The sequence below is a fragment of the Quercus robur genome, chromosome 5 (genome assembly GCF_932294415.1).
Source record: "Quercus robur chromosome 5, dhQueRobu3.1, whole genome shotgun sequence".
Taxonomy (NCBI): domain Eukaryota; kingdom Viridiplantae; phylum Streptophyta; class Magnoliopsida; order Fagales; family Fagaceae; genus Quercus; species Quercus robur.
This window is the reverse complement of record NC_065538.1, coordinates 42,733,486-42,875,842: the sequence shown is the minus strand read 5'-3', so window position 1 is coordinate 42,875,842 and position 142,357 is coordinate 42,733,486. Positions and strand designations below refer to the sequence as shown.

Sequence of the window (142,357 nt, the reverse complement as noted above, 5' to 3'; positions counted from 1 at the left end):
AATTTCATTTGATTTTCATACACTTGTCTTGGAGTTAACGGTACAAGAGTAATGGTTTTACTGTCTTTTACAAAAGAATGCCTATTCTTGAACTCGTCATGATTGACCTTTCTGTCAAACTGCCAAGGCCTACCCAATAAAATGTGACCCGTATGCATTGGAACAACATTACAAAGTACTTCATCCTTGTACCTCCCAATTGAAAAAGAAACCAATACTTGCCTATTTACCTTAACCTCTCCACAATCGCTCAACCACTGCAACTTATATGGTCTAGGGTGTTTCAAGGTAGGTAAATTCAATTTTTCCACTAAAGTAGTGCTAGCCACATTAGTACAACTCCCCCCATAAATGATCATACTACATACCTTATTGTTGATGTGGCATCTAATACGAAAAATATTCTCCCTTTGTTGTTCCATATCATCCTCTTTGACTTGGGCACTTAAAGCACGCCTTGCCACAAGTAACTCACCCTCCACTGGATACTCCACATTGTCATCACAAGCATCCTCAAGTGATGGAATTTGGTCATCATCTCCCTCGCTTTCAGTTTCCACCTCTCCATCAATACGTGCAATCATAGTCCTCTTATTTGGGCATTATGAAGCTATATGACCTACTCTCAAACAACGAAAACACTTAATATCACGATTACGAGTTTGGGATTCATTTTTACCTTTGTTGACAATAGGAGCTTCATCTCTCCTTTTTGGTGGTTCGGTTTTGGATTTGAAAACAGCCCTTTCATCTTTCCTCTCATTTGACCTCCATGAAGCAAAGGAGCCCGTATTTTGAAAAAACCGAGTTCCTTTCCTTTTAAGCTGTCGTTCCACCTTTATTGCCATGTGCACCATGTCCTCCAACTCCACATAGTGTTGTAACTCCACCACGTTGGCAATGTCCTGATTCAGCCCATTCAGAAACCTTGCCATAGTAGCTTCTCTATCCTCCTCTACATTAGCCCAAATCATGGCAATCTCCATCTCCTTGTGATAGTCATCCACGCTCCTATAGCCTTGAGTAAGACTCTGTAATTTCTGATACAAGTCCCTATATTAGTGACTAGGGACAAACCGCCTCCTCATGGTGGCCTTCATTTCTGCCCACGTCTCAATAGGCCTCTCATAGTTTCTTCTTCTGTTCATCACAAGTTGATCCCACCATATAATAGCATAGTCAGTAAACTCAATCACAGCTAGTTTTACCTTTTTCTCCTCAGAGTAGTTGTGGCACTCAAAGATGAACTCCACCTTCTTCTCCCACTCCAAGTAAACTTCTGGATCATTTTTCCCTTGGAACGATGGTATCTTCATTTTTATGTTTCCTAGGTTTCTGTCAGTCCCATCTTGCCACCTTGGATCTCTTCGGAAACCTCTGCCACACCTTTCTCCCCTTGGCGCAAACCTGCCCTCATTGTTCAATGAAACTTGATCATCTTCATCTTCAAACTCATCCTCATGGTAGTCATCAGAATCATCAACGCGCGTACGCCTTCCTTGCCTTCTAGCATTAGGGGCTCTTCGGGGATGCTCCTCACGCAAAGAAGCAATAACAGCGTCTTGCCTATCCATCTGATCCCGAATATCATTAAACACCACGTTCATGCGCTCAAACTGTTGTTGCATGGCCTGCAACATGAGGGATGACTCCTCCCCTCCTTCCCTATTTGGTGTTTCGCCCCTGGAAGACATATTTTGAAACTACAAAGAAATGTTAGAAATAATTCCTCACAACACTCCCTCACGTATTTGCACTCAAATTATGTCACTCACACTCATGTTTCACTCTTAAATTGGCTTTTTCCCGATATTAGTCTCACACTTTCTTGCCTTTTTCCACTCGTAGCTTCCTCTTTTCAGTTCTGCTTAAACTAATAAACTTGATCAAGAAATTCAACTTGTAGTATTTAAACTAATACCAATGGCAAGAAAATATGATAGAAATACTAAATCAAAGGAAGAGGACAAAAGAAAATAATATTTTGATTTGAGAGAATTGAAACTACGAACAATATTTTTTTTTTTTTTTTCTGTTTTCTATTTCTTTTTTGAAGTCTTTTTTTTTTTTTTTTTTTTGGAGCTTGACGCACGATTTTGACCTAGTGCACGTCACAAAATAAGAATAAAGAATAAAGAACACAAAAGGAATAAGATAGGATGATAACAGGAAACAAAAGATAAAAGGGATAGAAAACTGATTTTAGAACCTGTGCTCTGATACCAAATGATGCGAACCTCAATAGACACGCTTTGAGATCCAACAAAAATATTGGAATATGTTGCGAACCTCAATCGACACGCTTTGAGACCTAACAAAAATATTGGAATACTTGCCCAAGAAAGCTAAAATTCAGATTTTGATAGAAAACCCTAACCCAACGTTTATAAGTGAAACGCGAACCAAAGGTATAAGTAACACCTTGACCCAATGATTATAATTGAATCACGAACCAAATGTATAAAGTTTGAACGCCACAAGGAAGAATCCTTGATAAGTTCACAGTTCTTGAAGAATCAAAAGAGGAGCAAAGCCTCACCTTTTCTGATTTTTATTCAATAATTTCTCTGAAAAACGTTTACAGACTTAGGGGACTATTTAAGGGCTCCATAAAACTTAACAGACAAGAAAATATATTCTAAAATAACTCATAATTGATACCTAACCATATCAGGAATAAAGTTTGACCTAAAAAGCATTAAATGCACCTAAAAACAAGGAAATAAATCGCCTAAACCTAAAATAACGTTTTTTACATAAAAATACCAAAAATAATAAATTACAATAATTAAATAGTAAATTGTGTCCTACATCATAAATTAGCCCAATCAAAGCAGATCAGCCCTCAATAGCTTGGATTAAATTTATTACACCTTCATCTTCCTTTGGGCCAAGCTTGGAATGTCCTGTGTTAGAATTAGCCCAAATCTCTTGAATCAGCCCATTAAGTGCTTATTTGATCTTCTTGGGTCTTGTTTTAGTAATAGGTCTAACTGGAACATGCAATGTATCCTTGAATGCTTGGTGATTCTCATCAACGATGGTCCCCTCGGATCACTTGCTTTAAATTCAACATTCTTTGATGGTTGCATAGTTCACAGTATAGAGCACATGATTATTTTCCTGATTATTTCTACATAGTTAACTTATTTAAAGTTAGCGGCCAGGCGCTACTGTCGGTTTTGATAAAGTCAGGGCAACAACTTTTCGTTACCGTCAACAGCATCAATTCTAAGCCCCATTGGAGGGAAAAATAACAACACACCCATTCATGAAATAATTATTGCGGAGAAAGGAAAGATTCATAAAGAAAAAAAAGTGCAGCCCTTTTTATTAAATAAAGGAAAGGTACATCATATACAAAGTGGCTTAGGCGAGCTTGTTTTAAAGCTAACTATAAAAAGAGAAAGCTCATAGGAATGGTAGATTCACAATCTTGTTCTAACAGCAATCGAGCCAGTATGGATGGTACCGGCAATAAGAAAGAAGAAGAGGCGAAAATGCTTGATGGACCCCTTTTCTCCTAACTACAAGATGTTCTGTTATCAAGGTTGAGAAACAGGAAACCTGACCATCCTTGTCCTTGTTGATTTGCTTGATCAACCATGGGTCGTTTTCACATTTGTGCACACATGATATATGTCGCCAAGTGAGACCTAAACTTTGTCACACCAAAAATCTCATGTGATCTACACCTGCTTTGGGTCTTGGTTGAAGGAGGAGAGTCTTCTTTCTTGCTCAGTTGAATGGTAGGAACACCTTTGGCCTTTGCTTCCTCTGCCTTAACTACATCATCTTGGATCTTGGCGGCATCCTTGGTTTCTGAGGAAGGCTTGGTTTCCTTGCCCTTGCCTTTATCCTGGGCCACCTCATTCCCTAGGCTTTGATCACCATCTTGGCAGGGTCCCTGGGAATGCCTGAAGGGTTGAGAACTTGAGATTCCTGCAAAACTCAAGGATCTGTAAATGAGGAAGAATGATTCCCCCAGGATGTCTTATATAGAAGGCAAAATCTAGTGGAAATTAATTCGCCCGAAATTCAAAGAAAGAGTTACCAACGACATAAATCCCGCTCAATTTCCAAAGAAATCATCAACCATTGGATCTGCATCACTTCGTAAAGATATTAATGAAGGCGCGCCTTGTGTACCGAAACGTCAGGAATGTGACTTGAATAGTTAATGCCTGAAGGGTTGAGAACTTGAGATTCCTGCAAAACTCAAGGATCTGTAAATGAGGAAGAATGATTCCCCCAGGATGTCTTATATAGAAGGCAAAATCTAGTGGAAATTAATTCGCCCGAAATTCAAAGAAAGAGTTACCAACGACATAAATCCCGCCCAATTTCCAAAGAAATCATCAACCATTGGATCTGCATCACTTCGTAAAGATATTAATGAAGGCGCGCCTCGTGTACCGAAACGTCAGGAATGCGACTTGAATAGTTAAAAGATACCTTGCAATCAAAAGTGGTGTAAAATGGGCACAAAGGGGCTACTATCACATCGAGATCCTTCTTTCCTCCCATGGCATAGGAAAGAAGAATCTCGAGGGGCTATTGTGGGGGTGAAAGGCCAGAGAGCCCCTATCTATGTATATGTTGGGCCAAGGGCCCAATCCGAGGAAGAACCCCTCCTCGGCTAGGCAAGGTCGAGAACAAAGGGAATGGTCTGCCATTAAGAGCGACACTCCGGACCATTCCATGGAAGAGGATAAGTATTAAGAAAGAAAAGGACAAAGGAAGGCATGAAAATATCTAAGAGAAAGCTGCTACTGTCGCATTAAATGCTCTACAACTAACTGAACCGTGTTTTTCAGCTTTTACAACCACTCCCAAAGACTTTAGGGAGGGGCTGATGGGACAAGTATCAGCACCATTAATCTAAATCTACACGTGGACGGTGGAAATGAAGGAAAGATAGTATAAAATAGGGGAGGCCAAACTTGTAACGGGGGCTGAAAAGCAATATTTAAGAATCGACCTCCTCGGATGTTTCGAGGACGTCTTTCCCTAGTAAACTTTTGTTATCTTTCTCTCTTTATCATCAAAACCTATTGGTCGATCATCTAATTCACAAAAGTCTAGGTTCCCAACCCATTCTCTACAAATTTATTGTTTGAAACTTTTTTGGGCTTGAGTCCGTATCTCTGTTATGCTAGAAGCCCAAAATTATGACCTTACAAGTTCACAATAGTGAAAATGTGCATAAAATTTCAAAAACAAGTAGCATTAACCACCTATGTATATAAGATTTTTTTTAACTTTAATAAAGGCCAATATTGTTATGCATAGTCTAGAAAGATCTAATATGTTTTTAGGATAAAAATGTGATCATTGTTTCAATGTGTAGTGATATGCAATGTTCATCGAAGTAGGAATTAAAAATATTCACAAATGTATATAATTACACAGTACTTTGGAAGTATCGTGATGTGGTACTCCCTACTTATACATAATAGTTAATTCTACTAATTAATTCATAGTATGATTAACTATTGATGTAAGAAGAAGGAATACCATGTAAAGACTTCAAAGTACCTAATAATTTGTCCACATACACACAATACAATCATCTTTGCTTACATGTGTTACCTAGTATTGATATTAATTACTTATTATATTTTCAATGTAATTTAATTTTTTTTATGTACAAAGGCAACAATATAATAAAATAATATATAGCCTATTTAGATAAAACAAACATATTTTTGGTAAAGGCACTTTGTACCACAAAGTATTAAGATAAAACTGTTATTCGATGTGGCAAGAATTTGAATCTTGTTTAAGTTGGTTATAGCCTAGACAAGGTTTGAGCTGGAATAGAAATTCAACATAATCAAATTTTGATCTCTTATTAAATTAGTATTTGTTGATGATTATTTTCAGAAGCCCAATAGAAAGAAGAAGTCCAGCAACATGGGCAGAAAAGAGTTGGTAAGTGGATAGAAAAACCATTAAGCCTAAATGGCAAGAATAATGGATTGCAGGCCCATGAAATAAACAAATGGGCCTTGAGGAAGTAGACGGGCCTATAAGGTAATTGGGTTAGGGAAGCCCAAAGGAGTTAGTAAAAGCCCATGGGAATGCAAAGCTAGGAAAAGGGCCAAAAGGGCCCAAGGAAAGTAAATGGGCCAAGGATGCCCAACATAACCAAAAAAGCCCAAATGACTATATTAAGTCATTGAGGGAAGAATAAGTAACAAGCCTAAAGAGGCTCAGCAGGCTTGGGTCAAATAACGCCACAGCAGGAATGGCAGAGCAGTACGGCAAGACACGCAAAGACTGTAGAAAAGAGCAAGAGAGTGGGCTGAAGGAGGAAAAGCCCACAGCCATGCAAAAGCCCAGCTCCGAAAGAAGCAGGCTTTAAAGAATGAGAAGCCAGAAAATGGTTCACGCCATAAGAAGCCGAGGATGGGCAGCAAGATGTGCAGATGAGTCTCCAGACCACGGCGAATGCGTGAGCAGCAGGCAGATTTTGGATATACATAGAAGTGAAGCACACGTAAGGCCCAAACATCACCAGCCTGTACCCAGCCAATACAAGAGGTGGTGAGGTCATGGGTCAGAGGTAAAAGGGCATGGTCTGGCAATAAGGAGAGGGGAAAACCTATTCTGAGGTTTCTGTTCAGACTCTTTTGGGGGAAATGTCCTGCTGGGATGACATACCGCCCAAAAGATATAAGGATGAGTTGGAACCACTAAATGCATGTCATGAGGGATAGAGAGAGAGCACCCACACCGTAGCAGGTAAGGGTGCCACAACAGACAAACAAACAAAATAGTCTTCTTTATCTGGTAATAAGGAGTGGCATAGCCAACACAGACGGACCAGTGGTAATCGGCAAGTACTCCCAGATCAGACAAAGGTGGTTAAAGGCTAAAATAGTAAAATCTGGTCACAATAGACACTATAAAAAGGGGCCCTTGCCGTGCATAGGGGGCATGACAATCACGGTAATAGGAGTAAGTACTAAGAAAAAAAGGAAAACAACAAAGGAAAAAGAGAGAACTTAGAACAGCGGGCATGCACCAATATGTTGATCCCCTCTCTCCCTTTCAAAGTCCTGCTCTCTATCAAAAGCAAAGGGTTCTCTTAGGCACCAACCATTTAGTTCCGGTTCCCTCAAAGTGATTAATTTTCACGGTAGGATTTCCCCGAGATTATTCGCATTGAGGAAAATCGTTCTTCCCTCTTTGGTTTTGGTCCTATAGCACAATTTGGTACATCAGATTGATCCTATTTCTTTCTTTTGTTAACTTGTGTCTTACCCACTTATTTTCACTGTTTTCTTTACAAAACTGCTTGTGATTATCATTTTTATTGGGGATTATTTATTCACTTTGATTAAAAACCAAAGTACTTTCTTTTATTATTATTATATGTCTGCTTGCCACAATTCATCTAAAGTAGCTCTACCTGTCGTAAGCATGCTCTTGGCAAACGAGGTATAGTTTGTACACAAGCCAGACCAAATTGAGTTGCAGTTGGACCGGTCTCAACTTCTTTACTTAGAACACTTAGGCCCAGTACCGCAGGAGGCAACCCATGGATTTAGTTAGAACACTTAGAACACTTAGGCCTAACATTGTAAAAAAGGCCGACCACAGTATTGTAATTCAACATTAAAAAAATAAATATAAATAAAAAATACTTCTAGCTGACCTTAGCCATGCAACTTACTCCTCTCAAAATATTATGGGATTTGGATATATGGCAAAGGGATTTGTAGCCGACTTGACCACTCATATATATGTTGTGGATTGATTAATTGTTTTGTACGCTGAAACTATAGAGATTTATGTGTTACAATAAACTAAAGAGAAAATTGTGTGCCGCAACTTTGGGTTTTGTTTGTGCTCTCTCATGTGTGTGCTGTAAAGTTGTTTGGTAGCTCTCTATTTAGTTGTACTCAACTGCAGTTTGTATTAGCTTGATTTGTTGGTTTGATTTAAAGAGGAATCTCTTTGAGGGTTCAATGCAAAATTTTGAGGTAGAAAAAAATTCTCTTTGTTTTAGTTGCATCCCTTTTTTTTTTTTTTTTGGTACTTTTGAGAGAGAGTTATTTGTATGTATTTGAGGATTGGGTTTTTTGAGAGTGCCTCTGCACCATCTTTATATTCTTCAAATTTGTTAGCATAACTTTCTCTTTGTTGTCACCCATGGATGTAAGCCAAAGGCCATAACACATAAATCCCTGGTGTTCTCTCTGTGTGTTTGTGTCTATGGTTTTTTTTTTTCTTTTGTTTCATTTTTATTTATTATTTTGGACATATTTCTCAAGCTTATAAATAATTTTCACAATCAATCTTGATATTTGAGCTTTCACTTTTTTAACAAACAGGAATCAAAGATAATGTTCACCACCTAGATATATATTTGGATTTGTTCTTTAGAGCCCAAGTTCATTCCCTAAATGTTTGGATCTAGTATAAGATCCAAGTTTCACTAGGCATTTGGATTTATTCTTTAAAGCCAACATTCACCACCTAGGCATTTGGATCTGGTATCACAGTCAAGACTCACTACCTAGGCATTTGAATTTGTTCTTTTGAGCCAGAGTTCATTACATAGGCATTTGTTCTCTTTTGAGATTTTGTTGACTTGTTCTTGGATTTTAGTATTGGGGAGAAAGATTCAGAGAAAAATTAGGAGAAGATCAATATAGACTTGTGGCACCATCTTCTAGTGGATTTGGACGTTGCTTGATATGATATGCACTCTATTCTTTTCGTTGAGCTCTAATTTGGATTTGGCACAATCTTTTGGTGCATTTGGTATCTATTGGCGCATTTAGAAGTAGTTTTAGGTAATTGGCACTTTTTTCTTTGGTTAAGCTCTAATTTGGTTTCGGTACTTAAGGCATTTGTGAATTGATAGAAGTTTTGCCAAGATGGAGAGGAATTTGACTAAATTTGGTGGTCCACAAATTTTGTTAATGATATTTGATCAAATTCAAACCACCACTATACACCCTTGGTGCGGTGGTCACTCCACAAGTATAAATGCTTGTGGGGTGTAGGGACAAGGGCCGGAGATCAAGTTTTCAGGAAGGAGTTTTACACACATATACACTTAGATTATGTTAGAGTAGAAATTCTATTTTGTATAAAAAAAATTCAAACCAAGTGGAGATCTGTTATTTGACGTGGCTATAATTTAAATCTTGTTTAGCTGTGACAAAGTTTGAGTTGAAATAGGAATTCAACATAGTCGACTTTTGCTCTCTTATTTAATTGGCATTGGAATTCAACATTAAAAAAAGAAAAAGAAAAAGGTCTTCTAGCTGACCTTAGCTAACTTGCTTCTCTCCTAATATTATGGGATATGGACTTCTGTGTGGCAAAGTAATTTGTAGCCGACTTGACCGCTTATACATATGTTTTCGCTTGGATAATTGTTTTGTGCGTGTCGAATTTAGAAAGACTTATATGGTGCGATGAATTGAAGAGTAAGTTGTGTGCTGCAACTTTGGGTTTTGTTTGTGCTCTATAGTGTGTGTGCCGTAATTTTGTTTGGTAGCTCTCTAATTGGTTTGTGCTCTATAACAATTTGTATTTGACTTGGTTTGTTGGTTTAAGTTTCAGTTTGTTGTGTAGAAATTTGAGGAAGGGAAAAATTTCTCTTTGTTCTAAGTGTAGTTCCTATGCTTTGTACTTGTGTGAGAGATCTATTTGAATGCATTTAGGATTTGGGCCATGTGAAACTGCCTTTTCACTGCCAAGAGTCTTATAGCTCTACTAATTAACACCTTCTGGTGTTCTCATGACATCCAGGTTTTAAATTCCTCTCCTTTTCCTTTATAACTCTTGAATTATCAAAAAAAAAAAAAAAAAAGTGAAACTTTTTATTTGCCGTCATCCTTGATGTGGATCAATACCAAATTAGTGACATGGATTTGAATGTGCACTTGACATTGAGATTGATTGATTGGGATAAATAAGTACTATCTTTAAAAGGAGCAGAGAAATGGGCAAAATCTATTTTTGAGAATATTAATCTCGAAAATAGGCAAGTTAAGTGGGAAGACATGGATTTGAACGTGCACTTGACATTGAAATTGATTGATCAGGATAAATAAGTACTGTCTTTAAAAAGACTCGTGGAATGGACAAAATCTATTTTTGAGGTAGATACAAAATCTATTTTTGAGAATATTAGAGTCTCATTGGTAGGAGGATTTTTGTTTTTGTTTTCAAAACAATATAAAAATAATTTTCAAAAAATTGAACTTGAAACTAGTTTTCAAATAATAATTTTTATATTTTACGTGTTTGGCTCTCACTTTTAAAAACAATTTTCAAAATACTAAAAACAAAAATAATTGTTTGTGAGACCATTTTTATTTTTGAGATTTAAAAAAAAAATTACAAAAAGTAATCTATAAAATCTATAGATTACCTTCTTTTTTGTGGATAATGATAAGGGAATAAAGCTCATCATTTTATTTTTTTTTAATGATAAGTTTTAAATTTGAAGTATAAGAATTCTTTTTGTGATAAAGATAAACTCCTAAATTTAAGAGATAAAAGAATTTGGACAAATATGTGGGGTCCATTGTTTTCAATTTATTTACAACTATGTCATTAAAAACATTTTCTGTATCCAAAAACACCTCCTACGCCGTTTTCAAAATCTTGTTTTAAATCAGGAAAATAGGATACAGTTTTTTGAAAACTGTATTTAGAAAATATTAGCCAAATAATAAATTCAAGTGTGAGACCCACCATTTTATAGATTGCAAAACAAAAAACTATATTTAATACTCTTACCAAATAGCCCCTTAATCTTGAAAATTGGCAATTTTTTTTTTTTTTTTTTTACTTCGAAGATAGAATTATATTGAATAAAAACTGGGTAAGCCCCACAAAGTACAAGCATTTGATGACTATCATCCCAGCCCACCGGTGAGTACAAAAGAAAATATCAAATTGAGTAAAACAACAAGAAAAACGTATAAGACCTCCACTAGTTATCGAGGACTTGGCAATATGCCCATTTAAACGCTGGTAGTCTTATAGTAAGTTAGTGGCCCCCCTGAGTATATGACTTGGCTGGCTTTGTTTAGATTCAAAGCAAACACGATTCCTGGCGTTCCATATGGACCATGTCACCATTGCCCAAGTTTCCAGCTCCTTGTCCATCAGTTTCTCTACCATCTGTCTAGCTAGGAGGTGGAAGTTCTGTACCTCTGCCCCACACTTCTATAGCTTCCCTTCGACTAGTGCCCATACATTTCTGGCCATGGGGCATTCCTAAAGTGCGTGACTGATCGTCTCCTCTGCCTGGCCACATATTACACACTTCGAATCAATGGGTATTGTCCTGCGGAAAAGGTTAGCACAGTTTAGGAGGATATCCAAGCATGCTCTCCATACAAAGTTACTGACCTTCGGCGGAATATCCAACTTCCATAGCTTATTCCACATCCTCCTATCCACCTGTGCCCATGAGTGTTCAGCCTCATCAACCTTGTTCAATTTCCTAGCAACCTGATACGCTGTTCTTACTGTGAATTGGTGTGCTTTATTTTCCTTCCAGTACAACTGATCTCGTGCCTGGGTGTTGTCGAGCTGGATGCGGAGGATTTCCTCTTGAGTGGACTGCGTGAAGGTGGCGTATATCAAAGGCCTGTTCCATTGCATGGTTTATTGGTCAAATAGGTCTCCCACTTTCATTGTGGTATCCGCACCCAGTTTGAAGAGAGGGGGGTGGGGTAACCACCTATTAGAGCTCACCATAATGCTCTATCCATTTCCAATCTTCCACTTCAACCCTTCAAGGATAAGGTCTCTTGCCGACAGCAAGCTGCACCACACGAAGGAGGGGTTGTGACCAAGCTCAGCTTCTATGAATGAACTCCTTGGGAAGTACCTGACCTTGTATACTCAGTAGAAGAGGGAGTGAGTACCTGTGATGAGCCGTCAAGCTTGCTTGGCTAACATGGCTTGGTTGGAGGCATGGATGTCCCTAAATCCCATTCCTCCTATATTGTTTGGTGTGCATAACCTATTCCAATTTATTCAGTGGATTTTTTTCTCACTCCCGGTTTATCCCCACCAATATTTAGCTACTGCCGAGTTAATGCCTTCACACACCTTCCTCAGAAATGTGAAGATACTCATAGAGTAAGTGGGGATTGCTTGGGCTACCGTCTTGATCAAAACCTCCCTACCTGCCTTTGAAATGATTTTTTCCTTCCACCCTATCACCCTTTTTGCTATACTTTCTTCTAGCTCCTTAAATGTGCTCACCTTCGATTTCCCTCTAACCATGGGTAGACCAAGGTATTTTTTCTTAGTTATTCATGACCTGTGCCCCCAACAAAGTTTGGATATCTTCCTTAAATCTTCGGCCTGTGTTTGGGCTAAAGAATAGTGTAGTTTTTTGCCTGTTGATGGCCTAACTTGAAGCCTCCTTATAATGTGTAAGTATGTCAAGCAGGCGATGGCATTCTCCCTTTTTGGCTTTACAAAACAACAAGCTGTCATCCGCAAAAGAGGAGATGGGAAATATGCACCCCCCCCCCCCCCCTCAGCAAGAGTATATCCCCTTCAATTTATTAGTGTCCGCTGCTTTTTTGATCAAAGAAGACAGCCCTTCAGCGCAAAAAAGGAATAGGTAAGGAGACAAAGGATCACCTTGCTTAATGCCTCGAGTTGGGGTTATGAAACCCTTAGGTTCCCTATTAAATAGCATCAAGTATGAGGTCGTACACACTGTTTCCATAGCCAGATTCACCCATTGTTCCGGTAAACCAATCTTAAGCATAATTCGTCGTAGAAAGGCCCACTCTACTCTATCATATGTCTTGCTTATATCCAGCTTTATTGTCATGTGGCCCGTCTTTCCTTTCCTCCTATTTCTCATACGGTGGAGCATTTCAAAGGCAATTGTAGTGTTATCTGTGATGAGTTTATCAGGAATAAAAGCACTTTAGGCATCAGATATTACATTGGGTAAAATGGATTTTATCCAATTAGCAAGCACTTTAGATAAAATTTGAGATACAACATTACCCAAACTTATGGGACGGAAATTCATAATATATTGTGGGTCATTCTTTTTGGAAATGAGTACAATATGAGTAAAATTCATTTTTTTCAAATATCTACCAGAGTGCAATACTGATAACACTGCTAATGTAACATCTGGTCTTACAATATGCAAAAAATTTTGAAAGAAGAAAGGGGACATACCATCCGGCCCTGGGGATTTAGATGGGTGCATGCTGAAGAGGGCCACCTTAACATCTTCCTCTGTATATGGCTGAGTCAGCATGTGGGCCATTTCGTCGGTGACCAACTTGTCCATATTCCTTGGATTTGAAGTAGTGAATAATTCAGTGTAATACTCCTCGACTATAGCACTGATCCCATCTATATTTGATTGCCACGTCCCATTCCTGTCATGCAGCCCTTCTATGTTGTTCTTCCTCTTTCTCTGACTTGCCCTTTGATGGAAGAACTTGGTGTTTTTATCCCCACCGACAGCCAAATTGACCGAGAGCAATGCCTCTAGAATACTTCCTCATGGTGTATCAATTCATTAATCTCTCTTTTTAAATTGGTTATGGTCTCCAAGTTTTGTTCATACCTATTCTGCACCATTACGTCGAGTTCGTTTTGCTTAGCGTTGAGGCGATCTCAAGTGTTACCAAAAGCTGACTTACTCCACGCAACAAGGTCAGCTCGGCATTTTTTAAACTTCTTAAACAATTTCATAAGGCTACCCGAGGTGCGTGCATGGGTCCATGACTCACGTATTTTAACTTCGCACTCCGGATGAGACACCCACTTCTCTTCAAATCTATGTATCTTATGCCACCGTCGATTGGTGAGAGAGACAGATGGGTTTGTGTTTAATAGGATCGGTTCATGGCCAGAATATAAGGCTATCAAGTGGCTTGCCTTAGCTACCGAGTACAACTCAGACCACTCAAGGGATGCGCAAGCCCTATCCAACCTTTCCTCCACGAAAGTGTCTCCTCTCCGACCATTCCGCCATGTATACCGATATCCACTGTAACCAAGGTCCAACAAGCCACAACTGAGTAGAGCACTGTGAAATTCTAGCATAGGATGTAATGCCTTGGGGATTCCGCCATTCTTTTCGTTGGATCTCAAAATCTCATTATAATTGCCAATACATAGCCATGGAAGTGTAGAGAGGCCATGGAGATGGCGAAGCAACCTCTATGTTTCTGGTTTCAACTGTTCCTCTAGATAGCCATAAATACCCGTCAGTCTCCAAGGTTGCATTGATGGAATGAGTACCTGTACATCAATGTGGTATGGTGAGAAAGTTTGCGTGTCGACAACCACATCGCTCTTCCACAGCAAAGCCAAACCCCCTCTTCTACCCTCACTAGAAACTGCTAACATAAAGGGAAAACCCAGCTCAGTCTTGATCGATTCCATCTCACGAACTGTCATTTTTGTCTCCATAAGAAACAAAATAGTGGGAGTTTTTCTTCTCACCAAGTTGACAAGAAATTCAACTGTTTGAAGGCTTCTAAGCCCCCGACAGTTTCAACTTAATATAATCATTGTGATCGGCGGGGTTGTGACGCAGCCTCCACCGTTTGAGAGATAGGTTGTGTTGGTTTAGCCACCCCTTTAAGCCTCTTCTTGCTTGTTTTGTCCCCTTGGCCATCTTAAGTCTGAACTAGTTGTCTCTTCTTTCCCACTGATATTAGTCCGCCTGTTTTTTTTGTCACTGTTTGTGTTTAGAGTGGGCCTTACAATTTTTTTCCACATGGTTTTGGGTGTAGCATGTAGGTCCGCTCCTTGTGTCCGTTGATCTTAAGGACTAATCATGATTTTTCCTTTATTTGGTCCATAACTAATAGGCATGCAATAAAGCTTGCCTTCTTGGTTATCACTTAACCATATTAGAGGTATTGAATGAGTCATTATTCGGCTTCACTGTGTTGTCTGGGGATTCTTGTAACGAAGCATGAGTGGAAGGTATCAGGGGCGGAGCCACTTGGCATGCCCCCCACCAAAAGTTAAGATCTGCGCCCCCCCCCCCCCCCCCCCCCCCATATTATTCTCAACCATTTTTCTAGAGTTTTAGACTTTTAGTCCAATACAACTTCAAACTAAGCAAAAAACTTGGCCCACATCCAGCCCCACCAGCCAGCCCCAATTCCCTAAGCAAACAAAATTATTCTTTTCTAAACCATAACACTTCCAGCCCAGCCCGAGTCCAAAATCTGAAATACCTAATTAAACACAAACAAAAAGCATTCAATCCTCATCGTCTAAACAATCTAAAAGAGAGAACAAATGAACAATCTTCACGCCTCACACCTCTACCTTAGTTTTTTACCTTCTTAGTTCACACTTCCAACTCCAATAGTGTCACGCTCACTAGCTCACACCTTTGCTTGACTACCTCAGAAACCCCGCCGGCTCACCATGATGGCGCCGCTGCCTCTACCAGCCTGCTAAACTAGCCTTCATTGCCTCAACGACTCAACCTCAACTCAAGCCCTCACCTCAATTCCTCAAGGTATCTCATTCATTCTTTACTTGACTTCTCTCTCTTTTTCTCTATAACTGAAGTACTGAACTAAATACTAATACTTGAATAGAAATATCAAATATGAAATATGTGTATGTGATTTCCCTTTGCCAGCAAAGCAATTTATACTTATTACTTTGTCTTTTGTCTTTTTGTGTTTGTTGTTATTGTATTCTTTATTATTTGATCCATTGACTCTGAGACTCAAACCAGCCTTTTCCCTTTTGGCTTTTGTGTTGTTTGTCTTGTCCCTTGAGTGGGGGTCGGGTGGGGTTTGCATTGTGTAAGTAAATTATATATATAATTAATCTATGGAAGGAAATTGGGGTGAGGGCCGTGAGTCTGTCACAGAGTCTAGGTATTTGGTTTTTAGTCATTACATTATACATGGTAGTAGGGTGTTGTAAATTTATTTGGTATATGTTGTTTGTATATACTTTTTATTGATCTGTTTATTTAGTTTTTTTATCATAAAAGGTCATTACTTAACTACAAGTGTATTTATATTATAATTCATGTAAGAATGAATTTTATATAATAATTTATTATTTCTCTCTCCCAGGTTAGTTTCTCATTTGTTGAATTGATTTTTTTTTTTTTTTTTTGGGATTGAAATTAGGTGCAAATAATGAGCAAACGACAAACAATTGATGCATTCTTTAAGAAAAAAGATATTAGTCATTCAAAACTTAGGACTTCTATAGAAACAAAAGTTGATACTTCAATGCCTAATGAGCATCCCTCCAAATGTTTAAGAATTGAATCTAAAGGGATAAATCGTGATCTAGGATCACGTAAACAAATATATGAATTCCCTGTCAACGAATAAGATAAAATTCAATGTTCTTATCTCATAGCCGGTCCATATCAACCTAGAGATCAAGTATCCATACAAAGGACTGAAAAATGATCGCTGTAGTATATCTCTATTACAACTCACCCCCCCCCCAAAATAATTATTCCTGGCTACGCCCCTGGAAGGTATAGATGGAATTAAAGTTTTTAATGTGCATGTTGGACTTGTCAAAACCATTTCCTGGATTTTCGGAGATTCGATTTCCTGGATTTTTGGACCTTCTGTACGCATATTGATGGTTGGTGTAGGGCTAGCTGTCATTGCTGGCATCTGAGTTGGCTCGGTTTGAGTGTGGGGTCCACTCCGATGTCATTGTGGGCTCGACTATTTATTCTTTGGGTTGTCATGGAATGCTCGCATTCCGGCTTTCAACCACTCACCGTACGGTTTGCTTGTTTTGTCTTCGTCACTCGTAGTCCCGCACTCCTTAACATCATGTCCAATTCTGCCACACGCGAAACACCACCCAACCAAACGCTCATAGCGAAAGGCCACCTTGGCTTCATCTCCCTCCGGGCTCACTACTGGACTGCCCCTCCTTAGTGGCTTGTTTAACGGAACCTAAATGCGGACCTGAAGGAATCTGGCCTGGTCTAACTTAAACGCCTTGCAGTCCATTTCGATGGCTCTTCCTAATCCTCGACCAATAAGTGGGAAATTATGCAACTTTTAGAAAATGTCAAAGCTCTGATAAGCATAAACTAAATGGAAAGTATTTTTTTATGGGTTCGAAAAATAAGAACAATGTTGCTCCCTGTCTTGCAAAATGGGTAGGTGAGAATAGTGTACTTGGCTTTGTGCAGCCTGGCTAACCTCCCTAACAGTGTTAGCCATGACCCATGACCATGAGGAGGAATATGATGTTGTAATTGGGTCTTGTTTAGAAATGCATTTCAATCGAGCCAAAAAAAGATTTGCTAGAATGATTAAAAAAAAAAAAAAAAAAAAGAGGATAAAGGCAATATGGTAAATTAGAATATAAGATGATAATTTTTTTTTAATTTAATTTTTAAAATATCACATTAAAGGTCTGTTTGGATTTGTTTATTTTGTTAAAATTGAAATTTTTTTTATTGAAAGTACTGTAGATAAATGTAAATGTTAGTAAAAATTGTATAGTGAAACTCATGAATAATACCAAAAAGTGCAGTGAGACCTATAAATAGTAGCAAAAAAAGCTAAATAGTAGCAAAAATAAATTAAATAGTAAAATAAGTTGGCAAAAAATAAGCTATTCTACGACTTATTTTACTATTCAGCTTATTTTTCTTACTATTCATAGGACCCACTGCACTTTTTGGCTTCAAATTAAAAAACCAGTTTATTTTACTATTTAGCTTATTTTTCCTACTATTCATAAGCCCTACTGCATTTTTTTGTACTATTTATGAATCACACTATACAATTTCAGCTAATTTTTACCTTTATTTACAGTATTTTTAACAAAAAGTTTTTAGTTTTAGCAAAATAAGTTTTTTTAATATCATGAACTGTGGGTGCAAATTACTAGGTTTGTTACACTTGGAGTGATTAGTACAATTTTTTATAATTTGGAATGCAAAATAAAATACCTTAAGTGGATTTTTACAATTAACACTATAAAACCAGACTCGTTTTGAAAAATTGCTTGGCATTTTATAAGCAATATTTTATAAGCCCAATCTTATGTGAAATTATTTAATCTACTTAGTGTAGCACGCATTACACTCATAAAAATGGATATAACGTGTGGGTCTTGAGCATAAGATCAACATTTTTTAATCGGTGTCGAACTAGTTGGATTTTTTTTTTTTTTTTCTTCCAGAAAGAGGCAAGCTAAATATATCAATAATTTTAAAAATTACAAAATAATACACATACACACATGATTTTCTCCTCATGTATAAGAAATATTATCAATTTAGTTTATATAATTCAAGACACGTATTTTCTTTCAATAAATCATGTGTGGTTATCCTTTAAATTATATTAATCACAATTAATATTATTTAAACATTTTAGAGTAAATCACGTATTTAGTTCCTATTATTTACACCATATTTCAATTTGATTCCTAATTTTTTAATTGTGTCAATTTGGTCCCTAATATTTCAGTCTTTACCATTACCTCTTGGATGAAAATTGCTGACATGGCTAATGGCCAAAATAAAAAATTAGTTTCTGTTGATGTGGTAATAAACTAATTTTTTATTTTGGCCTTTAGCCATATCAACAATTTCCATCCAAGACATAACGACAACAACTAAATTGATATGGCTCTGAAAGATTAGGGACCAAATTGAAATATGGTGTAAAAGATAAAGACCAAATATGTAGTTTACCCAACATTTTAAATCTAGTTTTTTTGTTAAATAAAGTAAAGATTACACATTAAAGTATAATAATAATTTTAGAAAACATAAATGTATACAAATAAATTAATTTTAGAGAAATTAAATAATAAATGCCCTTTTTATATGCCTGGCTTAGCATATACAATATAATGTAACATAAGTGAAATATGATAATAATAATAATAATAATAATTGTAAGGGCATTGAGCCCAGGAGTTCATTATCTATTAGTATATTGGGCCTGTGGCCCAAGCCGAGGACGAGGACTTGTCCAAAGAGGAGGAATCTTTGTCAAAAGAGATTGTGTTGGTGAATAAAGAAGTCAATTTTGGTCATAATGGGTCAACAAGATGGTCCGAGGATAAATGCCTCATCGACTAGCCAAAGCTGAGATCTGAAGAGGTAATCTGTCGACCAGGGTAACATTCCAAGAAGTTCTATTAGTGCGGATAAGCATTGTAGAGGCATTAAACAGGGAGGAGTCCTAAAATATCTAAAGAGAAAGCTGTTGTCTCCGCATTAAATGCACTGCAGCTAACTCTCTGACCGCATTAATATGGAGGTGATACCTGAACAGCAGATTTCAGCCTTACAGCTACTATGTGGAGACTTATGGGAGGTGCTGATGGGACAAGTGTATCAACACCAACTATCTGGCATGCACGTGGAGTAAAAAGATGAAAGGGGAAGAGAGTATAAAAGAAGGGGAGAGCACTAAAAGAAGGGATTGAGAAACAAAGAGAAAATTACTGTAGCATTAAGAACTGACTATGTAATCAAATCTAAAAGAAATATATAAGAACAGATCTACTCGGACTTTGCCGAAGACGATTTTCTTCATTATAAACCTGTCCATTTACATCTTCTTGTCATCTAAATCTACTTCTGAGTTTGTCTGATTCATTAGAACCTAGTTTTCCAATCCATTTTCTACAAATTCATTGTTTTGGACTTTTTGGGCCTCAGTCCATCTATCTGTTGGGCTAGGGATTCAAATCTAGTCCTTACAACAACAACAACAACAATAATAATAATAATAATAATAATATGTTAAAAAAATATTTATTTATGGATGATAAAATAGAATATGCCCCAAACTTTTAACCATCATAGCATCTTTTCTTCCAATAGAGAAAAGAAAATAAAAATGCATTCGTATCCATAACTCTCTAGATCTAATGAAAAAAATGTTTTGGTTTTGAAAAAAAAAAGAAAATATTTTACTAAAGAGATTATATATATATTTTTCCTTTTGAAAATGATGCTTTAAATGTTCATAAATTCCTTGTGTTATTTATGGAAACAATCTAAATTAAAAGAAGTAAAATGAGATATTAATATTTTGAATGAGTGTTTGTACAATTAAAAAAAAAAATGTAGGAATTACAGATTAAATCCATCTTAACCCCAAGTATATTCTTCCTCAACTTAAAAAATAGCAGAAAAAAAACTATAAAACAAAGAATCATTTGTTTTATTTGTTTATTTTTTTGACTAAATTGGAATTTATCTCCCTAAAATTTGGTATAATTTTTATTCTATCCCTTAAAGTTTCAAAATTTGGATTTGTACCCTAGTGTTACATAATGCTTGGATATAAACCCTTTTGTCCATAAAGATGAGATATTGATTAAGAGTCACCCCAACTCAAAATAATGTAGTTTTATGGATCCAAATTTGAAAACTTTAGGTGGGAAAAATTACAATTACTGAATACTTTAAATATATATAAATTGCAAGCTAGTGATTAAAACAACGTAGTTTTGAATTAAAAAAACAATGTCATCTTAAGCTTAAAGTACGACACCACCTTGGGAGCATTGGTAAACAATCCGATGCCAAAATTAGTAACACAAAAGGAGTGAATGTGAGAAGTAAATTTCTTTTGGTTGCATACCTTTGGAGAGAGACGGAGGCGTGGTTAAAGTGAAGGGAGTATTTATATGACTTTCCTCTGCTGCTTTCAAAGGATGTCACATGCCCTTGCGGCCTTGCCTATTTCACCGTTCTGGGCATCATTCCCAAAGGGATTGGGACTCCCTCCCCACTTAGAGGACTCACAGTAAATATTAAGTAAAAGTGTTAGGGTGTTTAGCGTGGGTTTGGATACACATCTAGCGTCTGGCGTTTTGAGTCTTGCGTTATTCTTTTTTTTTTTTTTTTTTTGGCATGCGTTGCAGGATACAAATGGTTACTGTTTATGTACTGTTCAAAAACAGTAGCCGCACTATTTGACTTTTCAACCATTTCTAGCATATTAGTGGGTCCCATGCATTGTTCACGGGACCTACAAATCTCACTTTTCAACAACTTTTTCATTAAAAATGGGTTCCACGGTACTATTCACACATTCAAAAATTATTTTACTACAGCGTTTTCAGTTTTCAGTTTTCAATTGCAGCAAAATGAATTCTATCCAAACAGACCTTTAGTACATGTGTTTAAATAATAGTATTTAGTGTTTAAATACTGAAACACGTATTTTTACAATATATTTTTAACGCATATGTATTTTCACGACACTTAAATAACAATACTAAAAATTTCTAACCAAACGGACCCCAGTTCTTGTAGGTGGGTAATAAAGGACAGAACTTAGATATAATACACCATATACTATTTTTTAAGTTCATTTCTTAAAATTTAGCTAAGTGACTACTTATTTAAAAAATACATTTTCATTTTATAAGGAAAAATTCATTTTCATCCCATGGAAAAATACACTTAGAGCATCCGTAGCAGCTGTTGTAAAAATTATGCCATTTTACCACATCAAAAACCTACTTTATTATTTTACCACATCATTTTACAATATCTCATTTATCAGATATTCTATATTTTTAGCACTTCATTTAAATATTATTTCTTAATTCTTATTTTAAAACCTGGACTGTAGCCACTGATGGGAATTGGGGACTGTAGCCACAAATGTCACAAAATTAAAAGCTTAGAACATGGGGACTGACCGTGACAGAGAAAGAGGAATAAAAAAATAAAAAAATCATATGCCACAGATTTCCTTACCGTGCCAAATATATGATGACATTGTAGCATGTTGTAAAAATTATGAGATTTAGAATATCTGATATTTGGTGTTTTTTGATGTTTGGTGTGTTAAATGTGCCAAATATTTGGCATTTGGCACATTTAGCACATCTAGTATGGGAGCTCTTACCCATAATAATTATGATTGTTTGTGACTAATTCGATCGATTACTAAGGGTCAGTCTAGAGTCTAGACCAATAGTGGTGGGCCACCTTGTGCCGAACTCATGTAATGTAGTAAGGTTATTAATTTGGTACTGTACCTCTAAGTGTTGTCTATAATAAATGTGATTGTTTGTGACTAATTTGATCAATTAGTGAGGGTCACTCCGGTGTCTAGACGACAGCGGTGGGCCACCTTGCGCCGAACTCATGTAATGTAATGTAGTAAGGTTACCAATTTGCCCTTGAGATCCGCCGCCACAATGGGAATGGGGAGCATGACATGACATATATATATATATATATATCACATTATGATAGTGACGAATATAAATTATAAACACGCCACCAATAATTAGCTGCATCCACCCAAAAAACGAAATTAAAAAAAAAGAAAAAAGAAAGTATAATCAATTCAATAACGCTGCCCATTGGCCATTGCCGAGAATGTAATTTGGTCCTACATCGTTACGACGTCGTATCCATCCCATTTGCCTCTCTATCTAAATACCTCGTAAATCTCACTCTGTCTGTCGGCGTCCAGGTTCAACGCAACTAAAAAAGCACATCCTTACGTCACCAAAAACAAAAACAAATTGTTAAAAATCGTTGTACAAATTACACTCCAAAAAGCTCGTAGCATTAGAGCTCAACACAGAAAAGAAAAACCCCCATATTTCACAGAAAAAAAAAGTCCAAATCCAGAGCTCCAAAGAAAGCTAATCCAACCCAACCCATGGCTTTGCCGGACGTCGTTGAATTCGCTCGCAATTTCGCTGTCATGGTCAGAGTCCAAGGCCCTGTAAGTCTCAATATCCCAAAAACATAAAAAAGAATTGCTTTGTTCTTATAGCTGGTAACTGATAATGATTTTTTGTTTTTGTTTTTGTTTTTGTTTTCAAATTTTTTTTTTTAAAAATTAATTTTTAGGACCCAAAGGGCATGAAGATGAGAAAACACGCTTTTCACCAATACCAGTGAGTCAAAAAATTCCCATCACAACCCCACAACTATTTCCCAAGTTTTAGTTTTTAATCATTTATTGAAGTATTTTTTGTGTGTATTTGGGTCTTTGTAGTTCTGGCAAAACGACCCTATCAGCTTCTGGAATGTTACTTCCTGATACCCTTTACGATGGTGAGGTAGCTAAGGGGCTTTATGGCCAAGATAATCAATGCCCGGTATTGGTTGTGACTGTCGCCTCTGTTGTTGAGCCTTTTCTGTCACTGCAACATAGACAGAACATTGCTAAGGTTGGAACATTTGTGATAATTTAATGTAAAAGTAAAATCATTGATTAGTATTTTAAATTTTGGGGGTTGGGTTTTAAGTGTATTTGCTTTGGTTTAATTATGAGCTTTTCAGGGCCCACCCGAGCTGATTTCCGGCGTTGAGATCGATGTTATGGTAGAGGTATAAGAAAATTCATATTGGTTTGATAATTGGGGGTTGGGGTTGATTTGATTTCTGGGGATTTATGTGATATATTAATGTAATTTGATTTTCAGGGTAAAATGGGGTCTGAGGATTTGGATGAAGGTGCTCCTCGTTGGATTGGCGCGAAAATTTTAACATTAGTAAGCTTTTCATTCATTCAATTTGTTTAGTTGGGTCTAAGGAGGCATAAGAAACCATTTAATTATCTAATGGTTGTAAAAGGAGCTTGTAGACTTATGGGATCTTAATTTTCATTTCTTTTTCATATTCCTTGTTGACAATTATTGATGGCAGTTTGGTTGTCCTGTTTTTGTTAAAGATGGTGGTTTTGATTGTATGTGCTGTGGCAATAACTTAATGATATTTCTCAAAATGTGAATGCAATGCTATTGTCGTGGTTGATGCTTAGGTTCAGTAATGCTGAATGTGATAATTAGTACTTTATGATAAGCATCTTTTTTCTTTTTTCTTTTTTCTTTCTTGACATTGCTCGAATTTATAGTACTTTTAAACATTTGATACTCACTTTCAATGCTGGTTAACTGGTTCTATTTGCAGGCTGATATCCCTGCATCTGCCCTTGCTCTCCAATCTATTACTGAAGCTTCTTCGGGATCACCAGAGAATGGATGGGAGGTTGGTTGGTCTTTGGCATCACATGGAAATGGTCCTCAGCCTATTATGGATGCTATTCAGAAAGAGGTTAGTTGGGAAGAAGGTTTTCCATATGTTTTTTTTCCTAAATTTTTATGAGAAATCAATTCATATTATTAACTCAAAATTTATTTGACTTTTTTTATTTTATTTTATATGAATAGACTCCTCTATCATAGAACAAGAATGAGAAAACATCAACTGAACTTCAAATGTAATATTGTTTTGACTATTTATTGGCTTTGCATAGAGACATGTCTCTCTGAAATATAATGTCATGTCTCGTAGAATTTAGAACAATTGAGTGACCCAACCAAATTAAAAAAGTTTATTCTCTCATGTCAAATGTAATTGTTTGCAACTGTATTAAAATTTTCCTTTGCAAGAGAAATGTGGAAATTGTAGTATCATACTGGGAAACTCCTGATCCAATGATCTTTTCGGCTAAAAGAATCGGATAGAAGGTTGGTCATGAGTTCAACACCTATAGGGTGCATCAGTGCATGTATAACTTACCACTAAAACAACTTTTTTTTAATGATCTTTTAGCATGTAATCTGAAAACAAGCCAATAGTAATTATCAGCCAAAAGATATTTATAAACCTTATATGGAATTTGGATACCTGTTAGTTGTAATTCTCTTGAAGATTTTTGTCTTTAGCAGCTGCAGTTAAATGTAAAACAATGACTGTCAATAAATAGTTGGTATTTATTTTTTATTTTTTAAAATATCTTCGTAGTGGAACATGACCAAAGGATGCAAAAAGATTTCAAGTCACATTTGAAATTGTACACCCAAAGAGCAAGTAGAAGAAATCCATAGCAGTGGTCACAAAAGAACCAGGGCACAGTTTCTTGTAAATCTTGTAAAACGTTTCTCAAGCACTATGCAGTTTACAAACATTGTCTAGTCCCGGAGCAAATTTTTATTTTTGGTGCAACGATCAAATTTGGCATGACTTTTAATTTGCCTTTTGAATTTATTACTATTTCTTTTCCTTTTCTATCTTATGTACAAGCTTTTTTTAACTGATTCGGATCAAGCGTGATGCTAAATCTTTCTTGGAGCGTCAGAGCCATTTGACAGTGGGAGAATCAGGCAATTTTAGTCTTTTGGGAAAGTCAACAACTAGAATTGCGATTCTTGGAGTTTCCTTACTGCCTAAGGTAATTTAAGATGTGTTCTTACATCCTTTACTAGTATACCATATGGTAACGAATTCAGAATTATTATTTAGTGAGTATTTTCTGGCATGATTTGTCTGCTGGCGGTGTTTTATCTAGACATTTATGTTCAAAAGAGTGACTGGTGAATTCTTGTTATTTAGGATGTGCCTAACATCGTCATATCACCATTGAATAAGAGGGGGGATTTTCTTCTAGCGTTGGGTTCGCCTTTTGGTGTCTTATCACCTTTGCACTTCTTTAACAGGTAGTTTTCTTTCTTCATAAATTTATATTCTGTTAGAATTTCGTTTTTTGACATGCTTGCATTGTGAAGCACTTTATAATCGTAAACTGGATTGAAAATTGCATGTAAATTTTTGTAAGGTGTGTTCTGTCATTGTTGCTTTCAATTGATAATTTTTAATCTAGCGGAGGCATTTCTTCTCTCGGTCCTGAACTCCTTTAATTTTTGTACGAGGTGCCCTTTGTCTTTGTCAATTGACTATTTCCATTCGTGTGTCTATATATATATATATATATATATATATATATAAGATCTCGAAGTTTTTGACGGTCATTTTTTAAAATTGCATGGGATTAGTAGATTTTGGAACGTGAGATTTTATAGGAATTTCCATGAGAGGGAATTTGAGGCTGCCTTCTCTTTCCTAGAACTCATTCAGTCTCAGATTCCAAGAGGTATTGGGTGTGATAGACCTCTTTGATGTCTTAATGGGAATGGGAAGTTCGATATTCGGTCTTTCTATTACAAGAACAGGGGTACATCCCCTTCTTGCTTCCCATGGAAGGGGATTTGGAAAGTCAAGGTTCCTAAGAGGGTGGCTTTCTTCTTGTGGACTGCTGCCTATGGTTGGATTCTTACCTTGGACAATTTGATGCTTCAGGGCCTTCCTTTGGCAAATAGGTGCTGTATGTGCCACTGTTCTGCGGAATCTGGGGACCATCTTCTCATTCACTGCCCTATCGTTTATTCTTTGTGGGTGCATATGTTACAAACTTTTGGGATCCAATGGGTCATGCCAGGTTCAGTGGAGAGTTTGGTGTCCTGTTGGAGGAATTGGTTGGGGAAATTTTCTTCAGACATATGGAATATGGTTCCTGGCTGTTTGATGTGAGTTGTTTGGTTGGAAAGAAACCGACGCTCTTTTGAGGATCTAGAGAGAACGCTTGATCAATTACAAGCTCTCAACCAAAATACTCTTTTTGATTGGGCTAGGTGCTGTGTTCTTCTAACTGTTCTTCTACTTTGGAAGTTTTTTCTTCCCTTAGAAGTGCCCATTAAGCTGCCTTCCTTTTTCTTTTTTCTGTCATTTTTGTTTGCTGTTTTTTTGTGTTCACCATCATGAACACCTGTATTTGTTGTTTTTGTTTTTTACTGATGAATATAAGTCTTATTACTTATCAAAAAAAAAAAAAAAATTTGCATGGTGTCCAAATTAATTCCATTGGGTTTCCACTTATCTCCATATTCAATTTTGGTTCTTTGATCTCCTCCATTGAATAGAAGGGATAATTTATGTAAAATTAGCATGTTTTCCATGGTCTCTTAACTATTGCACTCTTTTTTATTTCTTGGCAAATTTACCTATCACCTTAGGGGACTTGAACCAAGGTTGTTGATATCTTTTCATATCAGTTGGTATAACTGGTATTTGTCGTACAGGTACACAATCCAGTACTACTATGCCCCCTGTTTTTCCTTGTCTCAAACACTGGACAACTTTAATTGATATTGTCCTTTTTGGCCATTCTGGACTAAAAAATACATTTGGTTTGGAATATTATTATTCTACAATTGAGATAGGAGGTGTGGTGGTGTGAAGAGTGGGCTTGCAGGAGGAGCATGGTGAAGAGTGTTGATTCTGGGATCGGTGGTGTTGATGAGAGAGAGAGAGCTACAGAGTGGTGGTGAGGAGAGATGCGGCTTGCGGGAGCAAAATGGGTAGCACTGATTCTGGGCTGGGTGGTGTTGGAGCGGAAAGTAAACTCTGCGATGGAGTGAGAGGCAGATCTGTAAGAGTGGGGAAGATTGAAGAAAGAAGAAAATGAAATAAGGAAGAAAGCAGAAAAATAAAATAAGGAAGAAAGCAGGGATTGCAGTGGGTGGTGTTGATGAGGAAAGTAAACTGTGAGGGGGAGAGAGAGAGGCAGTTTGTAAGAGTGGGGAAAATTGAAGAAAGAAGAAATGAAGAATTGAGAGACAAAAAACGGAAGAAAAAGATAATGAATAAAGATTGTGGTGGGTGGGAAAAAGGAAAAGGGAAAAAAAGAAGAAGATAAATATGGAGAGAACATGTGGAGAAAAAAATTTTGGACTTGGGTTAGTAGGTTGTGTTATGGTATGGAAAAAAAATCTAATAAAACTATATTGGTTTGGCGGCCCAATAATTATTAAATGAAAATAGTATTATTCTAGTAATAATTTACTTTGTACAGATTTATACTACTAAATTTTTTTTTTTTTATAGGTCAATGACAATAACTATTATTACATTTAATTACATGCAACACACACACACACACAAACTTTGGTAATAATTAGTCCTGAAATATTTTGTTTCCCTTGGTGAACCTAAAAAGGTCTCTGGTATAAGTATTGATAAGTGACTTGAACCCCAACCTTACCCATCAACCCATACAATGCCTTTATGGAGGGGGTGCTGTCATGAATTGAGATGGTAGACTAGAGTCATAGGCAGTTGGTGATTTTGTGATTTAGTGGATTGCAGGATCGGGCTGTGGGATCAGCAGATGGTTTGGGCTGCGGTTGTGATTGTCCCAGCCTTGGGGGGTGGGGGGTTGTTCTTTGGTGTTCTGGGGTTGGGAACTTGAGGTGGTTGTTGTTTTCTGTGTTTTGGGCTGGGAACTTGAGCTGGTGGTAACAGGACTTTGTATGGTGGCTTGGCTTTGCTATCAATGATGTGGTGGTTTGAGACTCCAGAGAGTTTTGCTTTGTGATGGGCTGGACAGCCTGTGGGTTGTTGGTGATTTTTTTTTTTTTTTTTCTCTTGTTTTTGTGGTTTTGGTTGTCATCCATAGGCCACAACAATGCTTGAAAACCACAATCGAATTTGGCTTTGATATCAAAATGACATAACACAGGATAGAATCAAAACTGATGCAATACTGAACTTAAAAAAAAGAAAAGAAAAGAAGGAATCAACACCTAGGATTATTTGGAATCGATATCAAACAAGAAAGCAAAGCCTAGGAATCAAACACTTAGGGTTGACTATAATCAATACTAGACCATTGAGAAAATTTCAACGTAAATTTATTAATCAAGGAAATTGTAAAACTATTCCATTGGAGTATGATAGCGTGTTTGTATAGGTTACTACAACTAAACAGTATAAACCTTGATTGTAATTGATGTAAGAAAGCCCAATTATTAAATCACAAAAATACCTGTAACTCTAGCAAATTACATAAAATCCTAATAATCTAATTAACTAATAAGACATAAAATAAAATCCAATTGACTTCTAAAATTAAGTAAAATGCAAGTCTGCCCTAAACTATGGAGGAGTAGCCGGTAAAACTAATATTACATGCAAGTAACGGGACCCTAAAAAATTTCGTTTTGCCCTTGTGTGTGAAATCACAAAATTATGCTCACTAAAAATCCCTAACAAACCAACCCACCTTTCTAAAAAGCTTCATCAATTCATCAGAAACATCCTTGGGCTTGAAACTTAAAATGTTGTCATGTTCTTCTCATTCATCCTTAGTGCCCTAATCATTTTGGGTCCCATAATTTGCAAATCAGGACCTATGTCCTGTATCTTCCCAGAAACAAGTACTTATGGCCTCAAAAAACCTCTATATTAGAGTACAATTGAAATGTGGGTACTGGGGGACCTTACTAGCAAGAAGCTTCATCTTGCCTAAAATGAAAGTCAAGTTCCTCTGTACCTTATCAACTGATAGTATTGACATAAGGAGAGACACTCCCAAAAGGACTGAAGATTTCAGCATCTAAGAAACCCAACTTTTCAAAATTTGCCACCTTTGTACAGATTGTTTCATGGTGTGAGATGCCAATAAGTGTAACAACATATTTATAAATCTTGGACTCCTTGGAAATTTTGGTTTGCATATATATTTATAAATCTTGGACTCCTTTGCTGTATTTGGGCTGTGCTGTCTTGGCAGTGGCAATGTGGGCTGGGGTTGAAAAAGCAATTATGGGTTATTGAGGTGGGTTGGTTTGTTTCGGATTTTTATAATGGGTAATTTTCTAATTTCAGATCATGTATGGGTAAATGGGGAATTTACCTGTTAGGGCGACGTGACTTGCACATGATCGTTAGTTCTAACCTAGAAAGCACAGACACGGCTGGGAGGGTGCCGCACCTGAGTCCGATGCGGCGCAACACGGGACGCGGCGTCCGACGCGGTTGACAGCGCGTCGGTGCCGCATCTGAGTTTTTTTTTTTTTTTTTTTTTTTTTTTTTTTTTTTTTTTTTTTTTTTTCTTTAGATTCGCGCCGACGTAGCTCGATTCACGCTGAATCGGCTTCAATTCGCGCCGAACCGGGCTGATTCGGCCAGAATCGGGCCTTATTGGCTATATCGGTCCGTATTGGCCGGCGACTGATACGGCTGAAACATGTCGGAAACGGCCGAAACAGGCCAAAATCGGCCATGAAACTCGCCGGAGAAGCTGAAATTCTGACCTCAGATGTGTTTCTTGCCTTCTTCTTTCTTTGTTTTGTGAATCAAGTATATTAATGTGTTTTTTAAGAATATTTTAATAGTAAAAATATATAGAAAATATAAATAAAAATATTTTTAATAATTTTTTAATCGCCGAGTCCCGCCGTACCCGCACCCTACTTTTTCAAAAATTGCCGAGTCCCGCACCCACACCCACACCCGAGTCTCGAAACGCACCCGTGCTTCATAGGTTCTAACAACTAATCTGGCTATGGGTTGCAATGTACCAGCTTTTTAAAAATTGTGGTGGTGATTGCAAGTTCTAATGATTTACGTGCAAGGTGCAAAAACCTTATAGTTTAGGGTAGATTTGTGCAATTACCCTTGAATATAATTGTCTTTGTGCTTCCCGCATCAAAGATAAGTGTGGAGCCCAGAGGATGAAGTAATGCTTGCAAGATTCTTTGGGTGTATTTCTAATTTACCGATAAAAAAGAAGATTACTTATCCCTGTATTTTTCTTTTCATTAATTATATGGTGTTTTTTTTTGGGGGGGGGCGGGGTGGGGTGGGGGGTTGGGGTGTTTTTGGTGTGGGGGGGGGGGGGGGGGGGGGGGGAGTCATGGCTCATTGTGGGCATTCAATCTTTGAGACCAAATTAGTTTTTGTTCTCTGTGTGTGTGCATGTATATAGTGTTCCATTTGATGCATCACGCTTTTCATTTTTCTTCTCTTTTTTAAAATTATTTTGCTGCTTGCATCAGTATATCAGTCGGATCCATTGCCAACTGCTATCCACCTAATTCATTGAATAGATCATTGTTGATGGCTGACATACGGGGTCTTCCTGGTGAGTGCATTTCTTTGTTTGATTTTTTATTATTCATATTCTATTGGCTTCTCATTCCCTTTAATACTGAATCTGTCAGGAATTGAGGGTGGTCCAGTTTTTGGTGAGCATGCACATCTCATCGGTATTTTTATAAAACCGCTAAGGCAAAAAGCCAGTGGTGCTGAAGTTCAGGTAATTTAAGAAGATTTCTCTCTCTTCCACATAGTTTGAACTTTGTTATAATTAACTCATCATGCAAAACTTTAGCGCTGGGTAACAGCTGGTGATTCCATGGGAAGCCATGGCAACTGCTTGTTGTGATTTGCTGCGGAAGGATCCTCAAAATGCAGAAAAAGGACCTGGTTACAAGGAAGGAAATTTTAATGCTGTTGGGAAAGCATTTTTATCTGATGGCAAAGACTTAGATGGAACCTTTCGCTATTTGCACAAGCATCTTGATTCCTATTACCCCTCCCAGCTAGCAGTTGAGCAGGCAATGGGTGCTATTTGTCTTGTTACTTGTGATGATGGAGTTTGGGCATCTGGGGTTCTGCTCAACAACCAAGGCCTGATACTTACAAATGCTCACCTGTTAGAACCGTGGAGATTTGGGAAAACAACTGTCAGGGGTGTAAGATATGGATCCCAGTCAGAGGATCTTTCCTTCTTGACTGAGGAATCTGCATCGCTTGTCCAGAATAGAGTTGAGGGCAACCAGAAGATTCAGAGTTTGCTGCCAAAGTCGCTGAAGACTGTGAATACTTTTCTCTCTAATGAGTTTAGTGGATATAAAATGAATTCATCTTACAGAGGCCATAGAAACATACGTGTTCGCCTGGATCATAGGCAACCCTGGGTTTGGTGTGATGCTAAAGTACTATATGTTTGTAAAGGACCTTTAGATGTTGCCCTGCTGCAGCTTGAGTATGTTCCCGATCAACTTTCGCCTATCATCGTGGATTTTGAATGCCCATCTTTGGGATCAAAGGCATATGTTATTGGACATGGACTCTTTGGCCCAAGATGTGGTATAGCTTTGCTTACCTTATTTCTCTGCTTTTGGTTGGTTGAAACCCCATGGAATATAATATTGCATTTTGGTGATGTGACATCTTAAATATTTATCTTCATTGCATTTTCAGAAATTTGTGTGTGTGTGTGTGTGTGTCTCACAGAACAATTTATCAGTTATTACCCGTAAAATTGTGATAATTAAATTTTCTGAAATAACTTTTAATCCTATGTTTGCTGAACTTTATGAGTTTAGTACCACTGTACCATAAAAAGACTTTAGAAACCTTTTTACATTTTGGGATTCTGATAGTCTGATTTATTCTAATACAACAATCTTAGCTACTGCACATAAGGGAGGGAGGTTTGTTACAAAAATAATGACATTACTAAACCTGGATTTTTTTTTTCCCACAAAAATGTGATTTAATTTTCCAAATTAAAAAAAAAAAAAAAAAAAAAAAAAAAAAAAAAAAAAAAAAAATTGATGCAGGTTAAGATAATTTCCTTTATTCTAAACCCTTTTTCACTTCAATTCACTCTACCGTGTTCATTAGACATATGACTGTCTGTGAATCTGAATCATGAAATTTGATTCTCTTTATATCATGTCTTTAACTCTGGTATTTAATGCAACATTGTTCTATAGATTGGATTTTCACTTCTAAGTGCCATGAAGGAGGACTAGATTCTGTTCTCGTGAGATGTGCATATATTTCCATTCTATGTTCTTATTGTTTGTTCAAATTTAATGTCCCCCCCCCCCCCCACCCTGGAAATATAGTTTCTCAAGTCTTTGTATCCGGTTCTGCTTCCAAATCCCCAACAGGCTTCTTCCCATCTGTCTGCTCTGGTGTGGTAGCAAAAGTGGTCAAAGCAACGATGCCCAACTCGTATTCATTCAGTCAAGAAGGAGATACACAAGGACAATTTCCAGTGATGCTTGAAACAACAGCCGCTGTCCATCCTGGTGGTAGTGGTGGTGCTGTTGTCAATTCAGATGGTCATATGATTGGACTTGTTACAAGGTACAGTGACTGAAATTGTACAAAATGATACAAGTTACTATGAGGTAGAAAAAGAGACTGGGGGGGTGAGGGGAGAGGTAGGGTTTGTTCCCCTTTCTTCAAATCCAACACTTTTCCTGCTATGCCCATGAAGTTGATTCCAATTCCACACTTGTGGGTTGTGATGTGGTGTGACGTCATTGGTGTTGGGCTTCTAGATTTTGATGTCAAGGGGAACTCTTAGGTTGCGTTTGACATTGGCTGAAAAAGACAATTTTTTTTTTTACTATTTAGCTAATTTTGGTATTATTCAACTTATTTTTGCAACTATTTATGGGTCACATTGCACTTTTTGATACTATTTATGGGTCTCACTGTACTATTTCAACTAGTTTTTAACTTTATCTATGGTACTTTCAACAAAAACTTTTCAGTGTCAACTTAATAAGCTGTTCTCAAACGGACTCTTAGTCTCCTATGAGTATAGTTCCTTGGTGGAAGTTGGTGCTGCCTACTTGCATACTTGGTTTGTGTCATGATCTAGGAGGTGTTGAAAATAGAGATACAAGAAAATAAGAGAGAACATGCTAAATCCTAAGGTTCACCCCTAGGATATTAATCATGTTCTTCTTTGCATTTTCATTCATATTTCAATGATCATTCAATTTGTTGATTGAATTTCATATTCTTGATACAGCAATGCAAGGCATGGTGGTGGAACAGTTATACCGCATCTGAACTTTAGTATTCCATGTGCTGCTCTGGCACCAATCTTCAAATTCTCAGAGGGTTAGTGTCTTTAAAACTGCAGAAGATAATATGATTTCACTTTTATTATCATGACCATGTAAAAAAGTTTCCTTTTTTATTATTTATAAGAAATGATGATCCCACTTTTAGCTTCACAAATCTTAATAGCTCAATTTCATCAGAAAATTGGGTAGCTTTTTGGCTAGATATGCAGTGCAAGCAGGACAAATTGACTATGGTGCTTAGCATGAGAAAAATAAACTATTTTCTCTTATTGAAATTCAAACGAATTTCTTGCTTATGCATTGCATTCTTTTTTTTTTTGGGGGAAGAATGAATTTTTTACATAAAAAGTGAGAAAGCGGAAGAAGGAAGTAAGAAAATATTGTATTTATGCCATAGTTTTTATGTTAGATGAATTCTCCATGGTACTTAGTAATTACTGAAGTTAGGAAGTATAGTTGTGGTGGATCTGATGACTTTGCTTTTCTCCGACAGATATGCAGGATCTGTCACTTCTACGAATCCTTGATCAACCGAATGAACACCTTTCTTCTGTATGGGCATTGATGCCACCGCTATCCCCCAAGCCCCCCCCTCTGCCTAATCTGCCGCAATCGCTACTAGAAGATAACAACAAAGAAGGGAAGGGTTCCCGTTTTGCTAAATTTATGGCTGAAAGGCAGGAGTTGCTTAAAAAGTCCATCCAACTTCGCAAGATGGAAAGGCTTTCTAATGAGATCATCCCCAGCAAGTTATGAATATCTGGCAATTTTCCTGCACTGTGTAAGAGCGCGCCTCAAGAGGAGTGATGTCAGGTCTGATAGCCTATCATGTGGTAGATTTCGGTCTGCCTTCTGATTCTCACAGGTTGGACAAAGAATGAATTGGTGGTTGAAAGGTTGTGTTCTTGGAATTATCATGGTAAAGATAAGTGCTATGCACGAGTGAAATAGACTGGTTCTTTGTATAACACAGTTCCACTAATATTTTACAGGTGATATATTTCTAAAAGGATGTCCAATAGAAATTAAAGTTTTATTCTGTACTAATTAAGCTTGAGTCATCCATGAGGATGAAAATGGAGTCATCAGTGCATACCTTTGTCCCAATTATCTAGGATATGTTACAGAAATTCCTTAAACCTACACAACTATACATATAATCTTGTTGGAACTCGATGATTGTCATGTTCTATAGCATTTTCTTTTTAACAATCTTACGGTTTTACAGTGACTTAAGGGGTTTTGATTTTTTTTCCCCCCGCTAAATAAGGGGTTTTGAAATTTAACTCGTACAGTCTATGTTTATTCGTTTTAACCTGCCTTCGCTGTGTGAAGTGGTTGTATTGGGGTGGGGATTTAATTTTTGATGTTTTCTAAAAGGGGAGGGGAAATTATTCGTGGGTTTGACTTGGAAGGGGTTAAAAAGTACTCTTCTTAATTCCTCCAAGAAAAAATTCTAGGACCATGTTCTATTAAGCCACAATTTTGCTACAACTCTAATGCGGCAAACTGTGAGTGGTGGAGAAAAAATGATAGGTTTATGTAAAAGTGATAGGTCACATAAGATAGTTGTGAAAAAGAAAAAGTGTGATTTTAGAATTACACTTCATGGATAATTTGAGTGGGATTGGAATCAAGTTTTGAAATTTATGTATTTTCTATTTTGCCCTTAATATTTGCTTGGGCTTGATTTATTAAACAAGTTTAAGACTAAGGCTCAAGTATGGCTTGTTTATAAACAAATGAGCATAAATGAGTTTTTTATTGAGAAGAGGCTGAGTTGGTGTTATTTTTTTATGGACAAAGTTTAGCTACAAAATTGGTTGTAGCCTTAGGCTATAAACTTACTTAATATCTTTTTATTAGATGTGAATTTTGACAAATCCACTATTGGATTACATCTTCTTCTTATATTCTCCATACTTGCAAAATTTCAAGAAAATTAAAGATTAATAGCTATGTCATCAATACATTTTTTAAATTGCAAGTTTTTGTAATTTAAAATTATGCACAAAATATAAGCTTATAGATCATATAGTAAATGATATCCGATTGACACAATATTTAACATGTGTATTAAGGGCGTAAAGAACATGCAATTCAACGGTTAGATTTTCAAAATATGTTGTATTATTTATTTTATTGAGTGAGTTTGTAGCCTTAAGCTACAACCAATTTTGTAGCTAAACTTTGTCCTTATTTTATTTTATTATAAGATAAAATTTGGTTACAAATTTTTTTTTTTTGGATAGGATTTGGCTACAAACTTGGTTGTAGGCAATAATTATAAATCTTACTAAAAACATTAATATAACTAAATATTTTTAAAATTTAACTATTAGATTTCATGTTCTTTACACGCATGTCAATTATGTGCTAATTAGATATTATTTACTATTCAATCTATAAACTTCTTTTTTATGCATAATTTTAGTCTACAAAAACTTTAAATTTAAACATTTGATTAATGACATAATTATTGATCTTCTAAAAATTTTGCAAGTATGGAGGGTATAAGCAGAAAATGTTATCTAATAGTGGATTTGTTAAAATTCTTATTTAATAAAAAGATATTAAGTGAAATTGTAGTTATTGGCTACAACTAATTTTGTAGCCAAATTTTGTACTTTATTATATAAGCACTTTTTTTTTTTTTTGAGAATCTATATAAGCACTTATAAGCACTTATTTTGTTTAGCAAAGCCAAACAATTAAATTTAATAGAAAATTTAATCATTATTATCTAAGAAGATCTTGGTGGCTTGGGTTCACTTTTTAAAATTTCCTAGAATATTCAATAAATGATTAAAACCCAATATTACATAAGAGTATATTACAAGATTTAAAAATAGTCTTAGCTAAAATTAAATTTGAAGTTGAATTTTGTTAAATTACACGTAAATGGGAGGTAGAGTGAATGAGACAATAATCAAACTTATAACCTCTTATTTTAATACCATGTTAAATTACTAATTCTCCAAAAATATTAAGCTATTGGAATATGGTAAATTTAATCATTTAATACTTCTAACAAATTTAAATTCACTCTTTTAACCAAAGTAGTTAATACCATATCAGTACTGGTTGTATCAATGGTCACTGGTATATATTGCATTGGCCATTAAATTAATATTAATACTTTTTTGAAATGTACCAAATAAAATACTGGATTATTTTGAGTTATACCATACATGGGATTTTTCAATTAGTACAAAAAAATATATTAAACATGTTATTTAAGCATATACATAAGGTTAATATACCTTGGTTAATATTTAGGCTTATAAAATATACAGATTTTAAATTATATGTTTATAAATATGTAAATAAATACATACAAACATATGTATGTAGGTATATAGATTATTGGTTATATAAAAAAAAGTATTTAGATTATAGTAACCTTGAAACGATACACCAGTATTGACAGGTATTAAACATTTCATTTCCTTAGCTAAATTGAAACAACATCTTGCATAAAATTGACTATCTTGCTTTTAATTTTACCTAAGTTTCATCCTTATATCATCCTTAAACTATAACTACTTACAACTATTCAAAAGCGTATTTAAAAAATAAATAAATAAATAAAAAAAGCTATATTATGTGCAAAACATATGTGAGGAGATTAATTTAATTTAATTAATCTCCTGAAGTTTAGGGTTATTGGGATTTTACACCCTAAAGATTCAGACATTTGATTTTACACTGCAAAGTTTCATTCCATTAGCAACCCCCCCTTCCCCCGGGGGTTAATTTTTACTGTTAAGTGACATATCATCTTGTTGATGTGTTTTATTTTTGCCAAATCAGACCCATAAATGACGTCATTTCAGCTTAAATGAAAACACACAAAACTTATCACCCATATATAACCTTTAATTTTTTTGAGAAAAATATATAACCTTTAATTAATACATTACAAAAATATAATACACATATAAATACAACAACATACATGCAAATGGGAGGCACAAAACACAACACATGGACCACTCAGTTGGACCACAACCATTGTACTTAGTCAATTTATCAATTAAAAATGTGCATACTTTACACCATACAATACACAGCTCATCATCACAAACTGACCTGCCAAAATTAAAGATCAAAAAGTATCTAGAACTAAACAAAATACAACCAACTATATTATAAATCATTGACAACAAACTACTATGAAAATCGTGCATTACTTTACTCCATACAATACACAGCTCATCATCACAAACTGACCCACCAAAATTAAAGATCAATAAAGTATCTAGAACTAAACAAAATACAACCAACTATATTACAAATCATTGACAACAAACTACTATGAAAATCCTTAGGGCAAATTGGTACTATTCAATAGTATCAAAGTGCTACAAAAACCCAAAAAAAAAAAAAAAAAATCAAAGAGAAACAAACTTCACCACAAACTCACACAAACAGTTCCAATACGGAAGCAAATGAATTTAAATCACACACAGATAGACAGTTCCAACAACAAATCCATAACCTAAAAAATTTAACAAAAACTCCAGCAAAACCCAATCAACAAAAACCCCAACAGAAAAATTTAATAAAACTCCAATAAACCCAATCAAGAAAAACCCCAAGCAAACCCAATAAAAAAAAAAACACCAAGATCAATGACAAAAGACAAATCCAAAAAGATAGAGAGAGAGAAGAACTCACTGTCGGAGTGGCCATTGCCATTGCCATTGCCATTGCTTGGAGCCTTCAACAATGGAGCTTGGGTTCACTTAAGGCGAGTTGATAGTTTGGGTTTGGGTTCACTTAAGGAGGTAAGGCAGTAAGGGTCATGGGGTTTTGATTTAAGATTTTTGAGTTGGGCTGAAACAATGTTGTATGGGTGATGAGTTTTGTGTTTTCATTTTACAATGCCAGCTCTTTTCTTAGTTTTCATTGAAATGGCATCGTTTTAGAGCTGATTTGGCAAAAATAAAACACATCAGCAAGATGATGTGTCACTTAACAATAGAAATTAACCGGAGCGAAGGGGGGCGAATTGCTAACAGAATGAAACTTTGGGGTGTAAAATTGAATTTTTGAAACTTTGAGATGTAAAATCCAAACAACCCCAAATTACAAGGGTATAATTTGCAATTTACTCTTTTTTATATAGACACAATAGAATTTAAAAACTATCACAAATAGCTTTATAGCTCATATGACATCTCTCAACTCCTGTTGTTTCTAGTGGGAATGTCTAGGGTTCAAATTTCCACCCCCAACTATCAAATTATCAGATTTTTGTTTGGTCTCCTTTCTACTCTGCCTAACCCATACCTCTCTTCTCCATCTATCTATGATAATCAAGCTTACAAATCCTATTATGAATCTATTGGTTTATGATATTAATTAAAGGTAAAAACCCAAGATTTAGTCTATACATTTGTAAGAACCTTCTGAATCAGCAATCTTAAGTAGTAATGTACATGGCATAACAATAATGATATAGGGGATCTCACTATGTTGAATCAAAAACTCCTGCTAGAACTTTCATATATTTAGCATTTGCATTAAAAGGGATAATACACTACACTGATAATGAATTATTGGTCATCTATTCCTTTGGTCTTTCCTTTGAACATAGAAGGAGTCATATCCTCTCAACTTTTAAATCTGTTTAATTGTTACCAAAAAAAAAAAAAAAATACTATCTACAATATAAAATTATAATATTAGATTTGGTAACAATTTGTTCTCAACATATACTTAAATAGAGCACATGAGGTAGAGGAATTCAATTTTGTTTATTTATTTATACTTATTGTAATATTTTTATAAAGATCATAATATTTTATATTTATTACTTATATTTGTTAACACTTTGTTATGAGCTGGCTGCCTAGTATACTTTAGTGGTCAATGTTTTTCTTTTATTCAATGTTAATTGATTGGTTTCTAACCATTCCTTAATTGGTTTGTTAGTGTCAAACTTTTTTTTTTTTTTTTGAAAAGATGTCAAACGTATTTGAAGTTGTACCCTTTTTTTTAGTTACCGTTGATATATTATGATTCAATATACTAATTACCATTTAGTATCCATTTTAAGGATAACCAAAGCAACACTAAAGTAAATGTATTTAAAACCCTAAATAAACAACTAAACTCCCAAAATAGAGGAAAAAACTCTCCTCGTGTAGGAGCTGTCTCTCTCGTCTGTTGACGAGCCTTCCCTCCCTAAGGATCACCCTTAGGGTTTAGCCTATCTTCTAAACTATTACTGTGGTTGTCTTTCCTATCAAACCCTTATGTTATCACAATGGTAGAGGAGGTTATTGATAGCTTGAAGAACATGACGTTAACAGTGGAGGAAGAGGAAACTATTGCGATCTCGGATGAAGGAAGATTAAGGGAGATTGAAAGTTGTAACTTAAGTCTGATCAAAAAGTTTCTCAGTTGTAAACCTTACAACAAAAGAGCAGTGAAAGCCACTCTAAGAAGGGCCTGGGGTTTGAATGAAGGATTATAGATTGTAGAGGTGGGGGAAAATCTTTTCCAATTTAAATTCAACACTGAGTTTGACATGGAGAGAATACTACATGATGGCTCGGGGACGTTTGATAATCAACTTCTCTTGCTACAGAAGTGGCATAGTGATAGAGGCATGAATGCTAGGAATGTTAGTTCGGACTTTGCTTCTCTTTGGATTCAAATTTGGGATGCTCCATTCAATATGGTGTCTCCCACAGTGGCTACGAAGGTTAGAGGCAGACTAGGTAAAGTGGAAGATGTGGAGAGGAGGTGGAATCCTAATGATCAAACTTTTTTATGAAGGTTAAGGTGGACTTGCCTATCTCTAAACCACTTAGGCGGGGGGCTTATCTAGCTAGTGCAGATGGTGAACGAACATAGGGAAAGTTTAAGTATGAGAGGCTGCCACTTTTCTGTCACTACTGTGGTATGCTTGGACACAATCTTCGGCATTGCACTGAACATTTTGCTGCTGCTAAACACAATGGAGATGTGAAGTGCTAGAACGGGGATTGGATGAGAGCATCTGGTGGCTGCTCACGTATGCCACCGAAGCGAACCACCACGAGTCCATCGAGACCAACTAGGGAAGGGGGTGAGGCACAAGGTGGTGGAGGGGGTAATTCACAACAAGCGGAGCCAATTTTGGTGGTGTCCGAGAAGCAAGATGGAAACCCTAGAGAGGAACGTGGATTTGGAAGCAACGAAAAATCCGAGATTCAATTAGAAGGCCATCAATTCTCACCCATGAAACTCGGAGACGTTAAGACTAGTTTGGGAAGGGGTATCCGTAAGAATGCGGGTAACATTATTGAGGTTCCAAATTCAAATGTTAATGCAGATCACGTGCCCCTTTATACTAACCATGTGCAAGATTTTAAAACTATTGGGCCTACGGACTCAAAAACCAAGCCCAAGTGGACTTGTGTTGCCCGTATGGACTGTGGGCTGGTGCAAACAAATAAAGAGTGTCCTATATCAAAGTTGGGTAAAAGAGGGATCAATCATGTTGTAGAACCTAAAGGTGAGCACGAGGTAATGGCGAAAACAGCAAAACAAAGGAGAGTTGCAGACACAGAGGATGTCCACGATAATGAATTGGCAAGGGTGGAGAACCGCCCTTGCCGGATGCAATGAAAGTTTTAAGTTGGAACTACTAAGGGCTTGGGGACCCTTGGACAGTTTAAAGCCTTCACGACATCATGTGGGTTCAAGCACCTACGGTTTGCTTCTTGTGGGAGACTAGACTGGACAAGGAGGGGTTTGACAGACAACTAGGGGACCTACCGTTCCCAAACAAAATAGTGGTTAAGCAACTAAATTCTAGAGGAGGATTAACACTGATTTGGAGGGAAGGAGTGCAGCTGGAACTCATCAATTTCACCATGAACCATATTCTTGTTAAAGTCATGGAAGAAGATGGGTTCAATTGGTTTCTCATCGGATTTTATGGGTGGCCTGAAGCTAGCCAACGTGGTAAGTCATGGGCTCTACTCAATCATCTTAGATCTTTTGTGGATGGACCATAGGTTTGTATGGGAGACTTTAATGCCATCATGAATTCCTCGAAGAAATTAAGCAACACACCACTGCAACAAAAGCTTATGGATGATTTTTGTGAGGCACTGGACTTGGCTAAATTGTTTGACTTAGGCTTCCAAGGTTACCCTTTCACTTGGAACAATAGAAGACTTGGACCTGCAAACACTAAACAGAGGTTGGACAAGGCAGTGGGGAATGAGGCTTGGAGGGCAAAATTTCAACTCTCTAAGATAATACACTTATCCTTTTATGCCTCTGATCATCTTCCAATTGTGCTCCATGTGAAGTGTGACAAAAAATGGCAAGGACGAGAAGTCATGGATTCAAGTTTGAGGAAGCATGGCTTCTTTGGGATGATTGTGAGGCTGTGGTAAAGGAAGCTTGGAGTAGAGGGGGCATTCTGCCAGATGCTCTAGAGATAGCTAAACAAAAAATAAATGCTTGTGGGGTAGATTTGTTGGCTTGGGGATCAACTAAAACCCATCTGGCAAATGAGGAAATCAAACAACTCCAAACATAATTGAAACTTTGAATTGTAGTGACTATACTGAGGAGAGTAAGGCATAGCTCTTGGTTCTGAGTAGGAAGTTGGATGATTTATTATGTAAACAAGAAATTTATTAGGCACGGAGATCTCGGATCCCTTGGCTGAAACATGGCGATAGAAACACAAAGTTTTTCCACTCAAAGGCCTCACAAAGAAGAAGTAGAAATTACATACAAAGAATAAGGGATTCAAACAATAATTGGGTTGAAAAAGTGGAGGATGTTGCAGGAGTAGCATTGGACTACTTTCAAAAAATTTTCACAGCAGGAGAGTGTGACCAGATGGATGACTACCTTAGTGCAGTGCCCCACAAAATTACTGCAGAGATGCATCAAACCTTGACCAGTGAGTTTAGTGCAAACGAAATCAAAGCAACGTTGTTCTAAATGGCACCAACAAAAGGCCCCTGGTCCTAACTATGAATGCTCTCTTTTTCCAAAAGTATTGGCTTATTGTTGGTAATAATGTAATAGATGCTATGTTGGATTTTCTTGAGTCTGGTCACATGGTACCTAGAATAAATTCTACTAATATTGTTCTCATTTCGAAAGTTAAAAGCCCTGAAAAAATGTCTGATTTTCGCCCTATTAGCCTTTGTAATGTGATATATAAAATCATCTCTAAAGTCTTAGCAAATAGACTAATACATATTTTGCCACAAATCATATCATCTACACAAAGTGCTTTCGTACCTGGAAGACTCATCACAGATAATGTTTTATTATCTTATGAGACCTTACATACTATGCATAGTAGAAAGAAAGGAAATACCGGCTCTTTTGCCTTGAAATTAGATGTTAGCAAGGCCTATGATAGGGTAGAATGGGCTTTCCTTTGTGGCATTATGACTAAATTGGGCTTTCCTGGGCATTGGATCAAGCTGGTGATGGCCTATGTTTCTTCACCATCCTTTTCTATACATATTAATGGTAAACCCTTTGGAAATATTACCCCATCTCGAGTGCTCTATCAAGGAGACCCTCTATCACCTTATTTCTATTGTGTGCAGAAGGGTTCACATCCTTATTAGCAAAAGCTGAGTCGGCGGGGAGGATTCATGGTGTTTCTATTTGTAGAAGAGCGCTAACAATATCTCACTTGCTTTTCGTTGATGATTCATTGTTGTTCTACAAAGCCTCTCAAAAGGAAGTCCAGGTGATAAATGGAATTCTACAAACTTATGTAGATGCCTCGGGTCAGTGTAATAATATGGAGAAGTCCTCAGTATTTTTCAGTAACAACACTCCAGAGGGGATGCGAGATTGGATAAAGGTGAAGTTGGCTGTAAAGGAAGTAGCAAAGTTTGAAACTTACCTGGGGCTACCGACATTGGTTGGAAGGGCAAAGTACCAAACTTTTGCCTATCTTAAAGATAGAGTGTGGAAAAAGTTGCTGGGTTGGAAAGGCAAATTGTTGTCCAAGGCCAGGAAAGAGGTGTTGATTAAGGCCGTAGCACAATCTATCCCCACATACATAATGGGTGTCTTCCAATTGCCAACAAAGCTTTGTGATGATCTTAACGCAATGTGTGCGAACTTCTGGTGGGGTTAAGTTGATAGGGAGAGGAAAATCAATTGGCAAAGGTGGAGTATCTTAACTCAAGCTAAGAAAGTTGGAGGAATGGGATTACGAGACTTGAAGGCCTTCAATCTTGCCATGCTAGCTAAACAGGGATGGAGATTATTGCAAAACCAAGGATCTTTAGTGTTCAAGTGCCTTAAAGCTCGATATTTCCCACGATGCAATTTCCTGGAAACAGTTGATTCACTGAATAGCTCATTTATTTGGAAGAGTATTATTGCTGCTCAACCAGTTTTAAAAAATGGATGCTATTGGAGGGTGGGAGATGGGACATCCGTACGGCTCATGTCGGATAGTTGGATCCCTAACCACCCCACAAAGAAAATCCTAGTCCACCCTGTTGAGGAAAAATGGGAATGGAGAGTTTCTGAACTCATGGACCCCGAATTAAGGTGCTAGAATAGAGAGCTTATCATGACAAAGTTTCATAGAGAGGATGTAGAGGCAATATTGCGGATACCACTAAGTAGAAGACAAGTAGTGGATTCGGTAATGTGGCTTCACACAACAAGGGGAATATATTTTGTGAAATTAGGATATTATATGGCAACACAAATGCTTAGGGAGGCGGATTGGGCAGAAAGTTCAAGAGGGCACAGTGGAACTAAAGTTTGGGCAAAGTTATGGAAGCTTAAGGTGCCTAATAAAATCAAAGTCTTTGGCTGGAGGGCGTGCCAAAACATCCTTCCTACGAGGGAAAATTTAGTCCATTGACGAATTATGGTGGATGATACCTGTGAACTTTGCAAGATTGCTTCGGAAATAGGGGTTCATGCTTTATAGGAGTGTGGAGTGGCAAGAGATGTATGGGCAAGCAGCTCAGTGAGGTTACAAAAACATGTTGGGGGTCAACGGGATTCAATGCAATTGTTTGAAAAGTTATAGGACCGTTTGTCAAGGGAAGACTTTGAGCTATTCCTAGTCTAAGCCTAGCTCATATGGACCCAACAGAACAAGATTATCCATGGGGGAAAGCTTCAGGCACCAACCCAACTAAATAAACAAGCATCTGATCTCCTGGCAGAATTTCAGCAAGCTCAAGAGCAGCTAACTATAGTCCATAGAACCAGCACAGAGAGCAGATGGTGCCCACCACCAAATTCAAAGTTCAAACTTAACTTTGATGCAGCCATTTTCTTGGACCTTAAGTGTTCAGGTATAGGAGCTATCATTTGCAATGAAAACGGTGAAGTAATGGGAGCAATTTCTACCAAGGGTCCTCAGGTACAAGATAGCACGGAAGCTAAAGTCCTTGCATGCCGCAGAGCTCTAGAATTTTCCATTGATATTGGATTTTTTGAATTGGTGATTGAAGGAGATAGTGCACAGGTGCTGAATTCATTAATGTCCAGTGATACAAACTTGTCTTGGCTAGGCCATATCATTGTTGATATACAATGTTTGGTTGCTGGTTTACATTGGGCAGAAGTGAAATTGGTGAAAAGGGATGCAAATTGTGTAGCTCATTCTCTAGCGCGTTATGCGAAAATTATAGTTGATGATGTATTCTGGTTGGAGGACTCTCCACCACCAGCCTTGGAGGCATTGTATTTTGACTCTCTTCAGTTTCAATGAATGAAGTATTGCTACGTTTAAAAAAAAAAAGAAAAAAAAAGAAAAAAAAAAAAACATGATCTATATGTTGATGCCCACTTTGGCAGAGAGGCCCAATAGTAGGAAGAAGCCCAACAATATGGGAGAAAAAGAGTTAGTAAATTGGGAAGAAAACCATTAAGCCTGAATGACAGAAATAATGGATCATAGGCTTAGAAAATAATAAATGGGCCTCAAAGAAAACAAGTGGGTCTAAAGGAGCCCAGAGAAAAGAAGTAGTAAACCCATGAGCATTATATGAAATAGAAAGCAAGCGAGAATGGGCCAAAGAGGCCCAAAGTAATGAATTAAGTGAGTAAGGGGTTGATGGAAAGCCCATGAACCCCAAAAGTAAAGGATATGGTAATTTGGATCGGGGAAGCCATAGAGACTTAGCAAAGGCCCATGGGAATAAAATGGGCCAATGATGCCCAAGAAAAGGAAACGAGCCGAGGATGCCCGAGGAAAGGAAATGGGCCGAGGATGCCCAAAAGGATGAGATGGGCCAAGGAAGCCCAGAAGCAACAGAATGGGTCAAGGAAGCCCAAAGTAGTATGAATACTAGCCCAATGGTAATACTGGGCCATGGGAATTAAGTAAAGGGAAAGTATACAGTAGGCCTAAAAGGAGACCAGCAAGCATGAGTCATACAATAGCACAACAAGAATGACAGAATGACACGGCAGAATTGCTAGCAGAGAGGCAAAGAATGGATTGGAAAAGGAATAAGCCACAATTAAGCAAGGCCCAGCCCAGGAAGGAAGTGAGATGTAAAGAACGAAGGCTTAGAGAACCATTCACGCCACAAAAGGTCAAGAATGAGCAGTAGAATGTATAGACAATCCTTCAAGTCATGGCAAATACATGAGTAACAGACAAGCCATGGACACATATGGAAGTAGAGCACGCACAAGGCTCAGGCACCACCAAGCTGTACCCAGCCAATACAGGAAGTGGTGGGCCATGGGTCAGAAGTAAGAAAGGGTATGGTTTGGTGGTGAGGAGAAAGGGAAAGCCTATTCTAGGATTCCCGCTCAAACTTTTTTGGGGGAAATGTCTTACTAGGATGACATACCACCCAAAAGAGGGAAAGATGAGCTGGAATCACTAGGTGCATGCCATGAGAGATAGTGAGAGAGAATGCCGACCCTTATCCAGATGGAAATGCCACAGTGAGCAAGCAAACAAAATAAGACTCTTTGTCTGGTAATGGGATGTGGCACAGCCAGCATAGGTAAGTGGTGGTGGCTGAGTAGCTGAAAAGACTAGTGGGTGGTCTGGAAGGACACCTACACCCAGACAAAAGCAATTAAGGGGTAAAACAGTAAAAACCCCTTCACGGCAAGCAGTATAAAAGAGCCTTCTGCCGTGTATAGGAATAACAAGTTAAACAGAACAAGAGGAGAGGAAAAAGAGTGAACATAACAACCCCCACAAGGGAACAAGAAAAAGAGAGAAAAATAGAGTAGAAAAATTAAAAAGAAAAAGGAGTTAGAAAGAAACAACAAAGAGTAGGCAAGAGTGTGATAGCAGATATGCACCAATAGGCTAATCCCTTCTCTCCTTCTAAAAGCCTACCCTTTATTAAGGAATTTGAGCATAAGTCATTTAGGCCCATTCCCTCAAAGTGGGTAATTTCCACGGTAGGATCTCCCTGTGAGGTTACCCACATTGAAGAAGTGGTTCCCTTCTTGGACTTAACTCCGTAAAACAACCAAGCACAGCAGACTAACCATTTCTTCTTTCGTTTTATTGATTAAGCATTGGTGTTATTTCCCTATTATTATTATTATCTTATTTATATTGCATTTATATTGCTGCATTGCTTTACCTTTTATTTCATTCAATATTTTTTGCTCTCCGGCTGGCAGTAAGCATACTTCCTTTTATTGTTGCTATAATATATCTGCCTGCCATAACCCTTTTCTAATAGTTTCCTCTGCCGTGGGCATGTCACCGAAGTTTTGACAAAGGGGCCTCAATTTGCGCACAAGTTGGTTTAGGGTGTGTTGCAGCCAAGCTGGTCTTGACTCTCTTACCCAGAACCTTTGGGCCTTAGCGTGGTAGGAGACAGCCCAGCCTGCAGTTGCAAAAAGGCCCACCACACTATATTGTAGGATTATATAAGACCAATATGTGCAGACAAAATATGGATATAGTAAGAGGAAATATGGTTTTTATTTTATTTTTTTATCTTCTCACTATTACATACACCATCAAATATTTGCATTATTTACTCAAAAAAATAAATATTTGCATTATATTTTCTCCTTCTTTTCGATGAAAAATACATATCCCCACTCTATTATATTCTAGGTTTGGAAAGTACTATTTTAAGAGCTTCTTATACTACAAATGGTGTAGGCTTGTAAGTATAATCAACAAGGTAGCTGGGCTATTGTATTTGTAGGGGCGGCACACAATGTTGTTAGTCTACCATACCGAAAATCCCATAGACAGCGTGTATCATCTCAATAGAGCGACATGGTCCACGCCTCAACTCTAGCACTTAAATTATACATGAATTGATTGTAATTTTGTTTATCATGTTATGAGATTATTTTAAGGTACCATCAAGGTAATATCTCTCAACTTATTATCTAATTTTATGGTGAAATCTAATTTATGTGAATTTTTATTATTCAAATGATTGTTTGAAGATTATGAAGTTTAATTTATTTATTAATTTATGTTCTTAGGAACAACAATACTTTAGAACTCAATTTTCAAAATCACAGAATACAAAAGAATTTTAAAAATAACAAATTATATTGTTTTTGTCCCTAAATCACCCCATCTAATACAAGAACAAAACTTAATCCAAGAAATAATCATTGACAAACCCAAAATTCACGTGTAATTTTGTTTCTTATTTTGAGTTTGATGTTTTGGGTGCTAAACCCACCAACCAATTTTACGAACAACACTTCAAAGTTAGAAATAAAAGTAATAAGTACAAAAATTAACAGATAAATAAAGACCATACCTTAGGGTTTCAAATTGTAGCTTAGGGTTTTAGACTATAGCTTAAGGTTTGAGAGATCAATTTCAAATTATGAAAAACTGAGAGAGGAGGAGAAAGGGATGAGACCATCAGAGAGAGATCAGATGGAGAGTATGTTAGGGATATTGAGAGAGTATTAGGCAAGAGCGAGAGGGATTTTGTAGTTGTGAAGAGAGTTGGTAGATCACTGGAGAGTAAGGAATTTTGAGAGGGGTGAATGAGAACTGAGAAGAGAGATGGGAATAGTGAAGAGTCTGAGAATAGGGAGGAGAGAGAGTTAGAAACATAAATTGAGAGAAAAGAGGAGAGTTTTCTTTCTTAAACTTTATTTCATGGGAACTCGATTTCCATAAAATCAAGTCCACAAAAAACTTTTTTTTCACAGAACTTGACTTTAAGAAAGTTGAGTTCCACTAGACAATTTTAATTAAAAAATGCCACATTAGCCATTGCCATAGTAGTAAAAGTTGCATCAAACTCGACTTTAGTAAAGTAAACATGCAAGCAGAACTCGATTTTATTTTTTCAAACCTAGGGTTGTTTGGATACACATTTCAAGAAAATGGCTAAATGACCATTTTGCCCCTCTTTAGGTCAAGATACCAAAAATTTTCTTTTCGTATAGGCAAGATTCAAATCAAGCTTAAGATACCAATGGAAGAACCCTAGTTATTACTACTATTTGATTATGGATATAAGGTGTCTAAAAAAAAAAAAAAGCATGAATAGTTCCAATATTTCACAATTTTTGGAGAAAAGGCTGATCTTTGAGGTTTTCAAAATCGGCCTTAAATTTTTTAAATTAGAATACTTTCAACAACCTCACAACAGTTCTCTCTCTCTCTCTCTCTCTCTTTGTTGGTTTGTTTGTGTAGGTGTGTTTGTGTTGGATTGTCTTTGTGAGTGTGTTTGTGTGTAACAAAGGAAAAAGAAGATGAGGGAGAAGAGAAGTCTATGATCGTTTTACAGAGGGGAGGAGAGAGAAAAAAAGGAGCAGAATTGTAAAATTAATAAAACAATAGAATACATAGCTCAAGTAAACATGTAAATACATGGTTACGGTTACAAATGTGTAAATATACACATTTATAAATGAACTAATATGGGTAGTTTTGGGACTTAAATGTGTAAATTTTACACATTTTTCTATTATATATGGTTTGGTGCAGGTGCTCTACAAACTATACTAGAATTTGTCAAATAAATTTTAGGCTAAATTACAAATTAAACCTTATAACTTTGCCCAAAATTTGATTAAGTTTTGTAACTTTTGTTTCAATTATTTTAGTCCTCTAACTTTAACCGTTATTCAATATAATCCTTCTATTAAAAATGCACCGTTAGTTACCTAAAATACAAGAAAATGCATTTTGGCCTTTTTAGGGCTCATTTGATACATGTTTTTAGTTTTTAAACAACATTATATGTATTTTCACAACTTTTTCACCACATGTAATTTTAAAAAATACAAACAACGTTACTAGAATAAAGTTACCAGACGTCTCCTTAATTTTAGAAAATTAAAACTCCAAATAATTAATAAAAAAGTATTTTCTAAAAAAAAAAAAAAAAGACATCTAGCAAACTAACTTCATGCAGCAAACTAATGGCTCGTTTGGTACGTGTGTTTAAATAACAATTTTTAGTTTTTTTGGAATTACGTGTGGGTGAAAAAATATGTAAAAAAATATGTAATATTATTTAAAAATAGAAAACATGTGTTTAAAATAGTGTACCAAATAGGGCCTAAATTTTTTTATCAAAATAATTAGTAAGATTCTTCCAATGTAATAAAAACTCTCCAGTCTAGAGGTAGAGGACCTTATCTATGATCTAAGTCTAACACAGTCCGCATAGTAGAAGAAATACAGAGCTTGTTCTGGCTGATTTAAAGGATTGATCTCCAGTGGACACGTAGACAAGCAAAGAGTGCAGTACATTAGTAGAAGAAATACTGTTGCGTAAACCTATTGATGAAATCATCAGCCTTGACATCAACCTCCTCATCGTACCTTTCGAGATTTGATTGTGCAATTGGTTGAACTTGTAGAGCGAAAAGTTAAAGGACCGAGTGACTTGCGATGGAGGCTGGGGAGAGAGATCAGATTAGAGAAAGGGAGAGTGAGAATTTTTTAAAATATTTTTTATTAGTTTTTTTCGGATTTAAAAAAAAAAAATCAAGAAGCTTAAAAATACCAAAATAGCCTCAGTTGTTTGGTGATTAACAGTGAACTTTCAATGGAAGGTTCAGGTAGCTTAGTTGGTTAGAGCAAAGGACTGAAAATCCTTGTGTCAGTGATTTGAATCCACTTCTAAGTGGGCGAAGGGTCCAAAGGACAGGTAGCTGGGAGTGAGCTTTTAGGATTAGGAAGTGAGAGGAAGACTGAGGGTCACCCCTATCTTGCTGGAGGCAAATTTTCTAAAAAAAGCGGTGGATTACTCGGATTGGTTCTCGCGTCTGTGTGCCTAAAAGGATGGGCAAGTTCGATGAAAGTGTTCATCAATCAGGTGGATCTATATGCTCCGGGGGCTGAGACGAGGTGTAGCGCAGTCTGGTCAGTGCATCTGTTTTGGGTATAGAGGGTCATAGGTTCGAATCCTATCATCTTGATTCTGATCTTTTTTTTTTTTCTTTTTTTTTTTTGTCTCATCATGGGTTTAGATTTTAACCCCCTTTTCATTAAAATAGAATCCCTAATCCTTGCAAAGGGGCTCTCCTTTTTTTACAAAGGGTCGGGTTTACAGGAGGTATCCTTTTGGCGGGCATTGGGGGTTTGTTTGATATTGAGATGACTCCGGCTAACATACTACGTTGAAATAACTAGTAAAGTTAAAGAATTGAAATGATTAAAACTAAAATTATGGGATTGAAATGAATTTTGAGCAAAGTTAAAGTGTATATTTTGTAATTTAGCCTAAATTTTATTTCTTTTGCAAAAAGAGTTTTTGAGTATTATAAAACTCTCTCACGGAACCTAAGCTTAAGAGCACTAGCATCCGGGGATGCATACTAGTATTTATTTTACCATCTAAAAAGTTACTTTATCTATTATACCAACACACTTTACAATACACCTTACATCACAATTTTTATTTTTTACATCTAACCCATTAAAATAATATTAACCACACAATAAAATAATATTAAAAAAAGGGTCTATGTCTCCTCCCTCTAATTTCAGTCTCTTCACTTTTCTTAAAAAAAAAAAAAAAAGTCTTTTCCCATCTATCTCTTAGCCACCCACAGCCATTGCTGAACAACCCAATACACTGACCTACCACCATTGCCAAGCAACCTAATCACACCACCCACCACCAAAGCCACCGATTCAAACCCAAACCCAATACCCAATATACATACATAACCAGTACAAACCCCAAACTCATGGCCAAACCAAAACATACAGACACCACCACAATCATACTCGCTTCTCAAATCTCAAACCAAATACCAAACCCAAGGACAAGAAAAAAAGGAGGGAGCTTTGAGCAGAAAAATAAAGGCCAAACCAAAACATACAGACACCACCACAATCATACCTACTTCTCAAATCTCAAACCAAATACCAAACCCATGGACAAGAAAAAAAGGAGGGAGCTTTGAGCATAAAAATAAAAGAAAATAAGGCACCTTAAGCAGAAAAATAAAAGAAAATAAGGTGGTGGTTATGGTGGTCAAATTGGGTTTACGATTTGGAAAAGAGATGAGATTTTTAGATAGAGGAATCCGAGGGAGGAAGAGGGTGAGCTCAAGGTGAGCCACAGTTGTGGAGGCTTGGCAAGTGGCAAAGCAAGCTCGAGCCAAAAGCAAGCTCGAGCCAGGGGCAGAGGGACATATAGCCTTGGGGGGAGGGGGGGGGGGGGCAATTTTTGAAACCCTTATAGTATTGTATAAAAATAAATTGGGCCCCTACAAAATGTAATGATTGACCCCTCCAAATTTTTTTATAGAGGCAAGATTACTCTTAACTTAGCTTAAATCATATCATACTAAAAGAAAAGACAACCAAGTAGTCCACCTACTTGCATTACATGCCAAAAAAATTGGAGTTTTCTAAACTATTGGATAGAAGAACCCTAGTTTTAGAGTTCCAATTAGTTATAGATGTTCATCATCTTCACAGTTCATGCTCATTTTTTACTATTGTTTTGCTTTGTTTTTGAATAATGAAAACTTATGACTTTCCTTAAAAAATGTCACAAATGTTAGTCCAGTGTTAGTTTTTATGTTTTTCCCCTTTAAAATCTAGCAATGACCGCGTTTAGCTATTTAAAATTCCAATATTTAGTTAGTTTCTCAAGTGTACACCCAAACAAAACACACACTTTTACCAAAACCAAATAAAACCCTAGCCTCCAGGTGCCTTTCTTTTTATTTTTTCTAAGAATACAAATTGTTTACAATTGTGAAATGCAATGTGCATTGCTCGAATTGGTGTGTTTTTCTTTTTCATTCTTGGTCTTCAAATTTAGTATATTTATTTTTCTCATCATTATCACCACAATCATCATTTTTTTCCACAAAATTTGATCTTTTTCTCATATCACCAATTTGTTTTCCTCATAGTTATATACTCCCTCCGTCCCACTTTTTTTGTCCTCTATTCCATTTTGAGATTTTCCAAAATATTGTCATGTTTCTAAAAATAAAAGTCATTAATTTACTAATGTTCCTATTATACCCCTATTAATTTACTAATTCAATTTTTTGATAATTTTTTTTAAGGTTAGTTTTGGAAACTTATACATTTTTAAAAGGTAGACAAGACAATAAATGATGTTCCCTTAAAAAGTTTGACTTTTCAAACTGGACAAAAAAAGTGGAGCAGAGAGAGTATTTTTTTTCTCACATTATCATCATAGTTATAGTTATATTTCAATAATAAAATATGGTTATTGGTTATGAGTTATGACTAACCTATAAATACATGATTTGGCCCCCCCAAGTGAAAAATCCTGGCTACGCCCCTGGCTTGAGCCTTGGTGGTTTGTGAGGTTCGACCCGTAGAGAATAGAGAGTTTGAGAGAGAGAGAGCAATAGATAGTAAGAGATGCATAGATTTTTTATTTAAGGAGAGAGATGAATAAAATAATGAAAAATAAGTTTACATCCTATGTACAGTAGGTTTTATAAGAGTATAAGCATTGGTGGTGCCAAGAATTTAGCAATTTGGTACTACAAAAGTTACTTTATCTATTTTACCACTTCACTTTAGAAAACACCCAACATCATCAGTAGTTTTATTTTAGCATTCAACATAATAAAATAATATATCTACTACAACAAACAACAACCACCACCACCAATACAATAAAATAATATATCTTTTAATAAAATATTGTTTTTTTTTACCATCTTAGCTATAGTGCATAGCCATTTTTGGTTGTGCATTGTAGCTCAACAGCCAAAAAATATGGCTTTTGCTTCATTGATGCAGCACACTTTTGTTAGAGCATTAGCATTTGGGGATACAAAAAAAAAAAAAAAAAAAATTTACATCCTTAAACACTGCTTTATCTATTTTACTAACTCATTTTACAACTCACCATACATCCCAATTTTTATTTTTACATATAACTCAATAAAATAATATAAATTACTTAATAAAATAATAAAAAAATATTATATAATGCAAGAAGAGAGAGAGAGAGAGAGAGCGTGAGTGATTAAAATATTATATTTTTGTTTACAACCCCATGAACAGTAAGAGCACTAGCATCTGAGGATGTATCTCAGTCTTTATTTTACATCCTCAAACACCACTTTATCTATTTTACTAACTCATTTTACAACTTACCCTTCATACCTGTTCTTATTTTTACATGCAACCTAATAAAATAATATAAACTATAAAACAAATACTATATAAAAAAAAAAAACTATTGATTTCTTTGTCATCTCTTCATTTCTCCTCAACAACCAAACTCACACTCAAACACCAACACTACCGAACCAACCACCTAGATACATCAAACCAACAAACAACAACAACACCACCACCACCATCACCTCTGAAACAACATTGAAACACCAAAACAAACCCCAAACCCATCATTGGAACACCAAACTGAAATCCTAAATCCAAACCCAACCAAATCTGAACCCATAGAACAAATCACAGCCAAAATATCCATCACCTGCAATCAATCTCCACATTGATTCAACCCAAGCCAAAATACCCATCGCCTGCAACCAATATCCACACCAATTCAACCGATTCAACCCGAGCCAAAATACCCATTGCCTGCAGCCGATACAACCCAAGCCCTAACCAATTCAACCCAAGCCCTAACCGATTCAAGCCACGGCTCTACCATTCTCCACAACGACCACCATCGGAATTGAAACCCACATGACTGAAGAGGGAGAGACCACTAAAACCCAAACCCGATCTCAAACTCGATCTCCACCATGACCCATGACCAAACTTGATCTCCATTGTGACCCAAACTCGATCTCCACTGTAAAACCTAACCAACACCCAAATGACCACCACTGAAACCCACCATCAATCCGAACTCAACAACCACTGAAACAACCCACCACTTTAAACCCAATTACCACTAATTCAACCCAACCAAAAACAACCGAGAAAGAGACAGAGAAGAGAAGAGAGAAAAAAAAAATCAAATATAGAGAGAAAAGGGAGAGACAGAGAAAGAGAGAGAGATAGACAAAGAAGAATGGAGATAAAAAAAGAGGGAGAATCAAAGAAGAGAGAAAAGAGGGAGAGAGAGAATAAAATATTAGATTTAAAGTTTACAACCTGTGAACAGTGGGTTGTATATGTAGAAACTTATTGTTTAGGGATGGTATAATTTTTTACATATAGCAAACCAGATAGAGCATGTTTTTTTTTTGAGGTTTTGGTTGTAAAATAGCAATTGAGGGGGTGTTTACACCTCCCAATGCTAGTGCTCTAAGAGCTCTAGCATTAGGAGTGTAAGAACCCCTCGGTTGCTATTTTAGCAACCCATAAGGCAGAAAGAAGCTACATCTGGGATGGGTTTTCATTTTTATTTTTTACCATACATGAACATTTGGTTCTTATATATGAGAACCAACTGTAGCTTAGGATGAAAAAAAATATTATTATTTTATTAGCAAATATCTTATGGTGTTTAGAGGGAGGGGAGATTTGTAATATTTTAGGGTGTAGTTATATTATTTTATTGTGTTGGTTTATATTATGTTATTGTGTTGTATGTAAAAATAGAAACTAGGATGTTAGGTGAGTTATAAAATGAGATGGTTAGATAAAATAGGTTTTTACGGTGTAAAATAGAGATTGGTATGCATCCCTGGATGCTAGTGCTCTAAGGTTGCATATATGCAACCTTATTGTAATAATGATGGAAAACGTTTTGGGTTTGCATACCCGAATGGAGCATGGTTTTAAGGTTTTAGGAGGGAAAATAGCAACTGGGGGGTTTTTATACCCCCAATGCTAATGCTCTTATTTTTAGTTGCTAAATTTAGCATTTTATCTATTTGCCTCCACCAATACTAATGCTCTTATAAGAACTGACTATTCATAGTTGGTATATCTTTTAAGAATCCACCTTGGGATGTGTGGTGTATTTGAGGCTGTGAGTTGCTAAAATAGCAATTGGGGAGTTTTTACACCTCCAATGCTAGTGCTCTAATGAAGTTGGTAGACCTACTCAAAATAATCAAATTAGCCAAATAGCCCATAATCCTTCTAGGAATCTCAGATGAACCCCTAAAAACACCAAAAAAGAAACATAGTGTAGCATTACAGGCGGAGAGAAAGAGAGTTGTGTAACTCAACATTGTGATATGGACTTCCATAAAATAGTCCCAAATACCAGAGTAGTAGCGACTAGTAGTAGTAAGAGAGAGAGATGTTATACTCACGATTACTTTTGTTTTATCCGAACCCGACTTGTTTGCCAGGATTAATTCTTTGATAGCCCATAAAAAGTAGGGTTGTAAATGAACCAAGCTGTTCATAAACAATTTGGACTTGACTCGATAAAAAGCTTGTTCATGTTTGTTTGTTTATTAATAAGCCAAGCTTGAGCCTTAGTTTTATACTTGTTTAGTAAATAAGCCGAGCCCAAGCAAAAATATTTGTTCTTAAACAAGCTTGTGAGCTATAAAGCTCGATACAAAACAATTCGAGTATAGACTCATTTATAGGCTTGATATGTGTTTTCTAAATAAACTCATTATACATATCTTAATAATAACATGTCTCATATTGGACCACTACCCTTTACCTTATTTTTTCACTTCTCTCTAAACTGATCAAGCACTTGTTTAGACTTTCATTATAAATATATATGTGTGTATATATATATATATATATATATATATATATATATATATATATATATATTAAATTTATAAGTGGGCCACATATGGTCCTTCCTTATCCACCATCTAATGTAAAATTATGAAACTTGTTAATCCTTTCCTATTCACAGTGATTACAAAAAAAGTCGTTTTCAAGTTCTTTTCCATCTAATGTGGATGTAAAAATTATATTTTAAACAATTGATGAAGCTATAGACAATGAAAGATGAATGGATGGATTTAATTTTGTAAAGTTGTAGTTTGAACAATGGCTAATTATAGGTGGGACTATAAGCATGATAAAATGAGTATGCTATCCTCTTATTTTTGTTTATTTGATTTTGGGAGATTTAAACATTTGATAATGTAATTTTGTTGGATCTCAAGCTCAAAAGCTTGATCTAAGCTCAAGTTTGAGCTTGATATTAAGTTCAAGTTTGGCTTGACTAATGAACCAAGCCAAGCCAAGCCAAGCTCAAACTTTTTGGCTTTCCCACGAGCTCAAACTCAAACAATATTTTAGGCTTGTCTCAAGCTTAAGCCAAACTTGAGTTTTTGTATTTTACTGACGAGCCAAATTTGAACATGTACTACTCGACAAAACTCAACTCGTTTTTAACCCTAAATAAAAAGTAAAAGCTCTGGTGCTAGAATTTTGCAAAAACAGTCTTTATTTAAAGCTTATAAAACTCTTTGAGAGAACCTAAGCTTAATGAAGTTAGTAGAACCACCTGAAATAAATCAAATTAGGCAATAGCCCATAATCCTTCTAAGAATCTCAGACGAACCCCTAAAAACCCACGTAATAAAAAACATAGTAGCATCAGAGGTGGAGAGAGAGATTTGTGTCGAGTGACATTGTGACATGGAATTCCATATAATAGTCCCAGTCAGTCCCATAGTTAGTGACTATTAGTAACTGAAAGTTTAGAGAGAGAGAGAGAGAGAGAGAGAGAGAGAGATGGCGGAGAGTTCCAGTTACAAGGAATATGTGGCAGGCTTAGTCGCCGGTGTGGCCACTGTCATCACGGGTCACCCTTTCGACACAGTTAAGGTAACTCTTATTATACAAATTATAAGCACATGTATGATGTATCTATTCAATCCCATGTTTCACTTTTAAAGATCCCATTGTTTTGTAATTTTAATGCATTTTTCTTTTCTGGGTGTCTAATTTTTCTGTAGAAGAAGTCGAATTGTGAGGAGTTTGAGTGAGTTTTGAGCCCAAGATTTTAATTTGGGAAAATCTTGTTTCTTTGTCTTTGTCTTTTTATTTTTATTTTTACAATTAATCAAACGAAAATTTAGATAGTGGAAGTTAACCTTACCTACAGATTGGATTCAGGATGGTATTAGTTTGTTTTGTGTTGGGTATGCACGTGTGAGTGAAGTTCCATGTTGAATAGTAACGACAAGAGTGAGTGGTTGATATAAACATAGTTGGGCCAAACGCATAGGCGTAAGCTTTTGGGTTAAGTGGTATGTCTATATGTTATATTAACTACTCAATTGGAGTACCCCGAAGTTGTTCTCTCCCCAAAAGTTTGAATTATATATCTTTTTAATTGCACATGTTAAAAAGGATCAGTTTGAAAATCTTGTTTCTTTGACTTTGTTTTATTTTGTTTACGATTAATTAAATGGAATTCAGGTGAACCATACCTATAGAGGTGGGAGTTAGGTTGGTATCAGTTTGATTATTTTTGCTTAATGTATTGTTAAAAATGAGCTGTTTAAAAATTGGAAGAAGCAAAAGTTGACAATGAATCTTCATGAACAAGGAATCCTCTCTAGAATATAGAAATGACATGGATTGCAGTTTTACCAATATATTATATGCTATGACAGTAATTCTGATTATGTTTATTCTACCCATATTAGGCAATTTCATGTATTGCTGTGAATTGCTGGAAACATAAAAGTTGGAAAATTTGAATACTACAGAATTCAAAGTGCTGTCACCCAAGCAAGTCCTAGCTACATTTCCACAATGCCCCAAAAGGGCTAGACAAGTTATGATTAGAGCTCCTTGTGGGGCTCAGCACATGCCTGCACAACACTCTTATATAATTCATCCAATCAAATTCACACAATTTGGGGTATCACATTAAGTTTTGTAATTAATAAGACAAGAGAGAGGAAGTCTATGTATGGATTTTGTATTCTATTAAGTGTCAAGAATTGAGCTTCCTGTAGCTTTATTAAAAGCTTTGGCAGTGCTTTGCTTCCCACTTCAAAGGGAGTTTTCATCCTGCATAGGAACTTGCAAAAACTAGAGTTACTACTTTTTTGTTTTTGGATAAGTGTGATAATAAGGGGTACTATACTACTCAAATGGACCACAAATATAAAGAGTTTGAATGCATGTATAAGGTGCGCAACGTGATTGCGAAGTAGTATAAATACAAAATTTCTTCATTGTCATGCAAACTATTAATTAAGACATCCTTTCTTCACCACAATGCATCAGAATCAGTAAATATTTTCCTGCTCAACAACATAATGGTATCCAGAAATACTTTTCTTCTTATGAAAAATTGGTCAAGTGAATATCATATAGCGGCATTCTTGTGATCTACATTTTGTTTCAGCTGTCTTTTGGACAATTTTACCACAGTCAGGTTTCACTCTTTTGGTAAAGTAAAAGTTTCCCTTTATATGATTATTGATGAAATCAGCACATTATGGGCCTTTCTTGAAAGATGATCATTTGGGACTTGAAAATGATTGAATTTATTTAATCTGTTTGTATAGGTTTTTTTTTGTTCCAATAAAATTGCGTTCTTAAGCTTCACTTGTTTGTGTAATTCACATATTAGGTGAAGCTGCAAAAGCACAATACTGAAGCACATGGGGTTACATACAGGAGTGGTTGGCATTGCACTACAAGAATACTGAAGACTGAAGGAGTATGGTTGTCGAATTTTTTCATTTTTGAGAGACAAGATTATCTCTTTTATTTTCTTTACCAATATTGAAGTATAATTTCATTAAATGGGGGGGGGGGATGAGGCTTCAGTACACAGGGAGTATACTATGGAGCTCTCAAACAAAGACAAAAATAAAGAAAAAAGAGTCAATAGAGAAACATGCTATCTAGAAAAGACAGCAAATCAGAACCACAGTCCAGGGAAGGAGAGAGAGCCTGGTTCCATGCATGTTAGGTGTCCATTAATTGTGATTTAAGCTGGGCTATAGAAGAATCTTTATTTTCAAAAACATGAGAATTCCTTTCTCTCCAAACAGTTCATATCAAATAAGAACCTATCCTTCTTAACTGGAAGCCCAGCCCAACATAGCAGTAAATCTGGGTGGCACCACCCAATTCCCACTCAGAAGACACCACATAAAACTCCATAGCTCTCTAGCCACCCAACAATGTAGAAATAATTGATTGATTGTCTCCCCATCCTACTTACACATGGCACACCAATCAGGAAGAACAATTCCCCATCACATTAAATTATCTGCTGTTATGAGCTTGCCTTTCACTATTACCCACATAAAGAAACCAACCTAGGGCTGAAATTTTGCTCTCCAAATAACTCGCTAGGGGAAGGAGGAATCCCCACTTATTTGCAAAGCACGGTCATAAGTGCCAACTTCAAATTTCCGAGCCTTAAACAAACTCCAAGTCATCCAATCCTCCTGATGTTGGAGTACAAATCATCCAAAAATGAATCCAAAGATTCTAATTCCCAATCATATGTAGCTCAAATAAAAATTGAGTATCAATGAAGGATACTGCCTGACATAGTCAAATAATCAGCCACCATTGCCTTTTTATCTCTAGTAATTTGAAAATTTTTCAGATAGCAATCCCTAAAAAACTCATCAGCCCATCAACAATCATGCCAAAAACTGAATTCTATCCCTGTTCCTACCTCATAGTTTACAAAATTTGTAAACGTGGCCCATCCCTTATATGTTTCCAAAGATTCACATCATAGGTCCCTCCCACAGGAGCTGTGCACCAACCATCCTGTGAAAGCCCATACTTAGTGGGAATTCTCACGCCATAGAAAATCTGTCTCCAATCCAAAACACTAAAGCCATTTCCCTAACAAGGTTTGATTGAAAACCATGAAACGTCTAATCCCTAAACCCCTGTCCTGAATAGATAACGTCATGAGTCCCAATTCACAAGGCGGAATTTAAACTCACCCGCCAAACCACCTCATAAGAAATCCCTCTAAAATTTTCTCCATACAGTAACCATGCTAACTAGGAGAGGGAACAAGGACATACAGTATGTAGTGAGATTTGAAAACGTACTTTTAGTTAGAGTAAGCCTTCCCCCTTTAGAGAGATTAATCTTTTTACATCATGCTAACCGCTTCTCCATTCATTCAAGAATGCCATCTCAAATAGGTATTGCTTTGAATTGAGCTCTTAGGGGCAAACCCAAATATTTCGAAAGTAAGGTCTGCATTTTACACCCAAGGATATCTGCTAGTGCTCCCATATTTGCAACCTCTCCCATCATTTTGGATTTACCCAGATTTATCTTCAACACTGAGTCTGCTTTGAAAAGAAAAAGAGTAAAGCGAAGATACCGCAATTTTTCTGGCCTTGCACAACACATAATGAGGGTATCATCTGTGAAAAGCGAGTGTAAAATCTTCATAACATAGGTGTTTGCCTTTATTGGAAACCTTGACAAGAAACCCCCTTCCTCCGCCCTGAAAAACATTCTACCTAGAGCTTCCATCACAAAAACAAAAAGGAGTGGAGGTAAAGGATCCCCATCATTGTAAACCCCTAGTGCTTGCAAAGAAGACACTTTGAGTCCCATTCACAAGCACCAAAAAATGGATTGTAGAAATACAAGGAAAAAATCTACTTCAACCCTCATTCACCAAAACCACATCTCAGTATATACAGTGGGAAGTCCCAATTCATATGATCATAAGCTTTTTTTAAGTCAAGTTTGTAGACCCCAGAAAGTCTTTCCCATAACCTACTCTTCAAGCAATTCTCTGCAGTCAAGATAAAGTCTAGGATTTATCTCCCATGAATAAAAGCATTTTGTGTACTAGATATCAACTCTCCCATTACATTCATCAAACTGTTTGCAAGGACCTTAGCTAGAATTTTGTACACACTTCCGATGAGACTGATGGGTCTAAAATCCTCGACATTCATGGCCCCTACTTTTTTTTGTAGGAATAAGGGCTATAAATGTAGCATGCCGACTTTTCTTAAAACCACCACTTGCTTGGAAGTATTTGAAAAAAAGTTAAAATTTCATCCTTCACCACACTCCAGCGAGCCTGGAAAAAAGCCATTGTATAGCCGTTCGGACGTAGTGCCTTGTCCCCATTCAGACTTGTAAGGGCCTGGAAAATCTAAACCTCTTTAGAGGTTGCTCTAATTGAGTAGCTGATGCTAGATCTAGAGCACTAAAAGGTGAGCCATCCAATTGCAGCCTCCAAGTAGTCGACTTTGTGTGTAGCCCATTATAGTCCTCTACTATTTTTACCCTAAGCCTCCCCTGATTGTCAGTTATATTCCCCTCCACTTGAAATTGATCAATATGATTGTATCGTCTATGTGAATTGGCAACTGATGAAAAACTTTAGTATTGCGGTCACCTTCCTTTATCCAATTGCTCGTGATTTTTGGTCTCTAACTAATTTCTTCCATCAGAATGACTTTTTCTAGCTCTGCCTTAGAAGAATGAGTAAATACACAACAATTTTTACCATAGTTGAATTGGTAGGTTTTTATGGTTTTTATTGGTTCTCATTTGGGCCTACCACTAACATGACTTTATCATTTACCATAAACAACTTGCCACCTTGGTAAATGTGAAATATTTTTGAAAATCTTTGTGTCTCTAGAGTTATTGTAGCAGAATCTCTAACACTTCTCTCCTTTGTTGATTGCAGTCTGCCCTCCATATGACTGACCTACTAATAACTTCCATAAACACCTCCTTATAACCACTTAAATAGATCTTGCTTTAGCAATTTAAGCTTCTTAACTAAAATAAAACAGGGGCCTCTTCGTTATCTTGCCTGGACAGATTTCTGGTCTCTTTGGATTGGGAGGAGCATTTTAGTAATGTTTATCGTCTATATTATTGTTTGATCATTCCCCTATTATTTTGGATGGAGTTGGTATTAGAAGAGGCAAGAAGGCTTTTAGATTCGAAAATTTGTGGACCTTGTTATCATGACAATAATGGTCCTTGCCTAGACAAAATTAGCCATGGTTATTATCATATGTGTAATTTAGGTTGATGAATGTGAGGTGATTTCTTTGGTGATCCATCAATTAGAGTCCAAAAAGAAGGTTAATTCAATCTTAAGTTTCCATTGCATAAAGGACCTTATTATCTTGAATGCCATTGTGTTTATATAAATATTTAACCTTATATTTGCTTTGTGATATTCAAACTTATATTTAAAACCGAATTATATAAGGATAATTCACAGATTTACTTTTGAGTACTCATTGTCCACCCCCCTCTGCCCTCTTCTCCCCAAAATTTTTTAATTTTTTCTGTCTGCGTAGTTGGTCAGGTTTCACCTATTCTAGCTGTAACCTGCCACCTTCTAAAGTTCAACTAGTAGTTTGGGTCTAACTGGCTGGTTGAACATCATAAGAATTTGCATCAAAGCCTTTGGGCAGCTAGGGGCATTTGTGTAATGTGATCTCTTGCATTATGTCGGGAAATCTGGAAGTTGAGTACTCATCTAGTCTTTAAATTGTCAACTCAATACTAACATTAAGGTAGTTGAGAGTGAAGTCATTTGCATTTAAGCATCTGCAACCTCTCTCTATATTATGAATCAATATCCAAGTCTTTGAACAATTATCTGTAGTTGTTTATGATAGTAACATCAAGAACAAATTAGTGGACTGGTTATGTTTTATGGTCTTAAATGTGATCTATATCACACAAAATTCTCTTTCCTTTCCAAGTTTATATAGCAATATTGCCTATAATAATGCATAAAACCCAACATTTTAGGCATCGTGCCATCGCCAACTTGTAAATTGTTCTGAAATGACAATGTAGGATGTCTTTGCCCCCATCCCCTGCCTTTATTTAGAGAAAGGAGAAAAGTGGGGGTGGGGGTGGTTGTATGATTTGAATTTTCCACATTTTTTTTCCTACTTGAGAAACTAAGTGAAGTTTGTCTCTGACAGTTTAGAGGACTTTATAGAGGGGCAACACCATCTTTTGTTGGGGTGGCTTTTGAGAGTTCTCTTCTTTTTGGTGTTTATTCCCAAACAAAGCAGTCACTGCAGGTTTGTCTTTAATTTAGTCGGCTGAAATTATATTATTTGTGAAACAGTCACTATTAACTGATTTTGTGGATATAGTTCTTCTGAACGGTCTTGCATCTTTTATATAATTACTGAACAATTGTTAAATTTTTCATTTTTTCTCTTATCATGAAGGGAGGTGTACAAAGTAGTTGCCCACAGCCCCAAGTGATTATTCCTTCTGCAGCTTTTGGGGGAGCTCTCATCAGTTTTGTGTTATGTCCATCAGAGCTGGTGAAGGTAAAGTGAATGGGAGGGTTTTTTTGTTGCAAGATTGTTTTCCATATTTGCTCTGTTGCTTCTGATGGTACCTTGTAACAATGAGCTTTTCAGTGTAGGATGCAAGTTCAAGGTGCTGACTCTTTGGTTCCAAAGTCAAGTAGATACAGTGGTCCCCTTGATTGTGCCCTTAAAACTGTAAAAACTGAAGGGGTGAGAAAATCATCTGCATTTAGCATCATTATGAATGTTTTGTTTTTAATCTGACATAACACCTTTCAGGTTACAGGCATTTTTCGTGGAGGTTTTACAACATTGCTAAGAGAATCTAGTGGCAATGCAGTCTTTTTTAGTATTTATGAGTATGTTCGTTATTACATGCATTCACAACTAAAAGCTGCTTCATCTGAAAACAGCCACTTGATTGACGCGGGAATTGGGATTTTGAGTGGTGGCCTTGGTGGTGTAGCTGTAAGCCTCTTGACAACTTCAGCATGTTTCTTATTAAAGTGTTATGTTTCACATATTTCAGTCTCTGATTCCACTAATTACCCATCATATTGTAAAAAACTTTTCCTGCCATTCTTTTAGTTTTGGTCTGCTGTTTTGCCCCTTGATGTGGCAAAAACCATAATACAGACTTCCCCAGATAAAAGCTCTTCAAGAAATCCGTTTCAAATCTTGAGCTCGGTAAGTCATCTCGATTGCCTCCATTTCATGACTGTCATTAATGGCAGCCTTCTTCTATTATATCTGTTTACGAAATGGAAGAAAAGTAGATGGAAAAGCATTTTCTTGTTCCTTTTTTGGGTTCTTAGAAGAGAGGGAAGCTGAATGGGTCTTCTGTTGTAGATTTACAGGAGGGCTGGACTTAAAGGATGCTATACAGGTCTGGGTCCCACCATTGTTCGGGCATTTCCGGCCAATGCAGCAGCAATTGTTACCTGGGAGCTAGCAATGAAACTTTTAGGGATCAAGCATGAGTGAGGATGATGATATGTTCAATACCAAATGCTTTAATTCTCTTCCCATTCCTATAACACATCCACTCATGGCTGCTTGGCAACATTTCAGATCCAAAATTCCTGAGAGGCTTGACCCTGGGACTGATGATATTGGATATAAAAGCTTCACTTGATTTTTTTGAAAGGGAGCTTCAGCATCATTTGATTTTTTAGTTGATTCTTTGTGTGGTTCGACTGACAAATGGGAACTGTTTGGAATTACTGAGATTTTTCTTGTCAGAGCCTCTTTTGCTTGGCCTTTTTTCTTTTAAAGATGTAGGATGGATTGCGAGATACTATTAGACCGGTTGAAGATGTGGCTCAAGCATGTTCAGTTTGAGTTAGGTGAGCTTGGTCATTGAAAAAAACATTCATGAGAGTGATTGTAACTTGTATTCCTGATTGGTGGGTTTTCTCTTTTTTTTTTGGAAGTGCTGGACAATCAGTACTAAGAAAATAAAAGTTTTATTTTATTTACTAGTGTGATGACCTCTCAAATTGAAAATTTCCAAATAATGCAGCAAAATATAGGTTGCAGCTAGCCTGTTTCTTGTGCTCTGGGATGGAGTGGTTTCTGGATTAGACTGATTATCCATTATATTTTGAACAAATAACCTGGTGATTGCAAAAAAGCTAGAAGCATTGAAACTTCATTTATTTTAGGGTGCCGTACCTGTGTTGTAGCCATGTCATAATGATATCGTACTAGTTGTTTCAAGTTATAATTTTTCAGAAATTGTTCGTGTTACCATATTATACCCGTAAGCGTATCCAGGCCCATACTCCCAAGCAAAAAAGTTGCTTGCTCCCTTCTTGTTGAGGGCCCAGTGATTGACAAATATATTTTTGTCCGTTCATATGATAAAATTTCCTTGTGACTATTATTATTTATTTATTTATTATTATTATTTTGAATGGCAAACCTGTAGCTTTTAAGTTATTTGAATACATTCCTATTTTTTATGATAGGAATTAAATTATGAATTGGTTGCCTGTCATTACTATCTAATGTCAGAAGATTATTAGTTGAGTGGCAGATCCATGCATCTTGAAGCATAGAAAAAAACATAAGGCAAAAATCCAAATTATACAATTGAAGTGTGGGTGAACTGTCATTTTTATATTTGAACTTTACCATTTATCATTTTAGTCCTTGAACTTTTGGCGTACTAGTTAAATTGGCATTTTCGTTTATAAAACTGTCATGAAGTCCAATAAAATTTTGGCACATTACATATTGTGATTGCTTTTTTATAGATGGAAAGTCACTTTCTAATTTTCTTTTCACCTCAACATTAAGGACGACACACATGCTGCATGTGTTTCGGTCATATCATTCATGACATTAAGACTAGTTTTCTTTGAATTCCTTCTCCTGCTATTCATTCAACCACTTGAAAAGGATTGGCAACAGAGCACCACATGTATTAGCCAAGGAAGCAAAGCTCTTGGGGCTAACTCAGATTTGGAAGGGTGTCACCCCCCCTCCCATCCAGCAGATTATTAGAGAGGATATGTTGTAGGCTTAAATGACTGTATTTTCTTGTTTCCCTTGCTCTGTTTTACCTCGTTTTCAAGTTGGAATGGTATTCTTCCAAGTTTCTCATCAAAAAAGAAAAGAAAAGAAACAACTATTATGCATGTGTTTTGGGTCACATGATGGACATGCAGTCAATTTCAGTTCAAATATAACCGAAGGAAGTCTAACAAAAGGGTTTAATGCATAATTTTAAATACCACAACTCCACAAGGGTTTTGTATCGTAATGGGTGTGTTTGATAATGATCAATACCACATGGGGGCATATTATCAAAACCCTTATTTGCAAAACACATAAAACAAGCTAAACACAATATTAAACATATAAATAAATAAATAAGAAATCTTAAGAAGAATATTTCAATATTAGCAAGCTTCCTACCTAGAGGAGTTCCCTAAACACTTCCACAAGAAGCTAAAAGATGTTTGGTTTGGGCATCACTCAAAATTTATATCCCATATCTCATAACTTAAACTCAATTTCATATCTCTCACTCTACTTTTTCCTTCACTCGAAAAAATATTTGTTTGATTTCATATCTTGGGTGCATATCTCATGTCTCAAACTCAAATTTGTGCATAAAGTGGTGGAGCCCATGTACTATGGGTGTAGAGTGAATCCGTGGTGTGAAAAAGTAAAGAGTAAAGAGAAGGGAGTAGTGGTCACACACTCCACTGAAGTAACAAGACACTGACGTGGGCCCCACTAAGTTTCATTTATTTGCCAAACTGTCATTCACTTTTAACTCAAAATTTGGAAATATCCAAAATTTGTTTTCAGTTTGAGTAACTCAAACTCAAAATGTTGAGTTTTGAGTTATATATGGAAACTTAACTCAAAAACTCATCCAAACAATCAAGTTTTCAGTGGGGCTCACATTTTTTGAGTTTTGAGGTTATGAAAACAGAGTTACAAAGTTATATAACTCAGTTTTCATCAATCCAAACACCTATCTAAAACTGAATTTTATGCCATCTACAATTTGTTTCTAGGCACACATGATAGAGATGTGCCATCCATGCTAACTTTAGAACAATGTCAGAAAAACTATTCCCTTTAAAACGATTAACAGTTTAATTTAGTTTGGTATTCTAATCAATTGGTTTTCTAGATATACAGAAAAGTCTTCACAACCTTGCTAAAATTCGATTGAAAACAACAACCAAAATACAATTTGTATTACATACGAAAAATTATTTTTTAATTATAAAATAATTAGATCTGCTCTAAATAAACAAGCTTGGGATTTGGGATCCCAAACCAGTTTATGGTCATGGGATCCTTTAATTTCTATCAAACAGATGAGATGATTTCTATATTCATGTATCTCTTTGAAAAAGAGATAAATCAAATCACATTAATTATATCCTTATTACAGCTGTCTGTTCTTTGAAGACAAATAATTGTGAATAGTTCAATGGGTTATAATTATAAAACCATGTTTTGGGATAAATTTAGGGAATCAAATTAGTGTCCAACAATCTACCTTAGGAAGAAGAACACACCTCTATTAGCATATTTTGGATGTGTTTGTAAAAAGGAGAGGTGACAAATATTTAACCTAAAAGGGACTAGAACAGCCATCAGACTTTACTTTTTACTTACGCAATCATTTAAGGCTTCCCATCTCTTGAGGGAAAACTTTCAAATCAAGCAAGTGGATCCCAAGTGGTGAGTGATCATTTTGTGACAAGAAATTCATTTAAAATGGAACAACTTTAGGGGGGAAAAACGTTAAAGGAAAGTCCATATATATGAGCAATGTAGACTTTTATATATATATAACAATGAGTCAAATACCACTTAGCCACAATTGGATGGTACATGCCAAAATGCTTTTAGGCATAATTATTTTAATGTTTTAGATAAATTAAAGAGCAATAGTGCATAATGAAAAGCCAATTAAGGATTGACAGAAGAGAGAGAGCATGCATCCGCGTAGATTTTTTTTTTTTGACCGATAGATCTTAAAATGATCGGAAGGAATTTTAAGGGAGAAATCTAAATTCTCCCACTTTGTAAGTCTTCCTCCAATTACTAATCCTTATCAATGCGAGCCTTCTCTATGAAATTCAGATGAGCTTTTCCGACGCCTCTCATTATGTCCAGCTAGACGTCTACGACAACTCCTTTTAGATTCATCAAACGCTGTTAGCTGATGGAACCTGTAAAGCACCATTTCAAATAAATGCTCGTGAAGAAAGAAATTGAGGAAAACGAACATAGTCCATTTTCTTTTTCTTCCTTATTAGGTATTTTTTTTCTAGATTTTCCTCTGTTTATTTATTATTTTATTGGTTAATTTCTTTTTCTCCCTTTAGTAATGAGTAACAGTTTAACACGAACTTCATGGGAAAAAAACTAAGAAGCAAACCTAGCTAGAGAAAGTAGGATGTCTAGTGGCCTATCTACGCTTTTTGTTTCTTGATAATTCGATAATTACAAATAAAAATATGAGATTTAAGGCCCGTTTGGTAAGAGATTTCTAGTAACATTGTTTGTATTTTTTGGAAATACTTGTAAATGAAAAAGTGTGTGAAAATACGTATATTGTTGTTTAAACACCGAAAACTGTTGTTTAAACAATGGTAACAAACAGACCCTTAAACTCTAGACTTCAATGTTGGAAATACTATGCCAGTTGAATTAACTTACAAGGCTCTTATATGTTCTAGGAAATAAGAAAAAGTACTACTTTCAAGTAATGTACTATAAAGTCTAAAGTCTGAATGCACTTACACAAGCACATCCAAAGACTAAAGACTTTACAAAGGGGACAGGGTTAGAAATTAAGAACTACAAGAGAAAAACCAAAAGAATGGATCCAATTCTACGATAGAAATCACATCAAATAGCATGTGCAAGCGTATCACTCAAGGTACTATAAGAACAATTAATCATGTCCTGATCATCCTAAAATTCACAAGGATTGCATCAACATGGCCTGATGGCCGTCCTATTCTCTTAACATTTGAAAGCACTCTCTTATTGTAGGAGTCATGGACTTCAAATGGGACTCTTGCTTACAAATTACAGAAGTTGAGAAGGCAAGGTAATAAGACTTAGTTCATAAGACAATTATCAACATTGACAGAAGATACGTTTTTAGTACCTGAATAGTGTTATGGGAAGAATTCTTCACTACTATATGAATCGTAGGAAGAAGATTTCTTCATCCCTATTCCAAAGTTCATTGTGCAAAACTATTCTATCATTTAGAAAACGGGAGAAGTAGATTTATTCAATTCTATTTGAAGGGAGTAGACTTATTCAATCCTATCAAAAGCTGAGAATGGAGATTTATTCTATCATTTGGCAATTAAGGAGGGAAGATCTGTCCATATTGATAAGAAAGAGGGTACAAGATTTATTCAGACATCAGGAATAACCAAAACCAAAGATTCATTATATATCGTGCTTCCTTTGTTTCAACCCAAAATATTTTCTTGTAAAAACGTGTTTAATTAGTTATATTTCTAAAATTGGTTTTAAAAAAATGTTTGTTGTTGTTCGGTTCAATGAGATAATTAGATCTACAAGAAATGCACAGTAGATTTTCCCTAGTGATCACACACAGTACTTAGAGTTGGCGCATGAAACTTTGTGTGTGTGTGTGTGTGTTTGTGTTTGACAGATAAAAAGAGAGAGCCTTTTTTTGAGGAAAAAAATTTCTAATTCAATATTTGCATTAAAAGTGAGTTTAAAACTTTCAATCTTACTCATTGATTTACTAGTGTATGGTTCAACAACTCTAACTATTACACTAGATCTGAATCTAGGAGAAGTGAGTTTTGTTTGTCAAAAAGAAAATCGTGTAGTGTAGAAAATATTTTGTTTATTTGTTGTTGACTCTACAAAATAAATTTTTATGACAAAGATTTTCAGCTATTCTAATTAAACACTATGCACAAAACATTTTACACCTTTTTTTGGATAATTCTGTGTTAGATTTTGGAAAGTATTTTCTATTTACAAAGATTAAAAAGTGTACCAAACCCTACAAATGCAAAAGAATAAGTCTAGTAATAAAATTACTTTAAGGAATTGTGAAAATTTTGTGTTCATAATAAAATTGAATGCAAAAATATCTTTTGAAAAATATTTTAGGTTAATAAAAAAGAAGCACATGAAAGTATGAGAGAACACATTTATACACTTCAATTTGGAATAGAGGAAGATTATACAAGATTAATCAATAGAAAGTTATAGCAAAAAAATTATTCATTTTGTTCTTTAATTTATAATTAAATTTTTTTTATAAGTAGTTGCAATAGGGGTGGGGGGGGGGGGGGATTAAATCTCTTTACACTAGAAGACTTATTGAGTTATAAGACTCTTAACATTAAAAAATTGAGAATTAAACAGAGAATATTTAAATTTCATAGCAATGCTACACGAAAAAATAGACTATTTCAAATTTTTATTTTTATTTTTTATTTTATTTATTTTTTATATTTATGGGATGACACTTTACACACCAAATGCATTGGGATGGGACTCAGGTTGTGTGTGACATGTGTTTTGATAAGACAATTCTCACATAAGTGACTATGAAAATTTTGCAAGATGACTTTGTAAGAAAAGTATCTGAAATAACTCGCATAATTCTCTATGAAAATTTTGTAAAATTATTTTGTAAGAAAAGTATATACCAACAATCATTTCAGATAAGAAAAACAAGCTTTTGCACTTGACACATAAGAGTCAGAACAACCTTTCCATTGACATTGGAGAAAATAGACATACTAAAACCGTTTTAAGGCCAAAATACTCCTTGCATAAACATTGATCAATATACTCATATTCACCTTAATTTTTCAACAATGAAATAAAAAATTATAGATGTGAAAATGTAATGTAAGCTATTGATATTATGGATGTGACAAATGCATGGTTTAACCTCTGTTGTTTTCCAAGTTTGATCTCAAATCAAGAATTTCAAGATTCGAGTTCAAAAAGAGCTTTTAGGGACTGCCCTAGCCCGACACCTAGTAAAAACCCTAGAGGCTCCCCTATATAAGAAGGCCTAGGGCTTTTAAGTTGCTTCACTTCTAAGTAGAGAGATAAAGACAATTTTTCAAACTCTCTATTCTGTTTCTCTAAAATGTATTGTCATTTTCTCATGAAAAACTTTCACCTCTACTACATTCTTAAGTCCCTTTTGTGTTTCTAATGCGTCTTTGGGTTCTAGTTAATTGTGGTCTAGGGTTCTTTAGGGAGTTATGCCTAGTTGAATTTGATATTAAGAAATTTGTGAGTCTTATATACTTGCATGGTTGACAAAAGACTTATTTAGATATGTGGATTGTGCGTAACTTACAAAAGGCTCTGTAGGAGTAAATAATTTCTCGAGATTAACAACTTGTTTGATAACAACTACCTTAATCGTGTCATTAAAAGTGATAAAGTTGCTACTAACTGGGATAAGAGAAATAAAACCACGATTCATGAATTTAACATAAGTTGTTTGTTGTTGGTAAAATTTTCTCACTTTCTTTGATATCTTTGAATTGGTTGGTTATATTTTTGTTTAATTTAGATTATATGATGCTAGTCATTAGTCATTACTAACTCGATTAGTTTTAATATTCTAGTTTATTTGCTTTTTTTTTTGGGGGAGTAAAATGTCTCAAAATCCCCTGAATTTTAGAGAATTGCTTTTATATCCCTTAAACTTTTATTTTAGCCAATTTAGTACATAAATTTTAGCATTGTAACAAATAGAGTACATCAACTTTGGTATTGTAACAAATAGATCCTTAAACTTCTATGTTATTGCCATTGACTTCTTCATTTTCAATTTTAAAAGAATTATTTGTGCAAAAAGTGGTTAAATTGGTGGGGGGAAAAAATGTAAAAGGAGTCTTATTGGTACAGTATCAAAGTTTATGTACTTTGCTAAAATAAAATTTTAGAGGTTTTAGTGCAACTACTCCAAAGTTGAGTAGGTATTAGGACATTTTCTCCCTTTTTTGGTCAAGTATAAATTTTTAAAACCTTATTTCTTATTCTAGATGCAACTTAGTCTTATACTTGTACTATTGACAAAAGGTCTATTCAAATATGTGGATTGTGCACCACTTGTGATTTGTGAAAGGCACATATTTGTTGTTGGTAAGGTTTCTCTCTCTTTGTTTGATATATTTGAATTTGATGGTCATATTTTTGTTTAAGTTTATATGATGGTAGTCATTACTAACTTGGTTTATTTTTCTGTTTATTTGCCTTATTTGCTTAGGTACAACTTCTAAAGTTCCATTCTGTTCTAGACATAATTTGTTTTTATACTTCATATGTGGGTTGTGCATAACTTGCGAATCGCACGTATTTCTTGTTAGGTAATTTTTCCATATCTTGATATCTTTGAATGTGTAGGTTTTATAAGTCTGATTATATATAATGATGATATGAAGTATTATATTGGTGAGAAATTTTTTAAAAGTTTATGTTTTTCTTGTAAAAAATTGAGCATTCGATAATTGAAAAGTTGATCTACGGGATCTCAAACGAATTGGCTTATTAAAAAACAATGCTTGTTCTTTGTAAGTTCTATTTTGAAGAAGGTGAAAGTTTTTTATGGAACTTTGCCTTGATCAAAAATGAAACTCCATTAATCAAATAAGGAGGATACAAAGTTATAGATGTCATCAACCCGAGGGGGGTGATGACATCTATAACTTTGTATAGCCTTTTCTTCACCATTGCCCCCCCTCATTTGCTAAAAGCTTTTTACTAGAGAAGAGAACCTCACATGCACAAGGTACGAGCTTGTGTATGCTAACCTAAGAGGCCGTATGTGAGTTTCAAAGCTGGCCAAACTTCTTTTCTGCTAATCTTGAATGATTGAATGATATTCTATTTTGATTATTTAATGTCCTATTTAAATTTCTTGTATAATTTAGAGAAACTCCATCTTTAATCCTTCTCTAAGTATATGAGCTATGAACACTGATGGAGTTGATCTTTGGATTGGGTAACGATGGATAACTAAAAACTTCCCGTTCTCATATCCTATCCTCTAGACCCACCTTAGTGATGATGGGTTAAACCTCTGCTTATGGGGTTAAGACTTAAGAGTAAGTATAGTACTTGGCCTATAAAATTGAGAGATGAGTTCTACTCCACCCTAATTCTTGAAACCAATTGAAATACTCTCAAATCCATTGTTAGGATGATCCTAATTTGTGTGACTTAATTACTATATACTCCAAGGATGAGTCCTCCCAGAACCAAATATTACATTTGGCTTCATCATATAAAATAACATTAGTTTTTAAAGAAAAAAAGGGTGAAATTTATAGCACCGAAAAATAATAATAATATGTTGGTTCAAATAAGTCTAACAATAATATGATGGTTCAAATAAGTCTAATAAAAGGTGAAATTTATAGCACCGAAATTTTGAGAGACATTCATCCAACAGACACAATAATAATATGATGGTTCAAATAAGTCTAATTTGTCGGATTTCAAATAGTACACTGTCAGAAAGCCTAAAGGCTAAAAGTTTTAGACCATGAAATCAATTCTATATATAGAAGGCCCACTAGGCATTATTAGATACGAACATTATTAAGCTGTACGGGTTTCAACAAAATAGTCAAGAACTAGGAGTTGAAATGGGGGTTCTTGGCGTAGTTCATTTTGAAGCTTTTGTCCATACTAATTGCATGGCTTTGAGCTCATCGATCCCTATCTTTTGAGTCCTACAAGTCATGTGTACTGCGTGGATATCTTTGGTTTAGAATAGACCTAGGGTTGGGTAGGAGAAAATGATACTAATTGTGTGTAATTGTTTAGGAAAAACAGTAGTACTTCTTGTTCTCGTGTAATTTGTTAAGGAAAGTTTCATCATGTGGCATTGGTAATTGGTATTAGGCTTACTAAAAATGCTCAAATGCTGTAATTTACTTTGCTTGATATAGACACATGCATCATGCTCATATGCCATGTTGTTTTTGATACACCGGAAGATCCATAATAAATAGTATATCCAGGGCTTAATTAATTAACTTCAATTATATCTTTTTGGTTAGAATACTATATGGCAAAACAAAATATAGAAAAAGAGAGAAATTCAACTTTTATATTGTAAAAAGAAAAAAAGAATAGGAAAACTAGGGTTTCTAACCTGCTACATTGTTGGCAAAACCTTTGCTGGATTCCGGCAACGCTGACTACCGGAGCCTTGGCATGAAAGTCACACACCTTGTGGCGGCGGTGATAGTGCTTGGCATCAGTCAGATCAACATTGCAATCCTCAGCCTGGCAAGTAGGCGGCGTTGACCCTCCTCCGCCACCGGAACCTTTCTTGGTAGAGGGAGAGGGAGTCATCATTCTCTTATTTCTCTCTTCCTCTCCAGATCCTAATTCAGTATTGGTATATTCATCATCATCCTCATCTTCATCCTCATCCTCCATCTTGTACTTGAAGCTCCTCTTCTCCTCAGCTTTGCTTGTTTCCATTTGCAAACACACAACAAGACAACTAAGGAGAAATATATGGGAGCTATAGGAGCTAGCAGATAGTCAAGAGGAAGAAGACTAATAACCTTGATGATAGACAGTTGAAAAAGGAGAAGAATTAACTGTGACTGTGAGGACCACAACCTCTATTTTTCCCCTTGTCGCATAAGAATAATAGTGAAAGATAGAAAGCAAAGATTAAGATTGGCTCTACCTTCCAAGACCACATTATTGATAGGTCTCGATAGTAGCACAAATAGTCTTACTTTATAGGCCTGCACTAGTAAAACTATTCCCTACGATATTTGTTAACCATATTTGTTATGGGTCCGGTTAATGTGTGTTTTAGAGCGTAGTCTTAAGGTACACATTAACCAAACCCATAAGCAAATATAATTGTTAAAAAAATTTACATAAACAAATAAGTTGAAAAAAAAAATATATATAAAACACCTCAAGAAAGAATATATTTTCATTAACTTAAAAGATAAGTTGGACAAGATAAAATTGTATATAAAAATAGAGGTATACAAAAAAGCGCTTTGATCGCATATGAACTGACCGCACGTGAACTGACCAAAACCAACCACTAAATGCAGCCACCTTCGGCTGCAGGTGCAAAATCGCATCATGTACACCTCTATTTGAAAGGAAAGTTAGAGCTTAAAAAATGTTTTTATGGCATCAAACTACTCTCCAGCACTTTCAAGTTTCTAGCAATTAATTGTGGCAGTTAGACCATCTACTTTTAGAGTACCCCAGCTTGTGTCTAATCCAATCATGCAGCAAGTGAACCTGCATCCAATACATGGACATATAGAAACCAAATTGTCATACAAATTGACTTATCTGTCATTTTGCTGAAGTCTACTGTCATCATCATCAATAAAAATGATAATGCAGTAGTACCACATACTTTCACATCTCTTTACTATAATTGTTTTAAGTAATAGATGGTAAGAAATTATTAAAAAAAATAATAAGATAATGGGGTAGTAACAAATAATTAATTATATAGTCTGCCGTACAAGACAATTATAACAAAATGTGGATAAAAATGTGGCAACGACATTATTGCAATGAAAAACAGTATGTGTGGTAATACATAAATATAAATATTTTTTCCTATGGCATGTGAAGCCAATTTTTTTCTCTCACCAGTTGTCGACAGTCCTTTTCCGATAGAGAAATGACGATTCCTGCATCGAATAAGAGTGTATTATTGATGAGTGGTGAAAGGTGAGTGTGGTTCTTATATATATATATATATATATATATATAAATATATGTATGGTCCAGTTGATTTAACAAGAGCTCAACCTATCCCGATTACACGCGTCTCATTACGTACAACTTTGTCTGCTACTATTGCATGTCCTTGGATCTTATTTTTTGTCCCTCACTTCCTTTGTTTTTACATTACATTTTTGGGGTAGCCAACTGGTTTGCAGCTAAGTGGCCTACTACCCCTGCCCATGTTACTACTCCCATCATCTATTTGGACCACACTTCCATTCATTCATTGTTGTCACATTTATTGGTCCCATTTTGTGTACGAGAGAGCATCTCCTTTGTGCTTGAGCGTGAAACAAAGCGGGTTTTGTTTCCAATGTTATCCAGATTCATGTTTGAACATGAATGTATTCATTTTACTCTAGTAGATGCAATTATTAACCCTAAAGCAAGTTGTAAAATAATGTCGACTTTTTACGTTTGAAATTATGTTATGCATTCTTTCGAGGACACTTGAATCGATGATGAAATTCAAAGACTTTCAAGTTTTATCTATCACATTATTCATCTAATTTTTGAAATATCTCATGAATAAAGGGTGAAATGATCTCCTCAAAGACTAATTAGATTTTAATTTCTTATATCAAAAAATAAAAAAATTATTATGCCATGCACTTAGACCTTGTCTTGTTGATGTGACACCCTTGGAGGCAGCAACTAGGTTAAAAAAATTGATTTATTTGTGGAATGCAAAGCCGCCTGATGACATAGAATGAACCTTTAAAATATGATTATCTATACATAAATGAAATATGGAAAGAGTTTTATAATTGAAAAAATAGGGAAATGGAAATAAAATATGAACGATTATTCCCCCTTTCTGGTTACATGTACTACTGTTTCAAAAGCAAATGACAGTGCCTGCTGACCTAACATTCAACTGCTTGAATCATCAACTGATGATGACGTCACATTCTATTGCCTTCCAAGATAAAAGCAAAGGACTTGCTTAATGCACCTCTAGTAAATGAAAAAAAATTTGTAACAATAACTAATTTAATTTACAACATATACACAGTTGCAGTGTTGGAAATTTGTAACTGAGGAGTAGAATTAAAAAAAAAAAAAAAAATTGATAAATGAGTCATTTTTCTTTATAATATGTTCCTACAATGTATAGTAGTGTATATATATTAAGTAAGTTTTGCTCCTTTGCCAATTCATGCATACATGTGTTAAAATTTTGGGGAGCCCCCCCCCCCCCCCCCCCCCCCCAAAAGGTTTGCCAATTCATGCATACATGTGTTAATAGATTCCAAGAGTTCATTTGGATATAGTTGGAAACTAAAAACCAAAAATATTGTAACAAAATAATTTTTAAATGTATAAATAGTACCGTTTGATTTATTTTTAATGAAAAAGTTGTTAAAAAATGATATTTGTGGGTTTCGTAAATAGTACACTGTTCACACAGAAAAGTCAATAATCACATCTTTATAAAAAAAAAAAAAAAACGCAAACGCAAAACACCATTTCATCAGGTTCCAAACGCCACCTAAGTTGAGAGAATATCATTGTGTCTCTATCCATTGTGTTGCTACATCAACTTGTGAAAGGCTGATAGGAAACGAATATGTTCATCATTTTATGAGATTAACGCATAACAGACCAACATTGATTCAGTCTCAATATATGTATTTCTTTCGCAAGAACCATCGAGAAGGCAAAACTGGTGGACCCTCCAGCATCCCCTATTCTATGGGAAGAAAATAAAAAGAAAGAGGAAAAGACATCTCATGCATGCCTTACAATTTGATCGGAGTGACCTTGTTCTGAAGATATGTGATATATGAGACTTTTCTTTTTTTCCCCATAATTTTTTGTCATCAAATGAGAAGGTTTGTCGATGTAGAATGGACCTGCAGTCGAAGCTCTCCTTGAGTAGATGGATAATAGTCATAAATTACAACGCAAGAAAATTTGAGAAGTTAAAAGGTACTGCTAGTAAAAATCTTTGAGTCACTGGCAAAATTTTGGTGACCTAAAGAAGGTCGTGTGGGAAACAAAAATCATGCCTTACCCTATATATATTACTTTTCGATTAAATTTTTTCATCAAGGGGCTATGTTTTACGAATTTACTATTTTTTAGAAATTTCACTTTTGCAACAATTTCGTTTAAAAAGTCAGAATTAAGTCTTGTTGGGTAGGTCTTTCTAGGAATATTCCTAGTATTATTACATATCATCCATTAAAATAAAGGATAAAGTTTCCGATAAAAGATGGAGCCCCTTTAAGGTTTTGAGTATATCATTTAACCTCTTTATGGTATTATATTATATGTAAATCATTAATTAACTCTATAATGCTTAACATCACTAGGGTTTTCGAGTGTAACACAAAACCCACCATATGTTACACAAAAGGAAAAGTACACGTATAAACTACTCAATGTTTATTTTAACGGATGATTAATGGTTTTACAAACAAAACTATATCACACAAGATTTAAGTGTTACATTTAAAATTTCAAGGGTTCTATGTTTTAGAGTAAAACCACAAGAGGGTTTTATGTGTACTTTTCCTTATCTTTAATTTTATTTACTGTACTAATGTGATTCTTAAAATAGACGTCCTATTTTCGTGGTTATCTCACTACATTTATTCATTCCTTCAGAAGACAAAAGTATAAATCTATTATCCTCTAATCACCAAGCAAAAGTATGAATTACATTATTGAGTTAAGTCTCTTCTTGCCCAATGGCATATAGGGTTTTTTTGTTTGCTTTTTTTTTTGTTTTGTTTTTTTTTGTTTTTGTTTTTGTTTTTGTTTTTTTTTTTTTTTGTTTTTTTTGTTTTTTTATTTTTTATTTTTTTTGTTTATCTCACTACATTTATTCATTCCTTCAGAAGACAAAAGTATAAATCTATTATCCTCTAATCACCAAGCAAAAGTATGAATTACATTATTGAGTTAAGTCTCTTCTTGCCCAATGGCATATAGGGTTTTTTTGTTTGCTTTTTTTTTTTGTTTTGTTTTTTTTTTGTTTTTTTTTTTGTTTTTGTTTTTTTTTTTTTTTTTGTTTTTTTTTATAGGTTTGTTTTTTTTTTTAGTTGTTGTTTTCGTCGTCGTCTTTCTTATTTCCTTGTCTTCATAAAGGGAGAGCGAGGGTATTTTGGGCTTATAATTGTAACTTGTTTCAAAATTATTGGCATCGGCGCAAACCTCAATGGAATTTAGATGGCTATGCTTGTCTTGTCTTCTAGCCAAGAAAGAAGAATAGCCTGGTTTTTTATTCGTAAGAGTTAATTTTGTAGTTATGAAATGCATTTAGGAGTACACCAAAAAAACAAAAAAAATGCATTTAGGGGCCCATTTTTTATGACCCCAAAATTATAATAGGAGCACAACCTGGTCCACAATCATTAATTGAAATAGTATCACTCATTTATGGGTTGTCTACCTTTCTTGGCCCAATAATGGTCACCTAACTCATGGAAATTATTGGACTGTAGTCATGGTCATTATACCTTGGAGAGTGGGTTCTAGCCCATTGGCTGAAAGATTATAATGGGCCATCCAACCAAATTTCTTAATATCTTAGGGCTAAATTTTTTGCTAACTGGTGTGCATTTGGGGGCCACATCAAGGACTAATGAGGTAGCATGGTCCCAACGATAGGGTGAGGCAGCTTAATTAATGGCTTTTGCAAGAGAGTTTCGATTTCAATATAATTATTTAGATTTGACCCTAATCAACCACATGTTTATAAATCTTAAGACATCAAATTGAAGTCCTAACCATATGGTAATAGCCACTTAAATTGCAAAAATAGATATGTATGAGGTAGAATATATGTACCAATCAAGGAAGAAAGTGAACATGATATTGTAGAATTGCTTCTTTCTATGATCTATTTGTGGTGGAATGACAACATCACTCTTCATTATCATGATAATGAAATATTTGATTGTTAGGTTTGATGCAAAGGGGCTACTATAAAAGAAAGTCAAGCCCTAGCAAGCACATGTACGTGTTAAGGGTAATATTAAATAGATTAAGGTGACTCAGAAAATATTAATTAGAATATGATACAAAATTGTCAAAATCAGAATCCAAAGATGCATGACATACATGGTTTGTGACTACAATTTAATGATGATGATAAAGTGGTTCTCTATTCTGTTATTCATGACATGAACACACAATTAGTGAGAACACCTTAGGGCCCATTCTTCAAGAATAATTTACCGAACAACTAATAGCGACTTATGAGCATAAAGACTGAGCTGGTTTAGAAAAATTCCAAACTTGAACATGAGGTTCTATATATTTTAGAATGGATTCCAAACTTGAACATGAAGTTGTGTATAATTTAGAATGAATTCATTTTTGAAATTGATTGAAAAACTATGTCGGTAGGAAGAAGATTAAGAAAGAAAAGCCCTCCTCTCTCAAATTCCTTCCCTTTAATGGGGTTGAAGCCAACACTTTTGTTTTATTTTTGATCTAAAGTTGAATTTATTTTTTCCTATAATAAAGTTAGAGGGGGACCAGGTTTATGAATCCGCACTGTAACCATTAAGGAGAGACGGAAGTACTATCCAATACAAATGATTGGACGGTCTAAAGTTAATATATATATACACACACCATCTAATTTTTTGACGTTATTTCTTTATTTCAAGACTCTCAAATCGTATATAAGTTTAACTGTCCCCATGTTTGATAATCTGGACCTTATAGCAAGTTATAGGTGGAGATAAATATCAGAACCTGATTCGAGTTCGTAAAAAACTTAGGAGGTTGCTTAAACTTGTTAATTTAACAGTTGGTTTAGCTAAAGATACATTCACTTAAGCATGATCTATACATTCATGGTTATAATAGATATGTAAGTATATATTGGAGTACTTTATTTTAGCTTTTTATGTAGGGCCTAAGTTGCATCGACTTTCAGCAGAGCTTTGTTCCCCACGAAACAAAGTCTATTGTGCCGGTGCCAAACTCAATCCAACGGATTAACCAGTGTTGTACCTAAACATGTACGGTCATGGTATTATTCTGTCATGTCATCCCTAAAAGTTTCCACAAGTTTAATGATAATTATTAGGTATTTTGAAAGTATATTTTTTCTCACATGAATGATAAATTTAAAAAAAATAAATTAATTAATGATATAATGATATTCCTTATTATATTATAGGAAAAAAAAATCATAAAATACTTCATAATTACAATTCTACCACGTCCTATTCTGCCATGACCAACTATATATGAAAGTATAGGTATAATGTATTTATTATGAGTTACCCTCAAGTTATGCATGGTATTATTCTTTGAGAATATGAACACCACTTAATAATTTTTTTTCTCAAATTAAAAATATTTTGTCTAAGCCATCGTTTTTTTTTTTTTTTTTTTTTGCCAAACAGTCTAAGCCATCGTTGAAGCTTATGGCTTATCATCTCTACGTGCTCATCATGCGTAATTAATATCTTGATGATTAGATATTAAAAACCAAAATAACTTCAAAAGTATAGGTTTTTTTTTTTTTTTTTTAATATTAAAAATCTACTAAAAATATTTTTTTTAAAATAATCTACTAAAATTATGAGTTCCAAATTTGATAGCAAATAACATCTTAATTATCAACATAATTTTTGTTTTTCTATCAAAAAAAAAAAAAAAAAAACTTTTCAACATAAAATTTAGCATTCCTGACAGGTGTGTAGAAAACATCTAAATATGTAATCCAACGTAAACATGACAAAATATTTAAATAAAAGAAAAGTTTATTAAATAGTGTAATATTACCAAAAAAAGAAAAAAGAAATTCTAGTTAAACCTAACTCATTCATCCTCAACCAATCATATTTAAATTAAACATGACGATCGTATGATGAGTTGAGAAAACAAAGTTAATAACCCATCTCTGAAAAGTTGTAAAGGCAACTAAATAATGTGTCCAAGTCCTCCCTGTCTCTCAAATTCTCCTCATCTCTCTATCCATCTCTCCAGTTTATATTCCTAATTTTCTAATGTGCGCTCTATCTCCCAACCTTTACCAATTACATTAGGTGGAGATAGTCAAGGGTTTGCCTAAATTGGGCTTGACCACCGTCTCTATTTTGGGCCAGGCAATTCACAAGTTTTTCAACCCATGTTTATTGACCTAGTTCAAAAATGCATGATTAGTACCACTACTTAATATCTTGATTTCAATGAAAAAAAAAAAAAAAAAAACCTATTATCTTTATTTTTCTTTTTAGATCAACAATAATAGTTAAATCTAATATTAACTTCTTCTTCTTTTTTACATATTAAAAAAATCTAATATTAACTAGGGCATTGTTATTCATCATGCCACCGCCTATACAAGGATTGAATTGATTGAACAGAAAATTATAATGATATTATCAATTTCTAGATTTTTTTGGTTGAATAAGTGGAAGATATTGAAGAAATGAACCAAATTACAACATTTAGGGACCCACCTATCTCCGTGGGTCCCCAACATGAACAAGTTGAGGCCCATGCAGTAGGGATGTAGGCCAATTTTTTTCACTTTTTTTTTTTTTTTTTTTTTGGGGTTAAAAAATATATTGTCCATAAATATATATATATATATATATATATATATATATATATATATATATATATATATATATATATATATATGTATGCCTATCTATTTTTATTCAATAAACTAGAAAATATTTTATTCCCAAAACAGAAGAAATAGAAAGGAATTACAAAGAGGAAATACAGGCCTACGCCTGTATAACAGAAACAAAACAGGGGGCCACATCCTAAATCATAGGAACCCAATACGTTATTCTTTAACGACCATATGTCTAAAACAATCAAAAGATCTAACATATAGGATCAAAACTCAAATGTACGTACTTCACTTTAACTTACTTTACTTTAATTAGTCAAACTAAAAGCAAAGCTAAAATTTCAATTGAGAACTTAAAGAAAAAAGTTAGGCATACAATATATGTTTTTTATAATCTACACTGTACAGAAATTTCATCAAATTGCTTTTACAATGTCAAACAATACATACCACACATAAAAAAATTTCAAGAAAAAGTAGAGAAAACTAAGAAAGAAATGAAAAACAGCAAAGAAACTAAGTAAAAGAACAAAGAACTTAACAAAAAAGAAGAAGTTATTACCATATTTTTTATAATTTTAACCGTACCAAAATTTCTTCACCTTACTTTCACAACAGTAAGAACACATAAAAAAATTCAAGAAGAGTAGAGAAAATTAGAAAGAAAATTAATGCAAAAAGAAGAAGAAGAAGAAGAAGAAGTTTCACAACAGTAAGAACACATAAAAAAGAACAAGAAGAAGAAGAAGAATAACGAAAACATATATACCTCTTGCATCAATTTTTTTGTTAATTTCAAAATCGGCAAGTTGGGGACAGGCTTACAAGTTTACATTGTTTTCGTTGTGTAGTTAGTATCTTCAATTGAGACCGTACATGCTTCCCCCCTATCCCCCTCTTTCTCCCTGACGGATGTGAGTAAACATCGTCTCATGGTGCATGTCTTTTCATTGGGATAAATACTTATGGTCCATTTGGATTGATGAGAAGGGAAAGGAAGTAAAGTAAAGTAAATTTGACCTAAAATTAATATATTTTTTGCCAACTCTACTTTACTTCCCGTTTCAGGCTCTTAATGATATAGAGTTGTTAAAATTAAGAGAAGGTTAGAAGTATGTTAAGTCTTTATCTTGATTTTATTTAGCATTATTTTCATTATTTTTAAAATTTGTTGTAAAAATATATATTTTTTAAAACTATTTCATATCAAAAATAAGAATCCCCAAAAAATAAGAGTTGGAGGGCGTCGACCCTCCAAATTTTTAATAATTTATAAGATATAGGTAATGTAAAAATATATTTTTAATGAAGAGAAGTGTAATGAAAATATATAATTCTTGCTACAATCTTTCTCTTGATTTTATTTAGCATTAATTTCATGAATTTTAAAATATTAGTATTGGAAAATTATATTTTAACCATTTTATCTTAAAAATAAGCAATCAAGCCGAGTTGAAAAACCAAGAGCAATTTCTACTTTCATCGAATGAATAAAATCAGTACATAAATATATCAGCCAACTGTTGTGTAGTTGAAACATGAAGCAATCGAATCAAACCCTCTTGAACTTTGTCCCTGACAATAAGGTGACAATTAACCTCTATATGTTTATTTTATTCAAGGAATATTGATTTTTTTTTTCCTTTTTCTTTTTGGTAAACAAAAGTTTAGGTGAGGGGAGGCTACCCTACACTAGGGCCAGGGCAAGCTGCAGGCCTCAGAGAGGACTAACATTGGACTTATAGATCACGCACCAAGGATGACTGCTGGCAGCGGGACTCGAACTTAAGCATTTTGGACGAACCGTTCGAACCTTACCAACTGAACCAACTCCCATTGACGAATATCATGCCATATGTAACACTGCTTGATTATCACAAAGAGCAACATTGCTTGGGGATGTGATATCTATTAATTTCATATATAGTATGTAAAGTTGTAATTTACAACTATGTGTTTTGTTGGTTTTAATTCCGTGCCAAATTTAATTGTAACTTTATTCAATCTTTTGTACCTTGTATTTATTGTGGGATTTAATTATAAGGGTTGTGTGATATAGAGAGAGTGTGTGAAGACTCAAGCTATTGAAGACTAAAGAGGTTTTCGTTGGTAGCTCGCGACCTAACATCCCGCGAAGTGATGCATGTGCCCTACACATGACTGGAATGGGAAGAGTCAATACAGATGGAGACAGCTGTGTTTCGCGAGTAGCTTGCGGGTAAGGCATTCCCACGAGACACCCGCGAAACATTCTGTTTTGCCAGACTGTACTATCTGATACACACTTTCTGTACTTACACTATATATACCCACATTACCCACAAAAGTTGTGGAGTGCTTCAAAGAGAAAATCTTAGCTACAAACCTTGAGAGTTAGAGATTGTTATATCCACAATCCTCTACACAATTGTTTGTGGATTTTCCTCAACTCCTACATTTCCATTTCCATATCATTAAGAGGTTGATAGCCCAAACACATACCACACTCTTTCAGAGTGTCAAGTGATATTTTGGTGTTGCTGGGAAGCATTGGAAAAAGCCAAGGATGGCAGATGCAACATAAAGCTTGTTGCAGGATTCGGAGAGCTAGACAAGGCACAATTCCGAGAAACCTTGTTGGAGTAGGAGCTTGGTAGGCTTAGGTACATCGGGTAGATTAGGCTTGGAGGGTCTCTTGCTAACCCATGTATCCTAACTGATTGTTTAGTGGATCGATTACCACTTGGAGGGTGAAGGAGAGGTTTTTCGTCGAGTTCTTCAGTTTCCTCTTCGATAACACATTGGCGTGTTATCTTGTATTTGTATCTCTCTTCCCTACTCTTTTACATTCCATTTTACTGCTGTGTTGTCTTGATTATGGATTAGAGTAGCTTGTTTGTTTATCCGCTCGCATTTACACTATTCCGCACTTAGTATTAAGTTAGTGTAAAATCTATCGAGCTGTAACTTTAATTTGGGGGTCTAAACAGCTCTTGTGTTTTTAACACATTTTCAAGCTTTCAATTGGTATCAGAGCAGGTACACTCGCTGTGGTTTAAATATCTGAGTGTGTTCCTTAACCCTTTGTGATGGACCGGTCACAATCTCTTAATGCCCCACAATTCTTTGATGAAGGCAACTATACTTTTTTGAAGGTTTGAATGAGGGCTTTCTTGTGTGCTATAGATGAGTCGGTATAGGATTCTGTTGAGAATGGGTATGTTAAACCCACAACTGCCAAGTCCGAATGGGACAAGGCAGCTCTTGCATTAGCTAATGCGAATAGTAAGGCCATTAATGCTATATTCTGTGGTGTGTCCCCTGATGAGTTTCATAGGATATCGAACGTGGAGACAGCTAAAGAATCTTGGATGATCCTTGAGACTACCTATGAGGGTACCAAGAAAGTCAAGGACACGAAACTTCAAATGCTTACCACCAAATTTGAAGAACTTAAGATGGGAGATGATGAGGCTTTCGACTCTTTCTATGGAAAGCTCAATGAAATTATAATTGCCAACCTCAATCTCGAAGAGAAGATTGAAGATTCTAAGGTGGTGAGAAAGATTTTAAGGTCTTTATCGGAGAGTTTCCGAGCAAAAGTCACAGCTATAAAAGAGAGTAAAGACTTGGATGAAATCAAAATCCAAGAGCTAATTGGATCTCTCTAAACATATGAGCTGGGACTGCCATCTCATAAATCGAGCAAATCTCTTGCTCTTAAAACCATCACCGAGAGAATGGACAATTCCTTCGAAGAGGATGATGTGGAGAAGGAAGTAGCATTCCTTGCAAAGAACTTCCGAAAATACAAAACCCAGTGTTTGACTGTCATGTGTCTAAGCATGTTTCCCCGTTTACATTAGTAAAAGCCTTGAGATGGAGTTTGGATTGTGAGGAAAAGAATAATCCCATACCTATGGTACCTTTAACATAACGCAAAATATGATGGGCAACTTGCTAGTGAGGTACTCTAGGATTATATAGAAATTGACTTAACCTATGAACCGCATAGGTAATTGTAACACTCTAAACCTATATCAAGGATTTAGATGCACAACTTGTTTTATAAATAATTAACATTTGCTATAATGGAACAGAGCATAATTAAATATCTACAAATAAAATTCAAACCACTAAGTCTTTCTTATAAAATCCATCAAACTAAAATTTTAACAATAAAGTCCCCAAATACAATCCCAAACAATTTCAAGAATACTAAACTCACTATCTTAAGAAAACATTATAAAACAGTCCATCAACTAATGTAGCTCTAAAAGAAGTCTTCAATCTATGGCTCTATTGATTTATCACCAAAAGAGATTCCACTACTCTAATCTGAAAGGGTGGAGAAAGGGGGTGAGCTAGAAGCTCAATAAGAGACTACATAATATGAGAATGTTTCTCAAAACAAAATAATAGTATCAATGGCAAAATATAATCTTTACAAAACATTTACAAATAGTTTTAATAGTAATATAATATATTCTATAAAACTATCAGAAAGAAAACATTTAACTATAACACTAAAATCAGTAAATAAAATAGTAACCACTTTATTTGGCCAAAATACACTACTTAGGTAGAAACAATATAATATAGTAATAAACAATTTTTCCACTTATAAAGGCCAACAACTATAAAACAATAGTTTGATATGGAAAACATTAGTCAGACAAAGACATAAACTGCTAAACACTCGGTGGTTGATTCCCATAGGAAACAATAACAATAACCTCAAAAGGGCAACACTTGCTCCAAAGAGCAAACGATAACACTGCACCACACTACGATAACAATACTTTGGCTGAAGACAAACACTTAACCCTGTGTTGGCAAATGTTGCAGACTGTCTCGCTGATCATTTGAAAACATTCTTACTTTATTACAATATTGTCAATACAAATCATATATCATATAATGAATACTTTCTAAAAAATATAGTTTTAAGTTCTTATCTTATACAGTTTCAAAGTAAAGCATTGACAATAATATAATATTTTGAAACTTCACTTTTTCAAATATATGTGTGTGTATATATATGCACGTCTTGAGAGATGTCATTTTTTGAAGTCTACTTATCTCTAGTTGCTAAACCAAGTTTCATTTCAATTGTTCGAAATGATGCAACTAGTACCTAATTAAGGATCAAATAACTCAATAAGGGCAAGTTTCGGATAACTCAAAAAGTCCTCTTACAAAACCCTAGCCGCATAAATGGGATGTTTCTCTCTCTCTCCAGAAAGCCCCCTAATAGATGGATTATGACGTCCTTTAAATACCATTTCAAACGGATCTCAATTCGGGTTTCAAATGAATAATTTATGGGCTTTTTCGCGTTGCTGATTTTTGCTAATCCGCGAAGCTCGATAGATCGAGCTTATGTCGAGGATGCAATAAGTTTCTAGCTTCTATCGAGAGGTATCGAGATGCTATCAAACAGTTATTGAGGTACATGTTGAAAATGTGTTTTTCTTGAGCTTTTCTTGAGCAAATTTTGTGTCTTCAACTTGGTCTTCAATTACAACTTTAAGACACATCAAAACTCAATAAAAGACACATAATTTGGCGTGATTGACAATACCAAAACACATGACCCTAACAATCTCACCCTTTGTCAATCCATGACAAACCTCAAGTACAAAAGTAAGCCCAATACAATAATAACCCGAATACAATGAATGAACCCATATTCAAACAAACGAGCCTGTCTAAAAAAACCAGTCTTGAGAAATCATAGCAAGAACTAGGATTAACTGTTTTGATTGACTTAATACCTGTCTTTCTTGAAAGCACTTAATAAACATGTTATGCGCACCATGTGGAAAACAATGATAGATAATAAACAAGTAAAGCTCAAGAATATGTATACCAATAAAAAATGGGCACAGAACCCCAAAGTAAATCATGCTCTCCCCTTAAGCAAATAAAACATAGCTCCCCCTTACAAAGACATGTATTGCTTCCCTTAACATGTAGAATCTCCAAAAATCACATTCCCCCCCCCCCCCTCCCCTTTTGTTATGATTGATAAATGGCACAAATAGTTATAAAGCTTCACCAGGGAAACATAAAGATGATCAAAGGGACACAAAGAAACCATATGCAAGCATGAATGTAATGAAACAAGATGCAATGGATATCAAGGGGACAACATATGCAAAATATGAATGGCACACATATTGAATGCAAACAATTAAAACTCCCCCTATGAAGAGCAAGGGTTGTAAAAAAAACTTTCTCCCGTTGAAAAGAATAGAACATCTGTTGGAGAAAAACATTTTGAGGAGGAAAAAAAATGAGATTGTACATAGAATACCAATATTCTCTCTTTCATTTTATGCAAAACTTGACACTATGTAACCCATGTACCGATGCATATAAGCACTTCCAAGCTTGGTCACCTAAGACTATACAATATAGTTCTCAATTAAATAAAAATTCAAGCATGCAAGGCATTTTCATGTGATCAAGTGTCTTGTAAACTTACATCAACCTCAAGAGTAGAGAAAAGTTATGAAAATAAGCATTATCAAAATTTCAAGATTTTCAAGTCAATCAAAGAGTTTTGAGCTTGAATCCATTTTGTTTTTCACTTTTTCTCTCTATGCATATATATATATATATATATATATATATATATATATATATATATATATATTCTCTTTTTCTTTTCTTTTTTCATAGAGGTTTTCTATGCATGTGCATATGATGTTTATCCACCCTATCTCTCCAAAAAAAATTCTTTTTCTTTTTCCACCCTATCTCTTCAATAAGCATTTAAACATCCATGAGTGGTGGCTTTCACACTATTGAAATAGGCACCCCTCTCTATGAAGAATACATCAAGTAGCTTCGCACTAAATCAGATGTAGCCTTTTCCACTATATTTTCAACATGTGTGAAAAATACAGAATTTTTTCAAGAGTCATATCAATGCTTGACTTAAAAACTCAAGGTTCTCAGTAAATATTTATTCCATAAAATTAACCTACAATAGAGTTTGATAAGAAGTAACAAGTGCGCATGTGCTAAAGTAGAAAAAACAGTGCATACATGACTTTTATAAATTGATACCATCATTTGTAATCATCTCAAAGTAGTCATGTACTAGTTATGCTACATACACACTTTCCAAGTTTCTCCACAATGTCAAGCATGTTTCAATACAAGAGAAAGATATTAAGTCCATGTAACACACCTCAAGAATTTTTTTTTTTTTTTTTTTTTTTGAGATTTTTCAATGTTTTTGGAATTTTGAATTTTGACCAAAAATAAAGACACAAAAAATGCTAATAAAAAAATGCTATGCATGAAACACAAGATGGAATAAAAAGAAAAAATGTCCTACTTAAGATGAAGCAGAGGACAAAAAGAAGACAATTAAGTCTTGGAATCCTTCCTCACCCACACAACTTTAGTCTTGGGCTGTGAAGATGAAAAGGCATAGGTCTTGGCATGTTTGCCGAAGGACATAGAGGAAATAGACTTCCCCTTAAACTGAGGTAAAAAGCTCAAAGCTTTCAATAACTCTCAAAGAAAAGGTGTAGAACCTTGAGAAGAAACCTAAGATTGTTTTAACACTTGCTTACAAGGATATAACTTGAAACAATTAGGACAAGTGTGTCAAGAAACACCACAATGGTGACAAACATGAGTAGTTTTAGAACTACTAGATTTCCTAGAATGAGTTCTAATAAAGGTTTTAGAATTAAACATATCAGTAATGGATTTCTTACCTTTATCAACCTTCTCAAATTGAGGCACAAAAACAGTCTTTGATCCAGAAGTTGTGGAAGAAGAGAGGTCGGAGGAATTAACATATCCTAAGCCAGTCTTATCAAAACTAGACTTTGAGCACTCAAAACCTCATCAAGCTTTGCACTAGACATCCTTTCTATTTGAGTTCTAGCTTGACTAAACTCAACCTCAATATTTTTGACATTCTCATCTAATGAGGTGTTCTTCATCTAGTTTGACTAATAGATCAGCTTTTTCAGTTTTCAGCTCATTAAGCTCTTTTCTACAGAGATGGGAAGTCTTTTCAAATTTTATATATTCAGTGCATAGCTTATCATAGGCTTCTTGAAGGGTCAACTTCTTTGGTACTTCATCATCAAAAGAATCCTCACTATCACTATCACTATCATTCTCCACAATCACCTTATCGGTTGTGGCAGCAAAAGCCATATAATTACTGTAAAGTTGTGATTTACAACTATGTATTTTGTTGGCTTTAATTTCGTGCCAAATTTGATTGTAATTCTATTCAATCTTTTGTACCCTGTATTTATTGTGGAATTTGACTGTAAGGGTTGTGTGATAGAGAGAGAGTGTGTGAAGACTCAAGCAATTGAAGACTGAAGAATTTTTGTGGGTATCTTGCGACTAAGCATCCCACGAAGTGACTCATGTGACTTGCACATGCTGGAATGCGAAGAGTCAGGACAGGATGGAGACAACTGTGTCTCGCGAGTATCTCGTGGGTAAGGCTTCCCGTGAGACACCCGTGAGACATTCTGTTTTGCCAAACTGTCAATTCTGATACACACTTTTTGTGCCTACACTATTTATACCCATATTACCCACAAATGTTAAGGAGTGCTTCTGAGAGAAAACCCTAGCCAAACACCTTGAGAGTTAGAGATTGTTATACCCACAATTCTCTACACAATTACTTGTGTATTTTCCTCAACTTCTACCTCTCCATTTCCATACCATTGAGAGATTGATAGCCCAAACACTTACCACACCCTTTCAGAGTGTCAAGTGAGTTTTTAGTGTTGCTGGGAAGCATTGGAAGAAGCCAAGGATGGCAAATGCAACATGGAGGTTGTTGCGGGATTCGGAGAGCTAGCCAAGACACGGTTTCGAGAAGCCTTGTTGGAGTAGGAGCTTGGATGGCTTAGGTATATTGGGTAGATTAGACTTGGAGGGTCTCTTGCTAACCCATGTATCCCAATTGATTGTCTAGTGGATTGATTACCGCTTGGAGGGCGGCGGAGAGGTTTTTTGCCGAGTTCTTCGGTTTCCTCTTCGATAACACATCGGCGTGTTATCTTGTGTTTGCATCTCTCTTCCCTACTCTTTTACATTCCATTTTACTGCTATGTTATCTTGATTATGGATTAGAGTAGCTTGTTTGTTTATCTGCTCACATTTACACTATTCTGCACTTAGAATTAAGTTAGTGTAAAATCTATTGAGCCGTATTTTTAATTTGGGGGTTTAAACAGCTCTTGTGTTTTTAACACATTTTCGAGCTTTCAATTACCATAATCATCCTTATACTTATAAAAAAGATCACTCTCAATATCACTCCAGGTAGCAACCAACACTTTACCTTTTTATTTCTTGGTATTTTCCTTCATAAGGTAGTTTTGGGCACTCTATCTTCAAATGACCAGAATCTTTACACTCATGGCACTAAATGAGGGATTTCTCACTCTTACCTTTCCTAAAGGATTCAGATTTCCTAGGAGCTTTGTTCTTATCCTTTTTCTTATATTGGAGAAGCTTTCTAATCTTCTTAGCTATGAAAGTTAAGTCTTTATTCTCATCTTCATCTTCATCTTTATCTTCAGAGTCATCACTCTCTTCCTCTATGCCCTTAAGAGCCATGTTCCTACTCTTTCCACGTTTTCCTATTTTACCTAATCCCATATCATAGGTTTGAAGGTTCCCTACAAGCTCAATCAAAGGAATTTTATCAATGTCCTTTGCTTCTTCAATGGCAGTGATCTTGGCATGAAATTTTTCAGGTAAGGACCTAAGGATTTTCCTAACAATTTTGGGTTCTACTATAGATTCTCCAAGATTGAAGGCAGAGTTCACAATATCCTTGAGTTTAGCATAGAACTCATCAAAGGTCTCATCCTCCTCCATCCTTATTTCTTCAAAACTGCTAGTGAGTCTTTGAAGCTTAACAGTCTTCACTGCCATAGTACCTTTATAGGAGGTCTCAAGAATGGTCCATGCTTCCTTAGCAATTTTAGTGGATGATATTTTCTTGAACTCCTCATTGGTCACACCAATAAACAAAGCATTCAAAATCCTACTGTTGAAATTTGCAACTTTGATCTTGCCTTCACCCTAAGTAGCAAGGGATCACTTGGTTTCTTCCAACCAACTTCAACAACCAACCTGTTAGGATATATGTGATTCACTTGTTAGGAACATATGTCACTATTTTATGTAATTGGCTTATCCTTTGACAAAACGCACTTTACTTGTATTTGGGTAGATTTAGGATGTGTCTAAATACTTCAAGAAACCATGTTTTAAGATCAAGTGTTAAAGCCTTCAATTCTGTCCAAGAAAACAAGCTAAAAGTGCAGAGTTACTAAAGCTCGACAGCTAACTCGACAGCTAGCATGTGTCGAGGTTTAAGAAGTTGTTTCAGCCCCGTGGCTCAACAACTAGCTCGACAGATGCTCGACAGCTTCTATCTATCGAGATTTAAAGAAACAGAAATTCTATTTTGTTTTTCTTAGAATCCGTGAATGTGTCTTTGGACTTTCTTTTCTCCTAACCCTAGACATATAAAAGGATTGTTTTAAGGGCCGTCAAACAGTTCACAAGTTGCACAAGTATTGAGCAAACTCTATTCAATCAAATTGTGACCGGAGACGAAGTTCTTGCCCTAATTCATCTCTTTCTCTTGAAGAAGTTCCTGTGTATGTGCACCATAGGGTTTTGTGACCAAGCATCTTCTTGATCTTCATCGTATGGATGAACTGAAGAACTTTGCAGCCAACAACCTTCTTAGTTGGTGATTGAAGTCACGTACTGGGATCCGTGCAATTGGTTAGTCACGTACTTGGGAGCCATGCATCGAAAGGGGAAACTATCACTACAGAACAAGTCCAATTGGGTATTGGGGTAAGGGTTCAACTGTAGGTTGGTAAGGTATTTGAGTTTACTTGTAACCATTTGTTGTGATAATAGTGGAGTTTTAGGAGTGGTGACCTGAAAATCACCCGGTAGAGTTTTTGTCGTTAGGTTTTCCCTATTCGTAAACAAATCACCGTATTATTTATTTTCAGCTGCATAATTAGTTTATTGGTGATTTGTTTGTGCTACCACGCACTTTGCATGTTAATTTGATTAATTAATAAACTTGGCTAATTAATCAATTAATTCATCACAAGGGGTCAATTCATTTTTGGCCTATCACAACCATACTTTTTCATCAAGTGCCTGCAAAAAAGCTTTCATTTGAACTTTCCAGTACTTATAATTAGTACCATCAAATAAAGAGGAATCAAAAGAGATTGTCCACAATCCATGACAATGGGGGTCAAGGATTACACTCAGAAAATTAATCCAATCAGAGTGTACCTGCTCTAATTATGGGTGTCAAATGGGTGGGTTTGGGGTGAGCATAATTGGGTTGGGTATATAAAACCCATTTACCCATTAAAACCCATTTAACTAATTATTTCTAACCCAAATTCAACCCAACCCAATTATAATGGGTAAATCCCAACCCACCCAATTACCAAAATTACCAAAATATCACTAAAGTAAAAATGACCAAAGTACTCTAAAAATATTAAACAAATTTCTTATTCTTTCTCACCTACCAAACAATTGAAATCTACCAAAAATAAATAAAAAATATATATATAGAAAATCCCTAAAAAATCTTACCCCAAATCAAAGAAATACAAAGAAGCCTAACAAATCTAATGCAAACAGAAGCCATACTAAATTTCACAAAAAAAAAAAAAAAAAAAAAAAAACAATTTGCACCAATTTTTTTATTATTATTACTGTAGAATTTCACAATTATATTTTCAAATTAAACAAATAAAGTGGAAAAATCAGAAATTAACACTGCAAAAAAAAGCAAAAATTGATGAAGAAACTGTAAGTTTTTTTTTTTTTTTTTTTTTTTTTACGGTGTTCTTCCATCAATCCTGAGTGTTGACATCGGCACCATAGTCGATCAAGCACTTCGTAACTTCGATCCAGCCATGGAGCGACGCCACGTGGAGCGATGTGCGGTTGTTGTAGTCCCTAGCATGCACCAACGTCAGATCTTCCTCTAGAAGCTTCTAGACGGCTTTGGCGTCGTTTAGGTGCACGTACCAGAGAATCGAAGAGGTCCAGCTGACTCTCGCTTTCTCCTTCTCCTTCAATTGCGACGGTGTTGACGTGGAGCCTCCGCCTCTGCCTCCATTGAAGAGCTTTGTGCTCAAAGAGAAGCACAAAGAGTGAGGGAAAGAAAGAGGCTAGGGTTTGAGTAGAGAGAAGAAGATGATGGTTAGGTTTGAAAAGAAACACTGAAACGGGCTGGTTTTTTTTTTTTTTTTTTTTTTAATAATTATGGGTAGGCTGAGTTGAATTTGGGTATATTATTTTTGGGTTAAATTGGGTTCAATGGGTTTTTAGTTAAAACCCAATAATTACCGAGTCTAATTGGGTGGGTTTGAGTTTAATTAGAGTGGGTGGGTTTGGGTGGGCAAATAGATTTGGGCTTATTTTGCCACCCCTAGCTCTAATACCACTTGTTGGGAAATTTAGACCTCAGTTGATAAAAGTAACAATTTTTAAACCCAAGTTGTTAATTAGATCTATTATGAATAAACCTTGTTCAAATAAACAAATATCAATATCAAGTCAAAATCATGCATAGCAGAATATTAAATAAGACAAGATATGATGACCCAGGAAAATCGATGAAAAAAACTAGTTTCACAGTAAAAAACTTGGGTGGATACCTTTCCAAAAAGCAATCCACTATAATAAAGAGAAGTTTCAGATCTAGTACAAAACCTTTATCCCTAAACTCTACAATTCCAGTAGATGAACTTACAGCAGCAACCTTCTACCTCTTTAGAACCTCTGAGCTCTCCAATATATGAATGCTCCACCCACAATCATAATTGGAACCTCCAACTAACTTCAAGAACCTTTTGAAGGTTTTCTTCACAGTAGCAAATTTGTGGTGGTTGTTATGACTTCAGCTTCTACACCAATGAAATCTTCAGATCTACTTTGAAACTCTTTGGTTTGGTGAAATAGAGAAAACTTAGTTACGAAACCTGAGCTACATAAACCGATTCAAACGGGTCTCAATTTGGGCTTCAAATGAATAAGTTATGGGCTTTTTCGCGTTGTTGATTTTTGCTGATCCGTGAAGCTCAATAGATCGAACTACTATCGAGCTTGTGTCGAGAACAAAATCTCAATAGATTGAGCTTATGTCGAGGAGACAATAAGTTTCTAGCTTCTATCAAGAGGTATTAAGCTGCTATTGAGGTACATGTTGAAAAAGTGCTGAAAATGTGTTTTTTTTTTTTTTTTTTTTTTTTTTTTTATTTTATAGAAAACTTTGTGTCTTCAACTTAGTTTTCAATTACAACTTTAAGACACATCAAAACTCAATAAAAGACATATAATTTGATATGGTTGATAATAACAAAACACATGACCCTAACACCTTCGTTAGACCAATGGTCTTCAAATCTGACGGGTAACCAATACAATACTACCCTCAGTACATGCTAAACATGTATATAGAAACCCAAAAAAAGTTCAATGCGCTATTCAATTGAATTAAATCTATGGGACGTGGACCCATTATGATATTCCCTAACAATCATCCACCTTAGCTGATTAAGTATACTATCTATCTATATTAAAATGCTACAATAGACTGAATGATCAACTTCAATGAATACAGGATTACCTCTGTGGTTTCGTCCTCATGATTAGCAATTAAGGAATAGCAAGCCGTCACTCTCAAAAAAGAAAATTTCCTTTCACGTGGCTAACTTAAAAAGATCCAGTATATCTTATCCTTTTAGACTCCAAGAAGCTTAAAAAACTAATAAACCTTATGTTTAACTCCAAATAAATAATAATTATAACTGGACCATGTCTTTCAAAATAACTAACTCATGCATCAATATATCTCTTTTATTTATTTTCTTTGTAATGATCATAAAATAAAATAATATCACCTTCAAAATAAATTAAATAATTCGTCAATTCCACTCTAGAAACAATTAAATTAATTTTATGTGAGGCGGGTGTTACATTAATATCGGGCATTGTTAGAGTCAAAAACTTCAATTTCCCAATCAATATTTGATATTCACTAGGATCTTTAAGTTGTGTTTCATGACTCTTAGAAAAATTGAGGTTTCAGTCCATAGGCACTGATGGTTAGAAAATAAACTAGGGTTGTCATTCTCAATAATGACGACCAAATCAAACGTTACACATTTATTACACGCATTGATAATGAAACGTAACAGACAGATCAACGGTAACAAGTGAGCTATGCACTTCAAAGCTCCCATTGATAACGTACTACTCGTTGAACATAAATACAGACATTCATTATCCATTAAGGCGAGAAACAATTATAAAAGAAAGGAGCAATAGAATCCAAAGGGACACACAAATACTTATCCAAAAATCACTCCAAGTCATTTTCTCTCTAAACAAACTTTCTCCCTTTCTGACTTAAGCATCGGAGTGTTTTTGGCAAACACCACATTGGTGTGTTCCATTTCTTTCCAATGCTTTTCTTGCAGGTTTGCATAGGAGACATGACCAACTACAGGATCGTTCATCCACTAAAACGAGGATCTCAACTTGTGATTTTTTCACATATCAGTTTAGTGCTATCAATGGGAACACTAATCATTCATGCCATCTTCCATAAGTGACAACAGAGAACCTTGTAGCACAAGATGGATGTTGAGCAAGCCGCACAACAAATTCAAGCCCTAGTAGCCAGTGTGGAAGAATTGACTCGCCAAAATGAAGAGCTAAAGAGAGCCGCTGAATCTTAAAATGAGGAATGATAGTGGACTATTGAGAATCAGAATGAAGAAGAACGTCGAAGGATCAAAGGAAACCATAATGAGGAAGGATCAGATAGCCAGGCCAATAGGAGGACAAGAGCGTCAGAAGAAAACTCGTCCAGAGTGGAAAGTGAGCTCTGTAGCATGAGAAGGGAGATGGACGAGCTCAGGAATGCGGCAAAAGATAAAGCTGTGGATAACCTGGACAGAATAATTCGAAGGACGAATTGACCATTCACCACTGAGGTGTTGAATCATCCTCTCCCACCGAAGTTTTTCCTTCCCCAGCTAGAGTCATTTGACGGTTCAAGAGATCCAATGGATCACATCAAATCGTTCAAGACTTTGATGCTATTGCAGATGATCCCGGAAGAAGTAATGTGCAGGGTCTTCCCAACAACGTTGAAAGGCGTAGCCAGGGTGTGGTTGCTAAGCTACCCTTAGGTACTATTGCAAACTTCGAGCAATTCAACAAGGGTTTTGTTTGTCACTTCATTGGAGGACAACGACACAAGAAGCCAACTGGGCATCTTTTTAACATCTACCAAGCAGAGGGAGAATCATTAAGATAGTATGTGATGCGCTTCGATAAAGAGTTATTATAGGTTGATGAAGTAGAATTGCTACCAAGTAGGATTGCTACCAGGAGATTTCTTTTTCTCAACCACTAAGAGTCCACCGAAAACAGTGGTAGATCTACTCTACAAGGCCTAAAAGTATATGAATGCAGAGGATGCAGTGACCACTAAAGGAGTGACAACTAAAGGGAAATGGGAAAAAGGAACCAGTCATAACCCTGACAGGAAGAAGGAGACACGAAGCACTGGGCATGCATTGGACAAAAAGAGAAACCTCCCAAATCGAAGGCCTAAATTCACTAGCTTCACCCCCTAATGATGCCAATTGAACAGGTATTGATGCAAATAAAGGATGAACCCTCTCTACAATGGCCAAGACTAATTTACACTCCAGCAAAAGTAAGAGGCAAAAGCAAGTATTGTAGATTCCATTAAGACCACGGACATTACACTGACGAATGCAGACACTTGAAAGACCAAGTAGAAACCCTAATCCGTCAAGGAAAATTACAGAAGTTTGCGCAAAAAACAGAGTCGTATAGATGACAATAGAGGGATGAGAAAGACAGGGAACCAGAGACAGGGGGCAAAAAGGCCCCTATAGGAGAAATAAGGATAATCTTAGGAGGATTGGTAGTGGGAGAATCCTCCATGTCACTAAAGAAGGCATATGCAAGGGAAGTGAACAACGTCTATTTGTGGTTCCCACCTTCAAAAACACCTAGATACAGTGAATTGGACATCGTCTTTTTCAAAAGGGATGCCCGCGGCATCAGACAACCCCATAACGATTTGTTGGTGATAATGGTCCGAATGGAAGAATTCAACATTCATCGAGTGCTGGTAGACAATGGAAGCTCATTAGACATCATCTATTTGCTAGCTTTCCAATAGATGAAGCTGAGCAAGGAAAGGCTTCGACCATTCACTTCCTCATTGCCCACAACATAGGGGAAATCAAAGGAGACCAAGTCCTCGCAAGGGAATGCCATCAAGACACCCTAGCATTAGGGACAAATTGTTCATGGATGATAGATGAACCTGAGCCGATCTCTAAATTGTCAGAAGTGCCACAAGAGGTTGAGGTCATCCCTGGAGATCCATCCAAGGTATTGAAGATAGGATCAACGTTTTTAGCCACAGAGAAGACAAAGATGACAACCTTCCTAAGAGAAAACCAAGATGTTTTCACCTGGAAGCACGAGGATATGCATGCAATCGAAAGGGAAGTCATCCAGCATCATCTTAATGTTAATCTAGAGTCCAAACCAGTGTAGCAGAGACAGAGAGTATTTGCACCTGAACGCAATAGGCAGTAGCAGAAGAGGTTAAGAAACTTCTAGAGGTAGGCTTCATAAGGGAAGTGTTTTACCCTAAGTGGCTAGCCAACGTGGTGATGGTAAAGAAGAACAACGGCAAAAGGAGGATGTGTGTCGACTTTATAGACCTCAATAAGGCATGCTCGAAGGATAGCTTCCCTTTACCCAAGATAGACCAACTGGTAGATTCAAAAACAAGCTTTTAAGTTTCATGGATGCCTTCTCTGGCTACAATCAAATCATGATGGGCGAAGAAGATCAAGAGAAGACCGCATTCATCACTAGCCAAGGGTTATACTATTACAAGTTGATGCCTTTCGGACTAAAGAATGCAATGGCCACGTACCAGAGGTTGGTAAACTGCATATTCTCTCAGCAGATAGGAAGAAATGTGGAAGTATATGTAGATGATATGTTGGTGAAGAGCAATGACGAAACAGATCACCTAGACGACTTGAAGGAGACCTTCAACAGACTACGTAAGTATAAAATGAAGTTGAACCCAACGAAATGTGTTTTTGCTGTTTCATCAGGGAAATTATTAGGATTTAGGGTATCTCAACAGGGCATAGAGGCTAATCCAAACAAGATAAAGGCAATAATGGAGATAAAGTCCCCAAAGACAGTAAAGGAAGTACAAAGCTTAACAAGAAAAATTGCAACTCTGACTAGATTCCTCTCTCGAGCGACAGACAAGTGCTTGCCTTTCTTCAAAGTCTTGAAGAAGCCCTTTCAGTGGATTGATGAATGAGAAGAAGCCCTCACGAAGCTAAAAGACTACCTAGCACAACCACCATTGTTAAGCCCTTCAGAAGCTACATCTCTATTTGGCAGTATTTAATACGGCAGTAAGCTCGGCACTAATTAGAGAAGAGGAGGATGTGTAGAGGCCAGTGTACTATACCAGTCCAGCATTCCAGGGAGTTGAAGCGAATTACCCAAGGCTAGAGAAGATTGCCTTCATTCTAGTAGTCATATCCAGAAAACTGCACCACTACTTTCAGGTACATCCCATCGTTGTCATGACAGACCAATCGATAAGAAAGACGATGAACAAGATAGATGCAATAGGGCACCTCGTCCAATGGGTCATAAAGCTTGGCTAGATCGACATAGAATATTGGCCTTGGGTTGCAATCAAAGCCCTGGTCCTCACTGATTTCATTACAAAGTTCACTTACCCTCAAGAAGAAGAGGAGCCCCAAAAGAAGACATGGATGGTCCAAATAGATGGGTCCTCCACCAAGAAAGCTAGAGGAACAAATGTAGTCCTCATATCACCAGAAGGAGAAATCCTGAAGTATGCGGTCAAATTGCAGTTCCTAGCAACTAACAATGAAGCTGAGTATGAAGCACTTTTAACAAGGTTGAGTCTTGCAAGAGTACTAGAAGCTAAGGCCCCTATCGTCCAAGTCAACTCTTAGCTCGTAGTTGGCCAAATAAGAGAATATTATGAAGCAAAGGAAGAAAGAATGTAGAAGTACCCGAAGATCATTCAAGAACTCTTGTAATATTTCGACAGTGTCGATTTCCAACAAATCCCTTAAGCAAAGAATGCTGAAGTTGATTTCTTAGCACAACTAGCCTTGTCAAACGAACATGACATATCTCCTAAATTATGCATGGAAACAAGGGGACAGACTAGCACGGAAGGAGAACATGTGATGAAGGTATAGGAACAAGACAAATGAATGTATCCCATCATCCGTTACTTAAAAGAAGGACAACTCCTAAAAGAAAGGAATGAAGCACGAAAGGTACAGATCAGAGCTGCTCGCTTCGTCATTATTGACGATGTCTTATACAGACATGGACACTCCCTCCCCTATCTCCAATGTACTAATAAGGAAGAGTCTAACTATGAACTTCAAGAGATACAGGAAGAAATCTGCGGTAACCACACAGGAACAAGGTCTTTGGCGGGAAAAGCACTCAGAGCAAGTTATTATTGGCCAACGTTACAGAAGGATGCATATGACCTCGTCAAAGCATGTGACTAATGCCAACGCTTCGTAAATGTCCATATACAACCAGGGGAGCCAATGACGCCGATAACTGCACCTTGGCCTTTCACCTAATGGGGGATCGACATAATAGGACCACTTCCTATAGGAAGGAAGCAATTCAAGTTCCTTATCATTGCAATCGATTACTTCACAAAGTGGGTGGAAGCTGAGCTAGCAGTGATGATCACAGAAGCCAAGATCACCAACATCGTATGGAAGAACACAGTCTATAGATTCGGGATTCCTAACATAATCATATCGGACAATGGAAGACAGTTTGACAACCCCAAGTTTCAAAAATTTTGCCAAGACCTAGGCATAAAAAATCACTACTCTTCCCCCAGACACCTTCAAGCTTATGGTTAAACCGAAGTGACGAATAAAAGCTTGCTGAAAATTATCAAAAATTGGCTTAAGCGGACAAAAAGTTCATGGCTTGAAGAGTTGCCTAACATTTTGTGGGCGTATAGGACAATAACAAGAGTGCCAACAGGAGAAACACCATTTAGACTAACGTTTGGAATTGAAGCTGTCATACTAGTGGAAGTAGGACTGACGAACATCTATCAAGGTGTATGAAGAGCAGAAGAACCAGCATGGACTCAACAACAATATGGATTTGATTGATGAGGTGAGAGACAAAACTATGAAGCGGATGGCAAAGTACAAGGGAACAATGGCTAGATACTACAACAAGAAGGTGAAGGTGAGAAGATTCGACACAGGCGACCTTGTCCTTATAAAAGTCTTGCAAGTGACAAAGGACTCATCTCAAGGGAAATTAGGGCCAACATGGGAAGGACCCTACGAAGTAATTCGTCACTCTAGAGAAGGATCATACTACATGAAGACCCTGGACGGCCAAGAACTACCTCATCCATGGAACATAGAACACCTAAAGAGATACTATCAGTAAGAATCCCCAAGTATTCCAAAATGCTCACTTTTATTTAGATATAATTTCCTCTTTATTATTGTTTACTGTCCATAGACAAAAGAATATTTTGTCTTTCTATCAATGAAACATGAGAAGAAGTATTATTTAGAAATTATTTTCACGGATTTTTCCATTATGAACTATTGGCCAAGTTGTCATTAATACATGATTTAGAAAAAGTTATTAATACATAACAACAACATAATTTACACATGACTTAAGAAAAGTTATTAATACATAACAACATTGTCATTTATACATGACTTAAGAAAAGTTATTAATACATAGCAACATCGTCATTTATACATGACTTAAGAAAAGTTATTAATACATAACAACAATGTTATTTATACATGAATTAAGAAAAGTAATTAATACATAACAACATCGTCATTTATACATGAATAAAGAAAATTTATTAATACATACCAACATCGTCATTTATAAATGACTTAAGAAAAGTTATTTATACATAACCATACTGTCATTCATACATGACTTAGAAAAATTTATTAATACATAGCCACATCGTCATCAATACACGTCTTAGAAAAATTGTTAACACATAACTAAGACATCATTCATACATGACGTAGAAATATCACACGCCACAGTGTCATCATTCATACATGGCATAGAAACAGTTATTAAACATAATCAAGGATGAAAATACTCAGAAACTATTTGAAGTGAGTTATATGCTCAAAACAGACGAGCCCAAAAGATTTTTCAAAGGAGAAAAGCAAGTAAATGTGCTCAAAACAACAAGCCCAAAAAATAGCAATGTTTTTGCCTTACAAAAAAAATATAAGTAAAGAAGAACAAACAAACAAAGATTTTAAGGAAGACTAGAATGGGATGGATTGGTTGGGATGTTTTTAATTGCATCTGGCACAACCTCGTTCTCAGCTGCGGCCTCAGTAGGACAATCCGCCAAGATTTCCTTCTCCACTTCTTCCATATTGAGCTTGGAGAAGTCTAGCTTTGAGTGGTGCTTAGCCAAGTATTTCTGAAAAAGGTTGAAGCCCTCCACATAATAATCACAGAGCTTATTCGAGTACTCGTAGGAAACCTTGAACTTCTCCACCGCCTCGTGCCTGCCTTCTCGACCTTCAAAAGAGCCTCGTTTATCTGCTTGTCTTTCAGCTTGGAGAAAGTCTTCTCAATATCAATGATTTTCTCTAGAGCCGTCAGACGATCCTTGTCCTTCTCAGCTTCATCAACAAGAGCAGAGATTTGACTCTTTGGCAACTCATTCTCAGCCAAAAGAGAAACGGCCTTGGATTAAGCATCAGCCAACTTTCTGTCATAGTCCAAGTATTTTCCTGAGATGTACAAGGACTCTCCCAGCACCTATAATGACAAGTAAGTGATAGTTAAAAAAAAAAAAGTATGCATAAGGAAAAGAGATGAGGGCACATACTTGCATAAGCTTGTGGACATGTGATGACATCAACCCATAAGGAGGTTTCTCATTCAAAGGCTCTAAGTCCTCCACAGAGATCGCGTCGTGAGCCTTTTGCACTCGGTCTCAGCGTTTTCCCAGAAAGAGGCAATCGAGGCATTACTCGTGGTCTTAGCCTTAGAACTGCCATCTGGAGAGACGATTAGCTCCAAGGACGAAGTAGGCAAAATCGGGCGTTGATCTCTAGACTTCGTGACAGAAGAAGTCACCACAGGATCATCCTTTGGTGGCTTGTTCTCCCTCTGACATTTCTTGGACAGAAGGTCACCAGTCAGGCCGGCCTTAGCTTTCTTCTCCTGAGCCTTGGCAAGTTTGGCTTTGCTGAACCTGGTTGTCATTCTTGAAAAAGAAAAGAAAGGGACTGTGATCCTCATTAAAAAAAAAAAAAAAAAAAAGAAAGAAAAAAAGAAAGGGGTCTTTGACGGTCAATGTACTCTTTTTGACGATCTTAGTGTTCTTTCAAACTTTGCTAGAAGGTTCGAGACCAAGAAAATGAAGAAATAGAGACTGGGGGGAGATGAGCTCGTCAAAGTCTTTAACAGTCTCCAAATACTCCTTGACCTTCTCTAGATGATCGTGATATCGCCTCTTTAGTTAGGGACATACTTTATCTACACAGAAAACAACAGAAACAGATTCAGAAAGCAACAAAAAATATACAAGCATAGAAACACATAAACACGAGTACAAATAAAGAATGCACTAGACATAGGAGTCCCCCAACTACAAAGCAACTTAGGAGCTTCACTCGATTCCTCACCAAGAATGGTTTCCCAGCCTTCACTAGAGACGAAGAAAAAGTTCGTCTTCCCCGTTTCGAAGAGAAGAAGGGGAGTCAAGAATCAGCCTTGAGCTCCTATCCCAGGGAGCCAGGATCGTTGGAATGTCTTAGGCGGTACAAATGTAAAAACTCATCTATCTTAATAGTGTCTTCGTCATTTGCTGAAATCCACACAACCATGCAACATATAACTATCCTCCACGAATTGGGGACTAGCTAAGCAGGGGCAAGTAACAAATGACTGAAGAGCTCCCTAAGGAAGGGATGAATGGGGAAACGAAAACCATTAACGAAGTTAGCCTTATAGAAGCACACTTTATCAACATAAGAATGGCAAGCCCTATCATTGCCATCAGAAATTCTAACCTTGACTAACGAAGGGAGTTGAAACCTATTCCTAATTCTCCCCTCGTCTTTCTCCTTTATAGCACAACAAATATCCCAAGCTTTGTAGGGAGTTGACGGGGAAGTAGCCTCAAGAGCCCTACGGTTCTTGAACGAGGACAAACCCGTCTCAAGTTCGCTAGACCTAACCTCACCCTCTCCAGACATGGCCAATGTTTGAGCAATCCCTAGAATGATGGACTAAAGGAAAAAGGAAACATAAGACAAACCTAAAAGGACAGTTTCTACCTACAAAAAGCCTAACTTTGGGGCGTTTCCTACCTACAATCTCGAGTAGACCACACAAGCGAGTAAAGAAAAAAGAAACCGAAGGACAGTCTGAACTAACCAAGGAATAATCTACCATGAAAACAACAATGCAAGATAAGAAGCACAGAGAACTTACCAGAAGAACTAAGGGAGAAAAACTCAAGTGAGAAGGGAAAGCTATGAGCAGATGAAATGCCACGAAGAGAAAGGAATGAAATGAAAGTGAAAAGAAAAGAAAAGGAGGGAAATTGTGCCAAACACGGAACATGAAATGACGAACGGTTATGTTCTTACCTCGTCCCATAGACGAGGATATGAATAGGGGGCAGCTGATGAGTCAGAAAATAAACTAGGGACGTCATTTCCAATAATGACGACCAAATTAGATGTTACACATTTATTACACGCATTGATGATGAAACGTAATGGACGGAGCAACGGTAACAAGTGAGCTATGCAGTTTAGAGCTCCCATTGATAACGTATTAGTCGTTGAACATAAATACATAAATTCATTGTCCATTAAGGTGAGAAATAGATATAAAAGAAAGGAGCAATAGAATCCAATGGGACACACAAAAACTCATCCAAAAATCACTCCAAATAATTTTCTCTTTAAACAAACTTTCTCCTTTTCTAACTTAAGCATCAGAGTATTTTTGGCAAATACCACACTGGTGTGTTCCATTTCTTTCCAATGCTTTTCTTGCAGGTTTGCATAGGAGACACGACCAACTACAGGATCGTCCATCCATTAAGAGGGATCTCAACTGGTGGTTTTTCACATCATCTGACACTTTTACTGGTTTACACCCAAACATACCATATCAGATAGCAACTCCAATGCACACTTTCGTTGGCAAAGAGAAATTCTAAGCTTACATTAGACACCAACATACCATAATCAGATAGTAACTCCAATGCATACTTTCGATGGCATAGAGAAATTCCAAGCTTACATTTGGCTACTTCTAGACCCAAAAAATATTTCAAGGAGTACAAATCCTTTAATTTGAATTAATTGTTTATGAGTCAAGAATTTATGATTGTCACTAAGCGGAGATCGTCATTAACCCAGAGAAGACATTACGCATTTATTACGCTCATTGACGACGAAACGTAACGGACGAAGCAACAGTCACAAAATGAGCTTTGAACTTCAAACAAAGATTTTGTAATGTACTAGCCGTTGAACATAAATACAGTAATTCATTGCCCATTGATTAGGCACACAACTATAAAAGAGAAGGTAACAGAAGTTAAAAGTACTCACAAATACTTTACGAAATTAATCTCTACTCATTTTCTCTCTAGAATCTTTCTCCCTTATTGACTTAAGCATCGGAGCCGGTTTGGTTGACACCACACCGGCGTGTTACTCTTCCACCCAATTCATTCTTGCAGGTCCTACTATGACAGAGACAACCCCATTCACACCATTGTCCATTCGCTATGACGAGGAACTCAAATGTTGATTTTTTGCATCATCAGTTTGGCGCCGTTTGTGGGAACGCTAATCATTCAAGCTATCTTTCCTAGTGACAAAAGAGTTCCTCGAAGTACAAGATGGAAGCAGAGATTGAACCTCAGCCAGATGCTGTGCAACAACAACAAATCCAAGCCCTCTTGGCTAATGTGGAAGAGTTAACTCGCTAGAATGAAGAACTATTAAAGACAATGGAGTCTCAAAATGCAGAACGACGGCAAACAGTTGAAAATCAAAATGAAGAAGAATCAAACTCTCAGGCCAACAGGCGAGACAGAACTTCAAGAAAAGATTCTACTAGGGTGGAGAATGAGTTTCACAACATGAGGAAGGAGATGGACGAACTAAAAAGTGCTATGAAGGTGTAGACACTCAATTTTGCACCCATAATTTAATCAAGGAGAATGACTTGAATGACGATTCATGTACCACAAATTGCATTACATGCATCAATTGGTTCTTGCATTACATGCATCAACTTGTCTTTGCATTACATGCATTAATTCATTAATTCATTAATATCATAAAAATGATCTTGAGATTCTAACGGTCGCAATGGTATTTCCGGTTTTCAAATCGGGCCATCGGATTGAAAGATATCGCATGATCAAGTTTGCACGGTTAACATGCATTGTGTCCAGGTAAGGTCGACCACACATGATTAGTTTAAATTAATTCTGATTGGTTAAGCCATTAAAATTAATTAAATAATTTTGTGATTGGTTGATAATTAGTGTTTGAAATAGGATTGCATGCATAGGAATAAAATGGATGATTGGATAACAATTAAATTGTGGATAATCTGAACTTTATCAAGATTTATTTTAGGGTATTTATCTACAAGATAATTGTTCTTAAATAGCCTGAATTATTTAGAAAAGAGGTGAAAAATCGTAAACGGAGGATGAAAACAACTCTAGGTACAAGGACCGGCCAAAAAACCCTAGGAGAGGAGTCCAAATGACCCCCGAACACAAAAGAGTGTTCGGAGTCCAAAGGGCAATTTGGCACTTTAAAAGGGTCAGATTTTCTCCTTGTGGGCTTTGGCCCAACGGCCTTTGGGTGATGATAAGGCACACTCTTTTCGATCTTTTCGCAAAAGGATGCGTTCGAATTCAAACCCTAATCATCTGTACCTATTTTTTAGAGCCCTTTGACCACTATAAATAGAGACTGAACCTCATAATTCAACAACTTTTTTTTTACGCTCTAAGAGGCACACGTTTTGAGGCTCTCAAATTGCTGATATTTGCTGATCCTCTCTAAAATTTTCTGCTTAAATTAGGGTTTTTAGGTTTCAAAGATAACTGAATAAGTTTCTTTGAACCCTAAAACATCCTCTCAAGAACAAGGAGTGCTCATGCAAGAGGTTTTTTTCAATCGCCCTCTCTTTTTTATGCTATCTTTTTATGTTGATGAATGTTTTATCCATAACATGAATTGTTAATTGTTGTTTTGTTTAAAGCATGATTGTTTTTTTTTTTTTTTAATTTTTTTTTTAATTTTTTATTTTTAATGTGATTGTTATAATCTCTTTCTTGAATGTCAATAATCTGCATGTGAACGATTCTTTTTCTTAAAATAAATTAGATCTACATCTTTATTAGGTGTAGATCTGGATTTTTCATGAAATAAAACAGATCTACATCATTATTAGATGTAGATATGATTTTTCCTCAAATAAAAACGGATCTGCATCTTTATGAGATGCAAATCTGAATTTTTCTCAATTAAAAACTGATTTGTATCTTTCTTAGATACATATCTGATTTTTCTTTAATACATGCAAATTTGAAATAAAGAAAAAGATTAAACATGATTGTGTTTGTGCTTGTTTTCTTTAATTCATGTTGCATGAATTTAAATTATGAATGAAACTCTCTTCTTAAAAAATCTTTTTCATTCTTTTTTTAACATATACAAACCAGATCTGATTTTTATGTTATCAAAGAAACATTTTTTTTTTTTAATTATCTCAAAATAGATCTAATCTTTTATAAATCCAAAAACCATTTTTTTTAGTTCTTAAAAAACAGATTTGATATTTTTTCAAACCAAAAGGCTTTATTTTATGTAATAAAAATAGATCTGAATTTTTATCTCCAAAACCACTTTTTTCTACATACTACAAAACAAATCTGGTATTTTGACAAATCAAAATTTATTTATTCTTACCAATCAAAACATATCTGAATTTTTTTAAAAATAAAAGAAGAGACTTCATTCATAAATAAATTTGTGTGATTTAATTTTAGTGTCACATGTTCAACATATCATTTATGACATACATAAAAGGTACATTGGTCACAAGAGTCTAGAAGACCAAACTTTGTCTGGGTAGAATGGGTGCCTAACACCTTCTCATTCTGTAACCTAGCCTCCGGATTTAGGTCATTGGTTAAGTAGATCTAGCCTTGTCTTTATTTTTTTTGCTTAGAATGTAACTAGGACAAGAAACCATGTATTTTTGGTAGATTGTAACTAGAACCCAAAGCCATGTAATTTTTCAAATATGTAATTTTTTTTTTTTTACTCAATCAATGAGGAGAAAAATTCAGTTATGTACTTAGTTTTTCTTATTTTTTTTATTTATTTATTTTTATAAAAAAATAAGAGACGACTCCATACCACTTACCCAAAAAGAGAGGTGCCCTAAAAGGTATCTGAATCTCTTTTTTAAGGGACACTTTTTTGTCGAGGTCTCTCACAGAATGACAAAGGCGGAGAGAATCTGGATGGGATGATTCGAAGGACAGACTCACCATACACTAATGAAGTGCTGAATCATCCTCTTCCATCAAAATTCCGTCTCCCACAGTTGGAGTCATATGATGGTTATCGAATCATTCAAGACGCTAATGCTATTGTAAATGACCCCAAACAAGGTGATGTGTAGGGCATTCCCAACAACACTGAAGGGAGTAGCCAAAGTATGGTTCAGCAAGATACCCCTAGGAACTATTGCAGACTTTGAACAACTCAGCAAGGGTTTTGTTCGTCATTTCATTGGGGGGCAAAGACACAAAAAACCAACTGGTCATCTTCTCAACATTCAGCAAGTAGAAGGAGAATCACTAAAATAGTACATCACTCGGTTCAATTAGGAGCTGCTATAGGTAAATAAATCTAAAGATCAAGTTATCTTAACAACCTTCCAAGTAAGGTTGCTACCAAGAGATTTCTTTTTCCCAATCACTAAAGGTCCACCAAAAACAGTAGTGGAGTTGCTCTGTAAAGCTCAGAAGTATATGAATGCAAAAGATGTAGTGCTCACAAAGGAAATGAAAGGCAAAAGGAAGAGAGACAAAGGAACGAGTAGCAATCACGATAAGAAGAAAGAAACACGAAGTGTTGGGCAGACCACAGGGAAAAAGAAGGAACTCTCAGACAAGAAACCCAAGTTCACTAACTTCACTCCTCTAATAATGCCAATTAAGCAAGTCCTCATGCAGAAAAGAGATGATCCCTCCCTGTAATGGCCGAAGCCAATAAGCACTCCAATAGAAAGAAGAGACAAGAGCAAGTACTGTAGGTTCCACCAAGACCACAGACATTGTACTGACGAATGTAAACATTTGAAAGACCAGGTGGAGACTTTAATCTGGCAAGGAAAGTTACAGAAGTACGTTAGAAAGATGGAGCCCCATTTGAAATTGATTTCCTCATAGTTGATTGTCCTTTAACATACAACATCATCTTAGGAAGACCTGCACTCAATAGACTAAGAGCAGCGACGTCAACATATTACTTGTAGGTGAAGTTTCCAACAGCCCATAGGGTAGGAGAAGTCAGAGGAGACCAAGTTCTGGCAAGTGAATGCTATCAAGCTGCCTTAGCATCTGGAGAGAACCACACATGGGTGATCAATGAACCAAAGCCCATTCCCGAACCGTCAAAAACACCACAAGAAGTTGAGATAATCCTAGGGGATTCGACGAAGGTATTGAAGATTAGAACAACACTCCCAACTTTAGAGAAAGAGAAGATGATTTCCTTCTTAAGGGAAAACCAAGATGTCTTCACTTGGAAACAGGAGGATATGCCCGGAATTGATAGGAAGATCATATAGCATCGTTTCAACGTTAACCCAGAATGCAAACCAGTATAGTAGAAGAGGAGAATATTTGCACTAGAATACAACAAAGCTGTAACTGAAGAAGTAGAGAAGCTACTAGAAGCTGATTTCATCAGGGAAGTCTTCTATCCAGATTGGCTAGCAAACGTGGTAATGGTAAAGAAGAGCAATGGAAAATGGAGAATGTGCGTTGACTTCACAGACTTGAACAAAGCCTGCCTAAAAGATAGCTTCCCCTTGTCGAGGATTGATCAATTCGTGGACTCAACTGCCGGACACAAACTCTTGAGTTTCATGGACACATTCTCTAGATACAACTAGATTCTTATGGACGAAGATGATCAAGAGAAGACCTCGTTCGTTACCAACCAAGGGTTGTATTGCTACAAGGTTATGCCCTTTGGATTGAAGAACGCAGGAGCCATATACCAAAGATTGGTAAACCGCATGTTCTCTTACCAGATTGGAAGGAATGTGGAGGTGTACATAGATGATATGCTAGTAAAAAGCAAGGATGAAGCCAACCACTTTGACAATCTAAAAGAAACCTCCAGCACACTACGTAAGTACAATATGTGGAGGTGTGTTTTTGCTGTTGCTTCAAGAAAGTTCTTGGGATTCGTGGTGTCCCAATGAGGCATAGAGGCAAATCCGAACAAAATAAAGGCAATAATCAAAGTCAAGTCACCAAAAACAATGAATGAGGTGCAGAGATTGACAGGAAAGGTTGCAGCCCTAAACAGATTCGTCTCTAGGGTAACGGATAAATGTATGCCATTCTTCAAGGTATTGAAAAAAGCCTTTCAGTGGACTGACGAATGTAAGGAGGCCCTTGCCAAGTTAAAGGAGTACTTGATTAAGCCACCTCTGCTAAGCCCCTTAGTATAGGAGAGAAGCTGTACCTCTACTTAGCAATATCGAATATTGTAGTAAGTTCGGCACTGATCAGAGAAGAAGGGAATGTCCAGAAGATAGTCTACTATACCAGCCAGGCATTCCAAGGAGTAGAGGCAAGTTAACAAAGGATGGAAAAGATAGTTTTCACATTATTGGTCACTCTAGAAAACTCCGTCCTTATTTCCAAGCACACCCCATCATCGTCATGATAGACCAGCCCATAAGAATGATGATGAACAAGATAGATGCAGCAGGACGACTCATTCGATAGGTGATTGAATTGGGCCAATTCGACATCGAATATCGGCCCTGAGCAGCAATCAAAGCCCAAGTGCTAGCAGACTTCATCGTAGAATTCACTTACCCCTATAAGGAAGAAGAACCTCCTATGGAAACATGGATGGTCCAAACAGATGGGTCTGCCATGAAGAAAGTAGGAGCAGGAGTGGTGCTCATATCTCTAGAAAAAGAAACATTGAAGTATGCAGTCAGATTGCAATTCCCAACAACGAATAACAAGGTAGAATACGAAGTTTTACTAACAGGGCTAAGTCTAGCAAAAGCTCTAGGAGCAAAGAATCTTATTGTCCAAGCTAATTCTCAGCTAATTATTGGACAAGTAAAGGGAGATTATGAAGCCAAAGAAGAAAGGATGCAGAAGTACTTGAAGATGGTCCATTGTCTCTCACAACACTTTAATAGCCTAGACTTTTCGCAAATCTTAAGAACCAAAAATGCAGAAGCTGACTTCCTAGCAAGATTGGCTTCGTCATACAACTACAATGCAACCTCTGAACTATGTATAGAGATAAGGGGGCAGCCAAGCGTAGAAGACGAGCAAGTTCTGAAGATAAAAGAACAAGATGAATGGATGACTCCCATCGTCTGTTACTAGAAAGAAGGATGGCTCCTTGAAGATAAGACAGAGGCAAGGAAGATACAAATTAGAGCAGCTCACTTCATTATTATTGATGACATGTTGTATAGACAAGGATATTCACTCCCATATTTAAGATGCACTAGCTCAGAAGAAGCAGATTATGTGCTCTGCGAGATACATGAGGGAATCTGTGAAAATCATGCTAGGGCAAGATCCTTAGCAGGAAAGGCACTTAGAGCAGGATATTATTGGCCAACCCTACAGAAAGATGCATACAACATCGTCAGAGCATGTGATAAGTGTCAACGCTTCGCAAATGTCCAGATGAGACCAGGAGAGACAATGACACCCATATCCTCACCATGGCCCTTCGCCCAATGGGGAATTGATATTATGGGTCCATTCCCTCTAGGGAAGAAGCAACTCAGATTTCTGATTGTCGCAATTAATTACTTCACAAAATGGGTAGAAGCAGAACTAGTGACGACGATAACAGAGGTTAAAGTCACAAGCTTTGTGTGGAAAAACATTATCTGCAGATTTAGGGTCTCACATGTCATAATATCAGACAATGGAAAGCAATTTGATAATCCCAAGTTTCGAAAATTTTGTCCAGACTTAGGAGTCAAGAATCACTACTCTTCTCCAAGACACCCTCAGGCCAACGAACGACAGAAGTGACGAACAGAAACTTGCTCAAAATCAAAATCAACAAAACTTGGCTTGAGGGGGCATGGCCTGAAGAACTACAAAATGTCCTTTGGGCATATTAGACGAACACAAGAGTTCCAGTAGGAGAAACACCATTCAAACTAACATTTGGCACTAAGGCCGTCATACTAGTAGAAGTGGGACCGACGAAGCTTCCGAGTCAAAACTTATGAAGACCAGCAAAATTAGCAGGAGTTAACAGCAACTTGGACCTAATTGATGAAGTCAGAGAAGCTATGAAGCAGATGACCAAACATAAAGAAGCGATGGCCAGATACTATAACAGAAAAGTTAAAGTAAGAAGGTTCAACACAGGAGACCTCGTTCTTAGGAAGGTGTCACAGGCAACAAAGGACCCATCCCAAGGAAAACTGGGACCAGCCTAGGAAGGCCCCTACGAAGTAATCCGTCATTCCAGAGAAGGCTCTTACTACTTGAAGTTTCTAGAAGGCCAAATATTGCCTCGACCGTGGAACATAGAACACTTAAAGAAATACTACCAGTAAGGAATGCTTTACATTTCAAGTTGCCTAATCTTCATATCAATATGTATGATAGTTATTACTTTCGTCATTCATAGATCAATAATACACGAAAGCATTATCCATGCATATTTATCAATGATTATTCATGAGTCATTTGTCAACAAAAATATGTGCAACACTTAGGAGTCATCCTTGGGAGACGTCCTAAGGACCTCCGTCATTAAAATTCTAAATCAAAAGCTGTTTACACACAACCACCAAAGTCGACTAAATCAGAGTTGTTTAAACACAACCAATATTATCGTCATTCAAGCACGAATAGACAAAACAAAAAAATGGTTAACCTAATGATTCTCCAATACCACGAATTTAAGTCACAAGTATAGCACAACATCGTCATTCAAACATGACTCAATAAGAAGTTGTTCAAACACAGCTAAAAGATACTAAATTGTTCAAACACAACTAAGGCCGTTATTCAAACATGACTCAATAGACAGTTGTTCAAACACAGCTAAAATATACTAAGTTGTTCAAACACAACTAAGATTGTCATTCAAACATGACTCAATAAAAAAGTTGTTCAAATACAACTAAAAAATGTTAAGTTGTTCAAACACAACTAAGATCGTCATTCAAACACGACTCAATAGGTAGCTATTCAAACACAGCTAAAATATACTAAGTTGTTCAAACACAACTAAGATCATCATTCAAACATGACTCAATAGATAGCTGTTCAAACACAACTAAAATATACTAAGTTATTCAAACACAACTAAGATCGTCATTCAAACATGACTCAATAAAAAAGCTGTTCAAACACAACTAAAAAATGTTAAGTTGTTCAAACACAACTAAGATCGTCATTCAAACATGACTCAATAAAAGCCATTCAAACACAGCTAAAATATACTAAGTTGTTCAAACACAACTAAGATCGCCATTCAAACATGACTCGATAAAAAAGTTGTTCCAACACAGCTAAAAAAATGTTAAGTCTTTCAAACACAATCAGAATTATCATTCAAAGATGATTGTTTCAACACAGCCAAAGATAAAGAGCTATTCAGATACAAGTTAAGTATAAAACATGTTGCTTCAGCACATCGTCATAAAAGGTTGTCCAAACACAACCAAACATAAAAGAGTTGCTTGCCACAACTAACCTATCTATCATTGTCATAGAGATTGTTTAATTGCCCAAAACAATGAGCCCAAAGAGAAATATTGTTCTTGCCTTGCAAAAAATAAGGGAAAAGAAAGAAAGAAACTCAAAAGAAAAAAAAAGAAAAAGAAAAGATTATTGCTCATCAGGGACAGGGTTTGCAGGGGTTGTAATTGCGGCCTCTTCCATTACTTCATCAACATCTGTGACTTCCTCCGTCACATTCTTTGTTGTAGTCTCAAAAGGACGATCAGACATAAGTTCCTTCTCAATGTCACCCATAACCAAGCCAGAGAGGTCCAAGCCATGGTGATGCTTTACCATCCACTTCATGAGAAGATCAAAGCCCTCCACATAGTACTTGCACAACTCATCGGAATACTCGTTGGGGTCTTTGAATTCCTTTACCGCCGTGGCCCCAACTTTCTGCAGTTTCAACTCTAGGTCACCAATTTGCTTGTCCTTCAGCCTGCAGAAGTCCTTCTCCACTTGTAGGCTCTTCTCCAAGACTGCCACCCATTCTTTATCATTTTCAGCCTTAATGGTAAGAATGACAACCTTGTTCTAAGTGCCTCGTTCTCAGCAGAAAAGGACTTGACCATAGGTTTGGACGAGGCCACCTTATTCTCCAAATCCAGGAGCTTCCGGGAAAAAACAAAGACTCCCTCTAAGCCTACAAAAAATTTTCCATAGCAGAAGTGGAATAAAGGAAAAGGAGAAGTAAAGGCAAACCACAGCACATACCTACACAAGCTTTTGAGTGTGAGACAACATCACCTTACTAGATGAATTCACTATCAGAGGACTTAGGTCATCCATAGAGAGCACCTCATAAGCCTTCAAAGTCGCCGCATCAGCATCATCCAAAGGTAGGAAGAAAAGACTTACCACCAACCTTCTTCTTCTTCCTGACCTCCTCTCCACCAGAGGCAATCACCTCCAATGACGAAGTGGGAGAGGTAGGGCGCTTGGCACGCGAATGGGCAGGAGCAGAAGTTACCACAAGATCTTCCTTAGAAGCGTCACTTGTCTTTGAACGCTTCTTGGATAGAAGACCATTGACGATGTCAACCTTGGCCTTCTTCTCTTGGGCCTTAGCTAATTTCTACTTGCTAAATTTAGTTGTCATTCCTGAAAGGACGAGGAAAAAGTTAAAAAAAAGAGAGAAAAAGAAGAAGGAGAAATATAGACTTCCGAACCTTTTTCACAACTTCCAAATTCTTCCGAACCTTAGTGGACGATTTCGGACCTAAAAAGTGAAGAAATATAGACTGAGGAGAAACGAGCTCATCAAAATCCTTGCAGACTCCAAATATTCCTTTACTCTTTTAGTGCAAAGCTGGTACCTCTTCTTCAAATGAGGACGTTGGGAAACTCAAATAAAAACACAAGTCACCTATCATCGTCACTTATAAAAGAAAGGAAAAACAATAGAAAGATTAGAAAGACGCACCAGACACAGGAACTCCCCAACTACGAAAAAACTTGGGGGCTTCGTCCAGGTCCTCACTAGGGACGAACTCCCAACCTTTTCCAAAAACAAAAAAGAAACTTGGCTTCTAGTTCCAGAGAGACAACGGGTAATCGAGTATTAACCTAGAAGCCTTAGCCCATAGCTTAAACTCATAATAGCTGGGGTCCTTTAACTTTCTTAGACGATAGAATTGAAGGAATTCATCCCTCCTAATGGCATTGCCATCATTGGTAGACATCCACACCGCCATGCAAGAGATGATGATCTGCCAAGAGTTGGGCACTAATTGTGCCGAAGCAAGATGCAAATAAGAAAAAAGTTCCCTAACAAAGGGATGAACAAGGAAACAAAGGCCACTAGTAAAATCGGCCTTGTAAAAACAAACCTCCTTAGCATATGAGTGACAAGCCCTCTCTTCATCACTCGGGATCCTAATCTTTATGGAATCAGGGAACTGAAACATATCCTTAATTCGCTTTTCGTCCTTCCTCGTAAGGGAACACAAAATGTTCCAAGCTTTATAGGGGGTGGAAGGAGAAGTAGCCTCTGAAATCACATGATCATTAGACGAAGATAACCTCATCTCCAGGTCACTAGACCTAACTTCAAACATCTTTAACAACCTAGCCACCTTAGCAAAATGGGAAGCTAGAGGGAATAATGAAGAAAGGAGAAACTTGTATGGACTGGCCCACTCGAGACACTCTCCCTCTACGGACTCGAGTAAACAACCTAGGTGAGCAAAAAGAAAAGCTATTGAAGGACAATCAACCCTAATAGCAGAGTAATCTACCATGGAAGAACAGGAAAAGAAGCAGGAGCACGAAGAACTTACCAAGGAACGCCGGACTGAGAAAGGAAGCTTGAAGGAGAGACAAACCCTAGGATGAAAACTGAAGAAGGAAAGAACACAGAAGGAAGGAAATAGGAGGGAAAAACGAGAAATAAGTGACCAAAATATGCACAGGAAAACCGAGAAATGTCTACACATCGAATGCATCCTGACCATACACGTGGCACCTAACTACCCAAATAGCAAATCGTCATAAATGTGCAGTACACGGAATGCAAAGCGTCAAACGAATTTGTTCTTATCTCGTCTAATAGATGACAATGTGAACAAGGGCGTAACTGATGAGTCAGAAATTTATGATTATCATTAAGCGGAGATCGTCATTGACCCAGAGAAGATGTTATGCATTTATTATGCTCATTGATGACGAAATGTAACGGACGGAGCAATGGTCACAGAATGAGCTGTGAACTTCAGACAAAGATTCTGTAACACATTAGCTGTTGAACATAAATACAACAATTCATGGAAGAACAGGAAAAGAAGCAGGAGCACGAAGAACTTACCAAGGAACGTCGGACAGAGAAAGGAAGCTTGAAGGAGAGACAAACCCTAGGATGAAAACTGAAGAAGGAAAGAACATAGAAGAAAGGAAATAAGAGGGAAAAACGCGAAATAAGTGACCAAAATATGCAAAGGAAAATCGAGAAATGTCTGCACATCGAATGCATCCTGACCATACACGTGGCACCTAACTACCCAAATAGCAAATCATCATAAATGTGCAGTACACGGAATACGAAGCGTCAAACGAATTTGCTCTTATCTTGTCTAATAGATGACAATGTGAACATGGGCGTAACTGATGAGTTAGAAATTTATGATTATCATTAAGCAGAGATCGTCATTGACCCAGAGAAGATGTTATGCATTTATTATGCTCATTGATGATGAAACGTAACGGACAGAGCAATGGTCACAGAATGAGCTGTGAACTTCAAACAAAGATTCTGTAACACATTAGCCATTGAACATAAATACAACAATTCATTTCCCAGTGATTAGGCACACAACTATAAAAGAGAAGGAAATAGAAGTTAAAGGTAGACACAAATACTTTACGAAATTACTCTCTACTCATTTTCTCCCTTACTAACTTAAGCATCGGAGGCGGTTTGGCTAACACTACACCGGCGTGTTACTCTTCCACCCAATTCATTCTTACAGATCCTACTACGATAGAGACGACCCCATTCACAACATTGTCCATCTGCTACAACGAGGAGCTCAACTATTGATTTTTTGCATCATCAATTATGTAAGAAAACCTTGAGAGCATCAATTGTATATGTTAGGGCCACAGACACACACACACACATATATATATTTTATGTATTTGCATCTTAGTTTAAGTGAGTCTAAGTATGAACAAGTAGTACACATTGCCAAAAAAAAAAAAAAAAAAAAAGAAGCTCAAAATACTGCTTAAGAGAAAGTTGCTAATACTTGTTTATTTATCAAAACTTAATGAAACTCGACACCTCTCGATCTATTGAGTTACAGGAATTCAGAACAAAAACAACTATTCCAACCCATGATAACTTGGTCATATTGGGATTCATGCACTAGGGTTGTAGGGCATATAAAATGGTCATCATCATAGACATCATAGAGGAGTCATGTTGTTGTGAAGCTACTACAACTTATATGCCTAGGCTTTTGTGCCAAGTTGCTATTGGTTCATCTAGTGTGTTGCTTTGAAGGACTTTGCATTAAACTGTATCAATCTTCGATTATTGTAGGAGTTAAACATGGATAGGAGATTCAAGCAAGGAGAAGTCTATTGCAATAAGTTCCCAATTGGGATTGGAGCTGAGCTCTTATATAGATCAGGAAGTTCTACTATGGGTAAGTACTTCAGGATAGGGTAAGATTCCTTAGACTTATAACCTTAATTCTTGTTAGTGGATTTTTCAGGAGTGGTGACCTAAATATTCACTCATTGGGTTTTTCATGCGAAGGTTTTTCCCATTATGACCATATACTGTATCAAATTTATACTATGCTGCATTTAAACTCTAAATTGGTGATTTGGTTGTGCTGTTAATTGGTAGTGTATGTAACTAAACTAATTAATCAACTTGATTAATTGGTTAATTAACTTGAGTTAATTTATAACCCAACAATAGATAAGTTGTTACTTACAATAACTATATCATCAACGTATACTAGAAGAACAAGAAAATTAGATTCCTCAACTTTGGTGAATAAAGAATAGTCTGATTTTGATTGGTGAAAGTCTTTAGAAAGAAGAGCTTGAGACAATTTCTGACACCACTAATAACAAGATGCTCGTTTAAGCACATACGAGGACTTGGTAATCTTGCAAACTTAATTCTCCTCCTTGCTAGGAACACTAGGTGGCAAAGTCATGTAAATTTCATCATTAAGTTCATAGTGTAAAACAAATTGTTTACATCAAGTTGGATTAGATGCCAATGGTTCATAGCAGTCAAGGCCAACAAATTTATAGTATCTCTAACATTACTCTTAACTAAAGGGTCGTGTGTCTTTAATAATCCATGCCGATTTAAAAAAAAAAAAAAAAAAAAAAAAAAAAAAAAAAAAAAAAACTCTTTAAGAATAGTGAACATTGGACAAGGTTGCAGATTTAACTATGCAAGCATGATAGATTAGAGTAGATCTCTTAATAATGTGTATTCTTATAGATATGACCTGTTGACAGCTTGAGGGACCCTTCTCAGTTCTCACATGTTATTTTCCTACTACTTTTCTTCATTCTCATAATATATAAAATTCATCTTTCGTTTTTTGTTTTATTTTTTTGTCAATGAGGTTGAAAGAGCTCAACAGCACTTGGTTTTTTCTATTACTATTTCCAGGAGCTTTCTTAAGCTACTAAGGTTTGGATGCTCTCTCCAAAAGTAAGCTTTTTTTATGGCACACCCACTTAAAATACAATGGAATTTTCCATCCCAACATTCTGAAAGGCCCCCACAGGACCCGGCGGCACTAGAAAATTCCATAAGCTACCGTCCAGAGCGTCTAACCTATATTGTTAATGGCATTAGATTCTCTGCTTAAACCAATATATAACGAGCACTTAACTGGAATTTCCTTTGTTGACTGCTGCTTTTTGGCACATTTTCCAAGTTTGACTTCCAAGTAAAGCAACATTTGAGACAAAAAAAAAAAACCATATATTACAAAAATAATTCCGATAATTCCGAGTGACAAGTTATTTATGATAAATAATAAAAGTGATATCAATAATAAATTCAGATGAGAATAAATAAAAATATACAAATCCAACTGTTATGAAAATTAGTTTATTTGTTCGATTCTTTATGATTTTGTACGTGGTACAATTAAACACGTCATTGGGATGTAAAAATTAATCAAAGACTTTAATCATTTTGGTCCTTAATCATTGCATCAAGTCTAAGTGATGCCATGCTCCTAAAAAAAAAATAAAAATAAAAATAAAATCTAAGCAATGCCAACCATTTAATATTTTTCACATGTTCTAACCAAAATTTGAGTAATCCTACCAAAATTTTCTAAATGTTCATATTAGTATATTACTTCCATCTATATACGAGAGAAAAATGATATTTTCATGAAAAATATTCATAATACATAACTTAAATTATGTGCTTATTCAGTGCACGTCAATAGACTTCAAGACAATGCACCCTCTTTTTTTTTTTTTTTTTTTTTAAGAATCTTATAATGTAAAATCTATCTAGATATCATTCATATAGATTCAATTCCTTGAGATTTATATTCTGGTGGGTATGCTTTCGAGGAATGGTCCTTGATATCTTTATTTTAATAAAATTAAAAAGAAGACTCATTTAACTAGATCCTTCGTGTATCCTTCCATACTAAAATAATAAAAAATTAAAAATTAAACAATCGGTGTTATTCCATTATATAAAATAGAAATACCAACAACAAAAAAATATCTTATAATAATTAGCATGACACCTCATTTGAGTTAAGACATTATAAATTACTTTTTAAAGATTTACATCATTGATCTTGATTAAGTGCTGATTTCATCACTCTTCCGGGGAAAGGAGGAGAGGGTATTTAATTAATTATAATTAGGAGTACTGTTGTTAATGGCAAAATTCATTTTATGTGTACAAAAAAAAAAAAAAAAAAACACCTTGCTTGTTGTAGTAGGCATGATTATGTTCTTTGTTACGTTCATTTTCGTCATCATCATCTTGGTACGTTGTAATTAGTTTGAAATAGACCCCTTCAAAGGTAAACAATGGAATCATATGAGATATGAATTTTTCTTAATGATTTGCCACCGCGCGCTATAGCTCTCTATTGACAAAATATATAGTGGTAACATGTACGTGAATAGCTCCAGAATCCCCATCTTTAATATCATAAATTTGCCTCCTTGGGTCATCATGAAAGACAGCATGTGTTTCCGCCACTTGACAAAATATTTTCATCTTTTTAAAACAGCCATCTTCATGTTCTATAACATCACACGTAAGTACAGGAGGTACATGATAGACAAGTCACCAAATGGAACATATGGGCTTCGAAACAATCCATTCACATCCTCCATTTGAAGTTTGGATGTCATTATCTTTTTTTTTTTAATTTGACTTCAAAAACATTGCAGATATATTTAAGTGTTGACAATAAATACCTTACTGATATGAGCACCTCTAGTTTCCTTTGCTACATTGCTTAATAGGATCAAAATTTCGAACTTACCCTAGTTTTTGTGTAGAAAAATACAGATTTTGGGAGGGCAATCCTATCTTTTCACTTGGAGAAAATGTAAATTTGATGCTAAGTGGGAAGAATAAAAGAAAAGCAACACGAAATAAAGGGTAAGATCTTTTGTCTGCACATTGTTTTTGGGGGTGCAATGTGGTCAGCCTTTGATAGGTACAGTTGGGTTGGATTTGACGCTTTAATTTGGTCCCCCTGAGTCTAAGTGAACCCAACTCTCTCTCTCACTCACTCTTTCTCTCTCTCAATTTACAGATTTTCCCTTAACGTGCGCGTTGGGTTTCTTTCATGTTTTGCCAAATTGGAATCTATTGTCCGGTGGTGGTGGGGTGGTGCCTGGTGAGTGACTGGTGTGGGTGGATAGGACCCACCTGCCCATCCATATCAACATTGACTCACTCCGGTCTTGGTTTACTAGCTTCCTTGCTTTTTATTTTTATTTTTTTTTTATGGGAACTTCCTTGCTGTTTGATTGCTTTATTCTTATTAGATTACATATTCATACTTATTTTATTTTCTTGTCTACTATTCTTGAATTTATTTAAAAGCGATTTGATTGATTTATTATTTTCTCATATATTGGCAACCAATTTGTCCTTCATTAATTTATGGTAATAATAAATAACTAAATTAAGTTCATAAAAATTTATGTTAATAATTAATAATTAAATTGTAACTACCAGAGAAAAGCACCAGTCGTGTCTATGCTTACGCTCCAAAAGGGTTAGTCAAATTACAATTGGGGCTCTTCTTAATTACTTATAAACTCAAGAGTACCGCAATGCCTTGAGCCACATGGTATTACTAGGTTTGCTTTGATGAGATCATTTGTAATGGCCTAAGGAAATTAAGCATTCGCCACATCTGCGCTCACACCCAAAAAAGATTATTCAAGTGACAATTGAAGTTATTCATAATCAATTATATACCCGATATTCACCAAATAAACAATTGATGTGAGACTCAGCATATGCCTGTACAACACAAACACAAACAATATCCAATCAATTTGGAGCATCACATAAATTATAGTTGAAATAATATTGTAAGGACTCAATTTGTAACGACCCAAAAATGAAGTTGGGTTCGCACATAAAAAGGCCCAAACAATATCACTTATAGAGCGTGGGTTTGAAAGGCTAGGCCTTGGTCATCGGACGAGGGTTAGTCGTCTTGTTCGTACAGAATTAGGCTGTGTTCACTCGAGGAGTCTTTCTCCTTGAGGCGGTCTGGGAGGCTCTAGTTCTTGGCCTTTTTTCCCAGCCCTTCTTTCCGGATTGCTTGCTTCTCCTTTTATATTAGCTTGTACCCTTTATCCTACGTTCACGTGTAGGATCGACTTTCCAGAACTGACACTTGTCCCATCAGCCCATATCCAAAGTGGTTGGGGGTGGTTGTAAAAACTGAAGAGCGTGGTTCTGTCAGGTGCAGAGTATTCAATGGCAGTAATGGCAACTTTCCCTTTGTCCTTGGTCGTTATACTATCCAGTGTCCCCTTCTCTATTGACATAAATATTTTAGATTTTTTCCAAAAGTGTTCCTATACCGTTCTTGCCCCTTCTTTCAGAAAGACCCTGGGGAATGCCGAGGACAGAATCATCCTCGGCTATGTCTCAAGACTACTTAGACTTTTACTATACGTCCTCGGCTATATTCCTCCTCGGCTCGGGCCTTGGGCCCCAATGTAAAAATGGGCCAGGGCCACAAGTTATTGGACCCCACAAATATAATTTGAGTTAATTAAAAAAATGATTAGTTCAAAATTTATAAAAATTAAATTCACCAAACTATATTGATTAAATTATAGAATTACTATGGATGGACTATTTATGTTATTAATAAATTAGAAATAATAATTTTCTATCTTACAAATTTATTTACAAACTTACACAATTCAATATCAAGTCTATATAAGTATATTTTTATACATATATAATACAAACATGTAATATTATATATACTCAAAATAGAGCCTCATACTCATGAGTTTATTCACAAATACATTATTATGCTCAAGATTAGCTCATTTGATAATCAAGCCTAAATTGAAGTTTGAGTTTTGATCATTTGCTAAATAAAAAAACATTACAAAGTTTTTTCCCAAATCAATTTGGAACTTTTTATGAACAATTTGATTGATTTAGAGCCCTACTCATCGTACATGTTATCATTAAGATCGGGAGAAAATGGGCAAATTCCCCTTTAAAAAAAAAAAAAAAATCTAGCATTTTGTCCCATTTCCCAAACTAATTAGAGAAATACCTCTGTTATAACTTGATTGTCCAAAAATCGAGTTTCAAAACGCCACTATAGGTTCCTTAAAACGTCACTATAGGTATGGGGTAATTAAACTTAAAAAAATATATATATATATATATTTGAATGGAACTCGAGTTCATGGAGCTCGAGTTCCAAAATGCCGCTATAGGGTCTTAAAACGTCACTATAATGCTACTTAAAACGCCACTATAGGGCTCCAGAATTTTTATTTTTTTTTATTTTTTATTTCTTCAGTTTGTTATAACTTGATTGTCCAAAAATCGAGTTTTAAACTGAAACTCGATTTTTGGAAAATCGAATTTCAAAACAGGGGCATTTCCCTAATTAGTTTGGGAAATGAGGCAAAATGCTATTTTTTTTTTTTTTTTGAAATGAGCATTTGCCCATTTTGCCCTTAAGATTGTGTTTAGTTTGAATGAAAAGAAAGACGACGGAAACAAGGAAATGAAGGCTAAGGATTTTCTACCTAGGCCGATCAATTTTGATATGACTAAATTAGAGAGAAAATGGGAAGAGTCAATGATCAAGATGTGATAGAAAATTACAAATTAATTTTCCCCTTGTGTACTTGTCTAAGTCTCTCCCAAGCTCTTTGTGGAGCCAGAAAACTTACCGAATTGATTAATTCAAAATCTAAAATGAAATTCACCCATTAAAATGTTTTTCTTTAAAATTTAGGAATTCTTGTGACATTGGAGTAGGTGGCATGTAAACCGCATCAATTTTGTGGCCTTCTCGTGGGTTTTATCATCTTCAATGAAAACCATTTGACCTAATTTATTGGAAAAGATACAACCTAACATTGTTATTATCTAGAAAGAAAGAGAAAGGGAGAGAATGTAGAGAATTAGGTGGTTCTGCATTAGAGTCATACATTCATAGTGGAAAGCCTATTAGAGTCATACATTTATAGTGGAAAGCCTGTTATAGTTACATATTACTATTAAGTTCTATGTTAAAATGAAACTATTAAAGTTTATTTATAGTAAGCTAAATTAAGTAATCAAGGTTACAATACTTGAATTAAAAGTAGCATTAGGATTTATTTACTTGAACTTCCATAAAAACCAATGTATTAACTAGGCATGTGACAACAAGTACACGAATTCACCTTGCAAGTGTGCAAGGCTTCAATAACCTTCAAAATATTATTCTCTAAAAGGGATTTAGTAACATATATAAATTCTGTTGAATATTATATCAAAAACAAAAGCTAATAGTTCATAATCAGCTGATCTCCAATAAATCAATAGTTAAAAAGAAATTTTATAGAAAATTACAACAAATAGAAAAGTTCACAAATCTCAAATCTTACAACAAGCACTAAACGTAAGTATCAAATACTAATATTCTTCTCACGCACATCACCTTAATGATAGCCAAAACTTGAAACAGAGAAAGAAGGGATGAGCTCGACAGCTTAGCAAGTAACTAAAATCCTAACTAGCTTGATCTAGCATATATACAAGTAAAATAAATAAACTGTTTATTGGACAGAACTCATAGGCTTATAATTGTATCTCTATTCCATTAAATGATTAACATATAATTTGCAATAAATTTCAAAAAATCCAAAATTTCATTAGACTTGAGACAATGCACAAATCTGATAAGAATTTATATATTTAACAATATTTATGACTATGATTTTGCTATATGCTCATGACTAGGCCCATAACCATATGAGGTCACTGGTAAAAGAAAAACTAGTTATTAGGCTAATGTATATCCCCAATTTGGTAGATTTAAAGCATATTCAAACTGTATTGTTAATTTCTAAAATATATCTAATTTTGTTTAAATCCATATAAAATATCATATATCAAAATATTATAATTCAAACAAAAATTTCATTAGAATCTTCAGTCTTTGTCACTAAATTTAAGAAAGTATATATACCTAGCTAAGAAGAGTGTTACTTACATCAATTGATACCTAGTAAAAATCTCTTACAACTCACTATAAAAAACGTTGGCTATAGTTGTGTTTTAAAAACACAGTTATAACTCCTGAAAACGTGGCTATAGGTTAATTTGGTTTATATTCACATTTTCTATAACCACGTTTTTAGACATGGCCTAAAAGCTGTCACTATAGGTCTAACAGGTCTATAGTCGCATTTATAAAACGCGGCTATATATTGTCTTAAAAAAAAAAAAAAAAAACTATTGGGTTGGTCCTATATCCACGTTTTCTAAATGCGGCAATTAGTCCTATCCAAAAAACGCGGCTAAAAACACTTATAAATGCGGTTATAGACTTAATTTAAAGCTGCATTTTAAAAACGCAGCTATAGGGCAATAGTTTAAGCTGCATTTACTAAAAACACGACTATAGGTTATCTACAGCCGTATTTTTGTAATCGTGGCTAAAAAAAAAGGGCTATAGTCTGCGTGTTTTGTAGTGACCTCTCAAAAACACTTCAACTCAAAATCCATAATAATCAATCCAATTACTAAGATAAAACCAAGTTATTCTAAGTTCTCACTAATTGAATCACTAGATCAATGGTAAAAAGAGACTTTTACGGAGCTTACCTCTATAACCTTCAAGTCTCCTTTCCTTGGAATCCTTAGAAATCATTCTCTTTTGGAAGTCTGAGTATAAAATAACTAATGTGTAATTAGTCTAGGGTGCATGGCTAAAGTTTTTAACCAAGAGTATATACATTACTAAACCCCAATGTCAAAATTAATAAGTTCCCCCCACCCCCCCCCCCCCCCCCCTTTTTTTTAAATTAAAAAAACCATTTTTTTTCTTCTATTTTTTCTTAGATTTGGCTATTACAACTTTGCTTGCATTCCCAATAGGATTAGATATAATGAATATGAACAACAAACTTGGGCATTGACTAAGGTTGGACCTTGATAATTTTAACATAAGAATATTCCTTTATTATTATTTTATATTTTAGTTGAATTTTTTTTTCTTTATGAGAAAGGAAGCTAAATTGGTGTGCATATTTTTAAATACATGTGAAATTTTGGAAGGATTTAAGAAGGTTTCTTTTAACATGTTTGAGTATAATTTAATATAAAATGGAAAACACTGTTAATGAAAATATTAATTATTTAAAACGTGAATTTTACTATTAAATTTTTTATATGCTTTTACATTTATTAAATTACTTATGATGCCATCATGGTTTTTGAGAATTGTTTTTGTAAAAAAAATTATTTTTATGCCCTAATGAATTTCTGTATCTATCTTAATATTCATTTGTTAATACAATGTTTTATAAGTATTATAAAAAATATATATATAATCGAGATAAAATGGTAATTTAAACAAATTATTATTTCTCTCCTTCTATTTTTTCTCATAACCAAGTAAAGGAAAGTTTTAATTTTTTCTTAATAGGAAATATTTATTTTCCATTATTCCACGTTGTATCCATCTTACCAACTACTCATTAAGGAAAATAAAAATCTTTTCTTATATATTATTATTTTAGATAAAATTAGTTATAGCCTAAAGTTACAACTTTACTCAGTAAAATAAACTACATATTTTGAAATTTAATTGTTGAATTGCATGTTCTTTATACTTTAATACATATGCAAATTTTTTGTCAATTAGATATTATTTACTATATGATATATAAACTTATATTTTATACACAATTTTGAACTATAAAAACTTGCAATTTAAATAATTTATTGATGACATAGCTATTTATCTTTAATTTTTTGGAAATTTTTGCAAGCATGAAGGATATAAGAAGAAAATGTAATCCAATGATATATTTGTCAAAATTTACATCCAATAAAAAGATATTGAATAAGAATGTAGTTCAAGACTATAACTAATTTTATAACTAAACTTTTTTTTTTTTTTTAATTTTCATCTCAAACCTTATGAATTTCTTAACCAAACATAGCCTAAATGGCTAAGAAATTAATGCTATCATATATAAACCATTTTGTACATTAAGAAAATAACAAAAAATAGAAGACAGTGTCCTGTTTTGGATATCCTTTGAATGGCTTAAATTGTTATCACTCATCTATCCCGCTCAGTATTGGTCCCAGTTGACTCATTCATGCCTTAATAAGGAGTAGAATATTGTTTCTGCAATCATAACAAATTTTGGTTAATAAAGATAATAACAGAAATATTTTTTTATGATAAGAAAGATAATAATAATTTTGGAGCATGCCTTCTCCTCCAATAGACCCTTTAGTATTAGGTGGACATGCATGTCTATGCGAGGAATATGATCCAACATGATAATAAATTATATACTTTCAACCTGCAAGTTACATAGAGTCCACAACACTAGAAAGAATAACAAAATGCTTCTTAGGAAAAGGCAACGTGACAGTAATATTTTAGTTACCAAAGCAAAGATCAAAGTTTAACAAGCAGAGGACTGCGGAAGAATAATGATGGGGATGTAGGGAGGAGTAGAAGATCCCTTGGGGGACTACAAAATCCATTTGTTCCCCAAACTATGCTTTGCTTTTTCTTCTTCTTTTTCCACAGGTGCTGAGCTGCCCACCACATGGGTTTGCACCTCATGGATCCATGCTCTCTCTCTATCTGACACTGTTTAACGGTTTCTTTTCCTTTAATTTTTTGATTTATCATTTTTCACCAAGTACTTAGCTTTCGAGACTTTGAGAGAGGTGGAGAAGCGTACAAGTAATATCAGCTATATGATACTTTTGATAATGGTTCCAATGTTTTGTTGTGTTGTGTGATTGGTGAAAGAACCCTGAACCTGAATTCATTAATAATAATAAAAAAAATCTATTTTTCTTTTACACCAATCATAATGTTAGATAAAAAGTAGTGTGTTCCTCAACGTTTTGGAAGATGAATAAGAGCAAAGAGCCACTGCAATCTGCAATGCAAATAAGGCGTGGTTTTCCTATGTTTGTGTCTCAGTCTGAGATGTAGGCTACCACATGTTGCCCATCTTTGTCTTTTTTTGTTTGGAATTTTCACTATCCATAAGGCGAAAGCGAATGGTCACTCATTATGTTCTATCAACCTCCTCATCAGCTCCCTAGTACTTATTTATGTAAAGTATCATTCACCATTAATGGGTCTAAAAGGATTATACTATGTCTCATAAATCAATAGTGCAGAAGCTACTCAATTTGTTATTTCTCCCCCTACGTACTTTAGAATATGATTAAAGCGAAATTTCGTAATTGGTCTAAACTGTAGGCCGCCTTAATCTACAGTGTGTTTAAAGGAACCATCTTTGGAAACAATGATGAGAATTAAACAGAAATTGGTATAATTTGAACAGTTGGATCAAGATTTGAGGTTGGATATGCTGTCGAGACCTATAAGAGAGAGGACAACCATAAAATAATAATAATTAAATTTGGTGCTACATAATAATACAATAGAATTATGAATGAATAAATAAAGTGGAAGTGGGATTTGCTGTGTGAATGCATCGGGTATTGTGCTCTTAGGGATTCACTTTATTATCTATCTACATCCCTATCTGTACAAAAGAATTTTACGTAGTGACGTTTGGAACACTGTGTAGACTCACTAGTCTCTCATTTGTATAATGTAATAATAATGTGTTTTTTTTTTCTACGTTTTTTGGGTAGACTAATAATAATGTTCTTTCTTCATTGAACCTCCCAAGATTCATCTGTTATGTTACTTTACCTCCCTGTCTTCTTCTTGGATTTCGAATGTCCTCCATATTCTTTTCATTATTCTATTCCAATTAAAATAATGTCCAACTAAAATTCGATTTTGGACCAGACCCATCACGTGAAAATACATTTAAAAAAAAAAATCATAATTACAAGTAATTATACTTTCCTTCTTGTATGTAAATGGTTAATCCTCTCTCTCTCTCTCTCTCTCTCTCATGGTCATAATATTTCAACCCCATCAAGAAAGGCTCACGTCGCCACCTGCTATTTGTCTGTATACTCTTTGTTTCAACGATTCCTTTGAGAGAAGAAAAAATGTTGAGTAAGAGTAACTGTGAGAAGATGGTAGTCATCACTCCAACTACTAACGAATGGCCACAGGTTTTTCTTTCTTTTCTCTCTCTCTCTCTCTCTCTCTCTCTCTCTCTCAATTATTAGACAAAACATGACCACCCCATTTTTGTTGCTTTGCTATTGGAACCGAATATCTCTGTTGTGATGTTATTTTACCCTAAAACGCAACCTCAAACTCTTTCTTTTTCTTTTCTTTTCTTTTTTTCTTTTTTCCTCTCCTTTCTTTCACTTTGCTGCAGAATCAGATAGATGATCAGAAGGGCATGATGGCTTCAACAGGCAATAGAGTAATGGAAAAACAAGTCCAAGAACAACAGCAGCAGCAGCAGCAACAACAACAACAACAACAACAAGCTCTCAGGTGTCCTCGCTGTGATTCATCTAATACAAAGTTCTGTTACTACAACAATTACAGCTTGTCTCAACCAAGGCACTTCTGCAAGGCTTGCAAGCGGTACTGGACAAGAGGTGGTACTTTGAGAAACGTTCCTGTAGGTGGTGGATGCAGGAAAAACAAGCGCGTGAAGAGGCCTTCTTCAGCTTCAGCCGTTGATGGAGCTTCCTCTTCTTCAACTCCTAGTGCAAACACAATCCCTCCATCTCAACCCCACTTGGATATATCTTCTTCCACATCAAATCATCATCTTAATCCTTTGTTTTTTGGGTTATCCAGTAACCCTTCTGATGTGAGTCTTCCATTTCCCACCAGGTTCAATCCTAGAGTTTCCAATGTAGAAACTGTTTCTGGGTATGATCTCCAACCCCAACTAAATGCCCTTGGACTAGGGTTTTCCTCTGGAATTATGGCTAATGATGCTAGTGAAAATGATTACCGAAATGGGTTTAATCCTTCTTCCACATCAAACTCACTTATTTCAAATTATTCCATCTTTGGTTCCTCATCTTCCACTGCCACTACTTCTCCAACCATTGCTTCCCTTCTCTCCTCTAACTTTCAACAACAGAAATTCATGAATGGCGCTATGAAAGACAATCGAGCACCAAATCATTATCAAAGCTTGGCACCATTTGAAGGCTTGCATATAGCGAGTAACAGTGCTGAAGCTGCAGGGATTGGCATAAAAGAAGTGAAAGTAGAAGATGGTAACAGCAGGTTGGATTGGAATAATGGTTCTTGCCAGAATAATCAAATGGAGCAAGTTGGGTTGTCGGATCCATCTCTTTACTGGAATGCAACAAATATGGGTGCTTGGAATGATCCTGGAAACATTGGGTCTTCGGTCACTTCTCTGATCTAGCAAAAACCAGACATCATTTTCGAAATTGTCTCCCTCTTTTTTAGTCATATTCTTGGTCATTTTTTAGTTACCTAGGTTTCTGTTGATTACTTCTGTTTGTAGTGAATTTTTATGGTCAAGGTGGGGTTGGTTTCAAAAGAAAAATTTGACAAAAAAGAAAAAGAAAAACAAGATTTCGTATTGAAGTAATGATGGGAGGAGCTTGGATCGGAGCGATCATGTCAGCTGCAAAAACAATCAGCCTGTTAGTTTTATTATCAAGGTTGAGACTTCACTAATTGCGCTGAGAGGAACCTCGGATCCTCTTCATCTCATCTCTTGGGTATCATCATCATCATAGTCAACTTTCAGTGTGGAAGGTTTTCCTTGAACATATTGAGGACCCTTTGGAGCAACTTTCTAGTTCAGTAAGTTGGTTTTTATTTTGTATGTATATATGCATGACCATGTCTTTTTTATTTTTTCTTCTAATGTATCTGTTACTAGGTGGGGGTTGGGGGTATATGTTGCAGTCCTCAATGAAGATCAGATGAGGAGCAAATAATTTTTTATTTAATTTTACCTTTTTTTTTTTTTCTTATGAGTTTTTATGGGGAAGGGTTGGGTATAATGGTATAGCAAGAGAGGGAGATTTATCATTTCAATGTGACTATTTATTTTATGTGGTTGGCACTAGTTATTTGTTGTTTTGATGCTATTTGTTAAGGAACTGTGTTTTTGGAAAATAATGCTTATATTTTCAAATTGCATTGAAAACTAAATATTATGAATATATAAATTATCTATCAGTAAGCCTTTGCGTGTGTATGATGGTTGTCAGAATGTTGATGGTTCATACTCGCATTGAGAAACTGATATCAAAGTTGATAGTTCAATTATCCTCTTCTGTATATTGAGAAGAGGAAAGGGTGTGGATTTTAGTTCTTATTAGATATCAATCATAGATTCAGATTCCGACCAAATATGCTGTTGAAGTGATTGCTTGGATTGTACTATGATGTCTGTAGTGCAACATTTATTCTCTAATATTCGAACAAGCTTTGAGTGGGGGAGAGGGAAGTTGAGTATATTGCAAGAGATGAGGTTAAGGAGGAGTTAAGTACATTCTTGTGTGGTTATGTGTGCTGCCTCATTTTTAAGTGAATCTCAGACAAGGAGAGAAATTGTTCTTATATACGTACATTTATATTTTTAGAACGTTGAAAGAAATAGTTTCAGGTTAGTGATTGGCTAGCTAGGACACAATTTTGAGTCTTTGACGCCATAGTAATCATCTGGTACTTTATTTTCCGTCTTTTTCAGTAGTGTGCAAACTGTTCAGTCACTCTTCATATTAATCCCCTTTTCACTGCACTACTTTAGTTTTTGTCTCCATGCTGAACAGATTATTAACTTGTAGTAATTCATTCAAGCCTTACAGTACGATTTCCAAAGTTCTGTTGAAAGCATCATTGCAAACTTGGGTGCTTTGCATCTTTTATGGATTCCACTAGGGATTTTGCCACTGGCATTCTTTCTACCAACCCCTTGGGGTAGTTCAAAGGACTCGACAAATGAAGCTTTCAGACTTCCCAATGCAGCTATTGGAGGGACTGGTTGAGAGCTTAGTTTTTTTTTTTGGATAATTTCAATAGTTAGGACAATGTGAAAGGGGAGATATAGATCAAGTATCTTGGTTGAAAACAACAAAAGTACTAGTTGAGTTATAAGGCTTTCGCTTATATTATCAAAATTTCTGGAGAATTAGAACAATGCTAGCACACAACATTTTTTTAATTATATAATTGTTGATATGACTTATTGTAACTAGAGCAACTTCACTTTCACCAAAAGTCTACAATTGTCACAATTTTTATTATGCAACAATCACAAGAGACCATGCCAATTTGTCAAAAATATTGTGTGCCTTAGGCCCTTGTACTATTGGGAGAACTAAGATTACTAAAGTTCTAAATAAATCTTGACATAAAATTTACACCTATTAGGCCATTGAGTAGAAGGTAGGGTTATGGAATCAAAACCCATTAGTACATGTTATATATATAAAAGTTACAATCAAGTTTAAGAGATATGAAGTATTATAACTTACATCTTTGGAAGTTGAAATCTTTTGTTTTTTGGTTTTTTTTTTCTTTTTCTTTTTTTTTTTGGGAGTGGGGGGGGGGGGGGGGGGGATGTTTGATGGAGTGAAAGAAGGTGACATGCTGAAGGGCAGAAGGGGTGGTGTTGAATGCTATTAGTGGAAATGATGTTGCAATGTGTATGTTGGAGCTACTTTTCTAATGATAGCAAAAGTTTTAAATATATATAATCTACTTAAGCTCACTTCTTTGATTTTACAATCAAGTTTAAGAGCTATGAAGTATTATAACTTACATCTTTGAAGGTTGAAATCCTTTTTTTTTTTTTTTGGTGGGAGGTGTTTGCCTTTACGTCTTGTTATCGGAATTGATGGAGTGAAAGACGGTGACATGCTGAAGAGGTGATGATGTTGAATGCTATTAGTGGAAGTGATGGTGCAGTGTATATGTTGGATCTACTTTTCTAATGATAGCAAAAGTGAATAATGGTAATAATGCGGTAAAAAAAGATGTAGTTTTGATGGCATTAGGTACTGGTAGAGGCTTAATGAATTAGCTAGCCAGTAGTCATGATGGAAATTAAGCATCACGGTGGCAGAGTTTGGAATGGAAAGATGGTATATATGGATATGCAGGATATGTAGTTTGAAAGTAGGAGGGACTGCATATTGTTCTATAGGTTTTAATCATCATCACTATTGTCACTGTTAAACCACCAGCATCACTATATCAATGATCACAATTGCTACAACGTTTACAGTTATCAACTCTAGAATTATGCCTTGCAAGGACTATTCTCTGCTACATGACAAATGTTGCTACCATTGATTCACAATTAGGGTTTTCCCCATATCCTTGAAATTTATGTCTTATTTTTTGTTCCGCCGTTTGAAGAACTCAAAAAACCTAGCCTTGAGTGGGTTCATTGTTTCAGATATTATTTAATTAGTCCATGACAAACCACTTGGTGTGTTGGTGTATAAATTACAACTAGGTTCAAAGATGTTTTGTTTTCTTATTATCTTTGTATAAATTCATAGTAACTGTCAATTCTCAGTTTGTCACAATGCTGAGACATTGAACAGTCCTAGTTGGCCACAACACAACTAAATCTAATTAAAAGAAAGCATTCTGTTGTATAGGCATAGGGGAAGAAAGAATCCAATTTAGTCGTCATTAATTAATCCTAATTATCCAATTGTGACAATTCTTAGACATCTATGGTTTGACCTAGTTGATCATGAACCACTAAATTGAATAAAAGATAGCATTGGGTTGTATATTCATAGGAATGGAAAAAGGAGAGGGTGAAAAACCCTTAAAATTCCTCCCATATTTTTATTGGATGTGAATTTTAAAAATTTAACCATTGTATTGTATGTTATAATTGTTCTTAATACATATGTTAAATTTCATTCAAATCGAATGTTATTTACTATTCTATTAATGAACTTATTTTCTATGCATAATTTTTTACCACAAAAACTTAAAATTTAAACATGTCATTGATGATATAACTATTGGTCTCTTAAAATTTGGTAAACATGAAGAATATAATAAAAAATGCAATCAAACAATTTGAAATGTCTCTCTCCAAACTAGTTTATAAATGAAGTTAATTAATTTTCATCCATTTGTGACCTAATCTCGAACATGAAAGTGAAAGTTGAGTTATGGGGATAGCACACATAATAAACAATTGGACACCTTTTTTTTTTTTTAAAGAGTTTCAACCTATGGCATTTATTCCTGATGATAGCTCTGTATCATTAGACCAATGCACCAATTAGTTTTTGATGTAGACAATAATTGAATCCCAGATCTTTTATTTAACTATCAAAGATTTTACCAGTTAAGATAACTAAAATCCACAACAATTAGACACTAATTACTACATATTCGATAGTATAAATCGTCCATACATGTCACTTATTTCATATCTTAATCACTTATTTCATATCTCTAAGTGTGGGCATATTTAAAAACAGTGAACAACGCGTGTGAAACTAAGAAATGCATAAGAATATTTTTCCCATATGCAATATAGTCTGACCTTGACCTAAATTTCCATATATTAATTAGTAGGATAGCGTGCCATTTGATTATTTTCAATAGGACATGAGAGCACTACAAGAGGCACGAATCTTTGTGCCAAATTACATTTTCTTTTTAATTCCCATACCACCAATTACGTTTTAGGAGTCGCTATCAAACTGAACATCATGATAAGAAAACACCATCATTTCCTCATTTCCCGTTACGTGTGATTTCAAATTCACTAATTCATTTATCCTAAAAAAGTAGCCTATGAAATCCAGTGATCTGGCGAGTGATTTAAACACAAGAATTCATAGCAGTCCGAAGAATCAAAACATATCAATTTCCTAGGAATATTACCTTAGGAATATTCTAGTGCATGAATTAGAAAAAAAAAAAAAAAACACATGATAAGCAGTAAAGATAGAATGCCGTAATGAGTTTTAGTTAACTCAACTGATAAAGTCTCTGATGGTTATATAAAATATTTGAGGTATAATTTTCACCTATACCAAAAACTAATTGGTATCTTGATATGATAATATAAAGTACAATCATCAGAAGCAGACGTCATAAATTGAAAATTTATAATTAAAAAAAGAGAAAGAAAAAAAAGATGCTATGCCGTATGCGATTCGTTGTGAAAGCCACCACACGGAAGGTCTAAACCCAAGCATATTTGGCCACGTTTGGAAAGAATAAGACACACGGGTGGTATTAATTCATCTACCGTAGACGTCTATACTATAGAACGAGGAAAAGGAAATTATATGATTTGGAAAAAATCAGTGTAAACACAGTTTTATAAGAAAATGAAAATTTTCTTTTGGTTCTTTACCTATGAGATTCAAATAGTTTTGCGTTCTCTGTTTGTTTTCCTTTATCTTTTTCCTATAAAAAGTGTAATATGGCTTATTCAAAATAAGGATGTAGCTAGTACCGATAATAATCTGAAAGTGTAAATCCTCCTATATGCTTGCACTAATACGGTTTAGAACTAGGAGTCAAATCAAATGACCCGAGTTGGGCTAAGTCATGCCCAGCAACTTGCCATTAGCCACTTCCTCCCACCCTGTGTTGGTGTGGATGTGTGTTTTAAACACTTTTATTCTTATTTATTTTCTAACCGTTGGAAATTTATGAGAAAAATAGCCGTTGGGCAATTATGAGAAAAATAGCCGTTAGATAATAATTGATAATATAGCCATTGTGCTTATAAGGGTTATTAGTAACCAATAACTATAGACTATTATCTTCATAAGTAGCCTATATAATACTCATTATAACACATTTCTAAAGGGTTTTTTTACTACTCTATATTTTAGATATACACAAGTCTACTATCTTTCTCTCCCACATATTTTTTCTACAAAAATATTTGTTTTAAGGAAATGCAATAGAAGGTTGTTCTTAAACCTTTTGTGAGTGGAAGTGCATACATCACAAATGTCAACGCTATAGTCTAATCTTGGGGGGTTGTTTGGCCAAGAGAACCAATCGCACCAAGTTTTACTTTGGGTGGCACGAATCAACCTTTAAGGACAATGCTCTTTGCGTGATTCTATAACATTGTGACATTGTTCCTAATTTTACTTAAATTTATATTATTATTGCTTATTTACATTCTTGCTAATTATTTGGGATATTGTTTGTTGTATCAAACTTGTTTATTCACTATTATTTTTCCAACAATCTTAAAGGTTGATTTCATGCTTCAAAATGGATAAACAAGTTATTGATCATGAAGTTTTATATTGTGATATGATATTATGTTTATAAAGAAAAAATGCTAGTAGTTATATTCTTAGATATAATTACTTATATCTTTTGTGGAGTTTATTTTTCTATATGGTTTATCTAAACAATTTGGTGGACTAATATTTTAGAAGAAAAAAATAAATAACATCCATCCAAATGTGATTTTGATTCTCTAATGTAAATCAATATGTGAATAATATTATGTAACGTTGTCTTGATATGTGGATATCAACTTATTGCATTTGCAATAATGTGATACCATATGTGTATTATATTTTGTGAAATTGTTTTATGTCTATTGAAATCTGAGGAGCATGAGATTGAAGAAAAACGTATGTGTTTTGAGAAATGTTTTTTAGAATTCAAAAAAAAAAATGTTAGCAATAATTTTTATGAGAAATGAGATAAAATTTTATTTTTTGGTACAATTATGAAAGAAAAAAAAATGGTGTTGACTTATGGTGAAGGCATTCCTATTGTTAAGTGAGAAAATTGGTGCCATATGAACTTGAATACTCCTTTTGTATGATGAAGATACAATGATACTATAATTTAATTGAATATTATCTTCCTTGCCAAAGTATTCAAATAATCATTTATGGTTGTGTGAAAAAGAAATTATGAATGATTAAACATTTGTATTATACAATTTTGGTACAATGATGTCAAATTTTACAAAATATTAAGTGTATTATTCTTGTAAAATTTTGGACGTTCCTAAGAGTGGTTTTTAGTAGCTAGAGGCTAGAGGCTATTGGCTCTATGAACAAGTGCTATCGTTCTTACATCTCTTGACACATATATATGAAATGAGAATTATGGAAAATAATTAAAAGTTTATATATATATAAAATAAAATAAAAAAAAATTTATCCAACCAGTATTTTGGGCTAATGGATAAGATATAGTATTAGGGACTAAATATTCCTTTTATCCACCAAGGGTAAGAGTGATATTGATAAAATATATTTACATATTTTATTGGTCATATGTGTTGTTTTGAGATGGTGGATAGGTTTTTGTGAATTTGAAATAAATAAAAAACATTGCAAATCTGTAACAAGAGGAATCAAACTCTTTAGTTTGGTACAATGACTAGAGATGGTAAAAGATTTTATGTAATATTTATTGATGATCACCATTCTATATTTATTTAACTTTGTGTATTAGGAACCGAAGATGAGGTATTGGAAATTTTTATAAAATATAAAAAATGAAGTTGGGAAAGATGTAAGCCTAACTTGGAATATCTTAAAGTGTGGGGGTGTTTGGCTAAGATTATACTGCCTAAGCTTAAAAATAAAAAACTTGGTTCTCGAACATGTGATTGTGTGTTTATTGGATATGCTAGCAATAGTTCATATTATAGATTTCTAGTTATCAAGAGTGATATTTTAGAATCTTACACTATTATTGAATCTGAAAATGTTATATTCTATGAACATTTGTTTCCTTTAAAAAATAAGGAAAAATTATTGCATGAATCTATTGATACTTCTAATGATCTTGTTGATGACGTGCAAGAATTAAGAAGGAGTAAGCGAGATAGGAAGGAAATGAGTTACGATAATGATTTCCTTACCTATATTGTTGAAGATGAACATGTAAGTTATTATGATGCAATTAAATTTGTTGATGCACCATTATTATTGGAAGCTTTTAATGAATTATTAGATTATGTCTAATCACACTTGGAATGGGTTGAGCTTCCACCTAAGGTTAAGCTTATTAGTTGTAAGTGGGTGTTTGAAACAAAATTGTATGGTTGTAAGTGGGTTTCTAAAAGAAAATTATAACCGAATGGGATCATAGAAAAGTATAAGGCATGCTCGGTAACTTAAGGCTATAAGCAAAATATCATGTTGATTATTTGATACTTATTCTTCTTTTATTAGAATTGCATCTATAAGAATGTTGTTTGTCATTGTATCTATTTACAAACCTAGTATACATCATATGGATGTTAAAATTGTTTTTCTAATAGATGAATTAGAAAAAAAAAATTATATGGAGCAACCCGAGGGTTGTGTTGTCCTTGGACAATAACATAAAGTTTGTAAATTGGTTAAATCATTATATGGATTAAAACAAGCACCTATACAATGACATGAAAATTTTGATATATGATGCTTACACATGGATTTGTGATTTATGGTCATGAGAATAAATGCATATATAATAAGTTAAATAATAATGAATGTGTCATTATTTTTTTATATGTTGATGACTTACTTATATTTGAAACTAGCCATAATGTTGTGCATCATACTAAATGTTTTCTTACCTCCAAATTTAATATGAAAATTTTTGTTGGAGCTAATGCTATTTTAGGCATCAAGATTCTTAGGGATAATGATTGCAGTATGCTATCACAATCTCATCATGTGGAGAAAAAAAAATTTTAAATACTTTGATATGTGACTTATGTCGATTATGTATGACTTAAAGGTGCACTTGGTAAAAAATGTGGTAATAATGTTTCACAAGATAAGTAAGCACAAATTATTGGTTATTTAATATTTTTGACAAACTGTAGTAGTCTTGATATTGCATATGATGTTGGTAGATTGAGTAGATACACTCATAGTCCTAGTGTTGAGTATTGGGATACAATATCTATATTATTGATATATTCAAAAGGGACTTTTTATTTTTGTTTGTCATATTGTGGTTATCCTGTTGTTTTAGAAGGATATTGTGATGCTAACTGAATCTCTGATACAAATTATGTGAAGCCCACTAGTGGATATGTGTTTACACTAGTTGGAAGGGCTGTCTCTCGGAAGTCATCCAAGAAAACTTGCATAGTGAGATCTAATATGAAAACAAAGTTAATGGCTTTAGCGAATGCTAGGTCCAAAGCTGTATGGCTTAGGAGTTTATTAATTGATATGCCTCCATTTACTAACTCTATTGTCTCTGTTTGCTTTCCTTGTGATTGCCAAGCTACCATAACATGTGTTAAGAGCAAAGTTTATAATGGGAAAAGTTTACATATCCAATTGAGGTTGAGGCAGCTTATTGATAATGATGTTATGTCATTGGACTTTGTGAAATGGGAAAAGTCGACATATCCAATTGAAGCTGAAGCAACCTATTGATAATGATTTGTGAGGTCTAAAAGGAATTTGGCCAGTCCTTTGACCAAACCACTAGCAAGAAGACTAGTGAGTGAGACATCTAGGGGGATTAGACTGATACCCAAGTTGTGACACTGTGGCTAATGCCCAACCTCTATGATGGGTGATTCCACACAAGAGGTTAAATGGGTAGAGGTCATTAGTGGTCCATAGGCACTATCATTTGTTATGTGTTTTCCGCTATCTTGGTAAGGAGATTAGTGATGAGTCCATCCCTGTGGTGTGAGACAGTGCTAAGTTGCAAAATTTGGTGAGGATGAGCTTAGGCTCTTAATGAATCTATATCCCTACCTGTTAGGATGGGGTGTATCTACACACACTCCTGATAGATGCCACTAATTAAGTTGCAGATTGTTAGAAGTTAAGCTTTAGGCTCTTAATGGATCCATACTCCCTACTTGTTGGGATGGGGTGTTCTGCACGCACTCTTGATGGATGCCACCTATGTGTGAGTGGAAGTTGTACTACTTTCTATGAGACTTTTTGGGTAAGTCTCTAAAGCTCTCATGAAACCCAGTGGCACATGGCCTGGATAAGGCGCGAACCTGCTTAAGAACAACCTTGATAAAGAAAGTTATGTAGGTGGTAAGTTTGGTTTACTAATAGCTTGGTTAAAAGAGTTTTAACTCCACCATTGTCTTTTAGTTCCTACTTATTTATCTTATGTATGGTTAAAACCTTCTAGTACCATATTGATGCATGCTTTCTTTAGTTGCGTGCCTTTCCTATTTTGTGTTTGTAACATGTGGGGGATTGTTGGTGTGGATGTGTGTTCCAAACACTTTTATTCTTATTTATTTTCTAGCTGTTGGAAATTTATGAGTAAAATAGCCGTTAGGCAATTATGAGAAAAATAACCGTTAGACAATAATTGATAATCTAACCGTTGGGGTTTTAAGGGTTATTAATAACCAATAACTATAGACTATTATCTTCATAAGTAGCCTATATAATACTCATCATAACACATTTTCTAAAGGATCTTTTTACTACTCTATATTTTAGATATATACAAGTCTACTATCTTTCTCTCCCACATTTTTTCTACAAAAATATTTGTTCTAAGGAAAGGCAATAGAGGGTTGTTCTTAAAACTTTTGTGAGTAGAAGTGTGTACATCACAAAGGTCAATGCTATAGTCTAATTCTGTGGGATTGTTTGGCCAAGAGAACCAATCGCACCAAGTTTTACTTTAGGTGGCACGAATCAACCTTTAAAGACAACACTCTTTGCGTGATTTTATAGCACTGTGAGATTGTTCCTAATTTTACTTAAATTTATATTATTATTGCTTATTTACATTCTTACTAATTATTTGGGATATTGTTTGTTGTATCAAACTTATTTATTCACTATTATTTTTCCAACACCTTGTACAAATATATTGACTAGGAAGTAGGAGTGTAGGGCAGATCATGTGTGAGGTTGAACTTTTTTTCATCATTCACAATTAACCACTTCAATAAGTTGTGAAATTAGATATGTCCGTAGTATTGTTATTATATAGAGTGATGACTGAGAGCAAAATCAATATAAAAGTTTAAATTGACCATTAATTAAGCACCCAGTGTCTCATTTACAATTCGTCTAGAAAATAAACTTAGGTTTACAATGTTCGTGC

At 35.5% G+C, this 142,357-nt stretch overlaps 7 protein-coding genes across 9 annotated transcripts in view; 5 read left to right on the top strand and 2 right to left on the bottom strand.

Annotated features, from left to right (window-relative positions):
• LOC126728205 (uncharacterized) overlaps window positions 1–584 on the bottom strand; it is a 1,913-nt gene extending 1,329 nt beyond the window's left edge. The window contains exon 1 of the mRNA XM_050434068.1: window positions 1–584. This exon is cut by the window's left edge and continues 26 nt beyond it. Coding sequence (XP_050290025.1) covers window positions 1–584 — 584 coding nt within the window.
• A 21,926-nt stretch (window positions 585–22,510) lies between these two features.
• On the top strand, window positions 22,511–34,512 carry LOC126726005 (glyoxysomal processing protease, glyoxysomal). Of its 2 annotated transcripts, none has more exons than XM_050431089.1 (14): window positions 22,511–22,724; window positions 22,853–22,899; window positions 23,001–23,175; window positions 23,288–23,335; window positions 23,431–23,499; window positions 23,918–24,061; window positions 25,089–25,181; window positions 25,343–25,446; window positions 30,625–30,710; window positions 30,790–30,884; window positions 30,973–31,720; window positions 32,533–32,731; window positions 33,408–33,499; window positions 33,959–34,512. In XM_050431089.1, the coding sequence occupies exons 1-14, from the start codon at window positions 22,659–22,661 to the stop codon at window positions 34,219–34,221; spliced, it is 2,229 nt and encodes a 742-aa protein (XP_050287046.1). In that variant the 5' UTR covers window positions 22,511–22,658; the 3' UTR covers window positions 34,222–34,512. The 2 variants fall into 2 exon arrangements, with proteins under 2 accessions (XP_050287046.1, XP_050287045.1); XM_050431088.1 differs by having other exon boundaries at window positions 25,059–25,181.
• A 6,641-nt stretch (window positions 34,513–41,153) lies between these two features.
• LOC126728204 (uncharacterized) lies at window positions 41,154–43,591 on the top strand. The gene is made up of 2 exons (XM_050434067.1): window positions 41,154–41,427; window positions 43,050–43,591. Exons 1-2 carry the CDS (start codon window positions 41,154–41,156, stop codon window positions 43,589–43,591), a joined length of 816 nt encoding a protein of 271 aa, XP_050290024.1.
• A 69-nt stretch (window positions 43,592–43,660) lies between these two features.
• Window positions 43,661–45,196, top strand: LOC126728203 (uncharacterized). Its single transcript, XM_050434066.1, has 3 exons — window positions 43,661–44,013; window positions 44,185–44,257; window positions 44,573–45,196. The coding sequence occupies exons 1-3, from the start codon at window positions 43,661–43,663 to the stop codon at window positions 45,194–45,196; spliced, it is 1,050 nt and encodes a 349-aa protein (XP_050290023.1).
• A 12,045-nt stretch (window positions 45,197–57,241) lies between these two features.
• On the top strand, window positions 57,242–65,519 carry LOC126726004 (mitochondrial arginine transporter BAC1). 2 transcript variants are annotated; one of them, XM_050431086.1, is made up of 9 exons: window positions 57,242–57,592; window positions 59,358–59,447; window positions 63,697–63,798; window positions 63,952–64,056; window positions 64,150–64,248; window positions 64,318–64,506; window positions 64,627–64,725; window positions 64,888–65,018; window positions 65,110–65,519. In XM_050431086.1, exons 1-9 carry the CDS (start codon window positions 57,500–57,502, stop codon window positions 65,171–65,173), a joined length of 972 nt encoding a protein of 323 aa, XP_050287043.1. In that variant the 5' UTR covers window positions 57,242–57,499; the 3' UTR covers window positions 65,174–65,519. The 2 variants fall into 2 exon arrangements, with proteins under 2 accessions (XP_050287043.1, XP_050287044.1); XM_050431087.1 differs by having other exon boundaries at window positions 57,243–57,592; window positions 64,888–65,519.
• A 2,813-nt stretch (window positions 65,520–68,332) lies between these two features.
• Window positions 68,333–75,330, bottom strand: LOC126726003 (squamosa promoter-binding protein 1). The gene is made up of 2 exons (XM_050431085.1): window positions 74,711–75,330; window positions 68,333–68,744 (listed from the first exon to the last, which is right to left on the bottom strand). Exons 1-2 carry the CDS (start codon window positions 75,043–75,045, stop codon window positions 68,627–68,629), a joined length of 453 nt encoding a protein of 150 aa, XP_050287042.1. The 5' UTR covers window positions 75,046–75,330; the 3' UTR covers window positions 68,333–68,626.
• Window positions 75,331–130,308: 54,978 nt separating this feature from the next.
• On the top strand, window positions 130,309–132,425 carry LOC126726002 (dof zinc finger protein DOF1.4-like). Its single transcript, XM_050431083.1, has 2 exons — window positions 130,309–130,488; window positions 130,701–132,425. Exons 1-2 carry the CDS (start codon window positions 130,423–130,425, stop codon window positions 131,718–131,720), a joined length of 1,086 nt encoding a protein of 361 aa, XP_050287040.1. The 5' UTR covers window positions 130,309–130,422; the 3' UTR covers window positions 131,721–132,425.
• Window positions 132,426–142,357: the final 9,932 nt, after the last annotated feature.

Excerpts from the sequence above, each read along its gene's own strand:
- LOC126726002 (XM_050431083.1), top strand. The coding sequence starts at position 130,423 with ATGTTGAGTAAGAGTAACTGTGAGAAGATGGTAGTCATCACTCCAACT. Across the intron at positions 130,489-130,700 it reads CTACTAACGAATGGCCACAG|AATCAGATAGATGATCAGAA; the intron begins GTTTTTCTTTCT and ends ACTTTGCTGCAG.
- LOC126728203 (XM_050434066.1), top strand. The coding sequence starts at position 43,661 with ATGGGATTACGAGACTTGAAGGCCTTCAATCTTGCCATGCTAGCTAAA. Across the intron at positions 44,014-44,184 it reads CTCATGGACCCCGAATTAAG|GGAGGCGGATTGGGCAGAAA; the intron begins GTGCTAGAATAG and ends ACAAATGCTTAG. Across the intron at positions 44,258-44,572 it reads CAAAGTTATGGAAGCTTAAG|AACAAGATTATCCATGGGGG; the intron begins GTGCCTAATAAA and ends TGGACCCAACAG.
- LOC126726004 (XM_050431086.1), top strand. The coding sequence starts at position 57,500 with ATGGCGGAGAGTTCCAGTTACAAGGAATATGTGGCAGGCTTAGTCGCC. Across the intron at positions 64,249-64,317 it reads AAACTGTAAAAACTGAAGGG|GTTACAGGCATTTTTCGTGG; the intron begins GTGAGAAAATCA and ends AACACCTTTCAG. Across the intron at positions 64,726-64,887 it reads CGTTTCAAATCTTGAGCTCG|ATTTACAGGAGGGCTGGACT; the intron begins GTAAGTCATCTC and ends CTTCTGTTGTAG.
- LOC126728204 (XM_050434067.1), top strand. The coding sequence starts at position 41,154 with ATGTGGGTTCAAGCACCTACGGTTTGCTTCTTGTGGGAGACTAGACTG. Across the intron at positions 41,428-43,049 it reads GCCTGAAGCTAGCCAACGTG|AAGGGTTCACATCCTTATTA; the intron begins GTAAGTCATGGG and ends TATTGTGTGCAG.
- LOC126726003 (XM_050431085.1), bottom strand. The coding sequence starts at position 75,045 with ATGGAAACAAGCAAAGCTGAGGAGAAGAGGAGCTTCAAGTACAAGATG. Across the intron at positions 68,745-74,710 it reads TTTTGCCAACAATGTAGCAG|GTTCCATCAGCTAACAGCGT; the intron begins GTTAGAAACCCT and ends GGTGCTTTACAG.
- LOC126726005 (XM_050431088.1), top strand. The coding sequence starts at position 22,659 with ATGGCTTTGCCGGACGTCGTTGAATTCGCTCGCAATTTCGCTGTCATG. Across the intron at positions 25,182-25,342 it reads GAGTTTCCTTACTGCCTAAG|GATGTGCCTAACATCGTCAT; the intron begins GTAATTTAAGAT and ends CTTGTTATTTAG. Across the intron at positions 31,721-32,532 it reads ACTCTTTGGCCCAAGATGTG|GCTTCTTCCCATCTGTCTGC; the intron begins GTATAGCTTTGC and ends AATCCCCAACAG.